The sequence below is a fragment of the Haematobia irritans genome, chromosome 5 (genome assembly GCF_050003625.1).
Source record: "Haematobia irritans isolate KBUSLIRL chromosome 5, ASM5000362v1, whole genome shotgun sequence".
Taxonomy (NCBI): domain Eukaryota; kingdom Metazoa; phylum Arthropoda; class Insecta; order Diptera; family Muscidae; genus Haematobia; species Haematobia irritans.
In genome coordinates, this window is record NC_134401.1 from 176,443,357 (window position 1) to 176,568,204 (window position 124,848).

The window sequence follows — 124,848 nt, forward strand, 5'->3', positions numbered from 1 at the left end:
AATTATGGATATATATTTTTTAAATTCTTAATTAAAAATTTAAAAAAAACTATGATATTTTGAATCTAACTAAAAAGGACTAAAAATAGTCATAGAAAGTGATTGAAATATAGTATAGTGATTACAAATAATTTCGTTTTTATTAAAACTTAATTGATTTTTGCAATAAACATCAATTAGAAATTTAATTGAATCAATTAAACAATTAATTGAAATTTGCTAATGAAATCAATTAATTTTTTAATCAAGTATCTTTTTATGCTCAATTAAAACTGTGATTGATACTATCATTTTCGTGATTGAAGACGTTTCAATTAAAAAATTAATTGGATCAATTAATTTTGTGATTGAATCTGAAAAAATGTTTGGTTTGTACTAAGGCCCATTGTGATTTATTGAAAACATGTTGACTTTATTTGATTTGAAATAAGTCATTCTTTTTGACATGGTGGATCCATCTTTGCTGAATATCCTTTTAGACTCCGTGGTTGCTGGTATGCAAAACAAAACGTAAAACCGAAGATTTTTTCACTGACATCCCGATGAAAGTCATTGCAATTAGAACACAATCAAGAATAATTTTATTTATATATCTTTTAGTCCGTGACTGCTTATGGTATTTAGGGCTAAAAGAAAACAGCTCTATTATTATTTTCAATTTGAGAGGAATAATTCTCGTACACCCAAAGAAATTTGTTAGAAGGACAGCAGAAAAGTCTGCTAAAACAGCAGAAAGTCTGCTGAAAAAGGGACAACAGTCACTGTTTGCTGAAATAGCAAACATTTCCTGCTATTTTTGAAGCTCGATTACTCTAAAACATGTTTTATTTTGGCTAAAACAAATAAAGATGTCAACTTAGGAGCTATCCTAACATAATTAAAACAATCACCCTTATTCCTGAAGTCGCCCTCGCCTTCGCTTTTTGTCGCTTTTCGTCAGTCGCCACTAATTGGTATTCCGTTCGTCGATATATTCTGCTATCGAAGAAAATCGGTATTCCTGGTCTCGCTTTTTGTCGCCAACATCGTCGCTTTTTGCCGACTTTAAATTTACCAGCGACGTGTTTAGTGTTTAATTTTTGAAGAAGTTTTTTTTAGACTTTATTAATCGAACAATTGAAATATAAATATAAAAAATGGAAATTGGTAAGAGGTAAAGTGACTAATCTTCAACAATTACAAAAAAATGAGAAAAAATCAGTATATATAGCAGTTATGGTCATCACATTCAAATCACAGAAAAGAACACTGTACAATTAAAGTAAACGTGTTGATTTTCAATTCCATTTATTTTTAATAGAAATCCTCCAAGGCCAATGTATTTTATTTAGCACCAAACTTAGGTAACAATTGTGTCGAACTTTGAATGATCCTTGGACACATGTCAACGTCGCTCCAATTGTATATGCCGGAAGTTGTTATTGTCCTAATGTAGATATCTAATGATAAATTTGACTCATTTCCCCGAGTCAAATTTATCATTTATTTTGATTTTCCAAGTCAACCTTGGATTACAAACAAACAGCATTTTAAACACAAATAATTAAAATTCAGTTTTGCACATCAGCTGATTGTTTTCATTCACGATGATCCTTGTGCCATTGATCTCAGCGTCGTCGCCATTTTTGTAGTTTTGGAAGCTTTAGCTGTCCTCGAATATTTTTTTCCGCGTCAAATTAAATATTTTTTCTTAATTTTCCGACTTAGAATTGCGTCAGAAATAAAAATATTTTAAACCGAAAAAATTAAAATTCTCTTTTTTTGCACATCAGCTGATTGTTTTCTAGTGATATCGGCCTTTTATTACCGAGTATTGTAATTGGTACAAAAAGTAATCGTCGCCGTCGCCACTTCACAGGAATACCAAATGAATGACGAGACGACTTAAAAGCGACAGACGACAAAAAGCGACGGCGAGAGCGAGGGCGACTTCAGGAATAAGGGTGAATATTTTATGAATATCTATAATATTTGACCAAAAATCTGAATATTTATCGAATTGAGGCATAACGGCAAACAAAATGTTTGCTGATCGTATTTAGGAGCTTGTAAGTATATTACAGTGCCAAAATATACCAAAAAAATACTTTTGGTTCTTAAATATGCTCTGGGGAAAAATTTATAACCTAAAAATCTTATAAATTGTTGTTCATTAGGCCCTGAAGTACAAAAATATAACAGCTAAACTCGAACTTAATACCTACCTTAAATTAACATATAAAGGTGGGTATTAAGTTCGAGTTTAGCCGCTAAAATCGCCTTTTTCACGATTACTTTTCTTAATTAATCCACTTTAAGGAATATAAACTTTGTGAAAATTTGCTTTGGGCTATTCCCCATCAAGTTATAATAAAATTTGCAACAAATATGTATAATTGTATGCCTTTTTTACTGATTTAGTTTTCACTTTAGCGATTTTAGCGGCTAAACTCGAACTTAATACCCACCTTAAGACCCAAAATGAATCATTTCACCACGCCAGATCTACAATAAAGACTTCGGAAGTTTGCATTAGTAAGCAATGAAACATATGTCTAGTTAGGCTTGTGGATATTGATGTCTGGTATTTTCTTTCCAATAGCTTAAAAATACCAATTCCTTAATGTCCATGTCCAATAAGCTCGTATTAAAATTGTAATAATATGTAAAATTATTTAATTTTTGCAAACTCACTGAAATATATTCAGAATTTTCATGTCATCTATTATAATTTTTAAATTAAATTATACAGAACGAAGTATTACTTCATTCTTTTTTAACTGCAATTTCTGCAAACTAAATAAAATAATTGCAAAATGTTCATAAGCTATCCATTATTATTTTTAAATTATACAGAATTTTACACTTTATTACTTTTATGAACTAGTTTTCCGGTTTTTGTAACATATTATATTTGCAAAAAAAAATCTTTAACGTGAGATAGAAATTATAAAAAATGTAGCTCTTTATTACATTTATTAAGCTTTGGAATATAACTGTGTCCTTACATAAGATATTCTAAAGACATATTTATTAAGCGAGAGCAGTAATGAGTTAAACTATTTTGTATGGTTTTAGTCTTCTACGATATATAATTTTAACTTAAATAACATGGCTCAATTTAAACATGAAATCACAATACTAGATCACGTCGTTACCTTGTTCAAACTATTTATAATCAAAACGAAAAGAAAGATCAACACAACAAGAAAATTATTACAGGATAAACAAAATATTGATCAACGATTGTAATATAATTTACAATGAAAACTCATTAAAAAATATCTAAATACTAAAAAAGCGCAATATCTAAAATTGATTTCATAACGTATGTGATCATTTAAATTAAATAATAAATAATAATATAAGCCTTCAATAAATAAGATACGTGTTATATTTTCTCCAAGAAAATTGCTAATAAATAAAAACATTTTCATTATAGTAATATTCAACCATTGTTATTTGAAATTTTCGGAGCTATTGGAATATCCATAACTAATGACATAATAGTACATATTTTTTGGTTGTATGCTCTTAGTTTTATGCTATAATATGTTTTTACAGGCGATAATTGTGCTAATTCACCTTAAAACTTTAGTTATTTGTCAAATTTCATTCCTCCGTAAATGGATGTTCTGACGCTTCGCTATTATTACGCCTACGGTTTTCAAGAATTTTCGTAGCTTGTTCCAGGGATTCTTTGTAAAATATGTTGAATTTTTCACTTGGCAGTGAATATTTTGTATGATCGAGATGCCATGTGAGACCCAGAACAATATTAAATGCTGATGAGTCATAACTGTGACATCCTGAATAGCGATATAGAGGTTTTTTGTTATATTTGCACCCTACCCAATTGGCACCTGAAAATATAATAAATAAAATAATTCAATTGAAATTCTGATTGTAACTACATATAATGAAATATAAAAACGACTTCCAATTTTTTCTATTTTCTGCAAAAAAATTAATTGTCCACCACAATTAATTAAATACTGCGTTTCTCTAATAATTTAGCAAAAATAATGCTCAACAGAAATAGGACAAATGTAAACTTGAGATTAATTCTACAATTAAAAATCGTAATCAAAGAATGAAATCTAAAGAAGGTTTCGAGCGTTGGTGTATTAGTAATCATCCACTGGCCAAATAATTCTTCCTCGGGAGTAACTGGAAACGGAAAAAAGAGATTTGCGAATATATAAACCGATTTATAAGTGCGCTCGCGGCGCTTTTTTTTATCGAAATTGTTTTAGAACCGGAGATATTAACTGATTTATATCCATATCCGGTTTAAAAAGATTTTTCAAAAAGTGGCGTGTTTTTGCAAAATGTGACTTTCCAAACAAACGATTTACTACAACCATGTTCCCATAACCGGTTTGAAACCACTGCTGTTTTATTCTACCCTAAAAACAACTTTTAAACAAAAATTAGTGTAATAGTTTACTATGCAAAAGTCCACATTTCACGGATACAATTAAATTCATTGGCGCATAACTCCAGATCTGGCAGAGATATCTGCCTAAATATAACTTTAGCGGATAGGTGGAAGTGTTGGCTACATTTCCAACCGGTTACTTACCCTTACCCTTACATCGAACACTTTTAGATTTATAGCCAGTTTTGTAAAAAACCCAGTTCGAAAATTCACATATATTATAGTAGAACCTAGACCGATAGCCGGAAAAATTTGGGTCGTACCCCATTTGGGTCATACCTTTACCCTTTTAGTGGTGTACATATAAAAGTAATCGATTCAGTAGAACCGGTTTTATTAACGATTATTTAATTATACTTTATGCTTAGTACTAAGTTCGTTTCTGCGAAAAACGAATATCTTCATCTATCTCTGTAAATAGGGTCTCCAACCCAGGGATGTTAAATTATTTATGCGAAATAATATGCCTGTCTATTTTTTCGAGCGAAAAATCCAGGGTTGTATAAATATATATCTGAAAATACTCAAAACAAAGATTTCGCATTTATTCCGCGCTAATGCTTAGTACTAAGTTCGTTTCTGCGAAAAACGAATATCTTCATCTATCTCCGTAAATAGGGTCTCAAACGCAGGGATGTTAACTTATTTATGCGAAATAATATGCCTGCCTATTTTTTCGTGCGAAAAATCCAGAGTTGTATAAATATGTGTTTAAAAATGCTCAAGACAAAGATTTTGCATTTATTCCGCGCTAACGTTTTTTAAATGGAGTATAACAGTTTTTCGTGCGAAAACGTGATCTTAGTACTAGGCTTTAGGCTCGGAAACCCGGTTATTAGGTTACAACCGTAAACCGGTTACTTGCTATTTCGACATAAAATGCCTTTCTCTATCGACCCAAAAAAAAAACAACAACATTTTTTGAGTGGTAAGGTGAGTCTATGTGCGGGTTTTTCACTAAAACACTAAATTAAAAGTACAAATATATTTATGAAGACGATTACATATTGATCAAGTCTTGCCAAATAATGGATGGAAAAGTTCCAAGGAATTGTTTGCAAATAATTTTATATTTCTAAATTAATTAATTAAAAAAGTAACCGTAAAAACAAGCTGGTTTGCAGTTTGAAAACTGAACATAGTACTCAGCTGTACAGCTAAACTAGTGTTGCTCCCAGCTTTGTTATCCAAAACAATACAACCCAATAAACACAGGATGAGCGTTTTTCAAATGCAACAACTTTTCAGTTTGAGGGTAAATATAATTTTCAACGTAAATTCAACTTGACTTGAAATAGCTCATCTTCAATACATCTTCAAATTGTTTGCGAATTACTTCCAATTTGCCAAAATGTTGACGAAATCTTTGAAAAGGTGTTGAAGATAATATGAGAAAACTTTGACAAAACACTACCCTAAAATGCAACGAAAAACCATGTGGTTTTCAATACTTATTTGTGCAACGAAGTTCGTGGTCAATTGCAAAAATTAAAAAAATGGAAAATTTTAGACAAATAACCAAATAGTTTATAAAAATAGGTAAGTGAAAATAAAAAATTAAATAAAACTTTAAAGAAGTCACTAAATGTATATCTCTTTCCAGAAAAAATTATGGATTCTACGTTCTTGAAAACATTAAAAAGCTGACCGATGAAAAAATGGTGGACAATTAACTGGAACTGCTTCAAATAGTTTATAATAATTGGTACGTCAATATGAAAAATTAAATCAACACTTTAGAGAAGTCAAATCTCTTAGCAGAAAACTAAAATCTTTGGATGCTACATTCTTGCAAACATTAAGAAGCTGACCAATGAAAAATGAGTGGCTTATCGACAAGAAAAAGTTTCCAGAAACATTACAAGTGCAACCAATTAAAATTGTTAAAAACAACAAATTGTTGAAATCAACAACTTCTGGATGAAAATGTGCATCACATCGTCAGTTTAATTCATATGCTATTATCAGTTTAAAATGGATATTTTGTGAATTCCTTCTGCTGGAAATCAATTCTAACACGCGGTCCAGTACGTTCCTAATTTCAAATTGCCCGCAGGTTAATAAATTTTAATGCTGTTTTATGACACCAAAAGGAAGGAAATCGATTTATCAATGCTAAAGTGTTTACTACACACAAAAAAATTTTCTGATTCAATCACGAAATTAATTGATCCAATTAATTTTTTAATTGAAATGTCTTCAATCACAGAAATGATAGTATCAATTAAAAAATTAATTGAAGGTCAATTAAAAAATTAATTGATCCAATTAAAAAATTAATTAATACTATCAATTTTTGTGATTGATTTTTGTTTCAATTAAAAAATTTGTTGATTCAATTAAATTTTGAATTGAATAATTTTTAAAACTCAATTAAAATTTTAGTTGGAAAATTTTTCGTGAAATTTTTTTCTGTGTAATAATGTTTAAGATATTTAAAGTTTTGCTGTTTGTTTTGTTTTTTTGTTCTTATTTGTTAATATGTTTAATAAGATTATTATTTGTCAATTGGTATTGTAGTGTATTATGTAGTGTAGTGTATTATTATATATTTTATTTTGATGAAAATGAATAAATTATACAAAATTCATAGAATTTTGGCTTTGACTTTCAATTTGAAGTGGGGATATCATTCATACAAATTTAGGTTGAAAAGTATTTGCAACGATGTTAATTTTGAATTTGACTCGCATCGAAAATTGTTTGACAAATTATTGAGTACACAGAAAAAAATTTCAAAAATTTGTCCAATTAAAATCTTAATTGAGTTTTAAAAATATTCAATTAAAAATTTAATTGATTCAACAATTTTTTTAATTGAAATAAAAATCAATCACACAAATTAATAGTATCAATTAAATATTTAATTGGATCAATTAATTTTTTAATTGACTGTCAATTAATTTTTTAATTGATACTATCAATTCTGTGATTGAAGACATTTCAATTAAAAAATTAATTGGATCAATTAATTTCGTGATTGAATCAGAAAAAAATTTTTTTTGTGTGTAGCGATGCATTTCAATTTGAGGATAACACTTGAGATATTATTGCTAATGTGTTGAATTTCACTGTTGAGGGTAATGTCTGTTTTTTGTTGAGAACGCGATTTTCTCAACAATATCTCAACTTGAATATTACCCTAATCCTTTGAAAAAATGTTTGAGAAATTGTTGAAATTTAGCATTTTTCAAACGTTTGTGTTTATTGGGAAGCCTAATAATATGTATGCTTTGAGTACTTCATTGAATCAGTCTGGCATTAACGTGTAAACGTATTGTGAAAACGTAAAAGCTGACAGCCACAACAGACTAATTCATTTATTTGTTTTACGTTACTAGACATTTAATCGATTATTCATTCGTGTTTCATCAGCTTCATTTTAGTCGCTTTTTTAATAGTTTTACGATTAAATATTGAAAAATGGGCCAACCAAACATATATGAACAACCGGCGGAGGTTCCCCCATCCCAAGGTAATCCTAAGATGGTTTACTTGTGATCTTACAAACTAAATATTTACTTTTATCTCTTGTGTATACATGAAGTAAATGGCGTCTTAATGGGATGATTGAAATAAATAAATTTCAGCTGTTTCAGAAATGGTCTGCGAAAACCGACATGTTAGCGTTATTTTAGTTTGCAATATAGAGTTTCTTTTGTTTATTCCCCTAAATATTATATTTGACACAATTGTATTAGTGTGTCTAGAAATTGCAAATTTAGAACATTAAATAATCCAATATTTTAATGAAAGTTTTTGTGCCCTATAAGAGAAAGAAGTGCAAAAACAAAAAACAACGGAACAAAACTTCTTTAGCAAAAGTGTTAAAAACAATTTTTATACCCTGCGCCACACTGTAGAAAAGGGTATTATAAGTTAGTGCATATGTTTGTAATACCCAGAAGGAGACGAGATAGACACATGGTGTCTTTGGCAATAATGCTCAGGGTAGGTCCCTGAGTCAATATAACCATGTCCGTCTGTCCATCCGTCCGTCTGTCTGTGAACACATTTTTGTGATCAAAGTCTAGGTCGCAATTTAAGTCCAATCGCCTTCAAATTTGGCACATGTTCCTAATTTGGGTCAAAATAGAACCCTATTGATTTTGGAAGAAATCGGTTCAGATTTAGATATAGCTCCCATATATATCTTTCGCCCGATATGCACTAATATGGACTCAGCAGCCAGAGTTTTATACCGATTTGCTTGAAATTTTGTACAAATTTTGCACTAGGAGTACAATAACACTTAGTCGTATAGTCAAGTGTGCAAAATTTGATTGAAATCGGTTCAGATTTAGATATAGCTCCCATATATATCTTTCGCCCGATATGGACTTATATGGCCTCAGAAGCCAGATTTTTGGCCGAATTTGGTTGAAATTTTGCACTAGGAGTACAATTAGTAGTATATATATAGCTACCATATATATCTTTCGCCCGACTTGGACTAATATGGTCTTAAAAGCCAGAGTTTTGGCCCAATTTGGTTGAAATTTTGCACAGGGAGTATATTTAGCATTGTAGCTATGCGTGCCAAATTTGGTTGAAATCAGATTCAGATTTAGATATAGCTCCCATATATATCTTTCGCCCGATATGCACTTATATGGACCCAGAAGCCAGAGTTTTATCCCGATTAGCTTGCAATTTTGTACAAACGTAACACTTAGTCGTATAGTCCAGTGTGCAAAATTTGATTGAAATCGGTTCAGATTTAGATATAGCTTCCATTTATATTTTTCGCCCGATATGTTTACTAACATAAATTTTGAGTCTATAGATTTTGTAAAAGTCTATCAAATTCTGTCCAAATCGAGTGATATTTAAATGTATGTATTTGGGACAAACCTTTATATATAGCACCCAACACATTTGACGGATGTGATATGGTATCGAAAATTTAGATCTACAAAGTGGTGCAGGGTATAATATAGTCGCCCAACTTTAGACTTTCCTTACTTGTTTTTTAATTAGGAAAAGGGATTTTAAAGCGAAAATGTATATTAAAAAATTTGTCGGAAAACACTATCGACATCTGAAAATCGTTACATTCTTTATATTTTTGTTAATTCTGACAGCAATTTTTCATTAAGTGAATGAAATTGCGTTTGTTTTTGCGTTTTTGACAAAAATAGTACATTTTAAAGAGAAAATATTAAGTAAAAATTTTTTTGAGTGTAGGAGAAGGGATTTTAAAGCGAAAATGTATATTAAAAATTTTGTCGGAAGAGCGTAGTTTTCGAGATATCGACCTTTGAAAATTGGCGTATAGGCGGACGACCTTCGGCCGGGGACAGTGTCCAAAGTGGGCTAACTCGAAGCAAAGGGAAGAGGTGGCCGGCCTTCGGCCGGGGTTTGAGAATTTCTCCTATGGACAGAGTCCAAAGTGGGGTAACGCGAACCCAATGTGGACAGGTGGACGGCCTTCGGGCGGGGTTTGAGACTTTCTCCGATGGACAGTGTCCAAAGTGGGCTAACGCGAACCAAAGGGAATAGGTGGACGGCCTTCGGCCGGGGTTTGAGATTTTCTCCTATGGACAGAGTCCAAAGTGGGCTAACGCAAACCCACGACCTCTCCGGGTCCATGTTATTCTAAATATATTACATTTAGGACTATTATTTACGATGCATACTAATTCCAATATACCTGAAAATGGAAACTTTAGGGGCCTGTAACTCCGAAAATAGGTCCTTCTGACAAAAAGTGGTATATTACATTTTATGTGTAGAATCGAAATGTCTACACGCTGGCCAAAAATTTGACCAATCGGACCACTTATACTAAAGTAGATTTAAGCCCAAACAACAAAACAAATATGTGGGTATAAATTTTCTAATCTCTTGCTTTCCTTTTTCTTTGATTTTCATTGAATGAGAAAACTTATTGAAAGAAATTGCTTATATATTTGTTTATTTTACATTGCACATAATTTTCATCTAATGTTATAAATAATTGCTAGATTTCTCTATTATTATTTTAACATAAGGAAGACACTTTCAATTATAAATGAGACATTTTTTTTATCCTATAGTTTTTTTTCCTACCAATTTCTAATTTTGTTATTAAATATGATTACTGTATGAAATTACATACCGAAGAATTTATAAAAAAGAAGATGATCTTCTTAAATCATTTTTATTTCAGACCAGTCCTATGGATGGAAGAATGGTTCAGGAGTGAATTCACCTTCGGGTAGTGGTAGCTTCTTAGATCCAGAAACTTTGCTGCCAAAGAATTTTTCTTTTAATGAAGAGAGTGTTCGTAAAGGATTTGTTCGCAAAGTCTACCTGATCTTAATGGTATGCATACATATAGTATATATGTTTTCAAGTTTTCATGTGTCAAGTATTACCCATATATATATAAATGAAAGCTTATTCGGGTCAATAGTAAATAAGCTGGAATAGCTTTAATGCAAATGAACGATAACTGAAATAATCGCGAGTATTTTCGACAAATACAAATTAATGTGTTTTTTTTTTTTTTTTTTTTTTTTAAATTACGAATTTATTCCTACTATAACGGCTTATAAATAATTTTTCTCACGAGTACGTATGTTATAAATTGTTGTTGTTTCGTATTGTTTGTCGCATTCCTCGAAGGCATTCGTTAAACATTTAGTCGCACTTTCAAGAAGTTTGGTAGTGTTCGGTTTAAAACTTATAACATTCTTGGCATATAAATGCTGTTCTGGCTAATGCTTATCCCGTTATTAGGAAAAAATTGCTATTCACACTTGTTTTTATTTCAATAGGCTTTTATTTGATTTATAATGTAACGGACCTATGTTATTTTTTGATAATTATTTCCTTGTTTTAATGCCGGGGTACAAAAATTGTATTATGGATTAGTATAGTATACAAAAAGTGTGATTTTTTATGCTAATGAATAGCATAGCCTTTGTTGGGTTCGCAGTAATTTGAAAAAAACAAAAACGACATTCAAAATAAACAGAAAAATATAGGTGCTAACAACATAGGTTTTTGACTTATATCGAACTCGGATATAATTTCAATAACTTTCATGGAAATTTAAAAAAAGAGAAATTTTTTTTACATTGTAATAAATTCGCTTAAATTCCATGTAACTAAATATATCATCATAATTTTTCTTTTTATTCTTTAATAAGCTTATTATGAACTTCGGCTATAACGAACTAAAAATACCGGTCCTGAGAATTCGTTATAACCGTGTTCGACTATTAATGTATTAATAGTAATAAAAAACCTCATTTATATAGGGCCAGCTACTTTTTACTTTTGGAGTAGTATCGCTGTTTTTATTTCACAAGCCAACATTAGAATTCTCCCAGAATAATCCTGGCTTAGTTCTTGCCGCAGCAATCACCACATTGATCGTTGTAATATCAATGGCATGTTGTGAGTCAGCACGACGATCTTTTCCTGCTAATTTCATATGCCTTGGAATTTTTACTTTCGCAGAGTCGTTTTTAGTAGGTGCTATAGCTGGTCGCTATAATTCTGAAGAGGTATGTAAATACTAAAAATTTATTAACTTACATCTGCATTAAATGTATTTGGTTTCATAGGTATTTATAGCTATTGGAATAACTGCCATATTGTGTCTTGCATTAACGATATTCGCAATGCAAACAAAATATGATTTTACCGTATGTGGAGGCATGTTGCTGGCTGCCATGATTTGTTTACTTTTATTTGGCATAGTTGCTATGTTTTGGAGAACTTATATAGTACGAACAATATATGCTGGCGTTGGTGCTCTTTTAGCATGCATGTTTCTTATCTATGATACCCAAATAATGATGGGAGGCGAGCATAAATACAGCATTAGCCCGGAGGAATACATATTTGCTGCTCTCAATCTTTATATGGACGTTGTCCGTATATTTATATACGTTTTACAATTAATTGGAAACAGAAAATAATATAGGTCGGCCACCATTCCACCGCAAAATTATATTTGGAGATCGGATTTACCTTCTTTTAAACAAGTTTGTTTGTGTGAATTAAGCGTAAATATAAAATAAACTCAAAACTAATGAAGATAATTCAGATAATAGTTAATAGACGTCAAGAAATACAATTTTACATTCCCTATAAATATAATGACTTGAGATACGTTTTAAATAAATGTTACGTTTATGTGTAGATTCAGAAAAAAAATAATCTGTCTACTTCCGTTTGGAACTAGTAAATTGTCTACTATAGAAAGGAAGTATCGGCGTATGAAATGGTAATTTAAAAAGGGTATAATGTGAACTGGTTTGTAGAAAGAAAACGAAAACGATATGTAATTTAAAAGGGGAATAATGTAAAAATGTTTATAGAAAGAAAACGAGAAACATAGTCTTTTATTCCGACATTTCAGAACAGCGCTGTTTAACCGCAATCATATGGGATTTCTAAGTCATTTCGTGACAGTCGGTAAAGCATGGGTCTACAGGTGAACATAGTAAACTAAGGAACAGCAGACGGCAAATGTGTTTCGGAAAAAGCGACAATTGTCCCCTTGGCCAAATATGTGATAGCCTCCGTTTTTGAGTTTCAGAACGTCTCTTCCAATAATATATTGAATTCCAAACTTTAAGTTCCGAATTCCGATTATTTTGGAGTTCTTAATACATTTGCACTATATAGTTATTATTGACCGACTTTTTGATATACTGTATTTATGGAACGATTTACTACTTCAATATACATAATTTAAATTATTATCCAATTTCCCAAAAATGTTAAAACTAAAGCTGTTGTAAAATGTAAACTGATTCCCGATACTAAACGAAATAGTGCATATTAAACTAGATTTTATTTTGGTGCGCCAAGAAACGGAGATATGTATCTAAATAGTTTTTGGCAGTTCATTTGATATGGGTGGGAAAAAAGTGTGATTCAAGGCATATTTAACATAGGAAGTTAGTTTCAAGATATCAGGTGAGCAGAACTTGGATTGTCGGTATTTGGGCAGGATGAGTGGCCAATATTGTCTGTGGACAATATATCAGCTCCCCAGCGGGTCTGGAACACATGAACTATGTTTTGGAGTAGATCTCGATTTATACTTCTATTCCCCGCTGGTTTGATCAGCCCGCATATTTCCATTTGAAAGAAATTTGGAAAATTCTCTCCAGGATGAATGGCCCATAACACAAAGTGGGCAATATCTCGGCTCCCTAGCGGGTCTGGAGCACACTAATTATGTTTTTTAGCTGATCTCGGCTTCTACTTCCAGTTCCCGTTGGATTTATTCGCAAAGTGGACAATATCTGGGCTCCCCAGCGGGTTTGGAACACTTGATTTGTGTTTTTGAGTAGACTTCGATTTCTAATTCCGTTCCCGTTGATTTGATCAGCCAAAATATGTCCATTTGGAAGAAATTTGGAAATTTCTTTCCAGGATGAGTGGCCCATAACACAAAGTGGACAATATCTTAGCTCCCCAGCGGGACTGGAACACACGAACAATGTTTTTGTTTGTTTGTAGTCTGTGACCAACTGTATAAGTGGCCATATCTCGACACCACTGATTGTAGTATTGGTACACTTTTTGGGCGCTCATTTTGATTTTATAACGAGATCCATTATATTTTATTTTCACACACATATGTATATTATACTAAAATAAGAAATATTTTGTAATAAGAAAATATAAAAAGCTTTTACAATGAACAGTCTCTTCCATATAGTGGGATTTTTAAAACTACTTTGCGTAACATATTAAAATCTACAAATATTTCGAAGTGTTGTTCACTAGAACATGAATTGCAAAATTATAATAGCAAACATTTCGGTGTTTTGGTATATTTTTTCTGTGTAGTGATTAGGGAGGTTCCAGAATGAGAAATATCAAGCGTTTTTTCTGTTTATAGTCTACCAAACCAGTCTGTTTTTACATCTTAAACAATAAATTTCTCATGTTTGTACTCACCTATCGGGTCTAAGCATTCCAATGTAAGTGCACATTTTATCCACGGCAAGAGTATTTTTTCATTAACAAAATCGTTATCCTCAAAAAGTACGGCATCCAAATCCACCATTCGTAGAAATATAAAGTCATCAGCATCAGTTTGGAAGTAGTCGAACATTTTTGGGTGCGTTCGCGTGGATACTGCTGTTGGTGTATTCCAACCAAGAACACCAACCAAATGTAGCTGTTTTTTTAATTCATTTAGATCTCGTCTAGTTCCGCGTATACGCATATAATTCTCAGTAAAAAGAATTGATTTGGATCGCATTAGCGCATCTTTTATCACGATTGGACGAAATGCATGCATCCGTTGATCAGACACGTAAGAGGGAAATACCGACAAGTCGTACGAAATAACTGTGCACCGTGAGTTATTGCAATATGCACTTAGCGCCCTTAAATCGTCATCAGAAAGGCCTAAGTCATAGATAATAAGATATTCACTTGGAAATTTCAATGCAATATTCTGCGACAACAGTATAGCGGACGGAGCTTGTCCTTCCTGAACGTATGTTACAATTGTAAAATTTATTTTGGTACCGTTGAATACATTAGCTGGCGTAGAATGGATTAATTGAGCTTTAGCAGAATTTGGCAAATAATGTGGGGATTGCATATATTCCACATTTATGGTATATCCAGGGTATTTGTATGTACCGTCATTGCTATGGGTATCATATTTGTAGTACAATGATGCTTCGCCAAACTTTTTCGTATTGTTCGGGAGATATGGACCAAATCCCAATATAGACAAATATTTGCTATCAATATCAAGTTTTTTTTCTTCGGCGCCGCGCAAATTTTCCTGCAAAATTTTTTAATTAGAAATAGTAATTACAAAAATGTTCAGTATTATCAATGTAGATTGTATTCTCTGGGATGCATGGAACCAATAAAACATAAATCTATAACATAATGAGTAGTTTCTTTACTCGCGAGTAAAACATATATTTTAATTTCAATGGGATCCACGAATATTATCAAATATCATACATGCGAGCATATAATAATGCAAAAAAAAAGAAAAAACAAAACAAAAAAAATATGTATATATAATGTTATTGATATAAGATTGCTGGTTCAATTTTTCATATAAGATTGTTTTTTTTTTTTTATTAATTGATGCTTTATATTTTCGTATAATATTGTAATGTCCGTTAGAGTAGTACATTGTATTTCGTTAAATTGTAATTCGTTAAAAAGGCAGATGCGTAAAACAGTCATATTCCGATACACGTGTAAATGATATAGAGCATAAATGATCTATAACCTATCTGGGAGAGAGAGAGAACACAAAGAATAAAATTTGAATATATGTATTTATCATCTGAGTGAGGTAGAAATTGGTGTTACGCAGTGAGCAGTCTTGGAAGCGTTATTTTTAATAAATATTTACGATATTAAAGCGTTCTTAGCTGATGATGCTTTATATTTTCATATAATTTGTATAGTATAATGTACTGTTAGAGTAGTACATTGTGTTTCGTTAAATTGTAATTCGTTAAACTGGCCCTTTAAAAGCTTTGAAAAAAGGCAGATGCGTAAAACAGTCATATTCCGATACACGTGTAAATGATATAGAGCATACATGATCTACAACCTATCTGGGAGAGAGAGAGAGAGAGAACACAAATAACAAAATTTGAATATATGTATTTTTCATCTGAGTGAGGTAGAAATTGGTGTTACGCAGTGAGCAGTCTTGGAAGCGTTATTTTTAATAAATATTTACGATATTAAAGCGTTCTTATCTGATGTGTCAAAGTTCGTCCTTTAGCTTCAATACTACGAACTCAAGTCAAATTCAAGTCTCCGAATTTGCCCATCGTAAAATGAAATGTATTGATCGTAGTGGATACAAATCTTAATACCAACATTCTCTTAACATGAAAGATAATAATAAATCCGTGTTATATAGACGACGAAGGGCAGGGTTGGTGTGCGCAGCCACGTTTTCGAAATGCCTAACAAAAAATAGTTTATTATCTACAGCAACACCTAGGCAAAATTGATTGTCTGAGAACCATATAAAAATACTGTTTTAAAATACTGTGGTCTATCCGATCAAAGACCTTTACAAGGCATAGACGAAGAAAATTTATAGAGGTCTTCTGACAATTCACCATGATTTTGTTTATTTGCAGTGCGCAGTCATTCCACTCAATTGCTCAGTCAAGTGACTCAATTTCTTTTTGGAAAACGAGAATTACCGTACAAATCAGTCAATTTGCATTACAAACAAATTAGTAAAGTCTAAAGTCGGGCGGGGCCTACTATTTTATATACTTCACCACTGTGTAGACCAAATTTTTTGATACAAATATTTAAATCTGAACAGATTTGGAGAAACATTTTTAAATTTCTGCAAAATCTCTAGACTTTACATTTATAAATCGGCTAACGCCGATGGAAAGTATCGGGAACATCTTCACTGACGGTGCCAACATCAGAATATATGGCGCTTTTTCTAAATATGAACCGATTTGGATAAAATTCGACACAGTTTTCTGTGTAAAATAAAATCAATTGCAATAAAATCCGTTGAAATGGGTATAAAATATGAAATGTTCTACCATATGCATATACATAGCTGTGAATCCCTATTAAATATGGAGATTGCTTAGTGGAAAACGGAACGGTAGTGGTGATTCTAGATTTGAAACGAGCCTTTGAAACAGTAGACAAGGAAATATGATTAAAAAAGCTTAACAAATACGGCGTAGAAGAAAAGGAGCTAAACTGGTTTCGAAGTTATCTAGAAAATATAAGACAAAAACTAAATGTGGCAATTTTACATCAAAACCATCCATGGTTTCTACGGGTGTGCCGCAAGGGGCTGTATTGGGTACATTGCTTTTTCTAATATATATAAATGATTTGCAAAAAACATTGAATGAGGCAAAGATATGTTTGCGGACGAAGCACTGATATATATAACAGGAGAAAATTCAGACATTATAATTATAATTATAATCACTAAACTAAATGAAGAATTAGCAAATGGGGCGAAATACCTAAAAATGAATAAAATGAAACTGAATACAAATAAGACTAAGGCGATGATTATAAAAGGACAAGTAACGGAAGATATTGTTATTGAAAATGCTATTATAGAGAAAGTAGATAACATAAAATATCTAGGAATTATCGCCGATAAATATCTGAAATTTGATCAGCATTTCGACTATGTATGTACGAAAATAGCAAAAAAGGTTGCTTTCTTAGGAAGAATAAAAAAATATTTCAAAGAAAACTGCAATTCGTATTTACAATACAATAATAAAGCCTCATTTTATTTTATTTATTTTTTATTTATTATCCTACAAAGTGATACAAAAGTCAATAAATAGACCTAAAATCCTGCTTCACACAAAATTGTAATAAAATATAAACTTCAACAATGGTATAAAAAAAAAAAAACAAGTATATACGGCCGTAAGTTCGGCCAGGCCGAAGCTTATGTACCCTCCATCATGGATTGCGTACACACAAAAAAAATTTTTTCTGATTCAATCACGAAATTAATTGATCCAATTAATTTTTAATTGAAATGTCTTCAATCACAGAAATGATAGTATCAATTAAAAAATTAATTGAAGGTCAATTAAAAAGTTAATTGATCCAATTAAAAAATTAATTGATATTATTATTTTTGTGATTGATTTTTGTTTCAATTAAAAAATTTGTTGAATCAATTAAATTTTTAATTGAATATTTTTTAAAATTCAATTAAAATTTTAATTGGAAAAATTTTCGGGAAATTTTTTCGTGTGTAGAACTTCTTCTAAACACTGCCATCCACAATCGAATTACTTAAGTTGCGGTAACGCTTGCTGATGGCAAGGTATCTTAAAACCTCCTAACACCATCTTCTAAATTGTATGTAAGTCCATACGTGGTATATATTAAATCAAAGAAGATCGATCCAATACGTATATAATTCAGTTTGACAAAGTAGACATAAAAATTTGACAAAATTTTCTACAGAAATAAAATTTTAACAAAATTTTCTATAGAAATAAAATTTTCACAAAATTTTCTATAGAAATAAAATCTTGGTAGATTATTTTTGGCTCGAGTGGCAACCATGATTATGAACCGAATAAAATTTGAACAAAATTTTCTATAGAAATAAAATTTTGACAATGATGAAAATTTTATTATGAACCGAAAAAAATTTTAACAAAATTTTCTCTAGAAATAAAATTTTGACAAAATTTTCTATAGAAATAAAATTTTGACAAAATTTTCTATAGAAATAAAATTTTGGTAGACTATTTTTGGCTCTAGTGGCAACCATGATTATGAACCGATATGGACCAATTTTTGTGTGATTGGACCAATGGTTGTTAGCGACCATATACTAACACCACGTTCCTAATTTGAACCGGATCGGATGAATTTTGCTCCTCCAAGAGGCTCCGGAGGTCAAATCTGGAGAACGTTTTATATGGAGGATATATATAATTATGGACCGATATGGACCAATTCTGGCACGCTTGTTAATGATCATATACTAACACCATGTTCCAAATTACAACCGGATTGGGTGAAATTTGCTTCTCTTGGAGTCTTCGCAAGCCAAATCTGGGGATCGGTTTATATGGGGGCTATATATAATTATGAACCGATGTGGACCAATTTTTGCATGGTTGTTAGAGACCATATACCAATATCATGTACCAAATTTCAGGCGGATCGGATGAAATTTGCTTCTCTTTGAGGCTCCGGAACCCAAATCTGGGGATCGGTTTATATGGGCGCTATATATAATTATGGACCGATGTGGACCAATTTTTGCACGGTTGTTAGAGACCATATACCAACACCATGTACAAAATTTCAGCCAGATCGGATGCAATTTGCTTCTCTTTGAGGCTTCGCAAGCCAAATCTGGAGATCGGTTTATATGGGGTCTATATATAATTATAGACCGATGTGGACCAATTTTTGCATGGTTGTTAGAGACCATATACCAACATCAAGTTCCAAATTTCAGCCGGATCGGATGCAATTTGCTTCACTTTGAGGCTTCGCAAGCCAAATCTGGGGATCGGTTTATATGGGGGCTATATATAATTATGGACCGATGTGGACCAATTTTTGCATGATTGTTAGAGACCATATACCAACACCATGTACCAAATTTCAGCCGGATCGGATGAAATATGCTTCTCTTAGAGGCTCCACAAGCCAAATCTGGGGATCGGTTTATATGGGGGCTATATATAATTAAGGACCGATATGGACCAATTTTTGCATGGTTGTTAGAGACCATATACCAACATCATGTACCAAATTTCAGCCGGATCGGATGAAATATGCTTCTGTTAGAGGCTCCACAAGCCAAATCTGAGGGTCCCTTTATATGGGGGCTTTACGTAAAAGTGGACCGATATGGCCCATTTTCAATATCATCCGACCTACATCGATAACAACTACTTGTGCCAAGTTTCAAGTCGATAGCTTGTTTCGTTCGGAAGTTAGCGTGATTTCAACAGACGGACGGACGGACGGACGGACGGACATGCTTAGATCGACTCAGAATTTCACCACGACCCAGAATATATATACTTTATGGGGTCTTAGAGCAATATTTCGATGTGTCACAAACGGAATGACAAAATTAATATACCCTCATCCTATGATGGAGGGTATAAAAACTAGATAAAAATCTTTAAGACAATGGTGTAGTAGATAGAAATAATAATAAAAAATATTTATAAATTGTAAGTATACTAAATGTTAAATATATATTAAGATATAATAGATATCTACTACTAAGCGTTGAAAAATGGCTCCCCAGCCAAAGGACTTGCAAATGTGTATTTAGAGTTATGGAACACCCGTTGACAATGCGATAACAATGATTATATTCGTGGTAAAGAAAACTCCAAGAACCTAGCTCTAAAAACATTAATAGGAAAATTGAAACTGCTAAGGTTTAAAGGTAGCCTATTCCTTATACGAGCAACGCGGACAATGAAGGAACGTTCACATATAGGAACGTTCATTTTGAATACTGTTCCACGGTACTATTCTTATTGAATACTATTCTATTTGAATGAGGCAAAGATATGTTTGCGGACGAAGCACTGATATATATATATATATATATATATATATATATATATATATATATATATATATATATATATATATATATATATATATATATATATATATATATATATATATATATATATATATATATATGTATATATATATATATATATATATATATATATATATATATTTATATATATATTTATATATATATATATATATATATATATATATATATATATATATATATATATATATATATATATATATATATATATATATATATATATATATATATATATATATATATATATAATATTATAATCACTAAACTAAATGAAGAATTAGCAAATGTGGCGAAATACCTAAAAACGAATAAAATGAAACTGAATACAAATAAGACTAAAGCAATGGTTATAAAAGGACAAGCAACGGAAGATAATGTTATTGAAAATGCTATTATAGAGAAAGTAGATAACACAACATATATATATATATATATATATATATATATATATATATATATATATATATATATATATATATATATATATATATATATATATATATATATATATATATATATATATATATATATATATAATATTATAATCACTAAACTAAATGAAGAATTAGCAAATGTGGCGAAATACCTAAAAACGAATAAAATGAAACTGAATACAAATAAGACTAAAGCAATGGTTATAAAAGGACAAGCAACGGAAGATAATGTTATTGAAAATGCTATTATAGAGAAAGTAGATAACACAACATATCTAGGAATAATCGGCGATAAATATCTGAAATTTGTTCAGCATTTCGACTATGTATATACGAAAATAGCAAAAAAGGTTGCTTTCTTAGGAAGAATAAGAAAAAATATTTCCAAAAAACTGCAATTCGTATTTACAGTACAATAATAAAGCCTCATTTTATTTTATTTTTTATTTATTATCCTACAAAGTGATACAAAAGTCAATAAATAAACCTAAAATCCTGAATCACACAAAATTGTTATAAAATATAAACTTCAACAATGGTATATAAAAAAAAAACTAGATAAAAATCTTTAAGACAATGGTCTAGTAAATAGAAATGATAATAAAAAAATATTTATAAATTGTAAATATACTAAATGTCAAATATATATTAAGATATAATAGATATCTACTACTAAGCGTTGAAAAATGGCTCCACAGCCAAAGGACTTGCAAATGTGTATTTAGAGTTATGGAACACCCGTTGACAATGCGATAACAATGATTATATTCGTGGTAAAGAAAACTCCAAGAACCTAGCTCTAAACACATTAATAGGAAAATTGAAACTGCGAAGGTTTAAAGGTAGTCTATTCCATATACGCGCAACGCGGACAATGAAGGAACGTTCACATATAGGAACATTCATTTTGAATACTGTTCCACGGTACTATTCTTAGGAAGCAATGCAATGAGAGAGAGAGACTACAGAAACAACAAAACCGGGCCATGAGATGCATTTTAAGGTGTATTAGATTGGGAAACGTTTCGGTCATGCTGGAAAACTTACAGTGGATATCTGTTAATCAGATGCTGTCAATGAAAGTATTAATTCAAAATAATTTGACCTATGTTTTTGATGTACAACTTACAAATTTACGTATCTTACATGATTTTAGACTGCAATTACATAAATCTAACTTTTTTCAAAATGTAATATTTTATAATGGGCTTAAAATTTTTAATCAGTTACCATTACAACTAAAAGTTGAAAGAAATTTTAAAGAATTTAAGCGTAATGTCACTGAATATGTTAAACAAAACTTTTAATTTATAAAATCCTAACTAAATTATAATTTGGTATTATCTAATAGCTTTAAATGTCTAAATAAATAAATAAATTCCCTAAATCAGGCTTATATATGGGAGCTATATCGAAATCTTAACCAATTTGAATTACACTTTTCTAAATATGAACCGATTTGGATAAAATTCGACAGTTTTCTGTGTAAAACAAAATCAATTGCAATAAAATCCGTTGAAATGTGTATAAAATATGAAATTTTCTGCCATATTTCCCTAAGTCAGGCTTATAAATGGGAGCTATATCGAAATCTTAACCAATTTGAATTAGATTTGGTACACAATGCTGATGTACGGAATTTGAAGAAGATCGGCCGGTAAATACGCCTATTATGACCAGATCGGTGATAAATGTATATGGCAGCTATATTTAAATCTGAACCATAATCAATAGCGATTGTCTTTGTCCCGAAAACAGAACCTATGCAAAGTTTAATGACGATCGGACTTAAACTGCTACCTGTACTTTGCACGCAAAAATACATGAACAGACAGACAGACGGACATAGCTAAATGGACTCAGAATTCAATTCTAAGACGATCACTATATCAAACGATGGGTCTCTGACTTTTTCTTTTTGGCGTTACATACAAATGCACAAACTTATTACATCCTGTACCACAGTGGTGGTGCAGGGTACAAAAAGGTGTGGATGTATAGAATTTTATATGTCTTTACAATATTTGGTGTTTCATCAAGAGAACAAAGGAAAGAAAACAAATTAATGCCAAATTAAAAAATCACTCATTTGCAGACGAAAAAGAACCATCTACGGTGTGCAAGACAAATGATCTGAAATCAATAATAATCGATTTCATTAGGAAACCGAAAATCATTTCAAATCAATTATAACTTTAAATCGTTCCAATGTGGGTAAAATTTATTTGGTATATATGAATGTGCAAATATTAAATTCCGAAATTAAATACAGTAGTTATAATATGAAGTGAATTATTGTCCTACCTGTAACTTGTTAATTTGCTGATGTGTGTGCGAAACTATGTTTTTTAAAGAATCGTTCGATTCGCTTGTTCCCAGAATTATAAACAATAGTGTTGAGGCAGCGATACAACAAAGTACGACGATGATGAAGTGTTTTGTTCGCATTTTTGCGTGTGCAGTTCCGTAATTTTCTAATTTGCACTCCTTTTTGTGTGCACCTATTTTATCCTCATAACTATTTCTGTGTGAAATATATTGGTTTCGATAAAGTTTTAGTCCTTCGATATTAACTCCTTTCCGCTATATATGGCTACATAACGCAAAAAAGAGTTGACAATGTAATTTAAATCTACATTTCTATCAAAAAATAATACCTTTTAGTTGTAAACAAAAACTACTATAGAAAATCAAGTAGTGTTGGGAAAGTAACGAGTATTTGATAACAAGTACTGACTAAATTTTTGTACTCGTACTATTAAATGAGTACTTAATATTTTCAATACCATCCCAATTAATACAAACGTTAGAAAATTGCTAAAATTCAACAATTTTTCAAACAATTTGTGAATATTCAAGTTGAGAAATTGTTGAGAAAATCGCGTATCAACAAAAAAAAATACACTCAATAGTAAAATTCCAATGTTTATTTGTATAGCAAATTTTGTCAAAATCCGGCTAACTGGAAAGGATGCCCCGTATATCAAAGAAATATATGGAGGCTAGGAAACAAAGACTAGACAAAGCAAGGCAAGAAAAAGCCGCAGCTACTAATAATGTAAAAAGTGTCATTAATATGTCTCTAAGAACACCAGGCAAATCTTTTGCCAGCCTACTAAAACCCCCTGCTCCTCAACAGAAACTTCTACAAAACAAACCGTTGTCATAGATGATTTTCTCAAACTATCAAGCTATTTCTTAGAACCACAAGAGCTAACTCTTGAGCAAGAAATCACAGTCTTCCTTAACGAATTTCAAAACATGTCAAAATCTGAAGCCAAGGTCGAGTTTCTTCGGTTACTCAATATAGTCAAAGTACAATATGGATATGGACCATATGAATTTCCTAACATTCAATGTCCGATATCTAAAGGTGAGTACTATGTTTGTATTTTTCACCAAAACACTAAATTAAAAGTACAAAAATCTGTGTGAAGACGATTTTATTTTTATAAAGTCTTGTGAAATAATGAAGGGAAAAGATCTAAGGAATTGATTGTGAACCATTTTATAATTATAATTTAATTAATTTAAAAAAGTAGCCGTGAAAACAAGATGGTTTTTACTTTGAAAACTGCTCCCTTTACTGACGGATATAATCCCTGACTATTAATTTTAAAGAAAATGAATTCAATATAAAATATTTGTTATTTTCTTGCCAAATTTGTTTGAATTTAGTACCGTAGGAAAAAATGTTGGGCGTAGGGGAAAAAAGGGAATTTTTAGGAGCCACGTAGGGTATTTTCAAAAAACTTCCTGGCATCACTGATGTCCACAATATATGGGATATGTTCGACACGCGGACTGTCGTCCGGAATAACTGATAGTCTGTAAAGCGCATAATTCAGATAATCTTTGAGCATATTATTGAGTACGCGAAAGGAGCTAATGTTGCCAGTAAATGTGTTGCTATGAGCAAAGGAAAACCGGGTTGAAAGTACAAAAATCTTCTCTTTTGTGTTGTGAAAAGAGCTCAACATTTTCTATACATTTTGGAAGAAATTATTTTTAACAATATCGTCATATTAGACTCGACTAATAACGGAAGTATCGGGCTTGAAGTTAATAAGAAAATTGACATTAATTGACTTAAAGCGATTCAGCAATGCTCCCCATAAACCCGGGTTTAAATATCAATACAATTGATCGGTATCGATAACAAGCAAGTAGATACATGTAACTTGTTGCTGGAAAATATTTTATCGTCGATAAATTTCTAAAGTGCCTTGATATCGTTGAACGATTTTTTTGCAATTGGAAATGTTGTTCCAGCCTTTATTAATTTGACGTATTAACAATAAGAAAAAAGGAAATATCGTCGATCAATTTTTAAAGTGCCTTTATATCGTTGAACGATCTTTTTGAAATTGGAAATGTTGTTCCAGCTTTTTTTAATTTGACGTAATTAACATAACTAGAGAGAGGAGTATACAGAATTTTTTTCGACCTGTTTTTTCTTGTATAAATAATACACACAAGAATGTCGTTGAGTAAGTCCAGCGCGAGTGACGACGCAAGCGTTAAAACGGATGAGTCGACGTCAGCTGCGTCAAAATCATCAATTAATCTGGTCGTACGCAATTATCAAAATTCTGATGAGAATTTGCAGCAATTGTTCGATAGCGTCTTAAATCCTAGTGAGTCGAACCGACCTTTACAAGTGCCTTTCCGAATGCGCAAGTTGCCAAATTCTTTCTTTACTCCTCCCGCTGCAAGCCCTAAATCGCCCACAGTATCACATTCACGGGCTAATAGCGTCGACTCTGCTTACGACTGTGGTTCACAACCAAATATTAACCAAACTTCCGTGGCATCATCACTCTCAGACTTGCAAACAGCTGCAGTACAGGCTCAACAGCAATCTTCAAACGCAATAAACACACAAACAACAGCTCCAACAGCACCAGCAGAACCTCCACGTTTACAAATCTGTCATTCACGTGCCCACAGTAGCCCCGCTTCTCTTCAACAAACTTACAATATACATGGTAATGTTTCGGAGGATGTTGCTTCGTCTCCTTTCCTTCAACAGCAGAACGATTCTCGAGGAAGTAGCACTGCAGGACCTGCGCCTGGATTTCCGAACAACTTGATAGGGTATAATGCAGCTGCTGGTCTTAATGCAAATAATATTTTGGGACTGTCTGGCGGTTCAGGCCCTGTCCCATTGCAAACATACCACATGAAGCAACGATCTTATGACGTCATTAGTCCAATTCAGCTGCAAAATGAGTTAGGACCTCTCCCCCCAGGATGGGAACAGGCTAAGACCAACGATGGTCAGATCTATTACTTGAAGTGAGTAGCCATTCTCAATAATCATATCTATTGACCACATCAATTAGTTTAAAGCTAACAATATAATATGTATGTACCTTGCAATTTTCCCACATGCTGCTAATGCATATACCATGAAGAATAAAAATATCAGCATCGTAAGGTAAATGTCGTATATCTAATCCTAAAATTGGTTTTTGTTTTCACTAAATAAAAAAGTGTTATATTAAACTTTCATTTAAAATTGTAATTCCCTTAGACTTTTAACCCATGCAGAAATACGTAAAACTTTCTCATTTTATATTCTTTCATTGATGAAGTTACATTTTGATAATACAATTGAAGAACTTGCTAACAAGATTATTTTTCCACCGATGCTCTGGCTCATTGCTATACAATATGGCATTCAATTTTCTGAAATAAAACATTGCTTACTTATGGCGATTTCGATTGGTAAAAAAGGTGCAACATTGTCGAAATTGTTTGCAAAATATGAAGGGCACTGTTATAGCTTTCGGGTCCTGTATCACTCACAATATTATGAATTAACAATAATTTATATAGCTTTTGGGCACTGTTATAGCTTTTGGGTCCTGTATCCCTCATAATATATGTATACACATCCCCATAAAATACAAGCACATTGCCATCCGGAGGAATTGAAATGGAGAATATATATAACTCCATCCTGCCAATGCCATGCGAACATGCTGCTGTGTTAGGCTCCTTTCGAGAGTCTATCAAACTACAATAGGCCCGAGTGGACTTCAGTATCAGCTGTTTAATTCACGTCCCATGCCAAAAATAAATAATACCCCACAAATCTTGTACCAAAAATTATATAGTTTAGTTTAATAATTCATTTTTATGTATATTGTATTTTGAATATTGTACATAAAAGCTATATCAAGTTAATGTTTTGTAATCAGAAGTGCACCAAAATTATAATCATTATATAATTTGTAAGATAAAAAAAATTATATTAGTAAGATAAAAAATTATATTTTTCAGCCATACAACAAAAACAACGCAATGGGAAGATCCAAGAACACAGTTCAAGCAACAACAGGCATTAAATGTGACTAGTATGTTATAATGATTATTTTATACGTACATTTAGGAAGTCCTCAAGCTTATTCGCATATTTTAGGTAATACCAGAGCAACTACTAAAGTCAATGCAGGTGAAAATATATTAGCTTCGAGCAATTTGGGACCCTTGCCTGAAGGATGGGAACAAGCCCTGACTGAAACAGGGGAAGTTTATTTCATCAACCATATCGATCGTACCACATCTTGGAATGACCCAAGATTAAGTGATCCACGATTTCGTAAGTACTAGATCAATAACAATAGATATATATTAATTAACTTATGTTTTAGCTCTTCTAATTCAAAAAGAATTAAAACCTAAGACGGAAATGAGTTGGGTTAATGCAACGGATATTGAAAAAGATTCGGATATATTCAAACAAAAAGCGCGACAGGTACATTTGATTGATATTATAATTGCAATGTAGAAATAATTTTTTTTTCTGACATCTGGCATATGCAGTTAAATTCACTTCTATTCGTAAAGGTCTACGATATTTTTGTTATGTAGATTTTTATGAAAATCAAAATTATGATTGAAACATATTGCTTATGAAATTAGTGTAAATAATTTCCAAATATTCCACGTCCCACAAAAAATTTGTTGTAAAAAATACGATCCATTTTCACAGTCCCGGAAATTCGGGACTGTTTGTAGCAATAGTTTTAAGTGTAGTCTAAGTCATTTGGTGCATAAGTTTTCGTATGGAATATAACAATCAGTTCTACATCGATCATTTAAATCAAATATAAAATCTGTTTTTTTACTCATCATAGAAACCTTTGAATAAGCACAATATAAGTTTGCATATGGATCCGTTCCTATCTGGTGACAACCACGCTCGACAGGAATCGAGTGACAGCGGATTGAGCCTATCTTCAAATTCATTTGCCGTGAACCCGGACTTCATAACCCATATGGATAATAGCATGGACTGTATAAGTGGTAATAAATTATGGGATATATTGCTTTCATCGAATTTCATTGGATTTTTAATAAACTGCATTTATTTTCAGAAAATGGCAGCATAATTGATAATTTGGACACAACTTTGCAGTTGAATGACAATATTATTATGATGAACGATGTTCTTAATTCAACTTCGAATAAACCCGATAATTTGGAATGGTATAAATTAAATTAATTTATTTGTTATATCGGTGACTATATAATTTTTATGTATACAATAATACATATAATTTTATATAGCAAGAAAAAACGTGCATAAACATCATTTTATCAACATTTATATGCCCACTCAAAAGCTAAGAGTAAAAGTATTTCCATTTATTGTAGATTTAATTATGATTATTTTTTGCAAGCAAAAAGTTCTAAACAATCAAATCAATAAAATTGTAAAGCACGACGTATTTTTCTCAATATTATATTAACTTACATTTACACGACAGTTTCAATAAAGAAAATTTTATTTTCTACAAAAAGAATTTTTTAATTGCCGTCGGCTAAATAACTTTTGTTGCCTCACGTGAGAAGTTTTCAGTTCTTTCATTTGCAATCATCTCACGCAATAGTTATTTGATTTCATTGCAAAAATTCGATTGATTGCAGAAGATATTTTGGATTAAATGCAAGTGCCAAGTTAACTAAGGTATGATATCGATTGATTACAGAAGATTTTTTGCATTAAACGCAAGGGACAAGTTAACTAAGATATTGACAAAACCAATTAGATCATTAGCCACAATGAATCTTTACAGCGGGTGTTGTTCATCGAGCCTAAAATTCCAAGACATAATTAATGAGAAGTTTTCAGTTCCTTCATTTGCAATCATCTCACTCCATAGGTTTTTGATTTCATTGCAAAAATTCGATATTGATTGACCTATAATAACCTTATAATAATCTCAGTCTGCAATTTCGTGGAAATAGCAAACAAATTTAGCAGTTCATATTTTCAAATCAACTATTTTTAAATAATCAAATGTACAATGTGCAAGTGAAATGATACATGTTAGGTTAGGTATAGTGGCATCCCGATATTTCAGGCTCACTTAGACTATTCAGTCCGTTGTAATACCACAGTGGAGAACTTCTCTGTTACCACTGAGTACTGCCCGATTCTTTGTTAAGCTCAATGACAAAGACCTCCTTATTATAGCCGAGTCCGAACGGCGTTCCACTTAAGGAAGCTTTGAAAGACACACATGTATCGCTTTTGTGGTGTATCACACTTAAAAGGTGCTCAGGACTATACACCGTCACAGACCTGAAAATGTCTACGAACATTTTTTCTGTGTGTACAGATGTATTCAAAGATACAAAATTATTAACATAAATAAATAACAGATATTGAAACTTTAATGTGTTTTTTTATATATTTTTACATTATATCCAAATGAAGGTATATAAAAACGATCAGCTAAAGGATTCAGAAATGGACAAGCCTCTGTCTGAATCAGAAGTAAGCGGATCACCTTGCGAAGTCGAGGGAGATACCAAAGTTGAAGACATTGATAGACACCGTATGCGAGAGGCGGTTTCTATTGCCTCAGAACTCACCAAAGTTGAACCTGTGGTTATTGCGAGAGTCACCGAGATCTCTGAAGAGGACATTCTTGATGACTCGATTGAAGCGGCTGATGTGACGGTTGTTGGAAATCTCGATGGTCCTACGGATCCTCCAGATAAATCTTCATCACTGTAAGGCTGCATGTGCTGCCTTAAAAGTTCTCCTGATGAAAGGGGACATAGATATAGTTCTTATTCAAGAACCATATGTTTATAGAAACAAAATATGTGAATTAAGTACTCCGGGGTTCAAACTATTGCAGTATACTGGTTATGATGTAAATCGAGCCTGTATAATTGCTAAAAACGAGCTCAACTTGTTTCTGCCTCCTTCAATGTACAATACAGACACTGTCGTTTAGAAATAGCCAAATGCAAATATTGGGTATCTTCGGTCTACATGGGACATGACAGGGAGATGCCTCCATGTGCCGTTAAGACCTTAGTGGAGGAGTCACTGAAAACAAAGACAAAACTCATTATGGAATACGATGCGAATGCACATCATAGTATATGGGGAAGTAGTGATACTAATGCAAGGGGAGAGCCGCTAATAGAGTTTATTTTGCGTACTTATCTTGTAGTTTGCAACAATGGAGATGCCCCAACCTTTGTCACTAAAAACAGGCAAGAGGTTTTGGACATCACCTTGGCCTCTCAAGAACTGAATGAAATGATATCTGAGTGGCAGGTTTTAAGTCAACACAGCTACTCAGATCAACGCTACATCAGTTTCAAATTTGATGTTCATATCACCAAGACCATATTTCCGCCAAATGTTAGGAAAACTGACTGGAATAGGTATAGGGAATCGTTCAATATGATGATACCGGAAATAACAGAGACAAATATGAGAAATGTGCAAGATATCGAACACGCAGTGGAGCGGATTACTAAGGCCTTCAACATCTCACTTGAAAGCTGCATGCCCTAGAGGGAAGCCAAGGGGGAAAAAGCGAGAACTGAGAAAGGCTCAGCATAACTCTTGGAATGATTACTGCAGCAGTATTGAGAATACGTCCGAGGCTTCCAGACTACGGAAGGTTCTAGCATCCATCCAACTCCGCTCCAGGTTTCATTAAAACATCGGAGGGCAATTGGACAACGTCCAGTGAGGAGAAGCTGGAGGTACTAATGGACACACATTTTCCAGGAAATCAGACGGTTGAACCATGTACTGGCGGTGCCACAGTTGCTCAGCGACCGTTTTCTGTCGAGGAAATTGTATCTGAAACTAGAATAAGATGGGCGCTAAATAGCTTTGGACCATTCAAATCCCCCGGACCTGATGGAATTACTTCGGCGGAGTTACAAGCAGTAGGCGATATATAAAGGATGTATCAACTTATCACATATCCCAGGAAAGTGGAGGGAAACAAAAATCGTTTTCATACCTAAAGCGGGAAAAGCCTCTCACTCGAAGGATTTCCGACCAATCAGCTTATCCTCATTCCTACTTAAGACTCAGAGAGGATGATAGATATTTATCTTAGAACTAACATCGATTCAAGTTTGTTCTCGAAACGACAGCATGCATACTCGAAGAGCAGGTCTACTGAGACCGCACTACATGAACTAGTCGGCTTTAGACGAACTGCTAATGAAGAGACGTATTTCAGCCACACTAGGACAAGCAAACATACAAAGGTATGTGAACAGAGGCACTCCCCAAGGAGGAGTTCTATCACATCTTCTTTGGAATGTTGTTATAAATAAACTTCTGGTTACTCTAGAAAAAGAAAGGATAAAAGTGGTGGCATACGCAGATGATGTGGCTCTGGCAGTCAGGGGAAAATTCCCATCCACAATCAGAGATATTATTCAGAGGGCCCTCCGGATGACTGAGAAATGGGCGAAAGACAATGGTCTTGGGGTAAATCCTGCAAAGACAGAATTAGTCATGTACTGCAACGATCGCAAAACTCCCACGGTTAGGCCTATTTCCTTAGGGGGTATTGAAATTCCCTTTGGTGAGTGTGCAAAATACCTTGGAGTTATTTTGGACAGGAAGCTGAACTTTAAGCTTAATATTGAAGAAAGGGCGAGAAAAGCAACTGTAGCTTTGTACTCGTGCAAAAAGGCAATAGGAAAAAAGTGGGGACTAAAACCAAAAAATTGTACATTGACTATACACGGCAGTGGTTAGACCTATAATGCTATATGGTGTTGTAGTCTGGTGGCCGGCACTTCAGAAACCGACTTGTTTAGATAAAGTTCAGCGTATGGCGTTTTTTTGTATTTCAGGAGCATTCAGCAAGACAGGAACAAATTCCCTTAATGTCATGCTGCATCTATTTCCTTTAGACATTTTGGCCAAACAGTCAGCTGCAACAACGGCTGTGCGGTTGCGCGAGCTATCGCTGTGGTCGGAAAAAAGTTACGGTCACAGTTCGGTCCTCAAAATAATGCCAGATGTGCCTAACGTAGTGGATTACACTTTGGCGAGTCCACTTTTCGACAAAAAGTTTGAGACTCTAATCCCCAACAGTGCACACAGACCCCGGGTAATAAAGAATATATAGATTTCTACACTGATGGCTCCAAATTGGATGGACAAGTGGGGTTCGGAGTATATTCTAATGATCTGGAACTTCGAATAGCGAAAAGATTACCTAATCACTGTAGTGTTTTTCAGGCTGAAATATTAGCAATAAGAGAGGTGGCGAATTGGCTGAGAAGTAATGTTCCAAAAAATGTGGGCATTAATATATACTCAGACAGTCAACCTGCAATAAAATCCTTGGACTCTGTGTTCCTCAAATCGAATCGGCCATCGACTGCCGCAAATCTCTCAATGAGATGGCTGAGCAGTACAATATTCACCTAATATGGGTGCCTGGCCATAGGAACATGCCGGGGAACTGCGAAGCGGATGAGTTGGCAAGGCTAGGGACTACCTTACATATTCCAGGGGAACTAGAATTTGTTGGTATGCCCCTAGCTACCTGCAAGCTCATGCTGCGTGAGAAGGCTGTTATGATGGCAAATGTTCGATGGGAGAATTGCAAGGGTTGTAACGACACCAAGCAAATATGGCCCCATTTCAACTTAAACCGCACACTAGATATGCTAATGTTCTCGAGACGTCAGATATCACTCCTGATATCTGCTATAACGGGTCGCTGCCTGATAGGCGATTTTGCAAAAACTATTGGCGCGAAGTATAATGACTATTGTATGAGCTGTCATGATGCCGAGGAAAAAGAATCAATTAAACACCTCTTGTGTGAGTGTCCTGCATTTTGTGTAAAGCGCAAGCAACTTTTAGGAGCATATACCTTCAGATTACTGGCGGATCTGGAAAACGTTAACTTAAGCAGTCTGCTAATGTTTTTGGAACAATCTGGTTGGTTCAGCGAAGAAAAAAAAATAGGTACTTTTAGTTAATGTGGTATCACAATGGACTGAATAGTCTAAGTGAGCCTGAATCTTAATCGGGCTGCCACTTTAACCTAACCTAACCTAACCTATGGGTTATTGGGCGGGAAACATAGATTCTTTGTATATAGTTGAATGTGGTATCACAATGGACTGAATAGTCTAAGTGAGCCTGAATCTTAATCGGGCTGCCACTTTAACCTAACCTAACCTAACCTATGGGTTATTGGGCGGGAAACATAGATTCTTTGTATATAGTTGAAATATGCACCCTTATTCCTGAAGTTGTTGTTGTCGTTGTAACAGTTTTTAGTGTAGTTTCGTCCATTTTGTTCTATGCTTATGTAGTTCTAATAGTAGCCAGATCAAGGAACTCTGCGACAAGGATGGGATGTGTCCAGAGTGATCTGGCGGTGAGACGGGAAGGCTTAGCTTGGCAAGCGAAAATGTGACGAGTGTCATGTAGCCAGATCAAGGAACTCTGCGACAAGGATGGGATGTGTCCAAAGTGATCTGGCGGTGAGACGGGAAGGCTTAGCTTGGCAAGCGAAAATGTGACGAGTGTCATGTAGCCAGATCAAGGAACTCTGCGACAAGGATGGGATGTGTCCAAAGTGATCTGGCGGTGAGACGGGAAGGCTTAGCTTGGCAAGCGAAAATGTGACGAGTGTCATGTGGCCCTTGATTACAGATGGGTCACACGTCAGCTTCGCTGCTATCAATCAGTAGGATTTGAGGCGGCTGCACTTGCCTGATCTTAGTTGGGCCAAAATTACCCTGGTCTGCCGTGGGAGGTCTCTCTCTCCTCCGGTGCTATGGGCGGTGGTCGGACTCCGAGAACAGGATTAACCTTGTAGCTTCTCACCGCTTCAGCTACAGTATCCTCATGATCTGATCTGGAGGCTCTCTTTTATAATATGGTGTACCTAGTTGGGCCAAAACTGCCCTAGTCTGCCGTGGGAGGTCTCTCTCTTCGGGTGCTGTGGGCGGTGATCGGTCTCCGAGAACAGGATTAACCTTGTAGCTTCTCACCGCTTCAGCTACAGTATTCTCATGAATCCTGTTCAGACCTTCTGGTATGCTGCCTGATTTAGAGGCTCTCTTTTATAACGCAGGATCTCGCGCACTAGAAGGTGAAAATCAACCTTTACATTCCAGACGACTTAAAGAGGCTGTCGAATGTGACCCCGAGAATCTTGGGGTAATTTATGGTCGGAATTATTTCGCCGTCGACTCTAACATTCAACTGCCTGCGTACTTCCGCCGTCCATGTAGTGAATAGTGTGGCTGAGGATTTAGTGGGAGATATTCTCAAATTTCTTCCAGTGAAATAAGTGGTAAGATCAGCGAGGTAGACGTTCAATCGACGCATATGTCATCAACTATAGGCCCGGATGTCATGATTGTACAGTCGTCCGCATATGATACAATTTCGACGCCGTCAGGAGGGGTTGGAATCGATCCAGGTAGAGATTAAACAGTGCCGAAGATATCACCCCATCCTAGGGAACTTCCTCTTTAACTCTACGGGGTTTTGTCCCTGAATTCCACGTATGACTGACGTCCGCACAGATAATTCAGAACCCAACGCCTGGGTTCTGCCAGTATGGACGTATTCTCGATCAGAGAACGTCTGCGATCTACCGCAACCGACCGGTGTATTTAGTAAACACCAACATTTGCAATCTTAAAACACCAATTGGTAAAAAATTTCAACCACCAATATCTAATGCAACCGACGACTGTCGGTGTTTGTTAGTATGAGTGTTGGTCTCTCGAAAACACCGTAGTAAAGCAATCACACAGAAGTTTTTTTAGACTTTATTAATCGAACAATTGAAAAATAAATTAAAAAAACGGAAATTGGTAAGAGGTGAAGTGGCTAATCTTCAAAAATTACAAAAAATGAAAAAAGGAACTAGAGATCAGCCATTAGATGAGCTAGACTGACTCCAACGATTTAAAACCGGTTGGAACAAATGGATTGTAGTTCAATGCCTTTGGCCTTTAGAGACAAATTGTAATAAATGGTAGAAAAGTTGTAACTATTATTAAAAAATCTATACTGTTCAATTATTTATTCCACTCTTTGCGGAACTCATGTTCTATATCATAGAGTCCTGAGCTGACCACGATAACAAATCTATAGATATAAAAATGCGCTATTTGAACTAAATTGACAAAGATCTGTATATATAGTAGTTATGATCACACATTCACATCATAGAAAAGAAAACTGCACAATTAACCTAAACGTGTTGATTTTCAATTCTATGAATGACGAGACGACTTAAAAGCGACGGCCTGGATATTCACCGTATTTAAGTATATAAATGAAAAAAGAAAGTTGTCAGATTTATTTGAAATGTATAGGACACGTGTATGGAAACCATGGAATAAAAAAGGAGTACTTCCGCTTTTGTGCCAGACTCCTCCTGTCTCACCGTATTTAAGTATATAAACGAACAAAGAAGGTTGTTCGATTTATTGTAAATGTACAGGACACGTGTATGGAAACCATGGAATAAGAAAGGAGTATGTACTTCCACCTGATTATACTCAGCTCAGCTAAATGTGGCGTGGTTTTCTGACCCAAGTAATCCGTCGCGTAAACATAGTAACATTTATAATTCGTATGCCTAAGCCACATATGTATATAAAATTTTCATAAAGTTTGTATTCCTTAAAATGGATTATTAAAGAAAAGTAATCGTTAAAAAAATGACGATTTTAGCGGCTAAACTCGAACTTAATACCCACCTTAAATTCGTCATTTTTTCACGATTACTTTCCTTTAATAATCCATTTTAAGGAATACAAACTTTGTGAAAATTTTGTTTGAGCTATTCCCCATCAAGTTATAATGAAATCTGCAACAAATATGTATAATTGTATGCCTTTTTTACTCATTTAGTTTTCACTTTAGTGAAAAAATTACGATTTTAGTGGCTAAACTCGAACTTAATACCCACCTTAACGCAAAAAGTCTACGTAGCAATAACGGAGCTTCATGAACATGTGGGTTAAAGAAATAAATAATTTTCAGGGTTATAAAAATATGATGTCAGAAATGTTTAATATAAACTATTTAAGTATATCAAGACGGAAAATATATCTCATTACAATTGTGTTCAATCGTCATCATCCAGTAGTATCGTCCTTGTTTGGAAACGCATACGTTTGGTATTTTTAATAATACCACTTAAAAGAAGGTTTGATCCTGGTTTATGACATGGCAGCAGCTCTTTCCAAATATGTTTCAGTTTTTGGGCGGCCGTATTGTTAGAATCCATTTGTTTCTGTGTTGCATCGATTTTATGTAGCTTTAGTGTTGGTACTTTTCTTAATATGAGTTGTTGGATGGGCATACTGGTCATTGTATCAGCTAATTCCAAATTATTTCTTACTTCTGTGTTTGTTGTTGACGATTCCTCATTTACTGCTAATGAACAACCACGTTTTTGAGGACATGTTGAAGATTTTGTCAAAACAGCATAATCAAAGCTTTCAGATGACTTCCTAATAATGGGAAAATAGAAAACAAAAATCATAATTGTACAACTTGGAGCTATTGAAATGAGATATGTATATAGTTATAATATCAGGTCCGATATCTGCAATATTTAATGCTAATATCGAGAAATGCTTTCTGTTTTAAAAATTTATATATTTTTGGTCCACACATAAGTACGCCGAATATGGTGCGTATGGGTCGATACCCCCATATAGACCGATCTCCCTATTTGACTTCTTGGGCTTCTATACAGCGCAATTTTTATCCGATTTGCTGAAACTCAAAATGTAGAGGTATTTTAGGTCCGTAATAGCTCACTTGTTTTCATTACATTATCCATTTTATTATAATTATCAATAACCATCCACTGTATAAAACTACAAAATTTTAAGTCTTGAATGATATGAAAGTGGTTTTCTTGAACACGAATCGTATCATCTTTCCATCTTCAAACAATGTTTTCTACAATGATATGAGAAATCCAAATTATTTATGGACTTTTGAATTCCTGACATATATTAGAGTGTGTTCTTGATAGGAGAACAAAAGTGATCTCTGTCTTTTTAATTTAGAAAAGAAATCTGAAAAACAGTGCTCTACAATAGAATCACAAAAGTGATTCTTGATAGGAGGACAAAAGTTATCTTTGTTAATTTTAAAGTTAAAAAGATATTAAAGTCAGAAGCAATTTCTTTCAATTTTTTTACGCAAAAGTGAGTAAAAAGATAAACTATAATATTTCTAAACTAATTTCAAAAAATATTCAAAATACGTCAACAGAATAGGCCGAGGAAAACACTGTATCGTGGAGAGCCGAAAATTGATATAAAAAAAGTTTCATCAAGATGGTAATTCTCAAAGTAAAATAGCTAAAATCATTCAATGCTCCAAAAAAATGATTTAAAGTATGACGATAAACGAGAAACAAGGGGAAGAAAAAGCAAAATATCTGAGACATTACAAAGAAAAATACTGCGTCAGGTGAAACGGGACCCTTTTGTGACGTCATCCGCCTTAAAAAACAATATCAACTTGATCTGGATACATCAACAATACGGTATATGCTCCTGAAGAATGATTTAAAGGCAAGAAGTCCACGTAAAGTGTCCCTCCTATCAAAGCGCAACATAAAACAACGACTATAATTTGCAAAAACGAATTGGCCTCTATCTAAATGGCGCAATATTTTTTGGTCGGATGAGACCAAAATTAATCTATTCAATTCAGATCGAAGTTGTCTTCAAGTTCGAAGACCCAAAACACAACTAATATCTGCTGATATGTTTTGACAATTTACTGAGCCAATGAAAGTCAACTGATGAATTAGGTTAGGTTAGGTTAGGTGGCAGCCCGATGTATCAGGCTCACTTAGACTATTCAGTCCATTGTGATACCACATTGGTGAACTTCTTTCTTATCACTGAGTGCTGCCCGATTCCATGTTAAGCTCAATGACAAGGGACCTCCTTTTTATAGCCGAGTCCGAACGGCGTTCCATATTGCAGTGAAACCACTTAGAGAAGCTTTGAAACCCTCAGAAATTTCACCAGCATTACTGAGGTGGGATAATCCACCGCTGAAAAACATTTTGGTGTTCGGTCGAAGCAGGAATCGAACCCACGACCTTGTGTATGCAAGGCGGGCATGCTAACCATTGCACCACGGTGGCTCCCCAACTGATGAATTAATACCACCTTATAAATTACTTGTTAGCAATGCCAAATTGATGGCTTTTAGAGATTTTTTACATATTATTACAATTCTAATACGAGCTAAGCGGACTTGAAGATTGAGGAATTCGTATTATTAAGTCCACGAAAAGAAAATACCAGATACTCATCTTTCAAACCTGACTATACATATGTTTCAATGTTGGCTAATAGACACTTCTATATTCTCTAGTAAGATTTTGCTGGGTCAGATTATTCGATTTGGGTCTTAAGATGGGTATTAAGTTCGAGTTTAGCCACTAATATTGAAAACAAATCTATAAAAGCAGAATAAAATTAAAACTTTTTTGGGTAAAGTTTTTTATAACTTGATGGGGAATCATCAAAAACAATCCTACGAAAATTCCATACGAGAATCATTTCTCCCAAGTTGAACCCTTTTTTCACCACTACTGTGGATCATCTTCTCATATAGCTACAAAAAGGGGATTTTCATTTTTTATGAAATTCAAAAACAACCTATTATACGGTAGAGGCCTCAGTGACAAATTTACCGAATCGATGGAAAAAATTCATAAAAATTTGTTCATTTTAAATAAATATCTTACCTTTTTAAATATGTGTATTTATTTATTGTGGGAGGTGGCGCCGCACACATTTTTTCCGGCTCCTCTGGATGATATCCAAAGTCAACACCATTTAACCAATTTTCATATCGCTCGGGTTGAAACCGTCGTACAAAAGTCTCCATAGAAATTTTTACCATATCCTTGCGACAATGACATATTGATGCTCTCTTTCCATACTCTATCCACCGCTTAGAGGCAAAATTTGTAGATTCTGCTCCATTGAAGCCATGATTGAAGCCAGCGTGATATCCATAAGGAAAAGTGATCATTATTTCCCCAGCTTCTTGAGTAATGCGATTGTAGGGAATTTTATATTGTTTTAAAACTTGTGGACTAATCAATGTCATTTTGTGACGAAGATGAGAATTACAATTTTGATAATTTTCATAAAAAATTCGGTTGGCTAATTTCTCCAGATTTCGTCCATAGGCGGGTGGGATCGCGTACCATGTTTTAGGAGCACCAAAATGCAGATAATTAATAGAGTATAGGTCCATATCCTCGGTATGCCACGCAAAAGAGCTTTTCCACATTCCAAAATACAAATAAGCTGTATTCACGCCATCTATTTCAATGCCATAATCCCTATTGACATAGTCAAGAATTGTCTCCAAACGATCTATGTTCCAAACATTTAAGTCACTATCACTTAAAGAACCCTTTATATCAGCGCCATAGAGAGGTGCTATGTATGTTACATTTTTCCAATATTTTCGTTCCAAGTCATCATAATCGAAGTGCTTTGGTGTTTGATACCGTTCGGAGTCTGCCAAATCTTTGAATTGGCGTAAAGTCATGGATCTTTTCAAAACATTTATTTGTTGATATTCTCCTTGTTTGCTATAAAAAATATTATTTTCTTTATTAGTAAATACAATTTCAACTTGTTACTGTGCATTGATAATTCGGTCACTTTATTAACCCTCCGATGAGTGACAAGGCCTCTGCGGAAGTGTTTTACTTTTATTATTTTATTTTCTGTTTTTACCTGTTCTCAACCATGGTAGTTCATGACTACCTGTACTAATTGGTAAGGAAGTGATAAACCATAATATTTTAAATCATATAAGACAGATTTATGATGACTAACAGTCCGCAGGGACCTTATTACCCATCGGAGGGTCAATCAGATAGAATTAAAGAATTTCATTACTATATTACATACCCGGAAACAACTTGGGATATAGGTGCTGGGATTGTCATGTTAATATTATCTATATCGTATCCTTCCTTTCTTGGGCGCCATTCGGGTGGTGGTATTATTTTGGCCAGTCCTGCTAAATGTGCTCCCCTATTCATATATAAATTATTATGACTATTATTTTATAAGAACTAGAGATACAATTTCCTCAATTAATATTTTTTTATTAATTGTACGCTTTCAAGAAATATAATGAGGAGATATACATCTGGTAATTTAGGCTATAAATGGTGAATTAAGTTGTACTATTAATTTTCTGGGACATAATTACAAATGAAAAAGGAGCGCCACTTCCAAAACAAGGAATATGTGCACTTTACCTCGATTCTATATACTCTATATAAGAAGAGAAATTTTTGAACTCTTCGTATGATGGCCGGAATGTCATAATTCGAGGTACTTTATGTGCAATGTCTTCCGAGTTTTTAGACATGTTTGTTGATGTCAATTGTTTTCACGAACAGCTTAAAAAAAGAAATACAAGAAAGAAAGAACTGTGTTAGTTTATAGTTGTGTATGAAACATTTGTATACATGTATACATAGTCATATTTAACATCGAAACATGGAATATAACTATCTTATATTATATTATTATTTTCCCTTGTTAGAACGTTTATTTATATTTTTTCGGTTGTCTTGAAGTGTCACGCAGAGAATGTAATGTTATAGGAAAAGGCGTATAGTTGTTTGTTATCGGCGGCGTACGTTTGGTTAAGACCTTTCGACAAAAAGAATTCTGCTAAAAACAGCAGTCGATGTCTGCTATTATATTTTTGTACATCAGGGTCTAACGAACAATAAATTTTTAGGTTATAAATTTTTCCCCAAATCATATTTAAGAACCAAAAGTAGTTTCTGGAAATGTTTTCCACTGTAATATACTTACAAGCTCCTAAATACGAACAGCAAACTTTTTGATTGCTGTTAAGGTAAGTACTATGTTCGCTTTTCGCGTTGAAATTTTCGCAATTTCTTTATTAAAACAGTTCTATATAGAGCAGATAGATTAACTCAATTTATGTGCATTTTCTTGTTCCTCTAGATTTCGGCAAGACTATACAGGAATACATCTTTTTTCATTTATAATTTTGATTGTTTCAGAAAAAGTAATCACGGAAATAAAGTGATTTTCAACTCGAAAACCGAACATTGCACCCACCTTTATGCATCAATTCGATAAATATTCCGATTTTTTGATATTCATAAAAAAATGTTTTAATTTAAAATATTTTTTTTAGTAGTAATAAGTTCTTTTTTATGTCAATTTTTTTTATCTATTGTTTATTAGTAGTTGTTCTCACTTTGTTTTCTAAATCACTAAAATAGTTTTTTATTTTATTTTTTTCTTTTCTAACTAAACAAAAAAATAAAATCACGTATCTTTACTCATTCTTTGTTCTTCTCTTTTATAAGTTATTACTACTAGTTTTTATTCTAATTTTTATTTTGTTATTTTTGGTCAAATTTTTATATATTTAAAGTTACTTTTGTAGTTTTTTATAACCATTGTATATTGGCCTAAAGGCTTGGTTATTTTCACAATAAATATAAATAAAAAATATATATTGTTTTAATTGTGTTAGGATAGCTCCGAAGTTGACATTTTTATTTGTTTCATCCAAACAATAAATGTCAATAGCCAAACTAAAACATGTTTTAGTGTAATCGAGCTTAAAATATAGCAGACAATGTTTCAGCAAATAGTGACAGCTTTCCCTTTTCCAGCAGATTTTTTGCAGTGCTTTTTCATCCTTGATTTGATAAAAATATAACTTTCATACATATTTTTGCACTTCCACTTTAGTGCTTTGGTGGAAAAGTCGAACATAGTACCCAACTTATACTAACAAAATTTTCGGTGGCGTTAAATTCCACAAAGTAGTATGTAGCTTTAATTTAATGTAATTATTGCTACCCATAAAAAATACATTAGCAATTTTGCTATAGGAATATCGTGCAGGCCTTGTTATCGCTGGTTTGCATTTTGTTCACATATGAAACATAGGGCGAGCTGTACTATTGGGACACTTAAGGGTCCCAAGGGCTTACTCAATTAAAATGGAACCGCAATATTCAATGTACACTTTCTTAATTGACAGTTAAAGCCTGAAGCCTTGTATTAATTTCGTGTTTCCCAGATGAAAATTTTTTTATTCTTAAAATTTTGTTAATCTTAACATATTCATGAAAATTTTGTTATTCTTAACACATTGTTTTGATAGCCCCATGGATTAACTTTTTTGAACCAAACATCCTTTAATTTGATAAAAAAAAATATAACCATAGTCACTAGACAGTAATTCTAAATAACTGAAAAAAACGGAAAGGTCCTTTTTCTAATAGAATTTTCTAAACGGGATGTGCTTTTGAGGAAAACTTGTGTGTTTGAACTTGATTTTTTGTATCGTTTTGAAATGCTTATAAATGGATAACATTTCAAACCCCAAAAAGGGCCTGCTGAGAATGCCTACTGATCACACCAATTTGATATTATTAAAAACAGCAGCAACGATATCTTATGAAGAAGGCGGAATAAACTTAATTCTCAAACAATTATAACAGTCATCACAAAATTGGACTAAATACACCTCTTTGGACCCCACGTCATGCGATACTGCAATACGAACTCGTTCCACTAATTATAGAGAACAAACTTCCAGTAGTAACAACATTTAAGTTAGAATGAGATTAGCGTTGCCGTATCTTTGAAATGAACAAAAACAGAACCCAATAAACACAGGATGAGCGTTTTTCAAATGCAACACCTCTTCAGTTTGAGGGTAAATATCATTTTCAACATAAATTCAACTTGACTTGAAAAAGCTCATCTTCAATTCATCTTCAAATTGTTTGCGAATTACAACCAATTTGGCAAAATGTTGACGAAAACTTTGAAAATGTGTTGAAGATAATTGGAGAAAACTTTGACAAAACACTACCCTGAAATGCAACGAAAAAACCACATGGTTTTCAATACTACTTTGGACAACAAAGTTCGTGGAAGAAATACAAAAATGTGGAAATTTTTTAATAATCAATTGAAATTGCTTATAATAATTGGTAAGTAAAACTAAAACACGAAATGAAAACTTGAAGGAAGTCACTAAACTCAAATCTCTTTGCAGACAACTAAAATATTTGGATGCTGATTCTTGGACACATTAAGAGGCTGGCCGATGAAAAATGGTAGTGGCTTATCGAGAAGAGAAAGTTTCCATAAATCAAAGTGCAACCAAAAAAACTTGGTATTTATGCTTTTCCATATCAACAACTACTGGATGATCGCATCATCGGTTTAATTTGTTATTTTGTGCATTGAAATTGCTGGAAATTTATTCCAATTATCTGGCCATCAAGTTCCTGAAAATTGCCAGTATTTTAATAACAACAATTTTGTAACACCAACGTTCTTGAGGAAATCACGAAGTACGTGGTCAGTTGGAAGAAATACAAATTGGTAAGTCAAAATAAAAAGTGAAATGAAAATATAATGGAAATCACAAAACTCGATTGTTTTGCAGAAAACTAAAATCATTGAATGGTATATTCTTGGAAGATGTTGGCCGATGAAAAACCGATGAAGGAAACAACAAAGAAAAGTTTTCAGAAAACTTACAAAGTGCAACCAACTAAAACAAAGTGCAACAATTCCTATATCAAGGACTTCTGGATGAAAATGTGCATCATCGGTTTAATTTGTTATTTTGTGAATTGAAATTGCTGGAAATTTATTCCAATTATCTGGCCATCAAGTTCCTGAAAATTGCCAGTATTTTAATAACAACAATTTTGTAATACCAACGTTCTTGAGGAAATCACGAAGTACCTGGTCAGTTGGAAGAAATACAAATTGGTAAGTCAAAATAAAAAGTGAAATGAAAACATAATGGAAATCACAAAACTCGATTGTTTTGCAGAAAACTAAAATCATTGAATGGTATATTCTTGGAAGATGTTGGCCGATGAAAAACCGATGAAGGAAACAACAAAGAAAAGTTTTCAGAAAACTTACAAAGTGCAACCAATTAAAACAAAGTGCAACAATTCCTATATCAAGAACTTCTGGATGAAAATGTGCATTACATCAATTTACCCGTCATCAGTTTGATATTTTGTGATTTCCTCTTGCTGGAATCTATTCTAACACACAAGCCAGCAAGATCCTCGATAGTAATTATTTCAAATTGCCAGCATATTAATGACACCAACATTATGGAGGAAATGGAATTATACATGTAAAAATGTTTAAGATATTTAAAGTTGTATTCATAGTTTTATTTATTAATACGTTTAATAAGATAATTACATTTTGATTGGTATAATATTATTATTTTCATATATTATTAATGTTATTTTTAAGATTATTATATTTGTTAACGAAAAAATAATAAAATTTACAAAATCCCTAGAAATTTAGTATTGACTTTCAGTTAGAACTAGGATTGACTTTCATACAAATTGTGGTTTGAAAGTATTCGCAACAATGCTAGTTTTTTATTTTTCTCACATTGAAAACTGTTTGAGAAATTATTGAGTAGCGATGCATTTAAATTTGAGGATTACAATTGAGAAATTATTGCTATTTTGTTGAATTTTACTGTTGAGGGTAATGTCTGTTTTTTGTTGAGAACGCGATTTTCTCAACAATTTCTCAACTTGAATATTACCCTAATTCTTTGAAAAAATGTTTGAAAAATTATTGAATTTTAGTATTTTTCAAACGTTTGTGTTTATTGGGAATTGTTCCATTATTGCGTACGCATCAATTGTCAAACGAGCGAAGCAGTACTGACAACGCATGCATTTTTGAGCAAGACAACAACAACAAATCGAAAACAAAATTACTTTTGTTGTCGACATTGACATTTTCTTCCTGTCAAATATTGGCGCAAAGAATTATAAACAAATATAATTTATTAACATATTTTCTAAATCACTTTCCAAAAGGCTACTATACTATGAGACAAGTGGTTTTGTGTAGTCGGGAAACATAAAAAGATATAGTAGGCGTTGAAATCCTTGCCTTTCATAGTTTGAAATTTACTCAATTGATTATTTTCAGCTTGTAGCTAGTGTAATTGAGTCTACAATCAATAAATACGTTTTCACTCACAATTCTTATAATATAGAGATATTTTGCGATCAATTAATATTATGTTGTCTCCTGATCATCACCAAGAGGAGGTAAACTCTGCTTTGGACCGTCAAATTCGACAGGATATCCAGGATATGGCCCAAGAGGCACAAATTCAAGCACAAATTATAGCACACGAAGGTAATAGTTCCCGGTTTGTTGTAATCTCGATGAATAAAAATGACTTCTCCAAAAGTTCTTAATTTGACGGATCGTCCGTCAACTCGTCATTTATATGTCAGATTACGTAATTTGACATATACACCACAAAAACAATGTTAAGTCTAGTTGGAAATGTCATTTGTACAAAAAAAGAAGACTTGAAGCCCCAAAAACAAAACAAATTTCAATAACAATTTCAGCAAGGGACCGATTTCAATCCACCTCCAGCGTTGAAGAAGATGGACATGAAGACGTGGCTCATGAAGGAGGCGTTGTTTTGGGAGTGGTGGAAGAAGACGAACAACACGAAACTATAGTCGAAGAGGATGTTTCAGAACAAGATATGTCAGATATGCATGATACTAAAGATTATAAAGACATCATGATGGATTCTCAAGATGGTAGTATGTTGAGGAAAAGAAGAGGCAATTTACCAAAACATTCTGTAAAAATACTGAAAAGATGGCTTTATGAACATCGTTACAATGCTTATCCAAGCGACGCAGAAAAATTCACTTTAAGCCAAGAGGCAAATTTAACTGTGCTACAGGTAAGTAGTACAAAAAATAATGGACCGCAATGTACCACAACTGTTTTTGTTATAGGTGTGTAATTGGTTCATAAATGCTCGACGTCGCATTCTGCCAGAAATGATTAGACGTGAAGGAAATGATCCACTCCATTTCACAATATCGAGAAGAGGAAAGAAGTTGAACTCATCTATGAATTCAAGTGGTAGCCTGAATATTTCTGGAAATGGCCCAAATCCTATTACAGGCAGTCCTGCATCAGAAGTGGTAAATGTTGCCCAAATAAAAATATGGTTGGATTTGAATAGACCTCCTTTTAGGTTGTTGGAGCTACGGAAGAAGTTGAAGGCGAAGAAGTCCATGACGGCGTAGCAAATGTTCTAACTGCACTAGGCCATTTCGTCCAAACACCAGGTGGTCAAATGGTCAAAGTTGAACCTGATATCGAATATGACGATAGCGTTATTTACAGGTACAATTAATGATTTGCTTTAATTTTGTTTAGATTATTGAAATAATGTAGTTGCATATACGAAGACAAAATTCGAATCGTGAAGTATTTCTTAATTTCCAAACGCAAATTAAATCAAACATTTTATCGAAAAAGCAAGTTCATAAAGAACTCTCGACGATTGCACTGCCATTTCTTTCAAAAAATTCAATGAGAGATATCACTCCTAGTGAATGCTTCAACAACGACGAAGAACAAGTTTCTAAAAAAGGTATAAACGAAGAATTTCAAGTTGACTCGAAATATTTTTATTTCGGCAAGAAAGAATTAGACGCAATAAGGTAGTCTCCGAAATACTTTCTTATACACGTCATTTGAACGGACACAAAAAAATACTTCAAATTTTTATTCTTTTTTAATTTTAAGGTCAGAGGATGATAGCGCCAATGAGTACGATAACTGTGATGCACCCAGTGAAGAAGACAGTAAATTTGTGAACACTGACGCGTGGCAGTCTGTTATGAAGTATGTTTCAGAAAAGGTTATTGTTCTTCATTAACACTTAGTTTTTTTCTTGTTGAACTTATATCTATAGTACGGAAGAAGTCACTACAACTAGTCCGAGTACACCGCATAATACATATTGGTCTACATCGCATCAACAAATGGTCCGCGCCCAGCACCATCCCGTTGAAAAGTCATTGCAGACATCAGGTATGTGTTTTAGTAATACGAAAAGAGTTTTACGAAAAGAGATTTACATAAAACTATCAAGTATCACGAATGAAAAAAATGCCCCATATAACTAAAATGTCAACTGTGCTTTGTTGTATTAATAGACAAATAATAAAAGATACATGCGATCTTGCCATGAGTTGAACATTAAAAATGTAAATATTTTATTTTTGAAACGGTTGCTATTTCAACAATTTTTATCCGATTTTTATGTGCTTTGGACTCAGTGGTCAATTTTCGTGGTCTTTCATAATATATACATATTTAGCAATATTTTTTACAAGATATCAGTATTTCGAATACATTTTGTATTTTTCTTCAAAATCTGCCACTATTTACAAATGTAAATATATACATACGGCATAAGATTCTTTTAGTTGATTTCATATGAAAATAATACAAATAAAAGAAGAGTAAATTAAAGCTCAAAATATTTATATTTTTAGAAACTGTAGCATTTGGTTTGGATCCAGCTTTGCTCCAAATAGACTGTTTTTTTACACTTCCCACATATTTTTCTTGTAGACACTTTATTTTCACCTCATCATGGTAGCACATATATCAAGCGGTTTTTACTGTTGAATATCCTCTGAATAAAAGAAATATATATGGGCATTCATAGTTAGAATGTTAATTGTACTTTCTGTGCAAAATTTCATGTAAATCGGAGTAAAACTTTGGCCTCTGTAGTAATATGGGTGTATATCGGTGCCAGAGCTGGGGTTATATGCGGATAATTTTCTCATCATCTATGATATTCTTTGGCTGCGCCCATGAAAGCGACGTTAACTGATATTGACTCTTCGTTAGGTAACAACGGATTATTAACAAATGCTTCGGAAAAAAAAGACATGATTTGTACGACCCTAACATTTTCTAATTGAGAGAAGAGGCTTACTGTATCGTTAAATAAAATGAAATGAAATAAGTTGTCTTGGGATAATCCTTGATAACAAACTTTCCACATAAACTACATAACTTCTAAAGTTATAGTAACATTGCGTATGATTATCTCGACTAACACCTTTCATCCTCGACAAATTTAATTTGAAATTGCATGGTTGATACTCCTAATCTTTATGGAATTGAGTGTCTGGAACTAACGCCATTATCGCGTGAAAGTTTTTATTCTTGCACAACAGCGGCTGTGGGGCCGCTTATATCTCATAATCATAGGTTTTGAAAAATGTTTTCTTATAATCTGAAAAATATAGGATATATACCGTTTAAATTCATTTCTACGCATTTTTGTTTTGTTTAAGTTACGTATATTTAATGACACATTTTTGCTACTAGGTGTCACTGGTGCACAGCACTCAACAAATCTGATTGTATCCAATGACGAAGTAGTGGGATCCGAGGAGGCTGGCGTTGGAGCTGAAGCTACAGTAGTCACTTCCGACAATTCGGTCCGGACCACCACCAATAACAATATAATATTGGGAAATAGTGATATTCTTGCAAGCAATACCAAGAGTCATTTGGTTAAGGGTAAGTTTATATATATATGCTATTCCTAACATTTTGAACAAACGTTTACAATTACAGGTTTCGGGTGCTGTACTAAAGACAAATTTAAGTGTTTGTATTTGCTTGTAGAAACTGCGGTCTCTGTACGCCAGCGAGAAAAGAACTATGAAGATGATATACACCTATTGGGAAATTGAGCTATAAATTTGAACTAACAAACATTTTTACATATTTAAATCGAATTTATCTTACTTTCATAACTTATTATATAATTAAATGTTTCATTCTCTTCGATGCTTCCAAAAGCTTTTAGTTTCAATTATAATTGACGATCTCAAAACACATCAAACTGCTAATTTTCGTCTACATAATTTAATTTGTATATAATTTGTAAGATTTGTGTAATAAATTACTGTGGGTAATTACGCAATTAGTGTTTGATGCTTCCTTCGTTGTGGCTATCTGTCGATTTCCCATTTGCCGAATACAATATAAGGTTGATATAATGTTCTTTAGTAAACTACACATTTTTAAGTATTTAAAAATTAATCAACTTTCCCATTTTACATAATCACGTTTGTCTGAAGATTGTGTCAAAAACGTATTTTTGACATGATTTATGTTTCTGTAATAATAAAACGCACGGCCATAATGATTTTGACCGAATTAAAATTGATCTAAAATAGAGTGCTTTTATAAAAGATATAATAAACATTGATGTTAAGCAACATGTACATTATTTTACATGAAAAATTAAAATGTTCACTTTTGAATAATAATCATGCTGGTGGGTTAGTCTGAAAATGGTATTTTAAAAAAAGTATTCTATGTTTTTTATCGTTTTTTTTCTTGATCTGTAAATTTCAAAAATGAAGGTTGATTTTGCACTTCCAGCGAAAGTAGTGCTACCTATAAGAAAGATTTTGTTTTCCTACCGAAAATTCATAAGAAATATATGACAAAATTGTATTGTTGGCATTCAACAGAAATGTCGGCAAGACAAAATGGTATTCATATTTATTCTTAAATCTTTGATTACATATTGATTTGTGTTTTCTGACGTTTATCCTTAGTAACTATGACGAGATTTGGGCTACATTTTACACATTTTTGATCCAAATATCAGACATCTCAGGTCCATCATATACCGATTAACACATAACACCCTTCGGAGACACCAAATTGTCTGAGCGTCTTCATGTTATTTGTATGACGGAGGTAGATTGCAAAATATTAAGTTTTTCATGCTTCCGGTCAGACAATTTCAAACATGTATACTTTTTTATCTTTCCTAAATAAATGTGCAGAGTTTAAATCAATATTTTTACGAAATCTTATATTTATACGCTTGGAAGGTACTTATTGATAATGCTTAATTGTGTCAAAATACACCCATAGTAAAATTAATATAACAACCCTTTAATTTAGTAACTTGAGAAGTTGTATCACATAACTTCTCAATAGTAGCGTTTTTCCAAAAAGATTTATATATTGTATACGGCTATTTTCAAAGTGGTGTGTGAAGAATATTCATCTCATTAAACCCACTATTTTCAAATGCAACACAATACATGAGACACTGACACTCCTAAAGTATTACAACATTTTTCATTTAGTTCAATTTAAATAAAGCCATTTGTTGTTAGCACCTAATTTTTATATTGATTTTCATAATTTATTAATATTGTAAATCATTTAATAAATAAATAAAAATAAACAATAATGGTAAAATTTGTCTCCCCTACCTCCAATGAACATTCTCATTTGTTTACGGCGATTGCTATTAAATTCTTGACGGCAGAACATAATGGCTTAGTACCAGTCTTTAGTAACAATTTTTCAAACTACTCCAAGTTACACTTTATTGGTCCTCAAATATATCCAGTAGATAAAGACAGCATATAACATAACACTTTGTTATAATGCTCGAACCCCAACTTTTTCCGTCACTATGTCAAAAGAGAAAAATGATAAAATACTTAAATTTATATTTAAATGTTCTGAATAAATATTATTTCAAATCCAAATTTAAACAATTAAAACCAAGTGAAGAACTGATTTGTGTTAGATAATATAGATATAGCTCAGATTTAGATATAGCTCCCATATATATCTTTCGCCCGATATGCACTTATATGGAGCCAGAAGCCAGAGTTTTATCCCGATTAGCTTACACAAGGAGTACAATTGGTAGTATAGTCATGTGTTCCAAATTTGATTGAAATCGGTTCAGATTTAGATATAGCTCCCATATATATGTTTTTCTGATTTCGACAAAAATGGTCAAAATACCCACCACCATAGAATGGTGACGGGGGTATAATAAGTTTGTCATTCCGTGTGTAACACATCGAAATATCGATTTCCGACTATATAAAGTATATATATTCTTGATCAGGGAGAAATAATGAAGCAATCGTGCTGAAATTTTTCACAAACTCGTCTTTTGTCTGCAGGCAGGTCAAGTTCGAAGATGGACTATATCGGTCCAGGTTTTCATATAGTCCCCATATAAACCGACCTCCCGATTTGTGGTCTTGGGCTTATAGAAATCGTAGTTTTTATCCAATTTGCCTGAAATTTAAAATCTAGAGGTACTTGAGGACCATCGAAAGGTGTGCCGAAAATGGTGAGTATCGGTCCATGTTTTGGTATAGCCCCCATATAGACCGATCTCCCGACTTTATTTCTTGGGCTTATAGAAACCGCAGTTTTTATTCAATTTACCTGAAATTGGAAATCTAGAGATATTGTAGGACCATAAAGAGGTGTGCCAAAAATTGTGAGTATCGGTCCATGTTTTGGTATGGTCCCCATATAAAACGACCTCCCGATTTGGGGTCTTGGGCTTATAGAAACCGTAGTTGTTATCCAATTTGTCTGAAATTGGAAATCTAGAGGTATTTTCGGGTCATAAAGAGGTGTGCCGATAACGGTGAGTATCGGTCCATATTTTAGTATAGCCCCCATAAGAACGATCTCCCGATTTAACACCTTGGGTTTCTAGAAACCGTAGTTTTTATCTGATTTGGCTGAAATTGTAAATATTCTGGTATTGTAGGCTCACAAAAACGTGTAACGGATTAAGTTTTTATCGGTCCATTTGGTAATGCCTCCATATAGACCGACTTCACTTCTTGACGGTGTAGAAGGCGCACTGATCATGAAAATTGCTTGAAACTCAATGTAAAATTTCCAGATTTTACTTCTACAGATTTAAGATTTCAAATCAAGACGTTATTTTATAATTTTCTTGCACACTTACTAGAGATGTTAATGATTCCTCTAAAACTCAAACAGAAATGGTTCTTATAAATCCAGAATCTGATATAGTCCTCATAGGTGAAATCTTTAAATTTATCTTCGGGAAGTGTCCTCAAGTCCTCCTGAATTTTCAAAGGAAACCCTAATATTTGGTTCATGGTGGTGGGTATTTAAGATTCGGCCCGGCCGAACTTAGTGCTGTATATACTTGTTTTTTACTAACATTGTGTTCCACCCTAGTGCATTAGCCGACTTAAATTTTGAGTCTATAGATTTTGTAGAAGTCTATCAAATTCTGTCCAGATCGAGTGACATTTAAATGTATGTATTTGGGACAAACCTTTATATATAGCCCCCCCAACACATTTAACGGATGTGATATGGTATCGAAAATTTAGATCTACAAAGTGGTGCAGGGTATAATATAGTCGGCCCCGCCCGACTTTAGACTTTCCAATATAAGTGCAAGATACGAATAAGGCTACGGCTATAAATTGAATAAGTTTTCATCTTTAAAATAACATAGCATAGATTATTATTGGCGGTTTTATGTTCTCATGTTAATATAGCAATCTTTTTACAGCATTTTAAAGAACATAAACTTTTCAATTGTTGATTTGAATCAAGTTTTAATAAAATTTGTAAACAATTACGGATTTAGGTTTGATTATAGCGGATAAAGGAGTTCGAGTTTAAGGTGAGTATTAAGTTCGAGTTTAGCCGCTAAAATCGCCATTTTTTCACAATTACTTTTCTTTAATAATCCATTTTCAAGAATACAAACTTTATGAAAAGTTGCTTTAGGCTATTCCCCATCAAGTTTAGCGGCTAAACTCGAACTTAATACCCACCTTTAGTCGCTAAAATCAAAACTAGATCTATGAAAGCAGAATAACAGAATAATTTTTTGGCATATTTTGGTGGGAATGATTCAAAGCAACAATTGAAATATTTGATTTTCTTTAAAATAAATTATTAAAGAAAAGTAACCTTGAAAAAGCTGTGGTATCACAATGGACTGAATAGTCTAAGTGAGCCGGCCTTAAGAAATTTGGCGGTGGTATATTGTGGAACTTCTGGAGCTTCTAATGACCGGAATTTTCAAAGGATTTGTCACAAATTGGAACTTGATATTATTTGATACTTAGAGAAATAGGTTCAATACAGTTTTTATCGGTTCATTTTTTGATATAGTCCCTACATGATCTCCTGATTCGAATGCATGAAATTTCACTTTTTATTTTTATCAATATATTTTATTACACTTTTATTTGTAATGTTTACAATTTGAAAAACGTTTACGTACCCACCGGGGTTTAAACATGAGTCTGTTTGCATCATTACAGAACACCTTAGCACACACTGACACATTCTTTATTAGTATGAGCGAAAAAATAAAGAACACATCGGAAAATTTTTGAGTATTAAGTTCGAGTTTAGCCACTAAAATCGCCATTTTTTCACAATTACTTTTCTTTAATAATCCATTTTCAAGAATACAAACTTTATGAAAAGTTGCTTTAGCCTATTCCCCATCAAGTTTAGCGGCTAAACTCGAACTTAATACTCACCTTTAGTCGCTAAAATCAAAACTAGATCTATGAAAGCAGAATAACAGAATAATTTTTTGGCATATTTTGGTGGGAATGATTCAAAGCAACAATTGAAATATTTGATTTTCTTTAAAATAAATTATTAAAGAAAAGTAACCTTGAAAAAGCTGTGGTATCACAATGGACTGAATAGTCTAAGTGAGCCGGCCTTAAGAAATTTGGCGGTGGTATATTGTGGAACTTCTGGAGCTTCTAATGACCGGAATTTTCAAAGGATTTGTCACAAATTGGAACTTGATATTATTTGATACTTAGAGAAATAGGTTCAATACAGTTTTTATCGGTTCATTTTTTGATATAGTCCCTACATGATCTCCTGATTCGAATGCATGAAATTTCACTTTTTATTTTTATCAATATATTTTATTACACTTTTATTTGTAATGTTTACAATTTGGGTTTAAACATGAGTCTGTTTGCATCATTACAGAACACCTTAGCACACACTGACACATTCTTTATTAGTATGAGCGAAAAAATAAAGAACACATCGGAAAATTTTTTAACAAATATTTTTCAAAAAATTGTTTTTATGTTGTACATCGGTTTGCTTTTTTTTCGGCGTATATTTTTGTAGAAATATATTTTTTCCATTTAAACTCAATAAAAAATTTAAAAATCTCGTAATTTGCAAAACCTTTTCAAAAGAACATGGATGTGAAAACTTAAACGGGCACAGGTTTAAATCCCCGCGTGAGCAACATTTTAATTTAGTTTTTATTTTACTTTTCTGTTGCTTCTCTATTCTTTTTAGCGACATTTAATTGTCCAAAATATTATATATTTTGTTTCCATTTAAACTCAATAACATATTGAAAATTCACACAATTTGCAAAACTTTCTTCAAAGAACATGGAAGTGAAAAAGCCAACAGACACAGGTTCAAATCCCCACGGGGTCGAAACTTTTTATTTAGTTTTATTGTTTTTTTTTTTACTTTTCGGTCGATTTTCTATTTTTTTTTGACATTGAATTGTCCAAACTGTTATTTTTGACTTTATAGTCTTATAAAAGCTAGGTTTGAAAATGCAAAAATAGTAAGCACGATTCTACTCACGTTAGTTTTTCTAATCCGGCTTTTTTCTGTATGTTTATGACATAAACTCCCCACAATTCTCATACACGGTGATTCTGTGATAGTATTGGTGATTTGAAATATTTCTGATTTGAGATTTTATCAAAATGTAGATCTAAATACAACATGAAGATCTAAATACAACTTTTTAATTAAATTGGTATTAAAACATAGAACCATACTCTCCGGTTGTAGTTTCTTCTTGAAATTGAATTCATAAAATGTTTACAATGTATATCTTTTTTCTAAAAAAATGAAAATGAAATGACAATTGCGTACACTTTATGTTCATTTAGTAAAATTAATAAATTGAAAATATACTTTCACACAAAACGAAACATTCAAGCACCTACCTAAGTTGATCAAAATGAAAAAAAAAATAAAAATCACCAAAATCACCTTTTCTCCCTTTTCGTACGCCAAATTTTGACGTACAGAAAAGGTGAAAATTTAAAATCACCTTTTCGTATGCCAAATTTTGACGTTCAAAGGTGAAAATTTAAAATCATCATTTTTATAAAAGCCTAGAAGTATGCCGGTTTATTTTATTTTATTCGTCTAGTCAAGTATATAGTATGAAAATCACTTGAATTATAAGAATGAACATCACTTGAATTAAAAGCACGTGCAGATCTGTAATTGAAAACGTATTGATTTTAAGTCTTTCTTAAATGTGTTTGTGATAATTGGTTAAAGATAGAAAGTGCTACTCTTGGATGTTACTTTCGGCGACAATAATTCGCATATGTTTTTTCCATAAAAGTTTTGTATATATACGATTCGAAAACGTTGCAATGTACACCCATTGGTAATAGTGTTCTGTTGAAGTGCTATTCCAAAGGGAGTAGTGCATAGAGATTGACTCGCTTTCAGTCTGCCATTCTGTCGATTGGCGATTGTGGTGATTGTGGGTGAACTTCTATGGGCTAATCTGGTGAGGAGAATAGTGGCTTCTGTTGAAGTTGCTGTTCAAAAGCGGAAGAGTGGTTAGGCTTTAGTGGGAAACAGCGAATTCTGTTGAAATTGCTGTCCCTATGTTGTGATAGGCTTTAGTGGGAAACAGCGAATTCTGTTGAAATTGCTGTCCCAAGGTGAGGGCATAAATACCGCGGTGTAGTAGGTTAGTAATGGTTAGTGTAGTTTAAGTACATTTCCGTTGAAATTGTGCTTGGGCCGGTGGAAGCGAAATTAGGGGATCCCAACAAAGATAGAGAAAGTGTGTAGTTGAAGAAGAACAGTAGCAAGAAAAGGTTAGGAAGTGTTGAGAAGAGGAGTGTGGGTAAGAGTGGGTAAGAGAGGGGGAGTATAGGAAGAGGTAGGTGTAGGAGGGGTAAATAGAGAGAGGTGGATTTGGGGCTTGGGGGCCGGGGTCCCCCCGCAAAGAAAAGGAGGTAAAAAAGAAGCATTTTGCAGTGACGGGCCGGTCGGCCCGTCACTGCAAAATGCTTCTTTTTTACCTCCTTTTCTTTCCCACCTTACACAGCTAAATGCCAATGACGACTTGTACAAATTCTACCGGCCGGCATTTCTTTCTTTTTCACCGCCTTTTTTCATCTTCAAAAGCTAAATACCTATAATGACTTGTACAAATTCCACTATTTTTGTTATTGTCAACAATAAAATGTTTATGACAATTTGGACAATTTTCTTTATATTTTTATGAAAGTAGAAGCGTCTGAGTTTATCTGTAGGACATTTCGTCCGGGTAAACTTATTATACGAACGCAGCATTACGAAATTTGGTGTAGAGAAATTTCATTGCACACAGAAGAATGACTTGCACAAATTCCACTATTTTTGTTATTGTCAACAATAAAATGTTTATGACAATTTGGACAATTTTCTTTATATTTTTATGAAAGTAGAAGCGTCTGAGTTTATCTGTAGGACATTTCGTCCGGGTAAACTTATTATACGAACGCAGCATTACGAAATTTGGTGTAGAGAAATTTCATTGCACACAGAAGAATGATATTAAATTTGGGAAAAAATGGGTTGGCATTTTTTATCGCCTTAGTTATTTTTACAACCAGAAGTACTACCTATCACCACCAAACATTTTTTATCTCCTTAGTTATTTTTACAACCAGAAGTGCTACCCATCACCACAAAAAGGTGCAATGACGATTTTATGGCGTTTGTTGTTGCATGGCCACGTGGAAATTATTGTTTCTTGTTATTTATTACAAGCCATAACATGCGTTCATTGAACTTCCATGTTTAATATTCAAAAAGGATTCTGTATTGACAATAAAAACATTCAGAAACATGAAAAAAATAAACAACCACCGTCTTCTCAATCTGCGCTTCCAGCCACTCCACCAACCGACTACCTAAAACTGTCTCACTCACCAAGAAAATAGTAGAAAATAAAACATACATCAAAATATTCACACTCAAAAACACCCTCTTCTCTATATGAGCTTCTAGTCACTCCACAAACCGACTACGTAAAATTGTCTCACAATCATTGCCATAAACAAATAATAGAATCTAAAACTCGCATAAAAACATTCAAACTCACAACCATTGTTTTCTCTATACTGGCTTCTAGCTACTCCACAAACCCATTCATTTTGGTCAATCCATTTGTCGTTTGCCTAAAAGTATACTTTGGGCAAAAAGGAGTGAATCAATAATAAAGCCATATGTGTGTTAGGGTATAATAAAATTGTGTTGTTTAAGAATCTGATGACCACAACTAGTTGCCCTCGAGTCCAAATTGTTAATATGGATCGATTCGAAATCACCCGTTGAATCGATATAGCCCTGGCTGTCCGTCCGTCGTTGTTATCTATTTAAGTTGATGTTCAAACGACAGAAGTCGCAATTTTTATCCAATCTTCATGAAATTTGGCAGGATAGGATGTTCTTTTAGCATAGAAGAACGCTATAGAGATTTTGGGAAAATCAGATAACATTTTTGTATCGCTTGATTAGCATAAACAATTACGTTATTATCGGCATTCATTAATTGATTTTATTGTAATTTGCCGCCTATTCATATCGTAATTTCTGCTTTGTTATTCTTCTTTGGTCATATTCTTTGTGTTTTTAACAAACAGTGTTGCCATTTCCAATCAGAAATTGGTAAAAATGGCATTTTTATGGCGGTTATCGATAATAAAGCCATATGTGTGTTAGGGTATAATAAAATTGTGTTGTTTAAGAATCTGATGACCACAACTAGTTGCCCTCGAGTCCAAATTGTTAATATGGATCGATTCGAAATCACCCGTTGAATCGATATAGCCCTGGCTGTCCGTCCGTCGTTGTTATCTATTTAAGTTGATGTTCAAACGACAGAAGTCGCAATTTTTATCCAATCTTCATGAAATTTGGCAGGATAGGATGTTCTTTTAGCATAGAAGAACGCTATAGAGATTTTGGGAAAATCAGATAACATTTTTGTATCGCTTGATTAGCATAAACAATTACGTTATTATCGGCATTCATTAATTGATTTTATTGTAATTTGCCGCCTATTCATATCGTAATTTCTGCTTTGTAATAATAAAGCCATATGTGTGTTAGGGTATAATAAAATTGTGTTGTTTAGAAATCTGATGACCACAACTATTGCCCTCGATCAAATTGAAATCTATGCGAGTATAATAATAAAGCCATATGTGTGTTAGGGTATAATAAAATTGTGTTGTTTTAAGAATCTGATGACCACAACTAGTTGCCCTCGAGTCCAAATTGTTAATATGGATCGATTCGAAATCACCCGTTGAATCGATATAGCCCTGGCTGTCCGTCCGTCGTTGTTATCTATTTAAGTTGATGTTCAAACGACAGAAGTCGCAATTTTTATCCAATCTTCATGAATTTGGCAGGATAGGATGTTCTTTTTAGCATAGAAGAAACGCTATAGAGATTTTGGGGAAATCAATAACATTTTTGTATCGCTTGATTAGCATAAACAATTACGTTATTATCGGCATTCATTAATTGATTTTATAGTAATTTGCCGCCTATTCATATCGTAATTTCTGCTTTGTTATTCTTCTTTGGTCATATTCTTTGTGTTTTTAACAAACAGTGTTGCCATTTCCAATCAGAAATTGGTAAAAATGGCATTTTTATGGCGGTTATCGATAATAAAGCCATATGTGTGTTAGGGTATAATAAAATTGTGTTGTTTAAGAATCTGATGACCACAACTAGTTGCCCTCGAGTCCAAATTGTTAATATGGATCGATTCGAAATCACCCGTTGAATCGATATAGCCCTGGCTGTCCGTCCGTCGTTGTTATCTATTTAAGTTGATGTTCAAACGACAGAAGTCGCAATTTTTATCCAATCTTCATGAAATTTGGCAAGGATAGGATGTTCTTTTAGCATAGAAGAAACGCTATAGAGATTTGGGAAAATCAGATAACATTTTTGTATCGCTTGATTAGCATAAACATTACGTTATTATCGGCATTCATTAATTTGATTTTATTGTAATTGCCGCCTATTCATATCGTAATTTCTGCTTTGTTATTCTTCTTTGGTCATATTCTTTGTGTTTTTAACAACAGTGTTGCCATTTCCAATCAGAATTTGGTAAAATGGCATTTTTATGGCGGTTATCGATAATAAAGCCATATGTGTGTTAGGGTATAATAAAATTGTGTTGTTTAAGAATCTGATGACCACAACTAGTTGCCCTCGAGTCCAAATTGTTAATATGGATCGATTCGAAATCACCCGTTGAATCGATATAGCCCTGGCTGTCCGTCCGTCGTTGTTATCTATTTAAGTTGATGTTCAAACGACAGAAGTCGCAATTTTTATCCAATCTTCATGAAATTTGGCAGGATAGGATGTTCTTTTAGCATAGAAGAACGCTATAGAGATTTTGGGAAAATCAGATAACATTTTTGTATCGCTTGATTAGCATAAACAATTACGTTATTATCGGCATTCATTAATTGATTTTATTGTAATTTGCCGCCTATTCATATCGTAATTTCTGCTTTGTTATTCTTCTTTGGTCATATTCTTTGTGTTTTTTAACAAACAGTGTTGCCATTTCCAATCAGAAATTGGTAAAAATGGCATTTTTATGGCGGTTATCGATAATAAAGCCATATGTGTGTTAGGGTATAATAAAATTGTGTTGTTTAAGAATCTGATGACCACAACTAGTTGCCCTCGAGTCCAAATTGTTAATCGATGGATCGATTCGAAATCACCCGTTGAATCGATATAGCCCTGGCTGTCCGTCCGTCGTTGTTATCTATTTAAGTTGATGTTCAAACGACAGAAGTCGCAATTTTTATCCAATCTTCATGAAATTTGGCAGGATAGGATGTTCTTTTAGCATAGAAGAACGCTATAGAGATTTTGGGAAAATCAGATAACATTTTTGTATCGCTTGATTAGCATAAACAATTACGTTATTATCGGCATTCATTAATTGATTTTATTGTAATTTGCCGCCTATTCATATCGTAATTTCTGCTTTGTTATTCTTCTTTGGTCATATTCTTTGTGTTTTTAACAAACAGTGTTGCCATTCCAATCAGAAATTGGTAAAAATGGCATTTTTATGGCGGTTATCGATAATAAAGCCATATGTGTGTTAGGGTATAATAAAATTGTGTTGTTTAAGAATCTGATGACCACAACTAGTTGCCCTCGAGTCCAAATTGTTAATCGATGGATCGATTCGAAATCACCCGTTGAATCGATATAGCCCTGGCTGTCCGTCCGTCGTTGTTATCTATTTAAGTTGATGTTCAAACGACAGAAGTCGCAATTTTTATCCAATCTTCATGAAATTTGGCAGGATAGGATGTTCTTTTAGCATAGAAGAACGCTATAGAGATTTTGGGAAAATCAGATAACATTTTTGTATCGCTTGATTAGCATAAACAATTACGTTATTATCGGCATTCATTAATTGATTTTATTGTAATTTGCCGCCTATTCATATCGTAATTTCTGCTTTGTTATTCTTCTTTGGTCATATTCTTTGTGTTTTTAACAAACAGTGTTGCCATTTCCAATCAGAAATTGGTAAAAATGGCATTTTTATGGCGGTTATCGATAATAAAGCCATATGTGTGTTAGGGTATAATAAAATTGTGTTGTTTAAGAATCTGATGACCACAACTAGTTGCCCTCGAGTCCAAATTGTTAATCGATGGATCGATTCGAAATCACCCGTTGAATCGATATAGCCCTGGCTGTCCGTCCGTCGTTGTTATCTATTTAAGTTGATGTTCAAACGACAGAAGTCGCAATTTTTATCCAATCTTCATGAAATTTGGCAGGATAGGATGTTCTTTTAGCATAGAAGAACGCTATAGAGATTTTGGGAAAATCAGATAACATTTTTGTATCGCTTGATTAGCATAAACAATTACGTTATTATCGGCATTCATTAATTGATTTTATTGTAATTTGCCGCCTATTCATATCGTAATTTCTGCTTTGTTATTCTTCTTTGGTCATATTCTTTGTGTTTTTAACAAACAGTGTTGCCATTTCCAATCAGAAATTGGTAAAAATGGCATTTTTATGGCGGTTATCGATAATAAAGCCATATGTGTGTTAGGGTATAATAAAATTGTGTTGTTTAAGAATCTGATGACCACAACTAGTTGCCCTCGAGTCCAAATTGTTAATCGATGGATCGATTCGAAATCACCCGTTGAATCGATATAGCCCTGGCTGTCCGTCCGTCGTTGTTATCTATTTAAGTTGATGTTCAAACGACAGAAGTCGCAATTTTTATCCAATCTTCATGAAATTTGGCAGGATAGGATGTTCTTTTAGCATAGAAGAACGCTATAGAGATTTTGGGAAAATCAGATAACATTTTTGTATCGCTTGATTAGCATAAACAATTACGTTATTATCGGCATTCATTAATTGATTTTATTGTAATTTGCCGCCTATTCATATCGTAATTTCTGCTTTGTTATTCTTCTTTGGTCATATTCTTTGTGTTTTTAACAAACAGTGTTGCCATTTCCAATCAGAAATTGGTAAAAATGGCATTTTTATGGCGGTTATCGATAATAAAGCCATATGTGTGTTAGGGTATAATAAAATTGTGTTGTTTAAGAATCTGATGACCACAACTAGTTGCCCTCGAGTCCAAATTGTTAATATGGATCGATTCGAAATCACCCGTTGAATCGATATAGCCCTGGCTGTCCGTCCGTCGTTGTTATCTATTTAAGTTGATGTTCAAACGACAGAAGTCGCAATTTTTATCCAATCTTCATGAAATTTGGCAGGATAGGATGTTCTTTTAGCATAGAAGAACGCTATAGAGATTTTGGGAAAATCAGATAACATTTTTGTATCGCTTGATTAGCATAAACAATTACGTTATTATCGGCATTCATTAATTGATTTTATTGTAATTTGCCGCCTATTCATATCGTAATTTCTGCTTTGTTATTCTTCTTTGGTCATATTCTTTGTGTTTTTAACAAACAGTGTTGCCATTTCCAATCAGAAATTGGTAAAAATGGCATTTTTATGGCGGTTATCGATAATAAAGCCATATGTGTGTTAGGGTATAATAAAATTGTGTTGTTTAAGAATCTGATGACCACAACTAGTTGCCCTCGAGTCCAAATTGTTAATCGATGGATCGATTCGAAATCACCCGTTGAATCGATATAGCCCTGGCTGTCCGTCCGTCGTTGTTATCTATTTAAGTTGATGTTCAAACGACAGAAGTCGCAATTTTTATCCAATCTTCATGAAATTTGGCAGGATAGGATGTTCTTTTAGCATAGAAGAACGCTATAGAGATTTTGGGAAAATCAGATAACATTTTTGTATCGCTTGATTAGCATAAACAATTACGTTATTATCGGCATTCATTAATTGATTTTATTGTAATTTGCCGCCTATTCATATCGTAATTTCTGCTTTGTTATTCTTCTTTGGTCATATTCTTTGTGTTTTTAACAAACAGTGTTGCCATTTCCAATCAGAAATTGGTAAAAATGGCATTTTTATGGCGGTTATCGATAATAAAGCCATATGTGTGTTAGGGTATAATAAAATTGTGTTGTTTAAGAATCTGATGACCACAACTAGTTGCCCTCGAGTCCAAATTGTTAATCGATGGATCGATTCGAAATCACCCGTTGAATCGATATAGCCCTGGCTGTCCGTCCGTCGTTGTTATCTATTTAAGTTGATGTTCAAACGACAGAAGTCGCAATTTTTATCCAATCTTCATGAAATTTGGCAGGATAGGATGTTCTTTTAGCATAGAAGAACGCTATAGAGATTTTGGGAAAATCAGATAACATTTTTGTATCGCTTGATTAGCATAAACAATTACGTTATTATCGGCATTCATTAATTGATTTTATTGTAATTTGCCGCCTATTCATATCGTAATTTCTGCTTTGTTATTCTTCTTTGGTCATATTCTTTGTGTTTTTAACAAACAGTGTTGCCATTTCCAATCAGAAATTGGTAAAAATGGCATTTTTATGGCGGTTATCGATAATAAAGCCATATGTGTGTTAGGGTATAATAAAATTGTGTTGTTTAAGAATCTGATGACCACAACTAGTTGCCCTCGAGTCCAAATTGTTAATCGATGGATCGATTCGAAATCACCCGTTGAATCGATATAGCCCTGGCTGTCCGTCCGTCGTTGTTATCTATTTAAGTTGATGTTCAAACGACAGAAGTCGCAATTTTTATCCAATCTTCATGAAATTTGGCAGGATAGGATGTTCTTTTAGCATAGAAGAACGCTATAGAGATTTTGGGAAAATCAGATAACATTTTTGTATCGCTTGATTAGCATAAACAATTACGTTATTATCGGCATTCATTAATTGATTTTATTGTAATTTGCCGCCTATTCATATCGTAATTTCTGCTTTGTTATTCTTCTTTGGTCATATTCTTTGTGTTTTTAACAAACAGTGTTGCCATTCCAATCAGAAATTGGTAAAAATGGCATTTTTATGGCGGTTATCGATAATAAAGCCATATGTGTGTTAGGGTATAATAAAATTGTGTTGTTTAAGAATCTGATGACCACAACTAGTTGCCCTCGAGTCCAAATTGTTAATCGATGGATCGATTCGAAATCACCCGTTGAATCGATATAGCCCTGGCTGTCCGTCCGTCGTTGTTATCTATTTAAGTTGATGTTCAAACGACAGAAGTCGCAATTTTTATCCAATCTTCATGAAATTTGGCAGGATAGGATGTTCTTTTAGCATAGAAGAACGCTATAGAGATTTTGGGAAAATCAGATAACATTTTTGTATCGCTTGATTAGCATAAACAATTACGTTATTATCGGCATTCATTAATTGATTTTATTGTAATTTGCCGCCTATTCATATCGTAATTTCTGCTTTGTTATTCTTCTTTGGTCATATTCTTTGTGTTTTTAACAAACAGTGTTGCCATTTCCAATCAGAAATTGGTAAAAATGGCATTTTTATGGCGGTTATCGATAATAAAGCCATATGTGTGTTAGGGTATAATAAAATTGTGTTGTTTAAGAATCTGATGACCACAACTAGTTGCCCTCGAGTCCAAATTGTTAATCGATGGATCGATTCGAAATCACCCGTTGAATCGATATAGCCCTGGCTGTCCGTCCGTCGTTGTTATCTATTTAAGTTGATGTTCAAACGACAGAAGTCGCAATTTTTATCCAATCTTCATGAAATTTGGCAGGATAGGATGTTCTTTTAGCATAGAAGAACGCTATAGAGATTTTGGGAAAATCAGATAACATTTTTGTATCGCTTGATTAGCATAAACAATTACGTTATTATCGGCATTCATTAATTGATTTTATTGTAATTTGCCGCCTATTCATATCGTAATTTCTGCTTTGTTATTCTTCTTTGGTCATATTCTTTGTGTTTTTAACAAACAGTGTTGCCATTTCCAATCAGAAATTGGTAAAAATGGCATTTTTATGGCGGTTATCGATAATAAAGCCATATGTGTGTTAGGGTATAATAAAATTGTGTTGTTTAAGAATCTGATGACCACAACTAGTTGCCCTCGAGTCCAAATTGTTAATCGATGGATCGATTCGAAATCACCCGTTGAATCGATATAGCCCTGGCTGTCCGTCCGTCGTTGTTATCTATTTAAGTTGATGTTCAAACGACAGAAGTCGCAATTTTTATCCAATCTTCATGAAATTTGGCAGGATAGGATGTTCTTTTAGCATAGAAGAACGCTATAGAGATTTTGGGAAAATCAGATAACATTTTTGTATCGCTTGATTAGCATAAACAATTACGTTATTATCGGCATTCATTAATTGATTTTATTGTAATTTGCCGCCTATTCATATCGTAATTTCTGCTTTGTTATTCTTCTTTGGTCATATTCTTTGTGTTTTTAACAAACAGTGTTGCCATTTCCAATCAGAAATTGGTAAAAATGGCATTTTTATGGCGGTTATCGATAATAAAGCCATATGTGTGTTAGGGTATAATAAAATTGTGTTGTTTAAGAATCTGATGACCACAACTAGTTGCCCTCGAGTCCAAATTGTTAATCGATGGATCGATTCGAAATCACCCGTTGAATCGATATAGCCCTGGCTGTCCGTCCGTCGTTGTTATCTATTTAAGTTGATGTTCAAACGACAGAAGTCGCAATTTTTATCCAATCTTCATGAAATTTGGCAGGATAGGATGTTCTTTTAGCATAGAAGAACGCTATAGAGATTTTGGGAAAATCAGATAACATTTTTGTATCGCTTGATTAGCATAAACAATTACGTTATTATCGGCATTCATTAATTGATTTTATTGTAATTTGCCGCCTATTCATATCGTAATTTCTGCTTTGTTATTCTTCTTTGGTCATATTCTTTGTGTTTTTAACAAACAGTGTTGCCATTCCAATCAGAAATTGGTAAAAATGGCATTTTTATGGCGGTTATCGATAATAAAGCCATATGTGTGTTAGGGTATAATAAAATTGTGTTGTTTAAGAATCTGATGACCACAACTAGTTGCCCTCGAGTCCAAATTGTTAATCGATGGATCGATTCGAAATCACCCGTTGAATCGATATAGCCCTGGCTGTCCGTCCGTCGTTGTTATCTATTTAAGTTGATGTTCAAACGACAGAAGTCGCAATTTTTATCCAATCTTCATGAAATTTGGCAGGATAGGATGTTCTTTTAGCATAGAAGAACGCTATAGAGATTTTGGGAAAATCAGATAACATTTTTGTATCGCTTGATTAGCATAAACAATTACGTTATTATCGGCATTCATTAATTGATTTTATTGTAATTTGCCGCCTATTCATATCGTAATTTCTGCTTTGTTATTCTTCTTTGGTCATATTCTTTGTGTTTTTAACAAACAGTGTTGCCATTTCCAATCAGAAATTGGTAAAAATGGCATTTTTATGGCGGTTATCGATAATAAAGCCATATGTGTGTTAGGGTATAATAAAATTGTGTTGTTTAAGAATCTGATGACCACAACTAGTTGCCCTCGAGTCCAAATTGTTAATCGATGGATCGATTCGAAATCACCCGTTGAATCGATATAGCCCTGGCTGTCCGTCCGTCGTTGTTATCTATTTAAGTTGATGTTCAAACGACAGAAGTCGCAATTTTTATCCAATCTTCATGAAATTTGGCAGGATAGGATGTTCTTTTAGCATAGAAGAACGCTATAGAGATTTTGGGAAAATCAGATAACATTTTTGTATCGCTTGATTAGCATAAACAATTACGTTATTATCGGCATTCATTAATTGATTTTATTGTAATTTGCCGCCTATTCATATCGTAATTTCTGCTTTGTTATTCTTCTTTGGTCATATTCTTTGTGTTTTTAACAAACAGTGTTGCCATTCCAATCAGAAATTGGTAAAAATGGCATTTTTATGGCGGTTATCGATAATAAAGCCATATGTGTGTTAGGGTATAATAAAATTGTGTTGTTTAAGAATCTGATGACCACAACTAGTTGCCCTCGAGTCCAAATTGTTAATCGATGGATCGATTCGAAATCACCCGTTGAATCGATATAGCCCTGGCTGTCCGTCCGTCGTTGTTATCTATTTAAGTTGATGTTCAAACGACAGAAGTCGCAATTTTTATCCAATCTTCATGAAATTTGGCAGGATAGGATGTTCTTTTAGCATAGAAGAACGCTATAGAGATTTTGGGAAAATCAGATAACATTTTTGTATCGCTTGATTAGCATAAACAATTACGTTATTATCGGCATTCATTAATTGATTTTATTGTAATTTGCCGCCTATTCATATCGTAATTTCTGCTTTGTTATTCTTCTTTGGTCATATTCTTTGTGTTTTTAACAAACAGTGTTGCCATTTCCAATCAGAAATTGGTAAAAATGGCATTTTTATGGCGGTTATCGATAATAAAGCCATATGTGTGTTAGGGTATAATAAAATTGTGTTGTTTAAGAATCTGATGACCACAACTAGTTGCCCTCGAGTCCAAATTGTTAATCGATGGATCGATTCGAAATCACCCGTTGAATCGATATAGCCCTGGCTGTCCGTCCGTCGTTGTTATCTATTTAAGTTGATGTTCAAACGACAGAAGTCGCAATTTTTATCCAATCTTCATGAAATTTGGCAGGATAGGATGTTCTTTTAGCATAGAAGAACGCTATAGAGATTTTGGGAAAATCAGATAACATTTTTGTATCGCTTGATTAGCATAAACAATTACGTTATTATCGGCATTCATTAATTGATTTTATTGTAATTTGCCGCCTATTCATATCGTAATTTCTGCTTTGTTATTCTTCTTTGGTCATATTCTTTGTGTTTTTAACAAACAGTGTTGCCATTCCAATCAGAAATTGGTAAAAATGGCATTTTTATGGCGGTTATCGATAATAAAGCCATATGTGTGTTAGGGTATAATAAAATTGTGTTGTTTAAGAATCTGATGACCACAACTAGTTGCCCTCGAGTCCAAATTGTTAATCGATGGATCGATTCGAAATCACCCGTTGAATCGATATAGCCCTGGCTGTCCGTCCGTCGTTGTTATCTATTTAAGTTGATGTTCAAACGACAGAAGTCGCAATTTTTATCCAATCTTCATGAAATTTGGCAGGATAGGATGTTCTTTTAGCATAGAAGAACGCTATAGAGATTTTGGGAAAATCAGATAACATTTTTGTATCGCTTGATTAGCATAAACAATTACGTTATTATCGGCATTCATTAATTGATTTTATTGTAATTTGCCGCCTATTCATATCGTAATTTCTGCTTTGTTATTCTTCTTTGGTCATATTCTTTGTGTTTTTAACAAACAGTGTTGCCATTTCCAATCAGAAATTGGTAAAAATGGCATTTTTATGGCGGTTATCGATAATAAAGCCATATGTGTGTTAGGGTATAATAAAATTGTGTTGTTTAAGAATCTGATGACCACAACTAGTTGCCCTCGAGTCCAAATTGTTAATCGATGGATCGATTCGAAATCACCCGTTGAATCGATATAGCCCTGGCTGTCCGTCCGTCGTTGTTATCTATTTAAGTTGATGTTCAAACGACAGAAGTCGCAATTTTTATCCAATCTTCATGAAATTTGGCAGGATAGGATGTTCTTTTAGCATAGAAGAACGCTATAGAGATTTTGGGAAAATCAGATAACATTTTTGTATCGCTTGATTAGCATAAACAATTACGTTATTATCGGCATTCATTAATTGATTTTATTGTAATTTGCCGCCTATTCATATCGTAATTTCTGCTTTGTTATTCTTCTTTGGTCATATTCTTTGTGTTTTTAACAAACAGTGTTGCCATTTCCAATCAGAAATTGGTAAAAATGGCATTTTTATGGCGGTTATCGATAATAAAGCCATATGTGTGTTAGGGTATAATAAAATTGTGTTGTTTAAGAATCTGATGACCACAACTAGTTGCCCTCGAGTCCAAATTGTTAATCGATGGATCGATTCGAAATCACCCGTTGAATCGATATAGCCCTGGCTGTCCGTCCGTCGTTGTTATCTATTTAAGTTGATGTTCAAACGACAGAAGTCGCAATTTTTATCCAATCTTCATGAAATTTGGCAGGATAGGATGTTCTTTTAGCATAGAAGAACGCTATAGAGATTTTGGGAAAATCAGATAACATTTTTGTATCGCTTGATTAGCATAAACAATTACGTTATTATCGGCATTCATTAATTGATTTTATTGTAATTTGCCGCCTATTCATATCGTAATTTCTGCTTTGTTATTCTTCTTTGGTCATATTCTTTGTGTTTTTAACAAACAGTGTTGCCATTCCAATCAGAAATTGGTAAAAATGGCATTTTTATGGCGGTTATCGATAATAAAGCCATATGTGTGTTAGGGTATAATAAAATTGTGTTGTTTAAGAATCTGATGACCACAACTAGTTGCCCTCGAGTCCAAATTGTTAATCGATGGATCGATTCGAAATCACCCGTTGAATCGATATAGCCCTGGCTGTCCGTCCGTCGTTGTTATCTATTTAAGTTGATGTTCAAACGACAGAAGTCGCAATTTTTATCCAATCTTCATGAAATTTGGCAGGATAGGATGTTCTTTTAGCATAGAAGAACGCTATAGAGATTTTGGGAAAATCAGATAACATTTTTGTATCGCTTGATTAGCATAAACAATTACGTTATTATCGGCATTCATTAATTGATTTTATTGTAATTTGCCGCCTATTCATATCGTAATTTCTGCTTTGTTATTCTTCTTTGGTCATATTCTTTGTGTTTTTAACAAACAGTGTTGCCATTTCCAATCAGAAATTGGTAAAAATGGCATTTTTATGGCGGTTATCGATAATAAAGCCATATGTGTGTTAGGGTATAATAAAATTGTGTTGTTTAAGAATCTGATGACCACAACTAGTTGCCCTCGAGTCCAAATTGTTAATCGATGGATCGATTCGAAATCACCCGTTGAATCGATATAGCCCTGGCTGTCCGTCCGTCGTTGTTATCTATTTAAGTTGATGTTCAAACGACAGAAGTCGCAATTTTTATCCAATCTTCATGAAATTTGGCAGGATAGGATGTTCTTTTAGCATAGAAGAACGCTATAGAGATTTTGGGAAAATCAGATAACATTTTTGTATCGCTTGATTAGCATAAACAATTACGTTATTATCGGCATTCATTAATTGATTTTATTGTAATTTGCCGCCTATTCATATCGTAATTTCTGCTTTGTTATTCTTCTTTGGTCATATTCTTTGTGTTTTTAACAAACAGTGTTGCCATTTCCAATCAGAAATTGGTAAAAATGGCATTTTTATGGCGGTTATCGATAATAAAGCCATATGTGTGTTAGGGTATAATAAAATTGTGTTGTTTAAGAATCTGATGACCACAACTAGTTGCCCTCGAGTCCAAATTGTTAATCGATGGATCGATTCGAAATCACCCGTTGAATCGATATAGCCCTGGCTGTCCGTCCGTCGTTGTTATCTATTTAAGTTGATGTTCAAACGACAGAAGTCGCAATTTTTATCCAATCTTCATGAAATTTGGCAGGATAGGATGTTCTTTTAGCATAGAAGAACGCTATAGAGATTTTGGGAAAATCAGATAACATTTTTGTATCGCTTGATTAGCATAAACAATTACGTTATTATCGGCATTCATTAATTGATTTTATTGTAATTTGCCGCCTATTCATATCGTAATTTCTGCTTTGTTATTCTTCTTTGGTCATATTCTTTGTGTTTTTAACAAACAGTGTTGCCATTTCCAATCAGAAATTGGTAAAAATGGCATTTTTATGGCGGTTATCGATAATAAAGCCATATGTGTGTTAGGGTATAATAAAATTGTGTTGTTTAAGAATCTGATGACCACAACTAGTTGCCCTCGAGTCCAAATTGTTAATCGATGGATCGATTCGAAATCACCCGTTGAATCGATATAGCCCTGGCTGTCCGTCCGTCGTTGTTATCTATTTAAGTTGATGTTCAAACGACAGAAGTCGCAATTTTTATCCAATCTTCATGAAATTTGGCAGGATAGGATGTTCTTTTAGCATAGAAGAACGCTATAGAGATTTTGGGAAAATCAGATAACATTTTTGTATCGCTTGATTAGCATAAACAATTACGTTATTATCGGCATTCATTAATTGATTTTATTGTAATTTGCCGCCTATTCATATCGTAATTTCTGCTTTGTTATTCTTCTTTGGTCATATTCTTTGTGTTTTTAACAAACAGTGTTGCCATTCCAATCAGAAATTGGTAAAAATGGCATTTTTATGGCGGTTATCGATAATAAAGCCATATGTGTGTTAGGGTATAATAAAATTGTGTTGTTTAAGAATCTGATGACCACAACTAGTTGCCCTCGAGTCCAAATTGTTAATCGATGGATCGATTCGAAATCACCCGTTGAATCGATATAGCCCTGGCTGTCCGTCCGTCGTTGTTATCTATTTAAGTTGATGTTCAAACGACAGAAGTCGCAATTTTTATCCAATCTTCATGAAATTTGGCAGGATAGGATGTTCTTTTAGCATAGAAGAACGCTATAGAGATTTTGGGAAAATCAGATAACATTTTTGTATCGCTTGATTAGCATAAACAATTACGTTATTATCGGCATTCATTAATTGATTTTATTGTAATTTGCCGCCTATTCATATCGTAATTTCTGCTTTGTTATTCTTCTTTGGTCATATTCTTTGTGTTTTTAACAAACAGTGTTGCCATTCCAATCAGAAATTGGTAAAAATGGCATTTTTATGGCGGTTATCGATAATAAAGCCATATGTGTGTTAGGGTATAATAAAATTGTGTTGTTTAAGAATCTGATGACCACAACTAGTTGCCCTCGAGTCCAAATTGTTAATCGATGGATCGATTCGAAATCACCCGTTGAATCGATATAGCCCTGGCTGTCCGTCCGTCGTTGTTATCTATTTAAGTTGATGTTCAAACGACAGAAGTCGCAATTTTTATCCAATCTTCATGAAATTTGGCAGGATAGGATGTTCTTTTAGCATAGAAGAACGCTATAGAGATTTTGGGAAAATCAGATAACATTTTTGTATCGCTTGATTAGCATAAACAATTACGTTATTATCGGCATTCATTAATTGATTTTATTGTAATTTGCCGCCTATTCATATCGTAATTTCTGCTTTGTTATTCTTCTTTGGTCATATTCTTTGTGTTTTTAACAAACAGTGTTGCCATTTCCAATCAGAAATTGGTAAAAATGGCATTTTTATGGCGGTTATCGATAATAAAGCCATATGTGTGTTAGGGTATAATAAAATTGTGTTGTTTAAGAATCTGATGACCACAACTAGTTGCCCTCGAGTCCAAATTGTTAATCGATGGATCGATTCGAAATCACCCGTTGAATCGATATAGCCCTGGCTGTCCGTCCGTCGTTGTTATCTATTTAAGTTGATGTTCAAACGACAGAAGTCGCAATTTTTATCCAATCTTCATGAAATTTGGCAGGATAGGATGTTCTTTTAGCATAGAAGAACGCTATAGAGATTTTGGGAAAATCAGATAACATTTTTGTATCGCTTGATTAGCATAAACAATTACGTTATTATCGGCATTCATTAATTGATTTTATTGTAATTTGCCGCCTATTCATATCGTAATTTCTGCTTTGTTATTCTTCTTTGGTCATATTCTTTGTGTTTTTAACAAACAGTGTTGCCATTTCCAATCAGAAATTGGTAAAAATGGCATTTTTATGGCGGTTATCGATAATAAAGCCATATGTGTGTTAGGGTATAATAAAATTGTGTTGTTTAAGAATCTGATGACCACAACTAGTTGCCCTCGAGTCCAAATTGTTAATCGATGGATCGATTCGAAATCACCCGTTGAATCGATATAGCCCTGGCTGTCCGTCCGTCGTTGTTATCTATTTAAGTTGATGTTCAAACGACAGAAGTCGCAATTTTTATCCAATCTTCATGAAATTTGGCAGGATAGGATGTTCTTTTAGCATAGAAGAACGCTATAGAGATTTTGGGAAAATCAGATAACATTTTTGTATCGCTTGATTAGCATAAACAATTACGTTATTATCGGCATTCATTAATTGATTTTATTGTAATTTGCCGCCTATTCATATCGTAATTTCTGCTTTGTTATTCTTCTTTGGTCATATTCTTTGTGTTTTTAACAAACAGTGTTGCCATTCCAATCAGAAATTGGTAAAAATGGCATTTTTATGGCGGTTATCGATAATAAAGCCATATGTGTGTTAGGGTATAATAAAATTGTGTTGTTTAAGAATCTGATGACCACAACTAGTTGCCCTCGAGTCCAAATTGTTAATCGATGGATCGATTCGAAATCACCCGTTGAATCGATATAGCCCTGGCTGTCCGTCCGTCGTTGTTATCTATTTAAGTTGATGTTCAAACGACAGAAGTCGCAATTTTTATCCAATCTTCATGAAATTTGGCAGGATAGGATGTTCTTTTAGCATAGAAGAACGCTATAGAGATTTTGGGAAAATCAGATAACATTTTTGTATCGCTTGATTAGCATAAACAATTACGTTATTATCGGCATTCATTAATTGATTTTATTGTAATTTGCCGCCTATTCATATCGTAATTTCTGCTTTGTTATTCTTCTTTGGTCATATTCTTTGTGTTTTTAACAAACAGTGTTGCCATTTCCAATCAGAAATTGGTAAAAATGGCATTTTTATGGCGGTTATCGATAATAAAGCCATATGTGTGTTAGGGTATAATAAAATTGTGTTGTTTAAGAATCTGATGACCACAACTAGTTGCCCTCGAGTCCAAATTGTTAATCGATGGATCGATTCGAAATCACCCGTTGAATCGATATAGCCCTGGCTGTCCGTCCGTCGTTGTTATCTATTTAAGTTGATGTTCAAACGACAGAAGTCGCAATTTTTATCCAATCTTCATGAAATTTGGCAGGATAGGATGTTCTTTTAGCATAGAAGAACGCTATAGAGATTTTGGGAAAATCAGATAACATTTTTGTATCGCTTGATTAGCATAAACAATTACGTTATTATCGGCATTCATTAATTGATTTTATTGTAATTTGCCGCCTATTCATATCGTAATTTCTGCTTTGTTATTCTTCTTTGGTCATATTCTTTGTGTTTTTAACAAACAGTGTTGCCATTTCCAATCAGAAATTGGTAAAAATGGCATTTTTATGGCGGTTATCGATAATAAAGCCATATGTGTGTTAGGGTATAATAAAATTGTGTTGTTTAAGAATCTGATGACCACAACTAGTTGCCCTCGAGTCCAAATTGTTAATCGATGGATCGATTCGAAATCACCCGTTGAATCGATATAGCCCTGGCTGTCCGTCCGTCGTTGTTATCTATTTAAGTTGATGTTCAAACGACAGAAGTCGCAATTTTTATCCAATCTTCATGAAATTTGGCAGGATAGGATGTTCTTTTAGCATAGAAGAACGCTATAGAGATTTTGGGAAAATCAGATAACATTTTTGTATCGCTTGATTAGCATAAACAATTACGTTATTATCGGCATTCATTAATTGATTTTATTGTAATTTGCCGCCTATTCATATCGTAATTTCTGCTTTGTTATTCTTCTTTGGTCATATTCTTTGTGTTTTTAACAAACAGTGTTGCCATTTCCAATCAGAAATTGGTAAAAATGGCATTTTTATGGCGGTTATCGTGAATAAAGCCATATGTGTGTTAGGGTATAATAAAATTGTGTTGTTTAAGAATCTGATGACCACAACTAGTTGCCCTCGAGTCCAAATTGTTAATCGATGGATCGATTCGAAATCACCCGTTGAATCGATATAGCCCTGGCTGTCCGTCCGTCGTTGTTATCTATTTGAGTTGATGTTCAAACGACAGAAGTCGCAATTTTTATCCGATCTTCATGAAATTTGGCAGGATAGGATGCTCTTTTAGCATAGAAGAACGCTATAGAGATTTTGGGAAAATCAGATAACATTTTTGTATCGCTTGATTAGCATAAAAAATTACGTTATTATCGGCATTTATTAATTGATTTTATTGTAATTTGCCGCCTATTCATATCGTAATTTCTGCTTTGTTATTCTTCTTTGGTCATATTCTTTGTGTTTTTAACAAACAGTGTTGCCATTTCCAATCAGAAATTGGTAAAAATGGCATTTTTATGGCGGTTATCGTGAATAAAGCCATATGTGTGTTAGGGTATAATAAAATTGTGTTGTTTAAGAATCTGATGACCACAACTAGTTGCCCTCGAGTCCAAATTGTTAATCGATGGATCGATTCGAAATCACCCGTTGAATCGATATAGCCCTGGCTGTCCGTCCGTCGTTGTTATCTATTTGAGTTGATGTTCAAACGACAGAAGTCGCAATTTTTATCCGATCTTCATGAAATTTGGCAGGATAGGATGCTCTTTTAGCATAGAAGAACGCTATAGAGATTTTGGGAAAATCAGATAACATTTTTGTATCGCTTGATTAGCATAAAAAATTACGTTATTATCGGCATTTATTAATTGATTTTATTGTAATTTGCCGCCTATTCATATCGTAATTTCTGCTTTGTTATTCTTCTTTGGTCATATTCTTTGTGTTTTTAACAAACAGTGTTGCCATTTCCAATCAGAAATTGGTAAAAATGGCATTTTTATGGCGGTTATCGTGAATAAAGCCATATGTGTGTTAGGGTATAATAAAATTGTGTTGTTTAAGAATCTGATGACCACAACTAGTTGCCCTCGAGTCCAAATTGTTAATCGATGGATCGATTCGAAATCACCCGTTGAATCGATATAGCCCTGGCTGTCCGTCCGTCGTTGTTATCTATTTGAGTTGATGTTCAAACGACAGAAGTCGCAATTTTTATCCGATCTTCATGAAATTTGGCAGGATAGGATGCTCTTTTAGCATAGAAGAACGCTATAGAGATTTTGGGAAAATCAGATAACATTTTTGTATCGCTTTATTAGCATAAAAAATTACGTTATTATCGGCATTTATTAATTGATTTTATTGTAATTTGCCGCCTATTCATATCGTAATTTCTGCTTTGTTATTCTTCTTTGGTCATATTCTTTGTGTTTTTAACAAACAGTGTTGCCATTTCCAATCAGAAATTGGTAAAAATGGCATTTTTATGGCGGTTATCGTGAATAAAGCCATATGTGTGTTAGGGTATAATAAAATTGTGTTGTTTAAGAATCTGATGACCACAACTAGTTGCCCTCGAGTCCGAATTGTTAATCGATGGATCGATTCGAAATCACCCGTTGAATCGATATAGCCCTGGCTGTCCGTCCGTCGTTGTTATCTATTTGAGTTGATGTTCAAACGACAGAAGTCGCAATTTTTATCCGATCTTCATGAAATTTGGCAGGATAGGATGCTCTTTTAGCATAGAAGAACGCTATAGAGATTTTGGGAAAATCAGATAACATTTTTGTATCGCTTGATTAGCATAAAAAATTACGTTATTATCGGCATTTATTAATTGATTTTATTGTAATTTGCCGCCTATTCATATCGTAATTTCTGCTTTGTTATTCTTCTTTGGTCATATTCTTTGTGTTTTTAACAAACAGTGTTGCCATTTCCAATCAGAAATTGGTAAAAATGGCATTTTTATGGCGGTTATCGTGAATAAAGCCATATGTGTGTTAGGGTATAATAAAATTGTGTTGTTTAAGAATCTGATGACCACAACTAGTTGCCCTCGAGTCCAAATTGTTAATCGATGGATCGATTCGAAATCACCCGTTGAATCGATATAGCCCTGGCTGTCCGTCCGTCGTTGTTATCTATTTGAGTTGATGTTCAAACGACAGAAGTCGCAATTTTTATCCGATCTTCATGAAATTTGGCAGGATAGGATGCTCTTTTAGCATAGAAGAACGCTATAGAGATTTTGGGAAAATCAGATAACATTTTTGTATCGCTTGATTAGCATAAAAAATTACGTTATTATCGGCATTTATTAATTGATTTTATTGTAATTTGCCGCCTATTCATATCGTAATTTCTGCTTTGTTATTCTTCTTTGGTCATATTCTTTGTGTTTTTAACAAACAGTGTTGCCATTTCCAATCAGAAATTGGTAAAAATGGCATTTTTATGGCGGTTATCGTGAATAAAGCCATATGTGTGTTAGGGTATAATAAAATTGTGTTGTTTAAGAATCTGATGACCACAACTAGTTGCCCTCGAGTCCAAATTGTTAATCGATGGATCGATTCGAAATCACCCGTTGAATCGATATAGCCCTGGCTGTCCGTCCGTCGTTGTTATCTATTTGAGTTGATGTTCAAACGACAGAAGTCGCAATTTTTATCCGATCTTCATGAAATTTGGCAGGATAGGATGCTCTTTTAGCATAGAAGAACGCTATAGAGATTTTGGGAAAATCAGATAACATTTTTGTATCGCTTGATTAGCATAAACAATTACGTTATTATCGGCATTTATTAATTGATTTTATTGTAATTTGCCGCCTATTCATATCGTAATTTCTGCTTTGTTATTCTTCTTTGGTCATATTCTTTGTGTTTTTAACAAACAGTGTTGCCATTTCCAATCAGAAATTGGTAAAAATGGCATTTTTATGGCGGTTATCGTGAATAAAGCCATATGTGTGTTAGGGTATAATAAAATTGTGTTGTTTAAGAATCTGATGACCACAACTAGTTGCCCTCGAGTCCAAATTGTTAATCGATGGATCGATTCGAAATCACCCGTTGAATCGATATAGCCCTGGCTGTCCGTCCGTCGTTGTTATCTATTTAAGTTGATGTTCAAACGACAGAAGTCGCAATTTTTATCCAATCTTCATGAAATTTGGCAGGATAGGATGTTCTTTTAGCATAGAAGAACGCTATAGAGATTTTGGGAAAATCAGATAACATTTTTGTATCGCTTGATTAGCATAAACAATTACGTTATTATCGGCATTCATTAATTGATTTTATTGTAATTTGCCGCCTATTCATATCGTAATTTCTGCTTTGTTATTCTTCTTTGGTCATATTCTTTGTGTTTTTAACAAACAGTGTTGCCATTCCAATCAGAAATTGGTAAAAATGGCATTTTTATGGCGGTTATCGATAATAAAGCCATATGTGTGTTAGGGTATAATAAAATTGTGTTGTTTAAGCATCTGATGACCACAACTAGTTGCCCTCGAGTCCAAATTGTTAATCGATGGATCGATTCGAAATCACCCGTTGAATCGATATAGCCCTGGCTGTCCGTCCGTCGTTGTTATCTATTTAAGTTGATGTTCAAACGACAGAAGTCGCAATTTTTATCCAATCTTCATGAAATTTGGCAGGATAGGATGTTCTTTTAGCATAGAAGAACGCTATAGAGATTTTGGGAAAATCAGATAACATTTTTGTATCGCTTGATTAGCATAAACAATTACGTTATTATCGGCATTCATTAATTGATTTTATTGTAATTTGCCGCCTATTCATATCGTAATTTCTGCTTTGTTATTCTTCTTTGGTCATATTCTTTGTGTTTTTAACAAACAGTGTTGCCATTTCCAATCAGAAATTGGTAAAAATGGCATTTTTATGGCGGTTATCGATAATAAAGCCATATGTGTGTTAGGGTATAATAAAATTGTGTTGTTTAAGAATCTGATGACCACAACTAGTTGCCCTCGAGTCCAAATTGTTAATCGATGGATCGATTCGAAATCACCCGTTGAATCGATATAGCCCTGGCTGTCCGTCCGTCGTTGTTATCTATTTAAGTTGATGTTCAAACGACAGAAGTCGCAATTTTTATCCAATCTTCATGAAATTTGGCAGGATAGGATGTTCTTTTAGCATAGAAGAACGCTATAGAGATTTTGGGAAAATCAGATAACATTTTTGTATCGCTTGATTAGCATAAACAATTACGTTATTATCGGCATTCATTAATTGATTTTATTGTAATTTGCCGCCTATTCATATCGTAATTTCTGCTTTGTTATTCTTCTTTGGTCATATTCTTTGTGTTTTTAACAAACAGTGTTGCCATTCCAATCAGAAATTGGTAAAAATGGCATTTTTATGGCGGTTATCGATAATAAAGCCATATGTGTGTTAGGGTATAATAAAATTGTGTTGTTTAAGAATCTGATGACCACAACTAGTTGCCCTCGAGTCCAAATTGTTAATCGATGGATCGATTCGAAATCACCCGTTGAATCGATATAGCCCTGGCTGTCCGTCCGTCGTTGTTATCTATTTAAGTTGATGTTCAAACGACAGAAGTCGCAATTTTTATCCAATCTTCATGAAATTTGGCAGGATAGGATGTTCTTTTAGCATAGAAGAACGCTATAGAGATTTTGGGAAAATCAGATAACATTTTTGTATCGCTTGATTAGCATAAACAATTACGTTATTATCGGCATTCATTAATTGATTTTATTGTAATTTGCCGCCTATTCATATCGTAATTTCTGCTTTGTTATTCTTCTTTGGTCATATTCTTTGTGTTTTTAACAAACAGTGTTGCCATTTCCAATCAGAAATTGGTAAAAATGGCATTTTTATGGCGGTTATCGATAATAAAGCCATATGTGTGTTAGGGTATAATAAAATTGTGTTGTTTAAGAATCTGATGACCACAACTAGTTGCCCTCGAGTCCAAATTGTTAATCGATGGATCGATTCGAAATCACCCGTTGAATCGATATAGCCCTGGCTGTCCGTCCGTCGTTGTTATCTATTTAAGTTGATGTTCAAACGACAGAAGTCGCAATTTTTATCCAATCTTCATGAAATTTGGCAGGATAGGATGTTCTTTTAGCATAGAAGAACGCTATAGAGATTTTGGGAAAATCAGATAACATTTTTGTATCGCTTGATTAGCATAAACAATTACGTTATTATCGGCATTCATTAATTGATTTTATTGTAATTTGCCGCCTATTCATATCGTAATTTCTGCTTTGTTATTCTTCTTTGGTCATATTCTTTGTGTTTTTAACAAACAGTGTTGCCATTTCCAATCAGAAATTGGTAAAAATGGCATTTTTATGGCGGTTATCGATAATAAAGCCATATGTGTGTTAGGGTATAATAAAATTGTGTTGTTTAAGAATCTGATGACCACAACTAGTTGCCCTCGAGTCCAAATTGTTAATCGATGGATCGATTCGAAATCACCCGTTGAATCGATATAGCCCTGGCTGTCCGTCCGTCGTTGTTATCTATTTAAGTTGATGTTCAAACGACAGAAGTCGCAATTTTTATCCAATCTTCATGAAATTTGGCAGGATAGGATGTTCTTTTAGCATAGAAGAACGCTATAGAGATTTTGGGAAAATCAGATAACATTTTTGTATCGCTTGATTAGCATAAACAATTACGTTATTATCGGCATTCATTAATTGATTTTATTGTAATTTGCCGCCTATTCATATCGTAATTTCTGCTTTGTTATTCTTCTTTGGTCATATTCTTTGTGTTTTTAACAAACAGTGTTGCCATTCCAATCAGAAATTGGTAAAAATGGCATTTTTATGGCGGTTATCGATAATAAAGCCATATGTGTGTTAGGGTATAATAAAATTGTGTTGTTTAAGAATCTGATGACCACAACTAGTTGCCCTCGAGTCCAAATTGTTAATCGATGGATCGATTCGAAATCACCCGTTGAATCGATATAGCCCTGGCTGTCCGTCCGTCGTTGTTATCTATTTAAGTTGATGTTCAAACGACAGAAGTCGCAATTTTTATCCAATCTTCATGAAATTTGGCAGGATAGGATGTTCTTTTAGCATAGAAGAACGCTATAGAGATTTTGGGAAAATCAGATAACATTTTTGTATCGCTTGATTAGCATAAACAATTACGTTATTATCGGCATTCATTAATTGATTTTATTGTAATTTGCCGCCTATTCATATCGTAATTTCTGCTTTGTTATTCTTCTTTGGTCATATTCTTTGTGTTTTTAACAAACAGTGTTGCCATTTCCAATCAGAAATTGGTAAAAATGGCATTTTTATGGCGGTTATCGATAATAAAGCCATATGTGTGTTAGGGTATAATAAAATTGTGTTGTTTAAGAATCTGATGACCACAACTAGTTGCCCTCGAGTCCAAATTGTTAATCGATGGATCGATTCGAAATCACCCGTTGAATCGATATAGCCCTGGCTGTCCGTCCGTCGTTGTTATCTATTTAAGTTGATGTTCAAACGACAGAAGTCGCAATTTTTATCCAATCTTCATGAAATTTGGCAGGATAGGATGTTCTTTTAGCATAGAAGAACGCTATAGAGATTTTGGGAAAATCAGATAACATTTTTGTATCGCTTGATTAGCATAAACAATTACGTTATTATCGGCATTCATTAATTGATTTTATTGTAATTTGCCGCCTATTCATATCGTAATTTCTGCTTTGTTATTCTTCTTTGGTCATATTCTTTGTGTTTTTAACAAACAGTGTTGCCATTTCCAATCAGAAATTGGTAAAAATGGCATTTTTATGGCGGTTATCGATAATAAAGCCATATGTGTGTTAGGGTATAATAAAATTGTGTTGTTTAAGAATCTGATGACCACAACTAGTTGCCCTCGAGTCCAAATTGTTAATCGATGGATCGATTCGAAATCACCCGTTGAATCGATATAGCCCTGGCTGTCCGTCCGTCGTTGTTATCTATTTAAGTTGATGTTCAAACGACAGAAGTCGCAATTTTTATCCAATCTTCATGAAATTTGGCAGGATAGGATGTTCTTTTAGCATAGAAGAACGCTATAGAGATTTTGGGAAAATCAGATAACATTTTTGTATCGCTTGATTAGCATAAACAATTACGTTATTATCGGCATTCATTAATTGATTTTATTGTAATTTGCCGCCTATTCATATCGTAATTTCTGCTTTGTTATTCTTCTTTGGTCATATTCTTTGTGTTTTTAACAAACAGTGTTGCCATTCCAATCAGAAATTGGTAAAAATGGCATTTTTATGGCGGTTATCGATAATAAAGCCATATGTGTGTTAGGGTATAATAAAATTGTGTTGTTTAAGAATCTGATGACCACAACTAGTTGCCCTCGAGTCCAAATTGTTAATCGATGGATCGATTCGAAATCACCCGTTGAATCGATATAGCCCTGGCTGTCCGTCCGTCGTTGTTATCTATTTAAGTTGATGTTCAAACGACAGAAGTCGCAATTTTTATCCAATCTTCATGAAATTTGGCAGGATAGGATGTTCTTTTAGCATAGAAGAACGCTATAGAGATTTTGGGAAAATCAGATAACATTTTTGTATCGCTTGATTAGCATAAACAATTACGTTATTATCGGCATTCATTAATTGATTTTATTGTAATTTGCCGCCTATTCATATCGTAATTTCTGCTTTGTTATTCTTCTTTGGTCATATTCTTTGTGTTTTTAACAAACAGTGTTGCCATTTCCAATCAGAAATTGGTAAAAATGGCATTTTTATGGCGGTTATCGATAATAAAGCCATATGTGTGTTAGGGTATAATAAAATTGTGTTGTTTAAGAATCTGATGACCACAACTAGTTGCCCTCGAGTCCAAATTGTTAATCGATGGATCGATTCGAAATCACCCGTTGAATCGATATAGCCCTGGCTGTCCGTCCGTCGTTGTTATCTATTTAAGTTGATGTTCAAACGACAGAAGTCGCAATTTTTATCCAATCTTCATGAAATTTGGCAGGATAGGATGTTCTTTTAGCATAGAAGAACGCTATAGAGATTTTGGGAAAATCAGATAACATTTTTGTATCGCTTGATTAGCATAAACAATTACGTTATTATCGGCATTCATTAATTGATTTTATTGTAATTTGCCGCCTATTCATATCGTAATTTCTGCTTTGTTATTCTTCTTTGGTCATATTCTTTGTGTTTTTAACAAACAGTGTTGCCATTTCCAATCAGAAATTGGTAAAAATGGCATTTTTATGGCGGTTATCGATAATAAAGGCATATGTGTGTTAGGGTATAATAAAATTGTGTTGTTTAAGAATCTGATGACCACAACTAGTTGCCCTCGAGTCCAAATTGTTAATCGATGGATCGATTCGAAATCACCCGTTGAATCGATATAGCCCTGGCTGTCCGTCCGTCGTTGTTATCTATTTAAGTTGATGTTCAAACGACAGAAGTCGCAATTTTTATCCAATCTTCATGAAATTTGGCAGGATAGGATGTTCTTTTAGCATAGAAGAACGCTATAGAGATTTTGGGAAAATCAGATAACATTTTTGTATCGCTTGATTAGCATAAACAATTACGTTATTATCGGCATTCATTAATTGATTTTATTGTAATTTGCCGCCTATTCATATCGTAATTTCTGCTTTGTTATTCTTCTTTGGTCATATTCTTTGTGTTTTTAACAAACAGTGTTGCCATTTCCAATCAGAAATTGGTAAAAATGGCATTTTTATGGCGGTTATCGTGAATAAAGCCATATGTGTGTTAGGGTATAATAAAATTGTGTTGTTTAAGAATCTGATGACCACAACTAGTTGCCCTCGAGTCCAAATTGTTAATCGATGGATCGATTCGAAATCACCCGTTGAATCGATATAGCCCTGGCTGTCCGTCCGTCGTTGTTATCTATTTGAGTTGATGTTCAAACGACAGAAGTCGCAATTTTTATCCGATCTTCATGAAATTTGGCAGGATAGGATGCTCTTTTAGCATAGAAGAACGCTATAGAGATTTTGGGAAAATCAGATAACATTTTTGTATCGCTTGATTAGCATAAAAAATTACGTTATTATCGGCATTTATTAATTGATTTTATTGTAATTTGCCGCCTATTCATATCGTAATTTCTGCTTTGTTATTCTTCTTTGGTCATATTCTTTGTGTTTTTAACAAACAGTGTTGCCATTTCCAATCAGAAATTGGTAAAAATGGCATTTTTATGGCGGTTATCGTGAATAAAGCCATATGTGTGTTAGGGTATAATAAAATTGTGTTGTTTAAGAATCTGATGACCACAACTAGTTGCCCTCGAGTCCAAATTGTTAATCGATGGATCGATTCGAAATCACCCGTTGAATCGATATAGCCCTGGCTGTCCGTCCGTCGTTGTTATCTATTTGAGTTGATGTTCAAACGACAGAAGTCGCAATTTTTATCCGATCTTCATGAAATTTGGCAGGATAGGATGCTCTTTTAGCATAGAAGAACGCTATAGAGATTTTGGGAAAATCAGATAACATTTTTGTATCGCTTGATTAGCATAAAAAATTACGTTATTATCGGCATTTATTAATTGATTTTATTGTAATTTGCCGCCTATTCATATCGTAATTTCTGCTTTGTTATTCTTCTTTGGTCATATTCTTTGTGTTTTTAACAAACAGTGTTGCCATTTCCAATCAGAAATTGGTAAAAATGGCATTTTTATGGCGGTTATCGTGAATAAAGCCATATGTGTGTTAGGGTATAATAAAATTGTGTTGTTTAAGAATCTGATGACCACAACTAGTTGCCCTCGAGTCCAAATTGTTAATCGATGGATCGATTCGAAATCACCCGTTGAATCGATATAGCCCTGGCTGTCCGTCCGTCGTTGTTATCTATTTGAGTTGATGTTCAAACGACAGAAGTCGCAATTTTTATCCGATCTTCATGAAATTTGGCAGGATAGGATGCTCTTTTAGCATAGAAGAACGCTATAGAGATTTTGGGAAAATCAGATAACATTTTTGTATCGCTTTATTAGCATAAAAAATTACGTTATTATCGGCATTTATTAATTGATTTTATTGTAATTTGCCGCCTATTCATATCGTAATTTCTGCTTTGTTATTCTTCTTTGGTCATATTCTTTGTGTTTTTAACAAACAGTGTTGCCATTTCCAATCAGAAATTGGTAAAAATGGCATTTTTATGGCGGTTATCGTGAATAAAGCCATATGTGTGTTAGGGTATAATAAAATTGTGTTGTTTAAGAATCTGATGACCACAACTAGTTGCCCTCGAGTCCGAATTGTTAATCGATGGATCGATTCGAAATCACCCGTTGAATCGATATAGCCCTGGCTGTCCGTCCGTCGTTGTTATCTATTTGAGTTGATGTTCAAACGACAGAAGTCGCAATTTTTATCCGATCTTCATGAAATTTGGCAGGATAGGATGCTCTTTTAGCATAGAAGAACGCTATAGAGATTTTGGGAAAATCAGATAACATTTTTGTATCGCTTGATTAGCATAAAAAATTACGTTATTATCGGCATTTATTAATTGATTTTATTGTAATTTGCCGCCTATTCATATCGTAATTTCTGCTTTGTTATTCTTCTTTGGTCATATTCTTTGTGTTTTTAACAAACAGTGTTGCCATTTCCAATCAGAAATTGGTAAAAATGGCATTTTTATGGCGGTTATCGTGAATAAAGCCATATGTGTGTTAGGGTATAATAAAATTGTGTTGTTTAAGAATCTGATGACCACAACTAGTTGCCCTCGAGTCCAAATTGTTAATCGATGGATCGATTCGAAATCACCCGTTGAATCGATATAGCCCTGGCTGTCCGTCCGTCGTTGTTATCTATTTGAGTTGATGTTCAAACGACAGAAGTCGCAATTTTTATCCGATCTTCATGAAATTTGGCAGGATAGGATGCTCTTTTAGCATAGAAGAACGCTATAGAGATTTTGGGAAAATCAGATAACATTTTTGTATCGCTTGATTAGCATAAAAAATTACGTTATTATCGGCATTTATTAATTGATTTTATTGTAATTTGCCGCCTATTCATATCGTAATTTCTGCTTTGTTATTCTTCTTTGGTCATATTCTTTGTGTTTTTAACAAACAGTGTTGCCATTTCCAATCAGAAATTGGTAAAAATGGCATTTTTATGGCGGTTATCGTGAATAAAGCCATATGTGTGTTAGGGTATAATAAAATTGTGTTGTTTAAGAATCTGATGACCACAACTAGTTGCCCTCGAGTCCAAATTGTTAATCGATGGATCGATTCGAAATCACCCGTTGAATCGATATAGCCCTGGCTGTCCGTCCGTCGTTGTTATCTATTTGAGTTGATGTTCAAACGACAGAAGTCGCAATTTTTATCCGATCTTCATGAAATTTGGCAGGATAGGATGCTCTTTTAGCATAGAAGAACGCTATAGAGATTTTGGGAAAATCAGATAACATTTTTGTATCGCTTGATTAGCATAAAAAATTACGTTATTATCGGCATTTATTAATTGATTTTATTGTAATTTGCCGCCTATTCATATCGTAATTTCTGCTTTGTTATTCTTCTTTGGTCATATTCTTTGTGTTTTTAACAAACAGTGTTGCCATTTCCAATCAGAAATTGGTAAAAATGGCATTTTTATGGCGGTTATCGTGAATAAAGCCATATGTGTGTTAGGGTATAATAAAATTGTGTTGTTTAAGAATCTGATGACCACAACTAGTTGCCCTCGAGTCCAAATTGTTAATCGATGGATCGATTCGAAATCACCCGTTGAATCGATATAGCCCTGGCTGTCCGTCCGTCGTTGTTATCTATTTGAGTTGATGTTCAAACGACAGAAGTCGCAATTTTTATCCGATCTTCATGAAATTTGGCAGGATAGGATGCTCTTTTAGCATAGAAGAACGCTATAGAGATTTTGGGAAAATCAGATAACATTTTTGTATCGCTTGATTAGCATAAAAAATTACGTTATTATCGGCATTTATTAATTGATTTTATTGTAATTTGCCGCCTATTCATATCGTAATTTCTGCTTTGTTATTCTTCTTTGGTCATATTCTTTGTGTTTTTAACAAACAGTGTTGCCATTTCCAATCAGAAATTGGTAAAAATGGCATTTTTATGGCGGTTATCGTGAATAAAGCCATATGTGTGTTAGGGTATAATAAAATTGTGTTGTTTAAGAATCTGATGACCACAACTAGTTGCCCTCGAGTCCAAATTGTTAATCGATGGATCGATTCGAAATCACCCGTTGAATCGATATAGCCCTGGCTGTCCGTCCGTCGTTGTTATCTATTTGAGTTGATGTTCAAACGACAGAAGTCGCAATTTTTATCCGATCTTCATGAAATTTGGCAGGATAGGATGCTCTTTTAGCATAGAAGAACGCTATAGAGATTTTGGGAAAATCAGATAACATTTTTGTATCGCTTGATTAGCATAAAAAATTACGTTATTATCGGCATTTATTAATTGATTTTATTGTAATTTGCCGCCTATTCATATCGTAATTTCTGCTTTGTTATTCTTCTTTGGTCATATTCTTTGTGTTTTTAACAAACAGTGTTGCCATTTCCAATCAGAAATTGGTAAAAATGGCATTTTTATGGCGGTTATCGTGAATAAAGCCATATGTGTGTTAGGGTATAATAAAATTGTGTTGTTTAAGAATCTGATGACCACAACTAGTTGCCCTCGAGTCCAAATTGTTAATCGATGGATCGATTCGAAATCACCCGTTGAATCGATATAGCCCTGGCTGTCCGTCCGTCGTTGTTATCTATTTGAGTTGATGTTCAAACGACAGAAGTCGCAATTTTTATCCGATCTTCATGAAATTTGGCAGGATAGGATGCTCTTTTAGCATAGAAGAACGCTATAGAGATTTTGGGAAAATCAGATAACATTTTTGTATCGCTTGATTAGCATAAAAAATTACGTTATTATCGGCATTTATTAATTGATTTTATTGTAATTTGCCGCCTATTCATATCGTAATTTCTGCTTTGTTATTCTTCTTTGGTCATATTCTTTGTGTTTTTAACAAACAGTGTTGCCATTTCCAATCAGAAATTGGTAAAAATGGCATTTTTATGGCGGTTATCGTGAATAAAGCCATATGTGTGTTAGGGTATAATAAAATTGTGTTGTTTAAGAATCTGATGACCACAACTAGTTGCCCTCGAGTCCGAATTGTTAATCGATGGATCGATTCGAAATCACCCGTTGAATCGATATAGCCCTGGCTGTCCGTCCGTCGTTGTTATCTATTTGAGTTGATGTTCAAACGACAGAAGTCGCAATTTTTATCCGATCTTCATGAAATTTGGCAGGATAGGATGCTCTTTTAGCATAGAAGAACGCTATAGAGATTTTGGGAAAATCAGATAACATTTTTGTATCGCTTGATTAGCATAAAAAATTACGTTATTATCGGCATTTATTAATTGATTTTATTGTAATTTGCCGCCTATTCATATCGTAATTTCTGCTTTGTTATTCTTCTTTGGTCATATTCTTTGTGTTTTTAACAAACAGTGTTGCCATTTCCAATCAGAAATTGGTAAAAATGGCATTTTTATGGCGGTTATCGTGAATAAAGCCATATGTGTGTTAGGGTATAATAAAATTGTGTTGTTTAAGAATCTGATGACCACAACTAGTTGCCCTCGAGTCCAAATTGTTAATCGATGGATCGATTCGAAATCACCCGTTGAATCGATATAGCCCTGGCTGTCCGTCCGTCGTTGTTATCTATTTGAGTTGATGTTCAAACGACAGAAGTCGCAATTTTTATCCGATCTTCATGAAATTTGGCAGGATAGGATGCTCTTTTAGCATAGAAGAACGCTATAGAGATTTTGGGAAAATCAGATAACATTTTTGTATCGCTTGATTAGCATAAAAAATTACGTTATTATCGGCATTTATTAATTGATTTTATTGTAATTTGCCGCCTATTCATATCGTAATTTCTGCTTTGTTATTCTTCTTTGGTCATATTCTTTGTGTTTTTAACAAACAGTGTTGCCATTTCCAATCAGAAATTGGTAAAAATGGCATTTTTATGGCGGTTATCGTGAATAAAGCCATATGTGTGTTAGGGTATAATAAAATTGTGTTGTTTAAGAATCTGATGACCACAACTAGTTGCCCTCGAGTCCAAATTGTTAATCGATGGATCGATTCGAAATCACCCGTTGAATCGATATAGCCCTGGCTGTCCGTCCGTCGTTGTTATCTATTTGAGTTGATGTTCAAACGACAGAAGTCGCAATTTTTATCCGATCTTCATGAAATTTGGCAGGATAGGATGCTCTTTTAGCATAGAAGAACGCTATAGAGATTTTGGGAAAATCAGATAACATTTTTGTATCGCTTGATTAGCATAAAAAATTACGTTATTATCGGCATTTATTAATTGATTTTATTGTAATTTGCCGCCTATTCATATCGTAATTTCTGCTTTGTTATTCTTCTTTGGTCATATTCTTTGTGTTTTTAACAAACAGTGTTGCCATTTCCAATCAGAAATTGGTAAAAATGGCATTTTTATGGCGGTTATCGTGAATAAAGCCATATGTGTGTTAGGGTATAATAAAATTGTGTTGTTTAAGAATCTGATGACCACAACTAGTTGCCCTCGAGTCCAAATTGTTAATCGATGGATCGATTCGAAATCACCCGTTGAATCGATATAGCCCTGGCTGTCCGTCCGTCGTTGTTATCTATTTGAGTTGATGTTCAAACGACAGAAGTCGCAATTTTTATCCGATCTTCATGAAATTTGGCAGGATAGGATGCTCTTTTAGCATAGAAGAACGCTATAGAGATTTTGGGAAAATCAGATAACATTTTTGTATCGCTTGATTAGCATAAAAAATTACGTTATTATCGGCATTTATTAATTGATTTTATTGTAATTTGCCGCCTATTCATATCGTAATTTCTGCTTTGTTATTCTTCTTTGGTCATATTCTTTGTGTTTTTAACAAACAGTGTTGCCATTTCCAATCAGAAATTGGTAAAAATGGCATTTTTATGGCGGTTATCGTGAATAAAGCCATATGTGTGTTAGGGTATAATAAAATTGTGTTGTTTAAGAATCTGATGACCACAACTAGTTGCCCTCGAGTCCAAATTGTTAATCGATGGATCGATTCGAAATCACCCGTTGAATCGATATAGCCCTGGCTGTCCGTCCGTCGTTGTTATCTATTTGAGTTGATGTTCAAACGACAGAAGTCGCAATTTTTATCCGATCTTCATGAAATTTGGCAGGATAGGATGCTCTTTTAGCATAGAAGAACGCTATAGAGATTTTGGGAAAATCAGATAACATTTTTGTATCGCTTGATTAGCATAAAAAATTACGTTATTATCGGCATTTATTAATTGATTTTATTGTAATTTGCCGCCTATTCATATCGTAATTTCTGCTTTGTTATTCTTCTTTGGTCATATTCTTTGTGTTTTTAACAAACAGTGTTGCCATTTCCAATCAGAAATTGGTAAAAATGGCATTTTTATGGCGGTTATCGTGAATAAAGCCATATGTGTGTTAGGGTATAATAAAATTGTGTTGTTTAAGAATCTGATGACCACAACTAGTTGCCCTCGAGTCCAAATTGTTAATCGATGGATCGATTCGAAATCACCCGTTGAATCGATATAGCCCTGGCTGTCCGTCCGTCGTTGTTATCTATTTGAGTTGATGTTCAAACGACAGAAGTCGCAATTTTTATCCGATCTTCATGAAATTTGGCAGGATAGGATGCTCTTTTAGCATAGAAGAACGCTATAGAGATTTTGGGAAAATCAGATAACATTTTTGTATCGCTTGATTAGCATAAAAAATTACGTTATTATCGGCATTTATTAATTGATTTTATTGTAATTTGCCGCCTATTCATATCGTAATTTCTGCTTTGTTATTCTTCTTTGGTCATATTCTTTGTGTTTTTAACAAACAGTGTTGCCATTTCCAATCAGAAATTGGTAAAAATGGCATTTTTATGGCGGTTATCGTGAATAAAGCCATATGTGTGTTAGGGTATAATAAAATTGTGTTGTTTAAGAATCTGATGACCACAACTAGTTGCCCTCGAGTCCGAATTGTTAATCGATGGATCGATTCGAAATCACCCGTTGAATCGATATAGCCCTGGCTGTCCGTCCGTCGTTGTTATCTATTTGAGTTGATGTTCAAACGACAGAAGTCGCAATTTTTATCCGATCTTCATGAAATTTGGCAGGATAGGATGCTCTTTTAGCATAGAAGAACGCTATAGAGATTTTGGGAAAATCAGATAACATTTTTGTATCGCTTGATTAGCATAAAAAATTACGTTATTATCGGCATTTATTAATTGATTTTATTGTAATTTGCCGCCTATTCATATCGTAATTTCTGCTTTGTTATTCTTCTTTGGTCATATTCTTTGTGTTTTTAACAAACAGTGTTGCCATTTCCAATCAGAAATTGGTAAAAATGGCATTTTTATGGCGGTTATCGTGAATAAAGCCATATGTGTGTTAGGGTATAATAAAATTGTGTTGTTTAAGAATCTGATGACCACAACTAGTTGCCCTCGAGTCCAAATTGTTAATCGATGGATCGATTCGAAATCACCCGTTGAATCGATATAGCCCTGGCTGTCCGTCCGTCGTTGTTATCTATTTGAGTTGATGTTCAAACGACAGAAGTCGCAATTTTTATCCGATCTTCATGAAATTTGGCAGGATAGGATGCTCTTTTAGCATAGAAGAACGCTATAGAGATTTTGGGAAAATCAGATAACATTTTTGTATCGCTTGATTAGCATAAAAAATTACGTTATTATCGGCATTTATTAATTGATTTTATTGTAATTTGCCGCCTATTCATATCGTAATTTCTGCTTTGTTATTCTTCTTTGGTCATATTCTTTGTGTTTTTAACAAACAGTGTTGCCATTTCCAATCAGAAATTGGTAAAAATGGCATTTTTATGGCGGTTATCGTGAATAAAGCCATATGTGTGTTAGGGTATAATAAAATTGTGTTGTTTAAGAATCTGATGACCACAACTAGTTGCCCTCGAGTCCAAATTGTTAATCGATGGATCGATTCGAAATCACCCGTTGAATCGATATAGCCCTGGCTGTCCGTCCGTCGTTGTTATCTATTTGAGTTGATGTTCAAACGACAGAAGTCGCAATTTTTATCCGATCTTCATGAAATTTGGCAGGATAGGATGCTCTTTTAGCATAGAAGAACGCTATAGAGATTTTGGGAAAATCAGATAACATTTTTGTATCGCTTGATTAGCATAAAAAATTACGTTATTATCGGCATTTATTAATTGATTTTATTGTAATTTGCCGCCTATTCATATCGTAATTTCTGCTTTGTTATTCTTCTTTGGTCATATTCTTTGTGTTTTTAACAAACAGTGTTGCCATTTCCAATCAGAAATTGGTAAAAATGGCATTTTTATGGCGGTTATCGTGAATAAAGCCATATGTGTGTTAGGGTATAATAAAATTGTGTTGTTTAAGAATCTGATGACCACAACTAGTTGCCCTCGAGTCCAAATTGTTAATCGATGGATCGATTCGAAATCACCCGTTGAATCGATATAGCCCTGGCTGTCCGTCCGTCGTTGTTATCTATTTGAGTTGATGTTCAAACGACAGAAGTCGCAATTTTTATCCGATCTTCATGAAATTTGGCAGGATAGGATGCTCTTTTAGCATAGAAGAACGCTATAGAGATTTTGGGAAAATCAGATAACATTTTTGTATCGCTTGATTAGCATAAAAAATTACGTTATTATCGGCATTTATTAATTGATTTTATTGTAATTTGCCGCCTATTCATATCGTAATTTCTGCTTTGTTATTCTTCTTTGGTCATATTCTTTGTGTTTTTAACAAACAGTGTTGCCATTTCCAATCAGAAATTGGTAAAAATGGCATTTTTATGGCGGTTATCGTGAATAAAGCCATATGTGTGTTAGGGTATAATAAAATTGTGTTGTTTAAGAATCTGATGACCACAACTAGTTGCCCTCGAGTCCAAATTGTTAATCGATGGATCGATTCGAAATCACCCGTTGAATCGATATAGCCCTGGCTGTCCGTCCGTCGTTGTTATCTATTTGAGTTGATGTTCAAACGACAGAAGTCGCAATTTTTATCCGATCTTCATGAAATTTGGCAGGATAGGATGCTCTTTTAGCATAGAAGAACGCTATAGAGATTTTGGGAAAATCAGATAACATTTTTGTATCGCTTGATTAGCATAAAAAATTACGTTATTATCGGCATTTATTAATTGATTTTATTGTAATTTGCCGCCTATTCATATCGTAATTTCTGCTTTGTTATTCTTCTTTGGTCATATTCTTTGTGTTTTTAACAAACAGTGTTGCCATTTCCAATCAGAAATTGGTAAAAATGGCATTTTTATGGCGGTTATCGTGAATAAAGCCATATGTGTGTTAGGGTATAATAAAATTGTGTTGTTTAAGAATCTGATGACCACAACTAGTTGCCCTCGAGTCCAAATTGTTAATCGATGGATCGATTCGAAATCACCCGTTGAATCGATATAGCCCTGGCTGTCCGTCCGTCGTTGTTATCTATTTGAGTTGATGTTCAAACGACAGAAGTCGCAATTTTTATCCGATCTTCATGAAATTTGGCAGGATAGGATGCTCTTTTAGCATAGAAGAACGCTATAGAGATTTTGGGAAAATCAGATAACATTTTTGTATCGCTTGATTAGCATAAAAAATTACGTTATTATCGGCATTTATTAATTGATTTTATTGTAATTTGCCGCCTATTCATATCGTAATTTCTGCTTTGTTATTCTTCTTTGGTCATATTCTTTGTGTTTTTAACAAACAGTGTTGCCATTTCCAATCAGAAATTGGTAAAAATGGCATTTTTATGGCGGTTATCGTGAATAAAGCCATATGTGTGTTAGGGTATAATAAAATTGTGTTGTTTAAGAATCTGATGACCACAACTAGTTGCCCTCGAGTCCGAATTGTTAATCGATGGATCGATTCGAAATCACCCGTTGAATCGATATAGCCCTGGCTGTCCGTCCGTCGTTGTTATCTATTTGAGTTGATGTTCAAACGACAGAAGTCGCAATTTTTATCCGATCTTCATGAAATTTGGCAGGATAGGATGCTCTTTTAGCATAGAAGAACGCTATAGAGATTTTGGGAAAATCAGATAACATTTTTGTATCGCTTGATTAGCATAAAAAATTACGTTATTATCGGCATTTATTAATTGATTTTATTGTAATTTGCCGCCTATTCATATCGTAATTTCTGCTTTGTTATTCTTCTTTGGTCATATTCTTTGTGTTTTTAACAAACAGTGTTGCCATTTCCAATCAGAAATTGGTAAAAATGGCATTTTTATGGCGGTTATCGTGAATAAAGCCATATGTGTGTTAGGGTATAATAAAATTGTGTTGTTTAAGAATCTGATGACCACAACTAGTTGCCCTCGAGTCCAAATTGTTAATCGATGGATCGATTCGAAATCACCCGTTGAATCGATATAGCCCTGGCTGTCCGTCCGTCGTTGTTATCTATTTGAGTTGATGTTCAAACGACAGAAGTCGCAATTTTTATCCGATCTTCATGAAATTTGGCAGGATAGGATGCTCTTTTAGCATAGAAGAACGCTATAGAGATTTTGGGAAAATCAGATAACATTTTTGTATCGCTTGATTAGCATAAAAAATTACGTTATTATCGGCATTTATTAATTGATTTTATTGTAATTTGCCGCCTATTCATATCGTAATTTCTGCTTTGTTATTCTTCTTTGGTCATATTCTTTGTGTTTTTAACAAACAGTGTTGCCATTTCCAATCAGAAATTGGTAAAAATGGCATTTTTATGGCGGTTATCGTGAATAAAGCCATATGTGTGTTAGGGTATAATAAAATTGTGTTGTTTAAGAATCTGATGACCACAACTAGTTGCCCTCGAGTCCAAATTGTTAATCGATGGATCGATTCGAAATCACCCGTTGAATCGATATAGCCCTGGCTGTCCGTCCGTCGTTGTTATCTATTTGAGTTGATGTTCAAACGACAGAAGTCGCAATTTTTATCCGATCTTCATGAAATTTGGCAGGATAGGATGCTCTTTTAGCATAGAAGAACGCTATAGAGATTTTGGGAAAATCAGATAACATTTTTGTATCGCTTGATTAGCATAAAAAATTACGTTATTATCGGCATTTATTAATTGATTTTATTGTAATTTGCCGCCTATTCATATCGTAATTTCTGCTTTGTTATTCTTCTTTGGTCATATTCTTTGTGTTTTTAACAAACAGTGTTGCCATTTCCAATCAGAAATTGGTAAAAATGGCATTTTTATGGCGGTTATCGTGAATAAAGCCATATGTGTGTTAGGGTATAATAAAATTGTGTTGTTTAAGAATCTGATGACCACAACTAGTTGCCCTCGAGTCCAAATTGTTAATCGATGGATCGATTCGAAATCACCCGTTGAATCGATATAGCCCTGGCTGTCCGTCCGTCGTTGTTATCTATTTGAGTTGATGTTCAAACGACAGAAGTCGCAATTTTTATCCGATCTTCATGAAATTTGGCAGGATAGGATGCTCTTTTAGCATAGAAGAACGCTATAGAGATTTTGGGAAAATCAGATAACATTTTTGTATCGCTTGATTAGCATAAAAAATTACGTTATTATCGGCATTTATTAATTGATTTTATTGTAATTTGCCGCCTATTCATATCGTAATTTCTGCTTTGTTATTCTTCTTTGGTCATATTCTTTGTGTTTTTAACAAACAGTGTTGCCATTTCCAATCAGAAATTGGTAAAAATGGCATTTTTATGGCGGTTATCGTGAATAAAGCCATATGTGTGTTAGGGTATAATAAAATTGTGTTGTTTAAGAATCTGATGACCACAACTAGTTGCCCTCGAGTCCAAATTGTTAATCGATGGATCGATTCGAAATCACCCGTTGAATCGATATAGCCCTGGCTGTCCGTCCGTCGTTGTTATCTATTTGAGTTGATGTTCAAACGACAGAAGTCGCAATTTTTATCCGATCTTCATGAAATTTGGCAGGATAGGATGCTCTTTTAGCATAGAAGAACGCTATAGAGATTTTGGGAAAATCAGATAACATTTTTGTATCGCTTGATTAGCATAAAAAATTACGTTATTATCGGCATTTATTAATTGATTTTATTGTAATTTGCCGCCTATTCATATCGTAATTTCTGCTTTGTTATTCTTCTTTGGTCATATTCTTTGTGTTTTTAACAAACAGTGTTGCCATTTCCAATCAGAAATTGGTAAAAATGGCATTTTTATGGCGGTTATCGTGAATAAAGCCATATGTGTGTTAGGGTATAATAAAATTGTGTTGTTTAAGAATCTGATGACCACAACTAGTTGCCCTCGAGTCCAAATTGTTAATCGATGGATCGATTCGAAATCACCCGTTGAATCGATATAGCCCTGGCTGTCCGTCCGTCGTTGTTATCTATTTGAGTTGATGTTCAAACGACAGAAGTCGCAATTTTTATCCGATCTTCATGAAATTTGGCAGGATAGGATGCTCTTTTAGCATAGAAGAACGCTATAGAGATTTTGGGAAAATCAGATAACATTTTTGTATCGCTTGATTAGCATAAAAAATTACGTTATTATCGGCATTTATTAATTGATTTTATTGTAATTTGCCGCCTATTCATATCGTAATTTCTGCTTTGTTATTCTTCTTTGGTCATATTCTTTGTGTTTTTAACAAACAGTGTTGCCATTTCCAATCAGAAATTGGTAAAAATGGCATTTTTATGGCGGTTATCGTGAATAAAGCCATATGTGTGTTAGGGTATAATAAAATTGTGTTGTTTAAGAATCTGATGACCACAACTAGTTGCCCTCGAGTCCGAATTGTTAATCGATGGATCGATTCGAAATCACCCGTTGAATCGATATAGCCCTGGCTGTCCGTCCGTCGTTGTTATCTATTTGAGTTGATGTTCAAACGACAGAAGTCGCAATTTTTATCCGATCTTCATGAAATTTGGCAGGATAGGATGCTCTTTTAGCATAGAAGAACGCTATAGAGATTTTGGGAAAATCAGATAACATTTTTGTATCGCTTGATTAGCATAAAAAATTACGTTATTATCGGCATTTATTAATTGATTTTATTGTAATTTGCCGCCTATTCATATCGTAATTTCTGCTTTGTTATTCTTCTTTGGTCATATTCTTTGTGTTTTTAACAAACAGTGTTGCCATTTCCAATCAGAAATTGGTAAAAATGGCATTTTTATGGCGGTTATCGTGAATAAAGCCATATGTGTGTTAGGGTATAATAAAATTGTGTTGTTTAAGAATCTGATGACCACAACTAGTTGCCCTCGAGTCCAAATTGTTAATCGATGGATCGATTCGAAATCACCCGTTGAATCGATATAGCCCTGGCTGTCCGTCCGTCGTTGTTATCTATTTGAGTTGATGTTCAAACGACAGAAGTCGCAATTTTTATCCGATCTTCATGAAATTTGGCAGGATAGGATGCTCTTTTAGCATAGAAGAACGCTATAGAGATTTTGGGAAAATCAGATAACATTTTTGTATCGCTTGATTAGCATAAAAAATTACGTTATTATCGGCATTTATTAATTGATTTTATTGTAATTTGCCGCCTATTCATATCGTAATTTCTGCTTTGTTATTCTTCTTTGGTCATATTCTTTGTGTTTTTAACAAACAGTGTTGCCATTTCCAATCAGAAATTGGTAAAAATGGCATTTTTATGGCGGTTATCGTGAATAAAGCCATATGTGTGTTAGGGTATAATAAAATTGTGTTGTTTAAGAATCTGATGACCACAACTAGTTGCCCTCGAGTCCAAATTGTTAATCGATGGATCGATTCGAAATCACCCGTTGAATCGATATAGCCCTGGCTGTCCGTCCGTCGTTGTTATCTATTTGAGTTGATGTTCAAACGACAGAAGTCGCAATTTTTATCCGATCTTCATGAAATTTGGCAGGATAGGATGCTCTTTTAGCATAGAAGAACGCTATAGAGATTTTGGGAAAATCAGATAACATTTTTGTATCGCTTGATTAGCATAAAAAATTACGTTATTATCGGCATTTATTAATTGATTTTATTGTAATTTGCCGCCTATTCATATCGTAATTTCTGCTTTGTTATTCTTCTTTGGTCATATTCTTTGTGTTTTTAACAAACAGTGTTGCCATTTCCAATCAGAAATTGGTAAAAATGGCATTTTTATGGCGGTTATCGTGAATAAAGCCATATGTGTGTTAGGGTATAATAAAATTGTGTTGTTTAAGAATCTGATGACCACAACTAGTTGCCCTCGAGTCCAAATTGTTAATCGATGGATCGATTCGAAATCACCCGTTGAATCGATATAGCCCTGGCTGTCCGTCCGTCGTTGTTATCTATTTGAGTTGATGTTCAAACGACAGAAGTCGCAATTTTTATCCGATCTTCATGAAATTTGGCAGGATAGGATGCTCTTTTAGCATAGAAGAACGCTATAGAGATTTTGGGAAAATCAGATAACATTTTTGTATCGCTTGATTAGCATAAAAAATTACGTTATTATCGGCATTTATTAATTGATTTTATTGTAATTTGCCGCCTATTCATATCGTAATTTCTGCTTTGTTATTCTTCTTTGGTCATATTCTTTGTGTTTTTAACAAACAGTGTTGCCATTTCCAATCAGAAATTGGTAAAAATGGCATTTTTATGGCGGTTATCGTGAATAAAGCCATATGTGTGTTAGGGTATAATAAAATTGTGTTGTTTAAGAATCTGATGACCACAACTAGTTGCCCTCGAGTCCAAATTGTTAATCGATGGATCGATTCGAAATCACCCGTTGAATCGATATAGCCCTGGCTGTCCGTCCGTCGTTGTTATCTATTTGAGTTGATGTTCAAACGACAGAAGTCGCAATTTTTATCCGATCTTCATGAAATTTGGCAGGATAGGATGCTCTTTTAGCATAGAAGAACGCTATAGAGATTTTGGGAAAATCAGATAACATTTTTGTATCGCTTGATTAGCATAAAAAATTACGTTATTATCGGCATTTATTAATTGATTTTATTGTAATTTGCCGCCTATTCATATCGTAATTTCTGCTTTGTTATTCTTCTTTGGTCATATTCTTTGTGTTTTTAACAAACAGTGTTGCCATTTCCAATCAGAAATTGGTAAAAATGGCATTTTTATGGCGGTTATCGTGAATAAAGCCATATGTGTGTTAGGGTATAATAAAATTGTGTTGTTTAAGAATCTGATGACCACAACTAGTTGCCCTCGAGTCCAAATTGTTAATCGATGGATCGATTCGAAATCACCCGTTGAATCGATATAGCCCTGGCTGTCCGTCCGTCGTTGTTATCTATTTGAGTTGATGTTCAAACGACAGAAGTCGCAATTTTTATCCGATCTTCATGAAATTTGGCAGGATAGGATGCTCTTTTAGCATAGAAGAACGCTATAGAGATTTTGGGAAAATCAGATAACATTTTTGTATCGCTTGATTAGCATAAAAAATTACGTTATTATCGGCATTTATTAATTGATTTTATTGTAATTTGCCGCCTATTCATATCGTAATTTCTGCTTTGTTATTCTTCTTTGGTCATATTCTTTGTGTTTTTAACAAACAGTGTTGCCATTTCCAATCAGAAATTGGTAAAAATGGCATTTTTATGGCGGTTATCGTGAATAAAGCCATATGTGTGTTAGGGTATAATAAAATTGTGTTGTTTAAGAATCTGATGACCACAACTAGTTGCCCTCGAGTCCGAATTGTTAATCGATGGATCGATTCGAAATCACCCGTTGAATCGATATAGCCCTGGCTGTCCGTCCGTCGTTGTTATCTATTTGAGTTGATGTTCAAACGACAGAAGTCGCAATTTTTATCCGATCTTCATGAAATTTGGCAGGATAGGATGCTCTTTTAGCATAGAAGAACGCTATAGAGATTTTGGGAAAATCAGATAACATTTTTGTATCGCTTGATTAGCATAAAAAATTACGTTATTATCGGCATTTATTAATTGATTTTATTGTAATTTGCCGCCTATTCATATCGTAATTTCTGCTTTGTTATTCTTCTTTGGTCATATTCTTTGTGTTTTTAACAAACAGTGTTGCCATTTCCAATCAGAAATTGGTAAAAATGGCATTTTTATGGCGGTTATCGTGAATAAAGCCATATGTGTGTTAGGGTATAATAAAATTGTGTTGTTTAAGAATCTGATGACCACAACTAGTTGCCCTCGAGTCCAAATTGTTAATCGATGGATCGATTCGAAATCACCCGTTGAATCGATATAGCCCTGGCTGTCCGTCCGTCGTTGTTATCTATTTGAGTTGATGTTCAAACGACAGAAGTCGCAATTTTTATCCGATCTTCATGAAATTTGGCAGGATAGGATGCTCTTTTAGCATAGAAGAACGCTATAGAGATTTTGGGAAAATCAGATAACATTTTTGTATCGCTTGATTAGCATAAAAAATTACGTTATTATCGGCATTTATTAATTGATTTTATTGTAATTTGCCGCCTATTCATATCGTAATTTCTGCTTTGTTATTCTTCTTTGGTCATATTCTTTGTGTTTTTAACAAACAGTGTTGCCATTTCCAATCAGAAATTGGTAAAAATGGCATTTTTATGGCGGTTATCGTGAATAAAGCCATATGTGTGTTAGGGTATAATAAAATTGTGTTGTTTAAGAATCTGATGACCACAACTAGTTGCCCTCGAGTCCAAATTGTTAATCGATGGATCGATTCGAAATCACCCGTTGAATCGATATAGCCCTGGCTGTCCGTCCGTCGTTGTTATCTATTTGAGTTGATGTTCAAACGACAGAAGTCGCAATTTTTATCCGATCTTCATGAAATTTGGCAGGATAGGATGCTCTTTTAGCATAGAAGAACGCTATAGAGATTTTGGGAAAATCAGATAACATTTTTGTATCGCTTGATTAGCATAAAAAATTACGTTATTATCGGCATTTATTAATTGATTTTATTGTAATTTGCCGCCTATTCATATCGTAATTTCTGCTTTGTTATTCTTCTTTGGTCATATTCTTTGTGTTTTTAACAAACAGTGTTGCCATTTCCAATCAGAAATTGGTAAAAATGGCATTTTTATGGCGGTTATCGTGAATAAAGCCATATGTGTGTTAGGGTATAATAAAATTGTGTTGTTTAAGAATCTGATGACCACAACTAGTTGCCCTCGAGTCCAAATTGTTAATCGATGGATCGATTCGAAATCACCCGTTGAATCGATATAGCCCTGGCTGTCCGTCCGTCGTTGTTATCTATTTGAGTTGATGTTCAAACGACAGAAGTCGCAATTTTTATCCGATCTTCATGAAATTTGGCAGGATAGGATGCTCTTTTAGCATAGAAGAACGCTATAGAGATTTTGGGAAAATCAGATAACATTTTTGTATCGCTTGATTAGCATAAAAAATTACGTTATTATCGGCATTTATTAATTGATTTTATTGTAATTTGCCGCCTATTCATATCGTAATTTCTGCTTTGTTATTCTTCTTTGGTCATATTCTTTGTGTTTTTAACAAACAGTGTTGCCATTTCCAATCAGAAATTGGTAAAAATGGCATTTTTATGGCGGTTATCGTGAATAAAGCCATATGTGTGTTAGGGTATAATAAAATTGTGTTGTTTAAGAATCTGATGACCACAACTAGTTGCCCTCGAGTCCAAATTGTTAATCGATGGATCGATTCGAAATCACCCGTTGAATCGATATAGCCCTGGCTGTCCGTCCGTCGTTGTTATCTATTTGAGTTGATGTTCAAACGACAGAAGTCGCAATTTTTATCCGATCTTCATGAAATTTGGCAGGATAGGATGCTCTTTTAGCATAGAAGAACGCTATAGAGATTTTGGGAAAATCAGATAACATTTTTGTATCGCTTGATTAGCATAAAAAATTACGTTATTATCGGCATTTATTAATTGATTTTATTGTAATTTGCCGCCTATTCATATCGTAATTTCTGCTTTGTTATTCTTCTTTGGTCATATTCTTTGTGTTTTTAACAAACAGTGTTGCCATTTCCAATCAGAAATTGGTAAAAATGGCATTTTTATGGCGGTTATCGTGAATAAAGCCATATGTGTGTTAGGGTATAATAAAATTGTGTTGTTTAAGAATCTGATGACCACAACTAGTTGCCCTCGAGTCCAAATTGTTAATCGATGGATCGATTCGAAATCACCCGTTGAATCGATATAGCCCTGGCTGTCCGTCCGTCGTTGTTATCTATTTGAGTTGATGTTCAAACGACAGAAGTCGCAATTTTTATCCGATCTTCATGAAATTTGGCAGGATAGGATGCTCTTTTAGCATAGAAGAACGCTATAGAGATTTTGGGAAAATCAGATAACATTTTTGTATCGCTTGATTAGCATAAAAAATTACGTTATTATCGGCATTTATTAATTGATTTTATTGTAATTTGCCGCCTATTCATATCGTAATTTCTGCTTTGTTATTCTTCTTTGGTCATATTCTTTGTGTTTTTAACAAACAGTGTTGCCATTTCCAATCAGAAATTGGTAAAAATGGCATTTTTATGGCGGTTATCGTGAATAAAGCCATATGTGTGTTAGGGTATAATAAAATTGTGTTGTTTAAGAATCTGATGACCACAACTAGTTGCCCTCGAGTCCGAATTGTTAATCGATGGATCGATTCGAAATCACCCGTTGAATCGATATAGCCCTGGCTGTCCGTCCGTCGTTGTTATCTATTTGAGTTGATGTTCAAACGACAGAAGTCGCAATTTTTATCCGATCTTCATGAAATTTGGCAGGATAGGATGCTCTTTTAGCATAGAAGAACGCTATAGAGATTTTGGGAAAATCAGATAACATTTTTGTATCGCTTGATTAGCATAAAAAATTACGTTATTATCGGCATTTATTAATTGATTTTATTGTAATTTGCCGCCTATTCATATCGTAATTTCTGCTTTGTTATTCTTCTTTGGTCATATTCTTTGTGTTTTTAACAAACAGTGTTGCCATTTCCAATCAGAAATTGGTAAAAATGGCATTTTTATGGCGGTTATCGTGAATAAAGCCATATGTGTGTTAGGGTATAATAAAATTGTGTTGTTTAAGAATCTGATGACCACAACTAGTTGCCCTCGAGTCCAAATTGTTAATCGATGGATCGATTCGAAATCACCCGTTGAATCGATATAGCCCTGGCTGTCCGTCCGTCGTTGTTATCTATTTGAGTTGATGTTCAAACGACAGAAGTCGCAATTTTTATCCGATCTTCATGAAATTTGGCAGGATAGGATGCTCTTTTAGCATAGAAGAACGCTATAGAGATTTTGGGAAAATCAGATAACATTTTTGTATCGCTTGATTAGCATAAAAAATTACGTTATTATCGGCATTTATTAATTGATTTTATTGTAATTTGCCGCCTATTCATATCGTAATTTCTGCTTTGTTATTCTTCTTTGGTCATATTCTTTGTGTTTTTAACAAACAGTGTTGCCATTTCCAATCAGAAATTGGTAAAAATGGCATTTTTATGGCGGTTATCGTGAATAAAGCCATATGTGTGTTAGGGTATAATAAAATTGTGTTGTTTAAGAATCTGATGACCACAACTAGTTGCCCTCGAGTCCAAATTGTTAATCGATGGATCGATTCGAAATCACCCGTTGAATCGATATAGCCCTGGCTGTCCGTCCGTCGTTGTTATCTATTTGAGTTGATGTTCAAACGACAGAAGTCGCAATTTTTATCCGATCTTCATGAAATTTGGCAGGATAGGATGCTCTTTTAGCATAGAAGAACGCTATAGAGATTTTGGGAAAATCAGATAACATTTTTGTATCGCTTGATTAGCATAAAAAATTACGTTATTATCGGCATTTATTAATTGATTTTATTGTAATTTGCCGCCTATTCATATCGTAATTTCTGCTTTGTTATTCTTCTTTGGTCATATTCTTTGTGTTTTTAACAAACAGTGTTGCCATTTCCAATCAGAAATTGGTAAAAATGGCATTTTTATGGCGGTTATCGTGAATAAAGCCATATGTGTGTTAGGGTATAATAAAATTGTGTTGTTTAAGAATCTGATGACCACAACTAGTTGCCCTCGAGTCCAAATTGTTAATCGATGGATCGATTCGAAATCACCCGTTGAATCGATATAGCCCTGGCTGTCCGTCCGTCGTTGTTATCTATTTGAGTTGATGTTCAAACGACAGAAGTCGCAATTTTTATCCGATCTTCATGAAATTTGGCAGGATAGGATGCTCTTTTAGCATAGAAGAACGCTATAGAGATTTTGGGAAAATCAGATAACATTTTTGTATCGCTTGATTAGCATAAAAAATTACGTTATTATCGGCATTTATTAATTGATTTTATTGTAATTTGCCGCCTATTCATATCGTAATTTCTGCTTTGTTATTCTTCTTTGGTCATATTCTTTGTGTTTTTAACAAACAGTGTTGCCATTTCCAATCAGAAATTGGTAAAAATGGCATTTTTATGGCGGTTATCGTGAATAAAGCCATATGTGTGTTAGGGTATAATAAAATTGTGTTGTTTAAGAATCTGATGACCACAACTAGTTGCCCTCGAGTCCAAATTGTTAATCGATGGATCGATTCGAAATCACCCGTTGAATCGATATAGCCCTGGCTGTCCGTCCGTCGTTGTTATCTATTTGAGTTGATGTTCAAACGACAGAAGTCGCAATTTTTATCCGATCTTCATGAAATTTGGCAGGATAGGATGCTCTTTTAGCATAGAAGAACGCTATAGAGATTTTGGGAAAATCAGATAACATTTTTGTATCGCTTGATTAGCATAAAAAATTACGTTATTATCGGCATTTATTAATTGATTTTATTGTAATTTGCCGCCTATTCATATCGTAATTTCTGCTTTGTTATTCTTCTTTGGTCATATTCTTTGTGTTTTTAACAAACAGTGTTGCCATTTCCAATCAGAAATTGGTAAAAATGGCATTTTTATGGCGGTTATCGTGAATAAAGCCATATGTGTGTTAGGGTATAATAAAATTGTGTTGTTTAAGAATCTGATGACCACAACTAGTTGCCCTCGAGTCCAAATTGTTAATCGATGGATCGATTCGAAATCACCCGTTGAATCGATATAGCCCTGGCTGTCCGTCCGTCGTTGTTATCTATTTGAGTTGATGTTCAAACGACAGAAGTCGCAATTTTTATCCGATCTTCATGAAATTTGGCAGGATAGGATGCTCTTTTAGCATAGAAGAACGCTATAGAGATTTTGGGAAAATCAGATAACATTTTTGTATCGCTTGATTAGCATAAAAAATTACGTTATTATCGGCATTTATTAATTGATTTTATTGTAATTTGCCGCCTATTCATATCGTAATTTCTGCTTTGTTATTCTTCTTTGGTCATATTCTTTGTGTTTTTAACAAACAGTGTTGCCATTTCCAATCAGAAATTGGTAAAAATGGCATTTTTATGGCGGTTATCGTGAATAAAGCCATATGTGTGTTAGGGTATAATAAAATTGTGTTGTTTAAGAATCTGATGACCACAACTAGTTGCCCTCGAGTCCGAATTGTTAATCGATGGATCGATTCGAAATCACCCGTTGAATCGATATAGCCCTGGCTGTCCGTCCGTCGTTGTTATCTATTTGAGTTGATGTTCAAACGACAGAAGTCGCAATTTTTATCCGATCTTCATGAAATTTGGCAGGATAGGATGCTCTTTTAGCATAGAAGAACGCTATAGAGATTTTGGGAAAATCAGATAACATTTTTGTATCGCTTGATTAGCATAAAAAATTACGTTATTATCGGCATTTATTAATTGATTTTATTGTAATTTGCCGCCTATTCATATCGTAATTTCTGCTTTGTTATTCTTCTTTGGTCATATTCTTTGTGTTTTTAACAAACAGTGTTGCCATTTCCAATCAGAAATTGGTAAAAATGGCATTTTTATGGCGGTTATCGTGAATAAAGCCATATGTGTGTTAGGGTATAATAAAATTGTGTTGTTTAAGAATCTGATGACCACAACTAGTTGCCCTCGAGTCCAAATTGTTAATCGATGGATCGATTCGAAATCACCCGTTGAATCGATATAGCCCTGGCTGTCCGTCCGTCGTTGTTATCTATTTGAGTTGATGTTCAAACGACAGAAGTCGCAATTTTTATCCGATCTTCATGAAATTTGGCAGGATAGGATGCTCTTTTAGCATAGAAGAACGCTATAGAGATTTTGGGAAAATCAGATAACATTTTTGTATCGCTTGATTAGCATAAAAAATTACGTTATTATCGGCATTTATTAATTGATTTTATTGTAATTTGCCGCCTATTCATATCGTAATTTCTGCTTTGTTATTCTTCTTTGGTCATATTCTTTGTGTTTTTAACAAACAGTGTTGCCATTTCCAATCAGAAATTGGTAAAAATGGCATTTTTATGGCGGTTATCGTGAATAAAGCCATATGTGTGTTAGGGTATAATAAAATTGTGTTGTTTAAGAATCTGATGACCACAACTAGTTGCCCTCGAGTCCAAATTGTTAATCGATGGATCGATTCGAAATCACCCGTTGAATCGATATAGCCCTGGCTGTCCGTCCGTCGTTGTTATCTATTTGAGTTGATGTTCAAACGACAGAAGTCGCAATTTTTATCCGATCTTCATGAAATTTGGCAGGATAGGATGCTCTTTTAGCATAGAAGAACGCTATAGAGATTTTGGGAAAATCAGATAACATTTTTGTATCGCTTGATTAGCATAAAAAATTACGTTATTATCGGCATTTATTAATTGATTTTATTGTAATTTGCCGCCTATTCATATCGTAATTTCTGCTTTGTTATTCTTCTTTGGTCATATTCTTTGTGTTTTTAACAAACAGTGTTGCCATTTCCAATCAGAAATTGGTAAAAATGGCATTTTTATGGCGGTTATCGTGAATAAAGCCATATGTGTGTTAGGGTATAATAAAATTGTGTTGTTTAAGAATCTGATGACCACAACTAGTTGCCCTCGAGTCCAAATTGTTAATCGATGGATCGATTCGAAATCACCCGTTGAATCGATATAGCCCTGGCTGTCCGTCCGTCGTTGTTATCTATTTGAGTTGATGTTCAAACGACAGAAGTCGCAATTTTTATCCGATCTTCATGAAATTTGGCAGGATAGGATGCTCTTTTAGCATAGAAGAACGCTATAGAGATTTTGGGAAAATCAGATAACATTTTTGTATCGCTTGATTAGCATAAAAAATTACGTTATTATCGGCATTTATTAATTGATTTTATTGTAATTTGCCGCCTATTCATATCGTAATTTCTGCTTTGTTATTCTTCTTTGGTCATATTCTTTGTGTTTTTAACAAACAGTGTTGCCATTTCCAATCAGAAATTGGTAAAAATGGCATTTTTATGGCGGTTATCGTGAATAAAGCCATATGTGTGTTAGGGTATAATAAAATTGTGTTGTTTAAGAATCTGATGACCACAACTAGTTGCCCTCGAGTCCAAATTGTTAATCGATGGATCGATTCGAAATCACCCGTTGAATCGATATAGCCCTGGCTGTCCGTCCGTCGTTGTTATCTATTTGAGTTGATGTTCAAACGACAGAAGTCGCAATTTTTATCCGATCTTCATGAAATTTGGCAGGATAGGATGCTCTTTTAGCATAGAAGAACGCTATAGAGATTTTGGGAAAATCAGATAACATTTTTGTATCGCTTGATTAGCATAAAAAATTACGTTATTATCGGCATTTATTAATTGATTTTATTGTAATTTGCCGCCTATTCATATCGTAATTTCTGCTTTGTTATTCTTCTTTGGTCATATTCTTTGTGTTTTTAACAAACAGTGTTGCCATTTCCAATCAGAAATTGGTAAAAATGGCATTTTTATGGCGGTTATCGTGAATAAAGCCATATGTGTGTTAGGGTATAATAAAATTGTGTTGTTTAAGAATCTGATGACCACAACTAGTTGCCCTCGAGTCCAAATTGTTAATCGATGGATCGATTCGAAATCACCCGTTGAATCGATATAGCCCTGGCTGTCCGTCCGTCGTTGTTATCTATTTGAGTTGATGTTCAAACGACAGAAGTCGCAATTTTTATCCGATCTTCATGAAATTTGGCAGGATAGGATGCTCTTTTAGCATAGAAGAACGCTATAGAGATTTTGGGAAAATCAGATAACATTTTTGTATCGCTTGATTAGCATAAAAAATTACGTTATTATCGGCATTTATTAATTGATTTTATTGTAATTTGCCGCCTATTCATATCGTAATTTCTGCTTTGTTATTCTTCTTTGGTCATATTCTTTGTGTTTTTAACAAACAGTGTTGCCATTTCCAATCAGAAATTGGTAAAAATGGCATTTTTATGGCGGTTATCGTGAATAAAGCCATATGTGTGTTAGGGTATAATAAAATTGTGTTGTTTAAGAATCTGATGACCACAACTAGTTGCCCTCGAGTCCGAATTGTTAATCGATGGATCGATTCGAAATCACCCGTTGAATCGATATAGCCCTGGCTGTCCGTCCGTCGTTGTTATCTATTTGAGTTGATGTTCAAACGACAGAAGTCGCAATTTTTATCCGATCTTCATGAAATTTGGCAGGATAGGATGCTCTTTTAGCATAGAAGAACGCTATAGAGATTTTGGGAAAATCAGATAACATTTTTGTATCGCTTGATTAGCATAAAAAATTACGTTATTATCGGCATTTATTAATTGATTTTATTGTAATTTGCCGCCTATTCATATCGTAATTTCTGCTTTGTTATTCTTCTTTGGTCATATTCTTTGTGTTTTTAACAAACAGTGTTGCCATTTCCAATCAGAAATTGGTAAAAATGGCATTTTTATGGCGGTTATCGTGAATAAAGCCATATGTGTGTTAGGGTATAATAAAATTGTGTTGTTTAAGAATCTGATGACCACAACTAGTTGCCCTCGAGTCCAAATTGTTAATCGATGGATCGATTCGAAATCACCCGTTGAATCGATATAGCCCTGGCTGTCCGTCCGTCGTTGTTATCTATTTGAGTTGATGTTCAAACGACAGAAGTCGCAATTTTTATCCGATCTTCATGAAATTTGGCAGGATAGGATGCTCTTTTAGCATAGAAGAACGCTATAGAGATTTTGGGAAAATCAGATAACATTTTTGTATCGCTTGATTAGCATAAAAAATTACGTTATTATCGGCATTTATTAATTGATTTTATTGTAATTTGCCGCCTATTCATATCGTAATTTCTGCTTTGTTATTCTTCTTTGGTCATATTCTTTGTGTTTTTAACAAACAGTGTTGCCATTTCCAATCAGAAATTGGTAAAAATGGCATTTTTATGGCGGTTATCGTGAATAAAGCCATATGTGTGTTAGGGTATAATAAAATTGTGTTGTTTAAGAATCTGATGACCACAACTAGTTGCCCTCGAGTCCAAATTGTTAATCGATGGATCGATTCGAAATCACCCGTTGAATCGATATAGCCCTGGCTGTCCGTCCGTCGTTGTTATCTATTTGAGTTGATGTTCAAACGACAGAAGTCGCAATTTTTATCCGATCTTCATGAAATTTGGCAGGATAGGATGCTCTTTTAGCATAGAAGAACGCTATAGAGATTTTGGGAAAATCAGATAACATTTTTGTATCGCTTGATTAGCATAAAAAATTACGTTATTATCGGCATTTATTAATTGATTTTATTGTAATTTGCCGCCTATTCATATCGTAATTTCTGCTTTGTTATTCTTCTTTGGTCATATTCTTTGTGTTTTTAACAAACAGTGTTGCCATTTCCAATCAGAAATTGGTAAAAATGGCATTTTTATGGCGGTTATCGTGAATAAAGCCATATGTGTGTTAGGGTATAATAAAATTGTGTTGTTTAAGAATCTGATGACCACAACTAGTTGCCCTCGAGTCCAAATTGTTAATCGATGGATCGATTCGAAATCACCCGTTGAATCGATATAGCCCTGGCTGTCCGTCCGTCGTTGTTATCTATTTGAGTTGATGTTCAAACGACAGAAGTCGCAATTTTTATCCGATCTTCATGAAATTTGGCAGGATAGGATGCTCTTTTAGCATAGAAGAACGCTATAGAGATTTTGGGAAAATCAGATAACATTTTTGTATCGCTTGATTAGCATAAAAAATTACGTTATTATCGGCATTTATTAATTGATTTTATTGTAATTTGCCGCCTATTCATATCGTAATTTCTGCTTTGTTATTCTTCTTTGGTCATATTCTTTGTGTTTTTAACAAACAGTGTTGCCATTTCCAATCAGAAATTGGTAAAAATGGCATTTTTATGGCGGTTATCGTGAATAAAGCCATATGTGTGTTAGGGTATAATAAAATTGTGTTGTTTAAGAATCTGATGACCACAACTAGTTGCCCTCGAGTCCAAATTGTTAATCGATGGATCGATTCGAAATCACCCGTTGAATCGATATAGCCCTGGCTGTCCGTCCGTCGTTGTTATCTATTTGAGTTGATGTTCAAACGACAGAAGTCGCAATTTTTATCCGATCTTCATGAAATTTGGCAGGATAGGATGCTCTTTTAGCATAGAAGAACGCTATAGAGATTTTGGGAAAATCAGATAACATTTTTGTATCGCTTGATTAGCATAAAAAATTACGTTATTATCGGCATTTATTAATTGATTTTATTGTAATTTGCCGCCTATTCATATCGTAATTTCTGCTTTGTTATTCTTCTTTGGTCATATTCTTTGTGTTTTTAACAAACAGTGTTGCCATTTCCAATCAGAAATTGGTAAAAATGGCATTTTTATGGCGGTTATCGTGAATAAAGCCATATGTGTGTTAGGGTATAATAAAATTGTGTTGTTTAAGAATCTGATGACCACAACTAGTTGCCCTCGAGTCCAAATTGTTAATCGATGGATCGATTCGAAATCACCCGTTGAATCGATATAGCCCTGGCTGTCCGTCCGTCGTTGTTATCTATTTGAGTTGATGTTCAAACGACAGAAGTCGCAATTTTTATCCGATCTTCATGAAATTTGGCAGGATAGGATGCTCTTTTAGCATAGAAGAACGCTATAGAGATTTTGGGAAAATCAGATAACATTTTTGTATCGCTTGATTAGCATAAAAAATTACGTTATTATCGGCATTTATTAATTGATTTTATTGTAATTTGCCGCCTATTCATATCGTAATTTCTGCTTTGTTATTCTTCTTTGGTCATATTCTTTGTGTTTTTAACAAACAGTGTTGCCATTTCCAATCAGAAATTGGTAAAAATGGCATTTTTATGGCGGTTATCGTGAATAAAGCCATATGTGTGTTAGGGTATAATAAAATTGTGTTGTTTAAGAATCTGATGACCACAACTAGTTGCCCTCGAGTCCAAATTGTTAATCGATGGATCGATTCGAAATCACCCGTTGAATCGATATAGCCCTGGCTGTCCGTCCGTCGTTGTTATCTATTTGAGTTGATGTTCAAACGACAGAAGTCGCAATTTTTATCCGATCTTCATGAAATTTGGCAGGATAGGATGCTCTTTTAGCATAGAAGAACGCTATAGAGATTTTGGGAAAATCAGATAACATTTTTGTATCGCTTGATTAGCATAAAAAATTACGTTATTATCGGCATTTATTAATTGATTTTATTGTAATTTGCCGCCTATTCATATCGTAATTTCTGCTTTGTTATTCTTCTTTGGTCATATTCTTTGTGTTTTTAACAAACAGTGTTGCCATTTCCAATCAGAAATTGGTAAAAATGGCATTTTTATGGCGGTTATCGTGAATAAAGCCATATGTGTGTTAGGGTATAATAAAATTGTGTTGTTTAAGAATCTGATGACCACAACTAGTTGCCCTCGAGTCCAAATTGTTAATCGATGGATCGATTCGAAATCACCCGTTGAATCGATATAGCCCTGGCTGTCCGTCCGTCGTTGTTATCTATTTGAGTTGATGTTCAAACGACAGAAGTCGCAATTTTTATCCGATCTTCATGAAATTTGGCAGGATAGGATGCTCTTTTAGCATAGAAGAACGCTATAGAGATTTTGGGAAAATCAGATAACATTTTTGTATCGCTTGATTAGCATAAAAAATTACGTTATTATCGGCATTTATTAATTGATTTTATTGTAATTTGCCGCCTATTCATATCGTAATTTCTGCTTTGTTATTCTTCTTTGGTCATATTCTTTGTGTTTTTAACAAACAGTGTTGCCATTTCCAATCAGAAATTGGTAAAAATGGCATTTTTATGGCGGTTATCGTGAATAAAGCCATATGTGTGTTAGGGTATAATAAAATTGTGTTGTTTAAGAATCTGATGACCACAACTAGTTGCCCTCGAGTCCAAATTGTTAATCGATGGATCGATTCGAAATCACCCGTTGAATCGATATAGCCCTGGCTGTCCGTCCGTCGTTGTTATCTATTTGAGTTGATGTTCAAACGACAGAAGTCGCAATTTTTATCCGATCTTCATGAAATTTGGCAGGATAGGATGCTCTTTTAGCATAGAAGAACGCTATAGAGATTTTGGGAAAATCAGATAACATTTTTGTATCGCTTGATTAGCATAAAAAATTACGTTATTATCGGCATTTATTAATTGATTTTATTGTAATTTGCCGCCTATTCATATCGTAATTTCTGCTTTGTTATTCTTCTTTGGTCATATTCTTTGTGTTTTTAACAAACAGTGTTGCCATTTCCAATCAGAAATTGGTAAAAATGGCATTTTTATGGCGGTTATCGTGAATAAAGCCATATGTGTGTTAGGGTATAATAAAATTGTGTTGTTTAAGAATCTGATGACCACAACTAGTTGCCCTCGAGTCCAAATTGTTAATCGATGGATCGATTCGAAATCACCCGTTGAATCGATATAGCCCTGGCTGTCCGTCCGTCGTTGTTATCTATTTGAGTTGATGTTCAAACGACAGAAGTCGCAATTTTTATCCGATCTTCATGAAATTTGGCAGGATAGGATGCTCTTTTAGCATAGAAGAACGCTATAGAGATTTTGGGAAAATCAGATAACATTTTTGTATCGCTTGATTAGCATAAAAAATTACGTTATTATCGGCATTTATTAATTGATTTTATTGTAATTTGCCGCCTATTCATATCGTAATTTCTGCTTTGTTATTCTTCTTTGGTCATATTCTTTGTGTTTTTAACAAACAGTGTTGCCATTTCCAATCAGAAATTGGTAAAAATGGCATTTTTATGGCGGTTATCGTGAATAAAGCCATATGTGTGTTAGGGTATAATAAAATTGTGTTGTTTAAGAATCTGATGACCACAACTAGTTGCCCTCGAGTCCAAATTGTTAATCGATGGATCGATTCGAAATCACCCGTTGAATCGATATAGCCCTGGCTGTCCGTCCGTCGTTGTTATCTATTTGAGTTGATGTTCAAACGACAGAAGTCGCAATTTTTATCCGATCTTCATGAAATTTGGCAGGATAGGATGCTCTTTTAGCATAGAAGAACGCTATAGAGATTTTGGGAAAATCAGATAACATTTTTGTATCGCTTGATTAGCATAAAAAATTACGTTATTATCGGCATTTATTAATTGATTTTATTGTAATTTGCCGCCTATTCATATCGTAATTTCTGCTTTGTTATTCTTCTTTGGTCATATTCTTTGTGTTTTTAACAAACAGTGTTGCCATTTCCAATCAGAAATTGGTAAAAATGGCATTTTTATGGCGGTTATCGTGAATAAAGCCATATGTGTGTTAGGGTATAATAAAATTGTGTTGTTTAAGAATCTGATGACCACAACTAGTTGCCCTCGAGTCCAAATTGTTAATCGATGGATCGATTCGAAATCACCCGTTGAATCGATATAGCCCTGGCTGTCCGTCCGTCGTTGTTATCTATTTGAGTTGATGTTCAAACGACAGAAGTCGCAATTTTTATCCGATCTTCATGAAATTTGGCAGGATAGGATGCTCTTTTAGCATAGAAGAACGCTATAGAGATTTTGGGAAAATCAGATAACATTTTTGTATCGCTTGATTAGCATAAAAAATTACGTTATTATCGGCATTTATTAATTGATTTTATTGTAATTTGCCGCCTATTCATATCGTAATTTCTGCTTTGTTATTCTTCTTTGGTCATATTCTTTGTGTTTTTAACAAACAGTGTTGCCATTTCCAATCAGAAATTGGTAAAAATGGCATTTTTATGGCGGTTATCGTGAATAAAGCCATATGTGTGTTAGGGTATAATAAAATTGTGTTGTTTAAGAATCTGATGACCACAACTAGTTGCCCTCGAGTCCGAATTGTTAATCGATGGATCGATTCGAAATCACCCGTTGAATCGATATAGCCCTGGCTGTCCGTCCGTCGTTGTTATCTATTTGAGTTGATGTTCAAACGACAGAAGTCGCAATTTTTATCCGATCTTCATGAAATTTGGCAGGATAGGATGCTCTTTTAGCATAGAAGAACGCTATAGAGATTTTGGGAAAATCAGATAACATTTTTGTATCGCTTGATTAGCATAAAAAATTACGTTATTATCGGCATTTATTAATTGATTTTATTGTAATTTGCCGCCTATTCATATCGTAATTTCTGCTTTGTTATTCTTCTTTGGTCATATTCTTTGTGTTTTTAACAAACAGTGTTGCCATTTCCAATCAGAAATTGGTAAAAATGGCATTTTTATGGCGGTTATCGTGAATAAAGCCATATGTGTGTTAGGGTATAATAAAATTGTGTTGTTTAAGAATCTGATGAGCACAACTAGTTGCCCTCGAGTCCAAATTGTTAATCGATGGATCGATTCGAAATCACCCGTTGAATCGATATAGCCCTGGCTGTCCGTCCGTCGTTGTTATCTATTTGAGTTGATGTTCAAACGACAGAAGTCGCAATTTTTATCCGATCTTCATGAAATTTGGCAGGATAGGATGCTCTTTTAGCATAGAAGAACGCTATAGAGATTTTGGGAAAATCAGATAACATTTTTGTATCGCTTGATTAGCATAAAAAATTACGTTATTATCGGCATTTATTAATTGATTTTATTGTAATTTGCCGCCTATTCATATCGTAATTTCTGCTTTGTTATTCTTCTTTGGTCATATTCTTTGTGTTTTTAACAAACAGTGTTGCCATTTCCAATCAGAAATTGGTAAAAATGGCATTTTTATGGCGGTTATCGTGAATAAAGCCATATGTGTGTTAGGGTATAATAAAATTGTGTTGTTTAAGAATCTGATGACCACAACTAGTTGCCCTCGAGTCCAAATTGTTAATCGATGGATCGATTCGAAATCACCCGTTGAATCGATATAGCCCTGGCTGTCCGTCCGTCGTTGTTATCTATTTGAGTTGATGTTCAAACGACAGAAGTCGCAATTTTTATCCGATCTTCATGAAATTTGGCAGGATAGGATGCTCTTTTAGCATAGAAGAACGCTATAGAGATTTTGGGAAAATCAGATAACATTTTTGTATCGCTTGATTAGCATAAAAAATTACGTTATTATCGGCATTTATTAATTGATTTTATTGTAATTTGCCGCCTATTCATATCGTAATTTCTGCTTTGTTATTCTTCTTTGGTCATATTCTTTGTGTTTTTAACAAACAGTGTTGCCATTTCCAATCAGAAATTGGTAAAAATGGCATTTTTATGGCGGTTATCGTGAATAAAGCCATATGTGTGTTAGGGTATAATAAAATTGTGTTGTTTAAGAATCTGATGACCACAACTAGTTGCCCTCGAGTCCAAATTGTTAATCGATGGATCGATTCGAAATCACCCGTTGAATCGATATAGCCCTGGCTGTCCGTCCGTCGTTGTTATCTATTTGAGTTGATGTTCAAACGACAGAAGTCGCAATTTTTATCCGATCTTCATGAAATTTGGCAGGATAGGATGCTCTTTTAGCATAGAAGAACGCTATAGAGATTTTGGGAAAATCAGATAACATTTTTGTATCGCTTGATTAGCATAAAAAATTACGTTATTATCGGCATTTATTAATTGATTTTATTGTAATTTGCCGCCTATTCATATCGTAATTTCTGCTTTGTTATTCTTCTTTGGTCATATTCTTTGTGTTTTTAACAAACAGTGTTGCCATTTCCAATCAGAAATTGGTAAAAATGGCATTTTTATGGCGGTTATCGTGAATAAAGCCATATGTGTGTTAGGGTATAATAAAATTGTGTTGTTTAAGAATCTGATGACCACAACTAGTTGCCCTCGAGTCCAAATTGTTAATCGATGGATCGATTCGAAATCACCCGTTGAATCGATATAGCCCTGGCTGTCCGTCCGTCGTTGTTATCTATTTGAGTTGATGTTCAAACGACAGAAGTCGCAATTTTTATCCGATCTTCATGAAATTTGGCAGGATAGGATGCTCTTTTAGCATAGAAGAACGCTATAGAGATTTTGGGAAAATCAGATAACATTTTTGTATCGCTTGATTAGCATAAAAAATTACGTTATTATCGGCATTTATTAATTGATTTTATTGTAATTTGCCGCCTATTCATATCGTAATTTCTGCTTTGTTATTCTTCTTTGGTCATATTCTTTGTGTTTTTAACAAACAGTGTTGCCATTTCCAATCAGAAATTGGTAAAAATGGCATTTTTATGGCGGTTATCGTGAATAAAGCCATATGTGTGTTAGGGTATAATAAAATTGTGTTGTTTAAGAATCTGATGACCACAACTAGTTGCCCTCGAGTCCAAATTGTTAATCGATGGATCGATTCGAAATCACCCGTTGAATCGATATAGCCCTGGCTGTCCGTCCGTCGTTGTTATCTATTTGAGTTGATGTTCAAACGACAGAAGTCGCAATTTTTATCCGATCTTCATGAAATTTGGCAGGATAGGATGCTCTTTTAGCATAGAAGAACGCTATAGAGATTTTGGGAAAATCAGATAACATTTTTGTATCGCTTGATTAGCATAAAAAATTACGTTATTATCGGCATTTATTAATTGATTTTATTGTAATTTGCCGCCTATTCATATCGTAATTTCTGCTTTGTTATTCTTCTTTGGTCATATTCTTTGTGTTTTTAACAAACAGTGTTGCCATTTCCAATCAGAAATTGGTAAAAATGGCATTTTTATGGCGGTTATCGTGAATAAAGCCATATGTGTGTTAGGGTATAATAAAATTGTGTTGTTTAAGAATCTGATGACCACAACTAGTTGCCCTCGAGTCCGAATTGTTAATCGATGGATCGATTCGAAATCACCCGTTGAATCGATATAGCCCTGGCTGTCCGTCCGTCGTTGTTATCTATTTGAGTTGATGTTCAAACGACAGAAGTCGCAATTTTTATCCGATCTTCATGAAATTTGGCAGGATAGGATGCTCTTTTAGCATAGAAGAACGCTATAGAGATTTTGGGAAAATCAGATAACATTTTTGTATCGCTTGATTAGCATAAAAAATTACGTTATTATCGGCATTTATTAATTGATTTTATTGTAATTTGCCGCCTATTCATATCGTAATTTCTGCTTTGTTATTCTTCTTTGGTCATATTCTTTGTGTTTTTAACAAACAGTGTTGCCATTTCCAATCAGAAATTGGTAAAAATGGCATTTTTATGGCGGTTATCGTGAATAAAGCCATATGTGTGTTAGGGTATAATAAAATTGTGTTGTTTAAGAATCTGATGACCACAACTAGTTGCCCTCGAGTCCAAATTGTTAATCGATGGATCGATTCGAAATCACCCGTTGAATCGATATAGCCCTGGCTGTCCGTCCGTCGTTGTTATCTATTTGAGTTGATGTTCAAACGACAGAAGTCGCAATTTTTATCCGATCTTCATGAAATTTGGCAGGATAGGATGCTCTTTTAGCATAGAAGAACGCTATAGAGATTTTGGGAAAATCAGATAACATTTTTGTATCGCTTGATTAGCATAAAAAATTACGTTATTATCGGCATTTATTAATTGATTTTATTGTAATTTGCCGCCTATTCATATCGTAATTTCTGCTTTGTTATTCTTCTTTGGTCATATTCTTTGTGTTTTTAACAAACAGTGTTGCCATTTCCAATCAGAAATTGGTAAAAATGGCATTTTTATGGCGGTTATCGTGAATAAAGCCATATGTGTGTTAGGGTATAATAAAATTGTGTTGTTTAAGAATCTGATGACCACAACTAGTTGCCCTCGAGTCCGAATTGTTAATCGATGGATCGATTCGAAATCACCCGTTGAATCGATATAGCCCTGGCTGTCCGTCCGTCGTTGTTATCTATTTGAGTTGATGTTCAAACGACAGAAGTCGCAATTTTTATCCGATCTTCATGAAATTTGGCAGGATAGGATGCTCTTTTAGCATAGAAGAACGCTATAGAGATTTTGGGAAAATCAGATAACATTTTTGTATCGCTTGATTAGCATAAAAAATTACGTTATTATCGGCATTTATTAATTGATTTTATTGTAATTTGCCGCCTATTCATATCGTAATTTCTGCTTTGTTATTCTTCTTTGGTCATATTCTTTGTGTTTTTAACAAACAGTGTTGCCATTTCCAATCAGAAATTGGTAAAAATGGCATTTTTATGGCGGTTATCGTGAATAAAGCCATATGTGTGTTAGGGTATAATAAAATTGTGTTGTTTAAGAATCTGATGACCACAACTAGTTGCCCTCGAGTCCAAATTGTTAATCGATGGATCGATTCGAAATCACCCGTTGAATCGATATAGCCCTGGCTGTCCGTCCGTCGTTGTTATCTATTTGAGTTGATGTTCAAACGACAGAAGTCGCAATTTTTATCCGATCTTCATGAAATTTGGCAGGATAGGATGCTCTTTTAGCATAGAAGAACGCTATAGAGATTTTGGGAAAATCAGATAACATTTTTGTATCGCTTGATTAGCATAAAAAATTACGTTATTATCGGCATTTATTAATTGATTTTATTGTAATTTGCCGCCTATTCATATCGTAATTTCTGCTTTGTTATTCTTCTTTGGTCATATTCTTTGTGTTTTTAACAAACAGTGTTGCCATTTCCAATCAGAAATTGGTAAAAATGGCATTTTTATGGCGGTTATCGTGAATAAAGCCATATGTGTGTTAGGGTATAATAAAATTGTGTTGTTTAAGAATCTGATGACCACAACTAGTTGCCCTCGAGTCCAAATTGTTAATCGATGGATCGATTCGAAATCACCCGTTGAATCGATATAGCCCTGGCTGTCCGTCCGTCGTTGTTATCTATTTGAGTTGATGTTCAAACGACAGAAGTCGCAATTTTTATCCGATCTTCATGAAATTTGGCAGGATAGGATGCTCTTTTAGCATAGAAGAACGCTATAGAGATTTTGGGAAAATCAGATAACATTTTTGTATCGCTTGATTAGCATAAAAAATTACGTTATTATCGGCATTTATTAATTGATTTTATTGTAATTTGCCGCCTATTCATATCGTAATTTCTGCTTTGTTATTCTTCTTTGGTCATATTCTTTGTGTTTTTAACAAACAGTGTTGCCATTTCCAATCAGAAATTGGTAAAAATGGCATTTTTATGGCGGTTATCGTGAATAAAGCCATATGTGTGTTAGGGTATAATAAAATTGTGTTGTTTAAGAATCTGATGACCACAACTAGTTGCCCTCGAGTCCAAATTGTTAATCGATGGATCGATTCGAAATCACCCGTTGAATCGATATAGCCCTGGCTGTCCGTCCGTCGTTGTTATCTATTTGAGTTGATGTTCAAACGACAGAAGTCGCAATTTTTATCCGATCTTCATGAAATTTGGCAGGATAGGATGCTCTTTTAGCATAGAAGAACGCTATAGAGATTTTGGGAAAATCAGATAACATTTTTGTATCGCTTGATTAGCATAAAAAATTACGTTATTATCGGCATTTATTAATTGATTTTATTGTAATTTGCCGCCTATTCATATCGTAATTTCTGCTTTGTTATTCTTCTTTGGTCATATTCTTTGTGTTTTTAACAAACAGTGTTGCCATTTCCAATCAGAAATTGGTAAAAATGGCATTTTTATGGCGGTTATCGTGAATAAAGCCATATGTGTGTTAGGGTATAATAAAATTGTGTTGTTTAAGAATCTGATGACCACAACTAGTTGCCCTCGAGTCCAAATTGTTAATCGATGGATCGATTCGAAATCACCCGTTGAATCGATATAGCCCTGGCTGTCCGTCCGTCGTTGTTATCTATTTGAGTTGATGTTCAAACGACAGAAGTCGCAATTTTTATCCGATCTTCATGAAATTTGGCAGGATAGGATGCTCTTTTAGCATAGAAGAACGCTATAGAGATTTTGGGAAAATCAGATAACATTTTTGTATCGCTTGATTAGCATAAAAAATTACGTTATTATCGGCATTTATTAATTGATTTTATTGTAATTTGCCGCCTATTCATATCGTAATTTCTGCTTTGTTATTCTTCTTTGGTCATATTCTTTGTGTTTTTAACAAACAGTGTTGCCATTTCCAATCAGAAATTGGTAAAAATGGCATTTTTATGGCGGTTATCGTGAATAAAGCCATATGTGTGTTAGGGTATAATAAAATTGTGTTGTTTAAGAATCTGATGACCACAACTAGTTGCCCTCGAGTCCAAATTGTTAATCGATGGATCGATTCGAAATCACCCGTTGAATCGATATAGCCCTGGCTGTCCGTCCGTCGTTGTTATCTATTTGAGTTGATGTTCAAACGACAGAAGTCGCAATTTTTATCCGATCTTCATGAAATTTGGCAGGATAGGATGCTCTTTTAGCATAGAAGAACGCTATAGAGATTTTGGGAAAATCAGATAACATTTTTGTATCGCTTGATTAGCATAAAAAATTACGTTATTATCGGCATTTATTAATTGATTTTATTGTAATTTGCCGCCTATTCATATCGTAATTTCTGCTTTGTTATTCTTCTTTGGTCATATTCTTTGTGTTTTTAACAAACAGTGTTGCCATTTCCAATCAGAAATTGGTAAAAATGGCATTTTTATGGCGGTTATCGTGAATAAAGCCATATGTGTGTTAGGGTATAATAAAATTGTGTTGTTTAAGAATCTGATGACCACAACTAGTTGCCCTCGAGTCCGAATTGTTAATCGATGGATCGATTCGAAATCACCCGTTGAATCGATATAGCCCTGGCTGTCCGTCCGTCGTTGTTATCTATTTGAGTTGATGTTCAAACGACAGAAGTCGCAATTTTTATCCGATCTTCATGAAATTTGGCAGGATAGGATGCTCTTTTAGCATAGAAGAACGCTATAGAGATTTTGGGAAAATCAGATAACATTTTTGTATCGCTTGATTAGCATAAAAAATTACGTTATTATCGGCATTTATTAATTGATTTTATTGTAATTTGCCGCCTATTCATATCGTAATTTCTGCTTTGTTATTCTTCTTTGGTCATATTCTTTGTGTTTTTAACAAACAGTGTTGCCATTTCCAATCAGAAATTGGTAAAAATGGCATTTTTATGGCGGTTATCGTGAATAAAGCCATATGTGTGTTAGGGTATAATAAAATTGTGTTGTTTAAGAATCTGATGACCACAACTAGTTGCCCTCGAGTCCAAATTGTTAATCGATGGATCGATTCGAAATCACCCGTTGAATCGATATAGCCCTGGCTGTCCGTCCGTCGTTGTTATCTATTTGAGTTGATGTTCAAACGACAGAAGTCGCAATTTTTATCCGATCTTCATGAAATTTGGCAGGATAGGATGCTCTTTTAGCATAGAAGAACGCTATAGAGATTTTGGGAAAATCAGATAACATTTTTGTATCGCTTGATTAGCATAAAAAATTACGTTATTATCGGCATTTATTAATTGATTTTATTGTAATTTGCCGCCTATTCATATCGTAATTTCTGCTTTGTTATTCTTCTTTGGTCATATTCTTTGTGTTTTTAACAAACAGTGTTGCCATTTCCAATCAGAAATTGGTAAAAATGGCATTTTTATGGCGGTTATCGTGAATAAAGCCATATGTGTGTTAGGGTATAATAAAATTGTGTTGTTTAAGAATCTGATGACCACAACTAGTTGCCCTCGAGTCCAAATTGTTAATCGATGGATCGATTCGAAATCACCCGTTGAATCGATATAGCCCTGGCTGTCCGTCCGTCGTTGTTATCTATTTGAGTTGATGTTCAAACGACAGAAGTCGCAATTTTTATCCGATCTTCATGAAATTTGGCAGGATAGGATGCTCTTTTAGCATAGAAGAACGCTATAGAGATTTTGGGAAAATCAGATAACATTTTTGTATCGCTTGATTAGCATAAAAAATTACGTTATTATCGGCATTTATTAATTGATTTTATTGTAATTTGCCGCCTATTCATATCGTAATTTCTGCTTTGTTATTCTTCTTTGGTCATATTCTTTGTGTTTTTAACAAACAGTGTTGCCATTTCCAATCAGAAATTGGTAAAAATGGCATTTTTATGGCGGTTATCGTGAATAAAGCCATATGTGTGTTAGGGTATAATAAAATTGTGTTGTTTAAGAATCTGATGACCACAACTAGTTGCCCTCGAGTCCAAATTGTTAATCGATGGATCGATTCGAAATCACCCGTTGAATCGATATAGCCCTGGCTGTCCGTCCGTCGTTGTTATCTATTTGAGTTGATGTTCAAACGACAGAAGTCGCAATTTTTATCCGATCTTCATGAAATTTGGCAGGATAGGATGCTCTTTTAGCATAGAAGAACGCTATAGAGATTTTGGGAAAATCAGATAACATTTTTGTATCGCTTGATTAGCATAAAAAATTACGTTATTATCGGCATTTATTAATTGATTTTATTGTAATTTGCCGCCTATTCATATCGTAATTTCTGCTTTGTTATTCTTCTTTGGTCATATTCTTTGTGTTTTTAACAAACAGTGTTGCCATTTCCAATCAGAAATTGGTAAAAATGGCATTTTTATGGCGGTTATCGTGAATAAAGCCATATGTGTGTTAGGGTATAATAAAATTGTGTTGTTTAAGAATCTGATGACCACAACTAGTTGCCCTCGAGTCCAAATTGTTAATCGATGGATCGATTCGAAATCACCCGTTGAATCGATATAGCCCTGGCTGTCCGTCCGTCGTTGTTATCTATTTGAGTTGATGTTCAAACGACAGAAGTCGCAATTTTTATCCGATCTTCATGAAATTTGGCAGGATAGGATGCTCTTTTAGCATAGAAGAACGCTATAGAGATTTTGGGAAAATCAGATAACATTTTTGTATCGCTTGATTAGCATAAAAAATTACGTTATTATCGGCATTTATTAATTGATTTTATTGTAATTTGCCGCCTATTCATATCGTAATTTCTGCTTTGTTATTCTTCTTTGGTCATATTCTTTGTGTTTTTAACAAACAGTGTTGCCATTTCCAATCAGAAATTGGTAAAAATGGCATTTTTATGGCGGTTATCGTGAATAAAGCCATATGTGTGTTAGGGTATAATAAAATTGTGTTGTTTAAGAATCTGATGACCACAACTAGTTGCCCTCGAGTCCAAATTGTTAATCGATGGATCGATTCGAAATCACCCGTTGAATCGATATAGCCCTGGCTGTCCGTCCGTCGTTGTTATCTATTTGAGTTGATGTTCAAACGACAGAAGTCGCAATTTTTATCCGATCTTCATGAAATTTGGCAGGATAGGATGCTCTTTTAGCATAGAAGAACGCTATAGAGATTTTGGGAAAATCAGATAACATTTTTGTATCGCTTGATTAGCATAAAAAATTACGTTATTATCGGCATTTATTAATTGATTTTATTGTAATTTGCCGCCTATTCATATCGTAATTTCTGCTTTGTTATTCTTCTTTGGTCATATTCTTTGTGTTTTTAACAAACAGTGTTGCCATTTCCAATCAGAAATTGGTAAAAATGGCATTTTTATGGCGGTTATCGTGAATAAAGCCATATGTGTGTTAGGGTATAATAAAATTGTGTTGTTTAAGAATCTGATGACCACAACTAGTTGCCCTCGAGTCCGAATTGTTAATCGATGGATCGATTCGAAATCACCCGTTGAATCGATATAGCCCTGGCTGTCCGTCCGTCGTTGTTATCTATTTGAGTTGATGTTCAAACGACAGAAGTCGCAATTTTTATCCGATCTTCATGAAATTTGGCAGGATAGGATGCTCTTTTAGCATAGAAGAACGCTATAGAGATTTTGGGAAAATCAGATAACATTTTTGTATCGCTTGATTAGCATAAAAAATTACGTTATTATCGGCATTTATTAATTGATTTTATTGTAATTTGCCGCCTATTCATATCGTAATTTCTGCTTTGTTATTCTTCTTTGGTCATATTCTTTGTGTTTTTAACAAACAGTGTTGCCATTTCCAATCAGAAATTGGTAAAAATGGCATTTTTATGGCGGTTATCGTGAATAAAGCCATATGTGTGTTAGGGTATAATAAAATTGTGTTGTTTAAGAATCTGATGACCACAACTAGTTGCCCTCGAGTCCAAATTGTTAATCGATGGATCGATTCGAAATCACCCGTTGAATCGATATAGCCCTGGCTGTCCGTCCGTCGTTGTTATCTATTTGAGTTGATGTTCAAACGACAGAAGTCGCAATTTTTATCCGATCTTCATGAAATTTGGCAGGATAGGATGCTCTTTTAGCATAGAAGAACGCTATAGAGATTTTGGGAAAATCAGATAACATTTTTGTATCGCTTGATTAGCATAAAAAATTACGTTATTATCGGCATTTATTAATTGATTTTATTGTAATTTGCCGCCTATTCATATCGTAATTTCTGCTTTGTTATTCTTCTTTGGTCATATTCTTTGTGTTTTTAACAAACAGTGTTGCCATTTCCAATCAGAAATTGGTAAAAATGGCATTTTTATGGCGGTTATCGTGAATAAAGCCATATGTGTGTTAGGGTATAATAAAATTGTGTTGTTTAAGAATCTGATGACCACAACTAGTTGCCCTCGAGTCCAAATTGTTAATCGATGGATCGATTCGAAATCACCCGTTGAATCGATATAGCCCTGGCTGTCCGTCCGTCGTTGTTATCTATTTGAGTTGATGTTCAAACGACAGAAGTCGCAATTTTTATCCGATCTTCATGAAATTTGGCAGGATAGGATGCTCTTTTAGCATAGAAGAACGCTATAGAGATTTTGGGAAAATCAGATAACATTTTTGTATCGCTTGATTAGCATAAAAAATTACGTTATTATCGGCATTTATTAATTGATTTTATTGTAATTT

General features: G+C 33.9%; 5 protein-coding genes and 1 long non-coding RNA gene across 12 annotated transcripts; 4 read left to right on the forward strand and 2 right to left on the reverse strand.

Annotated features, from left to right (window-relative positions):
* Positions 1 to 2,915: 2,915 nt before the first annotated feature.
* On the reverse strand, positions 2,916 to 23,651 carry LOC142237556 (uncharacterized). The gene is made up of 4 exons (XM_075308917.1): positions 23,596 to 23,651; positions 23,243 to 23,531; positions 14,333 to 15,176; positions 2,916 to 3,842 (listed from the first exon to the last, which is right to left on the reverse strand). Exons 2-4 carry the CDS (start codon positions 23,384 to 23,386, stop codon positions 3,592 to 3,594), a joined length of 1,239 nt encoding a protein of 412 aa, XP_075165032.1. The 5' UTR covers positions 23,387 to 23,531; positions 23,596 to 23,651; the 3' UTR covers positions 2,916 to 3,591.
* On the forward strand, positions 7,734 to 12,574 carry LOC142237557 (protein lifeguard 2-like). Its single transcript, XM_075308918.1, has 4 exons — positions 7,734 to 7,895; positions 10,572 to 10,726; positions 11,668 to 11,916; positions 11,977 to 12,574. Exons 1-4 carry the CDS (start codon positions 7,844 to 7,846, stop codon positions 12,331 to 12,333), a joined length of 813 nt encoding a protein of 270 aa, XP_075165033.1. The 5' UTR covers positions 7,734 to 7,843; the 3' UTR covers positions 12,334 to 12,574.
* A 1,496-nt stretch (positions 23,652 to 25,147) lies between the features above and the next one.
* yki (Transcriptional coactivator yki) lies at positions 25,148 to 28,752 on the forward strand. The gene is made up of 6 exons (XM_075309876.1): positions 25,148 to 26,236; positions 27,227 to 27,300; positions 27,366 to 27,545; positions 27,598 to 27,701; positions 28,084 to 28,252; positions 28,324 to 28,752. The coding sequence occupies exons 1-6, from the start codon at positions 25,419 to 25,421 to the stop codon at positions 28,449 to 28,451; spliced, it is 1,473 nt and encodes a 490-aa protein (XP_075165991.1). The 5' UTR covers positions 25,148 to 25,418; the 3' UTR covers positions 28,452 to 28,752.
* Positions 28,753 to 36,253: 7,501 nt separating this feature from the next.
* On the reverse strand, positions 36,254 to 54,816 carry Kdm4A (Lysine demethylase 4A). Of its 5 annotated transcripts, XM_075308777.1 has the most exons (6): positions 54,647 to 54,816; positions 50,458 to 50,661; positions 40,549 to 40,692; positions 40,193 to 40,318; positions 39,007 to 39,867; positions 36,254 to 36,733 (listed from the first exon to the last, which is right to left on the reverse strand). In XM_075308777.1, exons 3-6 carry the CDS (start codon positions 40,659 to 40,661, stop codon positions 36,346 to 36,348), a joined length of 1,488 nt encoding a protein of 495 aa, XP_075164892.1. In that variant the 5' UTR covers positions 40,662 to 40,692; positions 50,458 to 50,661; positions 54,647 to 54,816; the 3' UTR covers positions 36,254 to 36,345. The 5 variants fall into 5 exon arrangements, with proteins under 5 accessions (XP_075164892.1, XP_075164893.1, XP_075164890.1 ...); XM_075308778.1 differs by lacking the exon at positions 50,458 to 50,661; XM_075308775.1 differs by lacking the exons at positions 50,458 to 50,661; positions 54,647 to 54,816 and adding an exon at positions 45,344 to 45,484.
* LOC142237456 (uncharacterized) lies at positions 42,950 to 44,642 on the forward strand. The gene is made up of 4 exons (XR_012722491.1): positions 42,950 to 43,290; positions 43,356 to 43,687; positions 43,752 to 44,083; positions 44,148 to 44,642. It is a non-coding gene; the product is annotated as an uncharacterized LOC142237456 (long non-coding RNA).
* On the forward strand, positions 45,372 to 49,142 carry LOC142237454 (uncharacterized). Of its 3 annotated transcripts, none has more exons than XM_075308780.1 (8): positions 45,372 to 45,505; positions 45,727 to 46,076; positions 46,132 to 46,323; positions 46,377 to 46,528; positions 46,934 to 47,032; positions 47,103 to 47,221; positions 48,539 to 48,733; positions 48,791 to 49,142. In XM_075308780.1, the coding sequence occupies exons 1-8, from the start codon at positions 45,385 to 45,387 to the stop codon at positions 48,907 to 48,909; spliced, it is 1,347 nt and encodes a 448-aa protein (XP_075164895.1). In that variant the 5' UTR covers positions 45,372 to 45,384; the 3' UTR covers positions 48,910 to 49,142. The 3 variants fall into 3 exon arrangements, with proteins under 3 accessions (XP_075164895.1, XP_075164897.1, XP_075164896.1); XM_075308782.1 differs by having other exon boundaries at positions 48,812 to 49,142; XM_075308781.1 differs by having other exon boundaries at positions 46,132 to 46,320.
* Positions 54,817 to 124,848: the final 70,032 nt, after the last annotated feature.

What these genes read in the sequence shown, in the direction of transcription:
- LOC142237557 (XM_075308918.1), top strand. Translation starts at nt 7,844, where the DNA reads ATGGGCCAACCAAACATATATGAACAACCGGCGGAGGTTCCCCCATCC. An exon ending in GGAGGTTCCCCCATCCCAAG is followed by an intron (nt 7,896 to 10,571) that starts GTAATCCTAAGA and finishes TTTTTATTTCAG; the next exon opens with ACCAGTCCTATGGATGGAAG. An exon ending in AAGTCTACCTGATCTTAATG is followed by an intron (nt 10,727 to 11,667) that starts GTATGCATACAT and finishes TCATTTATATAG; the next exon opens with GGCCAGCTACTTTTTACTTT.
- LOC142237454 (XM_075308780.1), top strand. Translation starts at nt 45,385, where the DNA reads ATGTTGTCTCCTGATCATCACCAAGAGGAGGTAAACTCTGCTTTGGAC. An exon ending in GCAGTCCTGCATCAGAAGTG is followed by an intron (nt 46,324 to 46,376) that starts GTAAATGTTGCC and finishes ACCTCCTTTTAG; the next exon opens with GTTGTTGGAGCTACGGAAGA. An exon ending in AAAGTCATTGCAGACATCAG is followed by an intron (nt 47,222 to 48,538) that starts GTATGTGTTTTA and finishes TTTTGCTACTAG; the next exon opens with GTGTCACTGGTGCACAGCAC.
- LOC142237556 (XM_075308917.1), bottom strand. Translation starts at nt 23,386, where the DNA reads ATGCGAACAAAACACTTCATCATCGTCGTACTTTGTTGTATCGCTGCC. An exon ending in AGCAAATTAACAAGTTACAG is followed by an intron (nt 15,177 to 23,242) that starts GTAGGACAATAA and finishes AAAATTTTGCAG; the next exon opens with GAAAATTTGCGCGGCGCCGA. An exon ending in GGAATGCTTAGACCCGATAG is followed by an intron (nt 3,843 to 14,332) that starts GTGAGTACAAAC and finishes TTATATTTTCAG; the next exon opens with GTGCCAATTGGGTAGGGTGC.
- yki (XM_075309876.1), top strand. Translation starts at nt 25,419, where the DNA reads ATGTCGTTGAGTAAGTCCAGCGCGAGTGACGACGCAAGCGTTAAAACG. An exon ending in ACAGGCATTAAATGTGACTA is followed by an intron (nt 27,301 to 27,365) that starts GTATGTTATAAT and finishes CGCATATTTTAG; the next exon opens with GTAATACCAGAGCAACTACT. An exon ending in ATTAAGTGATCCACGATTTC is followed by an intron (nt 27,546 to 27,597) that starts GTAAGTACTAGA and finishes CTTATGTTTTAG; the next exon opens with CTCTTCTAATTCAAAAAGAA.
- Kdm4A (XM_075308778.1), bottom strand. Translation starts at nt 40,661, where the DNA reads ATGTCTAAAAACTCGGAAGACATTGCACATAAAGTACCTCGAATTATG. An exon ending in ATAGAGTATATAGAATCGAG is followed by an intron (nt 40,319 to 40,548) that starts GTAAAGTGCACA and finishes ATATATGAATAG; the next exon opens with GGGAGCACATTTAGCAGGAC. An exon ending in AAATACACATATTTAAAAAG is followed by an intron (nt 36,734 to 39,006) that starts GTAAGATATTTA and finishes TCCCATTATTAG; the next exon opens with GAAGTCATCTGAAAGCTTTG.